The 144179-nt window shown below is 41.0% G+C and overlaps 6 protein-coding genes across 15 annotated transcripts in view; 3 read left to right on the top strand and 3 right to left on the bottom strand.

Annotated features, from left to right (window-relative positions):
* Positions 1-9290, top strand: part of carmil3 (capping protein regulator and myosin 1 linker 3) — a 96778-nt gene extending 87488 nt beyond the window's left edge. For 2 of the 5 annotated variants that reach the window (XM_077497917.1, XM_077497936.1), the window contains exons 35-40: positions 931-1294; positions 1481-1587; positions 1681-1885; positions 5061-5132; positions 5365-5484; positions 8627-9290. In XM_077497917.1, the coding sequence (XP_077354043.1) occupies positions 931-1294; positions 1481-1587; positions 1681-1885; positions 5061-5132; positions 5365-5484; positions 8627-8667 (909 nt within the window). In that variant the 3' untranslated portion in view covers positions 8668-9290. The remainder of the gene's footprint in view (positions 1-930; positions 1295-1480; positions 1588-1680; positions 1886-5060; positions 5133-5364; positions 5485-8626) is intronic. The other 3 variants (XM_077497908.1, XM_077497927.1, XM_077497941.1) reach the window with 3 other exon arrangements.
* A 26259-nt stretch (positions 9291-35549) lies between these two features.
* On the top strand, positions 35550-37870 carry LOC144010034 (somatostatin receptor type 5). The gene is made up of 2 exons (XM_077510498.1): positions 35550-35956; positions 37183-37870. The coding sequence occupies exons 1-2, from the start codon at positions 35550-35552 to the stop codon at positions 37868-37870; spliced, it is 1095 nt and encodes a 364-aa protein (XP_077366624.1).
* A 6012-nt stretch (positions 37871-43882) lies between these two features.
* Positions 43883-53474, bottom strand: LOC144003826 (uncharacterized). Of its 2 annotated transcripts, none has more exons than XM_077500473.1 (3): positions 53308-53474; positions 45177-45394; positions 43883-45105 (listed from the first exon to the last, which is right to left on the bottom strand). In XM_077500473.1, the coding sequence occupies exons 2-3, from the start codon at positions 45282-45284 to the stop codon at positions 44221-44223; spliced, it is 993 nt and encodes a 330-aa protein (XP_077356599.1). In that variant the 5' UTR covers positions 45285-45394; positions 53308-53474; the 3' UTR covers positions 43883-44220. The 2 variants fall into 2 exon arrangements, with proteins under 2 accessions (XP_077356599.1, XP_077356675.1); XM_077500549.1 differs by lacking the exon at positions 53308-53474 and adding an exon at positions 48661-49505.
* Positions 53475-53731: 257 nt separating this feature from the next.
* rem2 (RAS (RAD and GEM)-like GTP binding 2) lies at positions 53732-103006 on the top strand. 2 transcript variants are annotated; one of them, XM_077497897.1, is made up of 5 exons: positions 53732-54214; positions 57552-57880; positions 61357-61430; positions 73990-74167; positions 102289-103006. In XM_077497897.1, exons 2-5 carry the CDS (start codon positions 57553-57555, stop codon positions 102609-102611), a joined length of 903 nt encoding a protein of 300 aa, XP_077354023.1. In that variant the 5' UTR covers positions 53732-54214; position 57552; the 3' UTR covers positions 102612-103006. The 2 variants fall into 2 exon arrangements, with proteins under 2 accessions (XP_077354023.1, XP_077354013.1); XM_077497887.1 differs by having other exon boundaries at positions 53735-54214; positions 57547-57880.
* LOC144002549 (uncharacterized) lies at positions 92259-97286 on the bottom strand. The gene is made up of 3 exons (XM_077497875.1): positions 97172-97286; positions 96994-97095; positions 92259-96913 (listed from the first exon to the last, which is right to left on the bottom strand). Exon 3 carries the CDS (start codon positions 96742-96744, stop codon positions 92497-92499), a length of 4248 nt encoding a protein of 1415 aa, XP_077354001.1. The 5' UTR covers positions 96745-96913; positions 96994-97095; positions 97172-97286; the 3' UTR covers positions 92259-92496.
* A 9129-nt stretch (positions 103007-112135) lies between the features above and the next one.
* nop9 (NOP9 nucleolar protein) lies at positions 112136-126631 on the bottom strand. Of its 4 annotated transcripts, XM_077497853.1 has the most exons (13): positions 126370-126496; positions 125601-125719; positions 125313-125533; positions 117844-118080; positions 116633-116800; positions 116450-116557; positions 115403-115544; positions 115118-115310; positions 114908-115048; positions 113155-113274; positions 112791-113003; positions 112527-112632; positions 112136-112424 (listed from the first exon to the last, which is right to left on the bottom strand). In XM_077497853.1, exons 3-13 carry the CDS (start codon positions 125530-125532, stop codon positions 112270-112272), a joined length of 1803 nt encoding a protein of 600 aa, XP_077353979.1. In that variant the 5' UTR covers position 125533; positions 125601-125719; positions 126370-126496; the 3' UTR covers positions 112136-112269. The 4 variants fall into 4 exon arrangements, with proteins under 4 accessions (XP_077353979.1, XP_077353965.1, XP_077353988.1 ...); XM_077497839.1 differs by lacking the exons at positions 125601-125719; positions 126370-126496 and adding an exon at positions 126530-126631; XM_077497862.1 differs by lacking the exons at positions 125601-125719; positions 126370-126496 and adding an exon at positions 126530-126631 and having other exon boundaries at positions 116633-116797.
* Positions 126632-144179: the final 17548 nt, after the last annotated feature.

Raw genomic sequence — 144179 nt, 5'->3', positions numbered from 1 at the left:
AGATGCTCTTTTTTCCAGCTACCTAAGTTGGTAAAAAAAAATGCTCGGAATATCAAACGAGAGGATTTTTCATTCATATTCGATATGTAAATAAGCTTTGCTCAGATTGGATTGTTGTTCTTAATTAATATGGAGAATGACAGTGGCAGTAGTGTGCACACCAGGGTTTTTCATTGTAGATTTTTTTTCTTTTTTTTAGAATGTTGTCTAAAATTCAGTTTGTTTGAGTTAGTTTTTAGAACAGATTTGTTGTTCTTGTTTCATTATTAGTTTTAGTATTAGTTTGTTTTGTTTTTTGTTTTTTTAATATGTGGAGCATTTGAGTGTAAGAGCAAAAAAAAAAAAAAAAAAAAGTCCAGTAAAAACTAAAGTAAACAATCCTCAAACAACTGTTATACCTTCCTTCCTCTGCAAATGAATGCTAACAGCGCAATGATATTTATTGATGAAGATCAAAACAAAAAACACTTTTTCAAAGACATTTTTTTTTTTTTTTTTTTTTTAGTTTTAGTTATTTCGTTACTTTTAATTAACTTTAATAACCTTGGTGCACATCGAACATGTACTCACTTCCTTCATTCCAGGTGACTTTCTCTTGTAGAGACCAATACCATTTCTTACCTTTCTTTATTGACATCATATGTGCAAGCGAGCGCGACACTGAGTGAAGCTATTTCTGTTGCTAACTGCTAACTGGCAACTGTGAACAAAAAACAAAAATAGTACTTACCAGATATGCCAATTTCCTCACTTGCCATTCTCTGTTCTGTACAGATGGCAAAAGTACTCATCATACTCTGTGGTTAAGTAGCAAGACAGAAACTTGTGTAAATAAAAAAATAAAAAAGCTAACTATTGTTGGCTTGACTTTTATTTTACTGTATCAAAACAATGTGTTGTTCACATAGTACATGTCTTGTCCTTGGTTAGTCCACAGACCTGGTCAGCATGGTGTACAGCTGCATCGGGGCAGACATTGACGAATCGGACGCTAGCAGCACTTGTGACACCAAAACGATGGACGAAGCTCCTGACAGGTCAACAGGCACCTCGGAGGCCTCGTCAGACAATCGCACCAACGGACAGGAGACGTCCTCCAAGCAGCAGGCTGAGACGGGCAGACAGGAGAGGATCGTGCCTCTGGCTGGCCTGCAGACCGACTCTGACGAGGACGTTCAACGGAGCGAGAGAGGTGCAAGCGGGGCTTCCGGCGGCCTGAGGCCTGATCCGCCACCTCAGAGCACCAAGCCCAGTCTTGCCGCCATGAGGCAGAGACATCTGCAGGAGAGTTTAGGTACTGTAAATGTCGTTTTATGATAGTAGGTTGTCTGTGTCTTTGATGTTTGTTAATTTTCAGAAGAAATACTGACAATTGAAAATAGTTGATTTTTTCTTTAAGTATTAAAACTTTCATAATAAAAAACTTGATCAAACGATTGTGTTAACCAGTTATATTTGTGAGAACTGATTTGATTTCCAGCAGCGGCAGGAAGGTTGGAAGCACAAGAAGAGCAGAGTGAAAGAAAACGTGAGGAAAAGGAGAGGACTCGAGGACCCGAGGGGCAACGTCCTCTTATTCCTGTCAAGGTGTGCGTTTACAACCAAAAAATGTTGCCTTTTTTTGTTTTATGTTCCTGCTGCTATGAAAACCATCACCAAACCAAACAATCCCATGTTCAGCCTAGTCTTGACCTGGCAAGAGAGAAAACCTCTCCGGAAACCCCCAAGATCTCCCCCGTCAGTCAAGAAGGAAGTGATGCCCCGAGGCGTGTGCCTCTTGCTGAGTCTGTCAGTCATGAGGAAGTCGCCAGTGGAGAGTGGAGAAGCCCGCCAGCACCTGCCAAGACTGAAATGGATTTGGCTGCACATAGCATTCTTGGTGAAGGTATAAATGTGTCAGTGTTCACTGTTCAGTCAATATAGCATAAATTATATAGAGTAGTTAAAAAGAAATTTTAAAAATCACTTTTCAACACTGCAAGTTCTGTTTCTATTTATGGCGATGTTTTCGTTTGTGCAGATGCGCAATGAATTGTTGACTGTAAAAAAAAAAAAAATCTAAATCAGCATAACAGTGTTACAAGTATTCAACACAAAATGCAACTTTTAATGGCCACTTTGCTCTGAAAGTTATTCGAGCCCATTAAGGCAAACATTTTTAGAGCTTATTAGGATGCTGTTTTGTGGTTAGAACCTGCTCTCAACATGATGCAGAGCCTGACACCAGCTTCCTTCCACCTTTTGCTTATGGGAAAATTGCCTCTGATTAACAAAATTGTGACCCATACCGGCAAAAGGTTCCGCATGTCAGCAGGATCAATCTTGAGATAATGGACGATATTAGACAGTTGGACTTTTTTTTTTTTGTCAATTTTGAGATTTCTCCACAAATAGCCTCCTTGAGGTCTCTAGTTTACATTTCCAAGCAGCACAAAACTCAAAATTGGAAAAGAAGCGTATGAAAATAAGCAACTATTAGACAGTATGCCTCGTAACTAGGGGGCGTGTTTTTACAGTAGCCGAGCTGCTATCATGCACCGCATCTTGCGCACCTTGTTAAAAACAACCCGCATTTCTGGATGGATGGATGGATGGACATAGCAACCAAAAAAAGTTGAAACACACCAGTCAGCACTCAGCACTAAAGTGAACAGAACAGTACATCATCCTACCTCGGAGCAGAAGCTGTTATCGGTCCGGTTACGCCGCTATGGAGTTAAATTAGGGCCAAAAGTTTTGTACTTGAAAAAATAAAACTTGAAACTGAAAATTGTTGTGTTGATCTTGAATTTCACAAAATATAAAAAGGTATTCAAAATAAAAATAAGCAAGTAAAAAGTTCTGAAGATCTGAAAGTGAAAAACGATTTGAAACTGAAAAAATGTTTTGAAACTCAAAAATATAAGATCTGAATCTGAAAAGAAAAAAACATGCAACTGAAAAAAATAAGACCTCAAATGTCAAAATATATATGGAAGCAAAAATTGAAAATAAATAATTTATTCAAAGGCAGGACCGAAGTGAATCAAAATTAATTTTGAACCGAAAAAACTTTTCACATGCTTATTTTTATTTTGAATACCTTTTTATATTTTGTGAAATTCAAGATCAACACAACAATTTTCAGTTTCAAGTGTTATTTTTTCAAGTACAAAACTTTTGGCCCTAATTTAACTCCATACGCCGCTTCCTCTTTGCGTCTAAAAAAAAAAAAAAAAGTCTGCCTGCATACGTCGCAAATATCACTACAGTCTTCCCTCGCTATAACGCGGTTCACTTTTCGCGGTCTCGCTGTATCGCGGATTTTTTTTAAAGTGCAATTTTGCATATTTTTTTACAGTAATATACCCATTTTATAAAATTTATGAAGGTTTGAACATTGTCAATGTTTGAACAAGAGAGAAATGTGAGAACATGTAAATGCCTCAATGAGAAAAGTGTCTAAATTGTGCGGTCGGGGATTTTAGAGCCTTAAAACATTTATAAGAATTGTAAAACATAAAGCTAACTACTTTGCGGATTTCATTTATTGCGGGTATTTTTTGGAACCTAACCCCAGCGGAAAACGAGGGAACACTGTACATATTTTCGCTTTATGCTCTTTTAATTGGGATGACATCAACATAAAAATGAGCTATGAAATATTTACCGTAACTTGAAGATGAAAAATGGTCCTTTCAGAAGAGTCACAATGATACCCCGCCCCAAAATGCACACAGGTTATATTGACTTGTTAATACAATAGTTTAGTGTCACTCGTGTATTACTTGTAGTGTGGGGTGGTGGCTCAAAACAAACAAACATTTTCATTTTTTTTCATGTGACCAAAAGCATTTGAGACATCACATCCAAGATAAGTTATCAATAATGCACTTTTCATGGGCCACATCAAATGGAAAATCATCTTTTAATTGACACAAAATTATTAAATCAAATTTCCCACTGTGGTAATATGACCTAATTTATGCAAGAAAATACCACAAGGAGCGACAATAAAATAACCAAAGCCTCAGCAAATGAATTGTATGCTGAATGTGATCTTCAAAGTTGAAGCTGATTTCATCTCTTGAAAGGTCAAACTTCCAAAACGTTTAAAGGGTTCAAATCTCGGATGATGACCTTGCCTGCTACTGGAATTCACTTCCCATTGATATTTTAACAGTTCCTGAAAATTTCAGGTTCATAACTTTTTCCTAAGGTACTGGTTGCTATGGACATTTGAAAGATGCAAGTACCAAAACTTTAAAGCCCTTTTTCTCAAAACTAAGGATTTCAACCTTCGAACATTGAAACTGCTGTAACTTTGTAAATTTTTCAGCTACATCCATGTATATATCATTTTAAAGGGATAGACAGAGCCGGTCACAAATGTTTTGGGGTTAATCTTCTACAACTCTCATCTTGCAACCAACACTTTTTTTTTTTTTTTTTTTTTTTTTTTTTTTTTTTTTTTTTTTTTTTTTTTTTTTTTTTTTTTTTTTTTTTTTTTTTTTTTTTTTACTACCCAAGACTAGCCACTGATACAAAGTACTGGTACTTTTGAATAAAATTTCCCCTCCCCCCAAAAAAACAATAACAGACGATTTTAAACAAGCATCTTTATGTCCCATTATAGAATCTTGTATTAAATTAATGGTGCTTTTCATATTTATATTTAAAAAAAAATTAGTTCCTGATTGTAAAACAGTCACACTATCAGCCGTTGTCACAAGTACCAATATCTTGGAATAGAAAAAGAAATGGAAATTGATGTCTGGTATAGGTACTGGCCCACCCATAGTTGTCGTGAAACATTGCACATTGACATTTTCAGTGCATTTTGTTATAAGAACATAAAGTAGACCATTTGTTTTTGTCTATGACAGTGCATTTCTTGATAAAGGTGTCATTTTGTGATGAATTTGTTCACAGAAGAACATGCTATTATTGAGCATGTGTTTAATTTAAGTCAACAGTGAATTTCTCCACTCAACCTCATTTGGAAAGTTTTTTGTTTGTTTGTTTTGTTTTTCCCCAAACTGCATGAATGTATTGATAATGGTAATTGTCACACCTATCAGGTAAGAAGGAAGGCAGCAATGGATTTCCAGCACCATCACGTGGCACGAGAAAGTCCAACTCATTTGACACAGGTATTGTTTGGCCAACACTTTGAGTTACTGCACGCTGGCTGATCTGCACACATGATTGTGCATGTTATGTCATTAATAGAGCATTTGTGTTTGTTAAATTCATGGATGTATGAAATACATCACAAAACATATACCGTATATATTTGGATTGTTTTTTTTTTTTTATTTGTTTGTTTTTGACTTCCATGTTTATAAAGCATGTTTGGTTGTGTGCCATGTCATTTCCCCTCAGGCATGGAGCGGGGCAGTCACTATGATCTGGAGAGGTTTTCAGATCCCAGACTCTCTGTGAAAAAAAACAATTTCCCCCAGAACAGAAACAGATCTCTGGACTACCCCGCTGGGACCAGGTGTATGTACTGTATGTCATTAACCCCCACCTCCCCACCCCACAAAAATGTGACCTGACAGTCATGTGACAATGGAAAGTTTGCAAAATTGACTTTGCAACTGCAGAATGTATCATTTTGTCTATTGTAGGGTCACCAACCTTTTTGAAACTAGGCGCTACTTCATGAGTACTGATTAATATGAAGGGCAACCAGTTTGATATGCACTTCTGAAATAAGCAATTTGTGCATATTAGCTTGAATTATGCTGTTACTAACAACTGATTATTCAGCATTGTGAAAACACAATATATCAATATTATAACGTTTCAATATCTATTTATTTACATTTATTTATTTATTTATTGTCATTTTTTTCATTTTCTTATTTCTTACTAATTATATTATTATTTATTCATTCATTTTTTTCATCATCGTATTATTTCTTATTTAATTATGATCACATGTACAAAATTCCAAGGAAATCACAATGTCTCGTGTCTTGTTAGCTATTTTTAGAACAGGCTGTTTCTGGTGCCTGCAAACACCATGTTGGTGACTCCTGGTCTGATCTATAAATTTACTTATCTGATAAATATGTATGTTTTTTTTTTCCCACAATTCAAAACAGTTCTCCAAAAGACAACCATAAAAACACTCAAAGTATTGTTACTCAAGGAGGCCATCGATAACTTCACACAACAATCAAGTATGTGCCGGTTATCAAAGGTTAATGCTAATCCGTGCAACCAATAAAACCCGATGCAGGTCTGCTTACCTTTTAGATTTGAAATGATAACAGGGCCAACATACGCCTGGGGGGGTGTGGATGTTTCTTCATGATGATGCCTTTGCATTAGTGTTGTTCCGATACTGTTTTTCTGGCCCCGATACCGATACCCAGCTTTGCAGTATCGGCGGATACCGATACCATACCGATACTTGAGGTTTTGTTTTTTTCCCTCAACATGAAAAAGCTGTCCTGCCATTGGTTCGGAGCATTCAAGGGTTAATAAGTTATCTTAGATCGGCATGTAGTGAACATGTCACATATCAGTGAATGTCGTGCACGAGCAAGACACAAGATGCTGCATCCAAAATCCTATATTAGCGTTGGAATTAATGGTATCGGCATGTTACTTGTGAGTACTCACCGATACCGATACCACTGTTTTAATGCAGTATCTGCGCCTCTGCCGATACCAGTATCGGTATCGGAACAACACTACTTTGCATGATAGTGATTTAGACCAATCACTTGGAAGTGCCTCTGGATCTTCACCTGGCCTAGCTGATTGGATCATGGGCGGGCAAAGACATAGTCAGGGGAAAAAAAAAAAAAAAAAAAAGCTGTACTAAACCTGCAATTAAAAAGTTTTCCCCATAATATTTCTCCTTTCCAAAGTTGATGACGCACTTAACATATGCTTGTTTTTTGTTTGTTTGTTTTTTTTCAAAAAGCTGTAATTCAGCTAGCAGTTGGATTTAATTTTGAGTGAAGAAATATTTTTAATTTTAAACATTGTTGGGCCACAATATACATCATTTATGCTTTAATAGCATCTGATTCTTCTGCAATGTTGCATTGCTGCAGTAATTGGTGGGCATGTTTTGCTGATTTGCCGTCACTTTTTACACAAAGCTGTCAGCCACAGAAGATGAAAAGCCCTCAGCAGGAGAATCATGAGGCAAATATATTGCAAATTATCTCTGCCAGTAATCTGGAAGTGCGCATGCAAAAGCTGCAGGGGACTCAATTAGCATCAATCGGAGAATGATAAAAGTCGACACGTCGCAAGGGATGGCATTAAAACTGTTATTAAAGAACGTGTGAAACATCCTAAGTGATGCTCTGTCAAGATACATTTCCTGTACGCTCATGTTTGTGCTCTGTGTTTGTAATAGGAACTGAATGTCAGACGTGGAAGATTCTTGTTTGGCCATTTGGGCAATGCAAAACAAGACAAACATAGAAGTCCTCTTTTAGTTGCTTTAAGTTTGATATGAAATATAAACCCAATTACAATGAAGTTTGGACGTAACAAAAAAAAAAGAAAAAAGAATACGATTTGCACATCATGAATACACCAGAAACACAAGATATTCAATGTTCAAATTGATACATTTTATCGTTTTTAGCAAATAATCATTAACTTAGAATTTTATGGCTGCAACACATTCCAAAAAAAGCTGGGACATGTGGGGAAAAGAAAAAAAAAAAAAGTTGCGGAATGCTCATCAAACACTTGTTTGGAACGTCCCACATGTGAACAGGCTAATTGGGAACAGGTGGGTGTCATGATTGGGTGTAAAAGGAGTTTCCCTGAATTGCTCATTCATTCACAAGCAAAGATGGCGTGAGGTCCCCTTCTTTGTGAACAAAATAGTCAAACAGTTTACGGACAATGTCCCTCAACAATTGCACAATTGCGAGGAATTGAGGGAGTTCATCATCTGTGGTCCATAACATCATCACAAGGTGCAGAGAATCTGGAAAAACAATCATAGCATGTAAGCAGCAAGACCAACATTGAATGCCCGTGACCTTTGATCCCTCTGGTGGCACTGCAATTAAAACTGACATCAATATTTTAAAGGATATCACTACATGGGCTCAGGAACACGTCACGTCACAAAATCAGTGTCACCGGCGCTACATCCGTAAGTACAACTTAAAACACTATCATGCAAAGCAAAAGACATAACAACACTCAGAAACGCTGCCGGTTCCTCTAGGATGGACTGATGCAAAGTGGGAAAGTGTTCTGTGGTCTGATGAGTCCACATTAAAAAAAAAAAAAGGTGATTTAACACAGTGGTAAACATGACACTGCCACAGCTTTTTTGGAACGTGTTGCAGCCATAACATTTTAAGTGAATGATTATTTGCTAAAGACAATGTTTATCAGTTTGAACATGAAATATCCCGTCTTTGTAGTGTATTCAATTAAATATAGGTTGAACATGATTTGCACGTCCTTGTATTTTGTTTTTTTATTTATGTTTAACACAACATCCCAACTTCATTGGAATCTAGTAGTAGTTAGTATTAGGTTGCCCCAAGACGTCTAGATTATTCCATCCTATTCATTGCATTAGTTATGGAGTATGTATAAATTGACCGTCGACATTCCACTTGCACTGACAAATGTATTTTCTTTTTAGGTTATGAAAGTCCCCACCATGGTAACAACGATGCTTTATGACATCACACGAGGACCAGCCAAGGTTTGCATGGAAAAGAAGACTGGAAAACTGAGGACTGGAGTGAAACGAGTTTTTGATTAAATGTTTTATTTCCTGTCGTGAGTTTTTGCTGACTATGCATGTACTGTATGGTTTTTAGTTTCAAGTTGTTGCACTTGTAAAGGGGCATTTGACAATTGGTTCACAATGCACCTTTCATACAACAGTTGAGCATAGTTCCATGTGTCTCCTGCAACTGTTGTTTTATGCACTGAATATTAAATTATTTCAAAGTCTTCTGCCTGTTCTTCATTGACAATCTGCTAAAAGAAAACGAGTTTGTACTGTATTTATTCAAATGGAGTTGTACATATTTAATATAAATCTGCACTAACCTTTGTGGTGAATCTTCTGGTGAACAATCATGATTTTGTTTTTCTTTTTGTGATAATTTATCATTTGTTACATTGTATCGTTACTGTATGCAAATGATTGACAAATGTGTTTAATGCTCTGCAATCTCATCTCTGTCAAGGTAATAAAATCAGTTATTTTAATCTGGTTTTACTAGAAGGAAAATGTGTATTTTTTCTAAAAATGCATCTGTTAATCAGAATAAATAAAAATGGCTTTACACACACGAGGTTTCTCAAGCTTTCATTTGCATCATTGAAATGTTCTTTCTTCTTTTTTTTTTTTTTTTACATGCCAATTGTTGGTGCAAATTTGTAAGGATTGTTATTGTTTCAGAACAGCAGAGGGCAGCAGACTCTCATTGCTGCTTGCACTGTAATAGATAAAGAATATGCATGCCTATTATGGTGTTTTTTTTTCGTGTTTATTCTCAGCTGAGCTCATTGGAAGATTGTCGACTTGGGAGTGGCCAGCAGATCTAGGGGAGACTTGCTAATGAGCAAGATGATTGCTTAATTGTGTCCCTATTAATTATTTCTGTCACTCGCATGTAAGCCTGTTGGGCTTTTCCAGGTCTGCCTTATAAACAAATGAGTCAGGCTTTTGGAACATCATCAGCTTTTACAAAGAAGAGAACTGAGACAATGACAGGTGACCTGATCGCTCACATTGTCAAAGTAGATGAAGGAGAGAGATCCTTCAGGCTTTCAGTAATCACCTCATCCAATGCTGCACACTTGTACAAGCTCTCCTATCTGTGCACTTGTGGAAAGAAATGTGTTCTGTTGACGTGCATGCGTGCTGATGTGTCTATTTTGCGCGCACAGCAGTGGCAGATGGGTCAGCAGTAAGCCACTTGGCTGCTGTGTCAACAGTGGCAGGGTGGCCATGAGTTGATTTGAGCCTGCGTGCACCACAGTGGGAGAGCAAAAAATGTGCAGCATGTGAACAGGACCTTTACTTGGAATGTTAAGAAATAATTATCAATGGAAGTGGAGAAAGTCAAATCTATGGAGAATAAATAATGAGTGTACATTTAAACTGCTGGCCGGTTCACTGATTATGAAAGTTGCCATTCATGTTAGAAAGCTGCTCAAGGAGACTTGTACACTTTGTTGAAGGTTCAGAGTTTACAGGTTTCAAAAATGGGACACAAATCAATGACCATGGAGAACAATGACAAAATGCCTTTTTTGAAACTTGGCTTGTGACCGTTTTGAACCTCTGAAAATTTGTGGGCGAAACACTTTAAAGTCATACTTCTAAAAATGTATTTTCGTTGCGCTTATAACATGACCTGGTCATCATTTTGACATTTTAGTCCATATTTGTTAAAAACTTGAATTTGGGGCAAAAAAAAGCTTTTATGTGGCGCCATCTTCAGATTAAACTCAGGGATAAACACAATTTGGCTGTTTGTCCTCTCATTGGATAAGCACGGACTACCGACGACACCTCCGTGGAACAAACGCTGTCCCTCGATCTGCCACCCACCAGTCTTGTACATGCCTCCTTAGTGAATTGGAGTTGAAATAGTAGTATTTGCAATCATCTTTATTTAAGATTTTCAGGTTAGCAATTTATTAGCAAAGCATTTGATTAGTTTATTTATCATAGCTTGTTATAATATAGAAATTATTTTGGTCGTACTTTTCACTGCTGCTGTCAATCACAGCCAGACCACGCCCAGATCTCCTCTAGATGATCGTAAAAGGTGTGGAGAAAGAGTCTGGTTTGGAGGAATTACACTTTAAGTGATTTACATGACATCTGTAATACACTGTCTACAGTATTTGATTAAAGTTGTGGGACATGCCAATTGATCAGTCAGGGGTAAAGTGCTTACCACAGCCTATCAAACACCATTGGGGTGACATTATGTGCCAGGTCCTCTCATCTAATACACTCCAAATCTTGAAGAACGTCCTCCCAAAAAAGTAGAAATCATTTCAGCTGAATAATGGTCTTTATGTGTAATGGCCTAGATGTCCTTTAGTCCATATAGTGCCTGTCATGAGTCATCAGTTGGTGGTGGTGGGGGGGAAATGTCTTACTCATTTGCTGGACTGGTGGTGACACTGAAGCAAACACAGCATTAAATTAATTGGACAAGTGACACACCGTGTCGCATTTAGTGTCATGTCGTGTGTTGCCATTGTCTGTGTTATTTGGGTTGCCAGTAGAGGAGGATTGTTAATTAACATTCCTGCACTATGCAGGCTGACGTACGGGCAGTTATGATCCTGGAAACTGTTGATTTTTGTGAATATTCTTTATATGGTGTCATGGCATTTACTGAAGCTTCATGGCTTGCAAAAAAATCATACACCTTGGGTGTTTTTCCCCCCGCATTGTGTCACATTACAAGCACAAACTTAAGTGTATTTTATTTGGGTTTCATGTGATCGACCAAGACAAAGGGGCACATAATTGTAGTTCACATATATGCTGTAATTATGACATTACAAGTGGATTAGTGTACTGTTGGTTAGTGGTTGACTTACACCCAAAAATTCAGCTCACGTCATTGTCAGTTTCAGTCATTATGTTCAATAACGTTTTCATTTTGTATGTGTAACTGTTCAAACAGTTTGTACTAAATTGGCAACATTTCAACATCGACTGTGTTCGGTGGTAGATCTCGATGTCCCGAGTTGCCAGGGAAACAGCATGTAGTTTCTTGGGCTTTTTTGTGTGTGTGTAGAATGTATACAAGTAATAATAATATCCCTATTTTTAAGAATAGTATTGAAAAGCTGAAAACAAAGGAGCTTCAAAATAAAACTAATTATAATGTATTGTATTGATTTAAATATGTGAAAGATTCAGTCAAAGTTTAGCATAATGTGTTTTTTGATACAGTTCTCAGATCAGAGCTTACCAGATTGTGCAGCTGTATCTAATTTTACAGCTGTCAAGTTTATTTGAGGGAAAGCAACACCTGCTTTAACGTGCTGCAGCTCTCATCTCATATAAGCTACTTCTACTTCAAGTGAAGCACGAAACCCCAAAAGTGTTCGAGCCTCCTTATTCCGGGCCGAGCTCATGCGCCTGGCGTACCTCTATTCACCCTTTAAAAGCGGGGATATGACGCAAGCGAGCAGGCACTTGACAAGATTCCTCTGGCTCCATTCTAGGCGACGCAGATGTGTTTTATTTCTTCCTCTCCGATTCATAAAAGCGATCTATTCGCTTTCCTCCCCGTCTTTTTCCGTGCGAGGAGGCGTGCTTAGATTGAGCAGTGATAGTGAGGTTGTGGGGCCGAAGCTGAGTCAGAGTGAGATTGAGTGGGTGCGATAGATGAGACATTTTGCAGACAACACATACCCACGGCTGTATGGCTGACTGAGGTGCCCAAAGCAGAGAGGAGGGTTATATAATGAGGATGTAGCCACAACTTTTTCATAAGTGTTTAGAAGGGGGAGAAAAAAAAGGTTCTGTTTTTCTGCTATCACAGCCTACAGCCTTCCAAGCTGTTTTTCACGTTTTGGCATTTGACTCCAGGACTTTACTCCTGTTCATGGTCGAACGGCTCCTTAAAGAGGAAGTCAACCTTTTTTTTTTTTTTTTTTTTTTTACAATAATGTGTTCTATGCGGCCTCACTAGACTAAATATGGCATTCTAGTTAATATTGCGTTAGTGGAATATGAGTTAAGCAGCAAAATCCAGCCATTTTTATCCATCTCAGGGGGAGGCCGTTTTGCCACTTGTTCTCAACTTGTCGACTGAAGATGACATCATTGTGATTGGCTGGCAACCAGTTCAGGGTGTACCAACTGCCCGAAGTCAGCTGGGATAGGCCCCAGCACCCCCGCGAGCCTTGTGAGGCGTAAGAGGTCAGAAGATGGATGGATGGATGGATGGAAATACATCAATGTTTCTCAGGTCTCAGGTAACAACTAATCACAGCACAGCTTTAGAAAACAGGTGAGCTGTGATTGGTTGTTGCCTGAGCAACTGTGATGTCATCTTCAGTCGACAGCAAGTGGCAAAATGGCCGCCCCCTGAAATGGATAAAAACGGCTGGATTTTGCTGCATAACTCATATTCCACTAATGGAATATTAATCAGAATGTCATGTTTTGACTAGTGAGGTCACCTATAACGTATTATTGTCAGGAACTGTTTAAGGTTGACTTCCACTTTAAAGTCTTAACTCACCCGTCTTCTGTTTAATAGGGTTGCTTGAAAAACAATTTCACTTTAATAATAATATGGGGGCATGATATACTTCGATACTGAGGGTAATTCCCACGTATTAAAATACTAGAGAACTTCAAGAGGTTTGTGGTGTTTGTCATCACACAGTTCAATGTTGCTTCCCATACCACGCACACGCAGACAGCAGGTGAAGATTGCAGTGTCTCGTTCAAGGAACTTTTATTGTGGTCTCTGCGGAACAAAATCAATTTGACCATCTGATTACCAGACAGCCGCTTGACCTCCTGAGCCGTGCTTCCATTACATTCCAGACAAGTGTCATTTGTACCTCAAAATAAGTCTTCCTTTTCCTTGAAGTCTGTAGCAGAGATATGTGTCGGTATAGAATCCAAATTAGAATGGGAACAAAACCAAAATTGGTTGAGGCCCCGGCTTCCAAGTAACATTTAGTGCACAAACACATAGTTGCGATGAAAAGCACATCCCCATTCCTCAGTGAAAGGACAATTGTCTTAGTATGCAATATTGCCGTTTTCTGTTTCATTTATATGGTGGGGATGCTAGCGAGCTTTAATGAAAATGATGCAGCCAATCAGAACACGAATGCGCTGCGTCCGGTAATAGCACGAAATATTGCACCACACACAACTGCACCCGCAGTCTGCGCCCAGTTACCAACCTATTCACTAAGGATATTGCTCTAATCATATACCGGCGCAAACACGCCCACAAAACTGACAGCTTGGAGCAAATTTGCACCTGATTTACCACACATGGCAATGGATTTACGCCAAGAACATGGTTGTTATTAGTAACAGTTGCGAGAAAGATGACATTATCAGAAAGCGAGGTTGGACCGAGAGGAAGCGTTTAAGCTGTCATTAAGCGCCATTAAGCTGTAGCCTACAGAGCGGAGAGGACGACAATTACGTCATTCATTCATAATGTACAAATTATTGGTGCGATCGTGTTGTAAAAATATATTTTCAGAGGTTGGCCTGGCCGTACAGTATGCATCTGACACATAAAAATGATCGGAAAATGCCTCCTCGCCATTGCGGATCAGTCCGGATTACGTTATGTGTCCTAAACTAACACGGAAAAATTTCCGCTTCTCTCTTCTCTTTCTCTCCTCTCTGCGTGATCATGTTGTGCCGCAAATGGCATGCACTGCTGTCATGATCCCGGGATCGAGGTTGCAGCAAGTTAATACATGCTTTCCATAAACGTTATTTGCGTCACGCAAACCCGGTGTGGCTATCTGTGCTGGCGTTAGTGAATTAGACACTGTATATCAATGAGTCTCGTTTGCATTGCGGTGGGCATATTTTGCCTCAAATGTATGCAAATTACCTCATTTACATATGCGCAAATAACACCGGCGCACCGTGACGCAATCTGTTCGGCAGAGCACTTAGTGACTGATTTCCCCATCTGCGCGTGTTTAGTGAATTAGGCGCTCCCAGATTGCTCCATTTTTACCGGTTAGCGCGGTTAGCAAAGGCGACGCAAACCTTTAGTGAATAGACCCCTTAATTTTATTGGGTGCAACGTTAAGTCTCACTCACTCTCTCTTTCTTGCTCTTTCCATCTTGAGGCCAGCAAATGTCAACATCATGTTTAAAGGGAAGCCAAGTTACATATTTCTTTACAATTCTATGTTGCATGTGCACCCACAAGTCTAAAACCCGGTATTGTGATTAATGTTGTGGTTGTGGAATATGAATTAAACAGCAAAATCCACCCGTTTGTATGCATCTCAGGAGGCAGCTATTTTGCCTCTTGCTGTCGACTGGAAGTGACGTCGCAGTGCCTAAGGATTGATCTTGCTAATATCACATGACCAAACCCAGAAAACTTCAGAGCCGGTACGGTCGGACATTGATGACTTGTTGCACACTCTCCTTCCCAAGTAGGGATGTAATGATAACCGCAATATCGTGATATTGCACTATTAAAATTGCCACATCTTCGTCATGCTACGATATTAGAAGCAGCACATCTGTTAAAAAGGTAAGGTAGTATTCCATTTATGCAGTTTTAGCACCCTCTGGTGGTTAGTTTATTAGTGCTGTTTAATTTTAATTAGGGATGTTTTGGCCACTACAGTGGTTATTACTCCCATAAATCAGTCATACCAGCAAATATTTTTCATCAGCGCCATTAAAAAAAAAAAAAAAAAAAAAAAAGCATTACTTTTGTCCCGCTTCAGCCGAACACAACATTGTGAACTACATAGACTTAGACCATGATACTTTGCGCCGCTGAGTCAATAGGAGCACAAGACTTGGCCAAACTTATTCCTCCGTCATTGCTGTTATGGACAAAAACACAATGTTGTGCTTATTTCTTCCCCATTAGGAGTTTTTTTTATTTAATTTTTTTACAATGTTGTAAGTTTTTATTGTGAGTTTTTTTTATGTCGCCAACCTCCCCACAATATATTGACCAAAATCGTATCATGAGGTTCTTATCATGATATTTATCGTATCGTGATGTTTGGATATCATGACATACCTATTCCTCAGAAGATAAAAAGTAGCCGCAATACCAAATTTTCCAAGTGCCCTACGCCTATAACACAGCAGAACATTAGTCAACAGATAATTATTTACTATTGGCCATATTTTCCCATTGGCGCTTTCAAGGTATCCTGATTCTCCAGCTGTCTGACACACCATCTATGTGTAACCTGGAAATTTGTCCACAGACATCAAAGTCACATTACTTGTTGACTTTTAATTTTCATGAAGCATGTGAATACCATAGAGATACATTTTTAAAATATGTCGGTCGATAGATAGATAGATAGATAGATAGATAGATAGATAGATAGATAGATAGAAATTGTTTTAATTTTGCAGTTAAAAAAGGGAAAAAAAAGGAAAAAAAAAGAAAGTGAGTACAGATCAATGAGCAAATATGTAAACCTGACTTTCCAAAGTCATCTCCTATCAAATAATACTGGATAAGCATATATAAAATATGTCCCTTAAATGTAAAATTAACTCATGTGGTGAGTCTGGAAGTTATACTTAACTCTCACAATTTACTGAGGTGTTCATGAAAATGTTAGACATGTCAGGTACAACATTTTCCACCACACCATCAATAGAAAGCAATTTACCGGTACTGTAAATTGTGCAAATGCAGCCATCTAGCTCCCCATGTGATTCTGTTCCCCCTCATTTCTTTCAAGAGGTTCTCCCGACTATCGGCAATTCAGTTCTGGCTATCAACAACAGTGCAACATCTCCTGAAGAAACCTGGTCTAGACCAATGTGTGCTGTCAAATTTTAGGCCCATTTCCAAACTGCCTTTTATCTCTAAAATTCTGGAGAAAGTGGTACACATGCAACTAAGCACCTTCTTGGAGGAAAATAACATCTTGGAGGTTTTCCAGTCAGGCTTTAAGAAGATGCGTAGCACAGAGTCAGCCCTGTTACGAGTTTTTAATGACATCCTCCTGGCAAATGACACTGGAGACTATGTATGTCTCATACTGTTAGACCTGACTGCAGCGTTTGATACTGTGGACCACAGTATTCTGTTGGCTCGTTGACAGCACCAGGTGGGCATTGGTGGTAGTGCTCTTGAGTGGTTTTGATCCTATTTCGATCCTACAGAACATTCTGTGTTCGCCTTGGGTGCTCCGAGTCTCGCACCGCCCCACTGCCATATGGTGTTCCACAAGGATCTGTATTGGGGCCCATTCTGTTCTCATTATATCTACTGCCCTTGGGCTCCATACTTAGAAAATATGGAATCTCTTTTCGCTGCTATGCGGATGACAGTCAGATCTATGTCCCGCTTAGTAAAAAGGACGCTTTCTCATTGAGGCCTCTTTTGTCCTGTCTGGAAGAAATCAAAGCCTGGATGGCTTTAAATTTCTTGAACTTCAATGAGAAGAAAACAGAAGTTGTGGTCTTTGGTCCCAGCGGCTCTTCTCATCCTGCCGACTTGGGTCCTCTGGCACAATATCTGAAGCCAACAGCCTCAAACCTGGGTGTTAAGATGGACAGTGACTTAAAACTGGACCGGCAAATTGCCGCTGTTACCAAATCCAGCTTCTTTCATCTTAGACAGCTGGCTAAGGTCAAAAATCTCCTATCTCAGCAGCATTTAGAAATGGTAATCCATGCCTTTGTTACATCTCGGCTGGATTACTGTAATGCACTTTATTTTGGGATCAGCCAGTCCTCCCTGCAGCACCTCCAGCTTGTCCAAAAAGCTGCTGCTCGTCTCCTTACTGGTGCCCGGAAGAGGGAACACATAACCCCTATCCTGGCCTCTCTTCACTGGCTGCCCGTGAAATTTAGAATCCACTTTAAGATTCTTCTATTTGTTTTCAAATCTCTCAATGGTCTTGGCCCACCTTATCTCGCTGAGCTCTTGCACCCCTACACACCTGCCCGGTGCCTCAGATCAGCAGACCAGACTCAGTTGGAGTTACCGAGGGCTAAGCGGAGGCTTAGAGGAGATTGAGCCTTTGCTGTTGCTGGTCCCTCCCTTTGGAACGACCTACCACTAAATATTAGGCAGTCCCCCTCATTATCCTCTTTTAAAATGCGTCTTAAAAAACATCTGTATTCTTTGGCTTTTGGCGCACCATGAGACTTGTTTGGTGTTTTGTGGTGTGTATGAGTTTGATGTTTAGTCTACTTATTTATGTATTTATTTATATCTTTATTCAGTACGTATTTATTTACTGATGTAAAATGTATTTACTTGTAAAAAAAAAAAAAAAAAACAAAAAAAAAAAAACTCTCACTCAGTGAAGTTTTATTTTGTCATAGCAGCTCCCAGTTGCATCGCTCTGGTGTAAACTAAAAGATGATAAATTGGTACATTACGTCCAGTCGGTGGCTTTATAACGCTGTGTTGCAAAGTTGAAGGTGAGAGCAGGGCATTCATGGTCAAAGAGTAGCTTGGGAAATAAAAAGGAGGAAAGAGGAGGAGCACAGGTTTTCATCCATCTCAACATGTGAGGGAGAGCGGAGGGCTATTCCTTGGAGCTGGTCGCTGTACACAGTAAGTGAGGCACGCTTTAAATATTCACTTTTTCTATCTGCCTGTGGTTCTGCGGTGTGGTGCTCACCTTCCCACATCTATATTTTTGGCTTAGTAGACCCCTGTACCAAACTGACTTGTTGGTTGTTGATGATTTGAAAAGGGGAATATGTAAAATAGCTTCAATCGAATCCTGTGGGTTTTCAAGTAAGATTTAATAAAACCACAATTACTTCCAAAAGTATTGGAAAATCTTTCCAGGAAATGTTTAGATGTGGCATCAAAATATTCAGCATTAATTGAAGGTGATACCATCTGAATTACATCGACAAAGCCATTTTTCAAAAGTAGTACAACTAACGGACTGACATATGTGCTTTGTTGCCCAGGTGTGTCCGCAGTAGTGGGCAAACTCGGTCCTCGAGGGCCGGAGTCCTACAAGTTTTGGATGTTTCTCCTCTCCAACGCAGCTGATTCCAGTCAACAGGATCCTTATCAAGCTTATGCAGAGCTTGCTGATGAGCTGATCAAATATCAGCTGTGTTAAGTAAGGGAAACATCCAAAACCTACAGGACTTCGGCCCCCGAGGACCGACTTTTCTTAGTTTTTTTTTAGGGAATAGAGCAAGATGTGTACCAGCCACTATGGGCCACAAAGCTCTGATTTAGCAGGTGCCCTCTTAAGCGTATTTCTGTTCATCAAACAAAAGCAATGTGCTCATTAAGGTTATTTTAGTTAACTAAAATTAATGAAAAAACTCAAACTAAAATTTAAAACAATTTCATAAATGAAATAAAATAAAAACGAAAATGCATTCTAAAAAACAAAAACTAACTGAAACTACATTATACGTTTAAAAAACTAACTATAATTATAGTAAAAAATGTCCTTTGTTTTAGTCTTTGGTAATTAATTTAATGCATTTTAAATGTGATTTTAAGTACAATAGATTTATTTTGATATTAACTGGAATAAGAACGTTTGAAAGTGTGTCACAAAAGTGACGTCATCTAGCAACAGCCAATAGGAAAGCATCTTCAAATGACGTCGCTCCCATGGTGTTTTTTTTTTTATTAAGCATCAATTTTTTTCTTTTTATTTTCTCTTTATTTTTGTGGTATGTGACGGAGTATTGAATTTTGGTCTCAAAGCTGTGTTTAAGGAAGAATTTCTGTTTTTTTTATTTTTTTTTTATTTATTTTTTTTTTATTTTATTTTTTTTTTTTGAAGAGCTCAGAATTGTTCATTCGGTAGTCTTACCGATTCAACGTCTTGTCATCATTGCTCTTTTTTTTAAATTTTTTTTTATTTTTTATTTTATTTTATTTTTTGTGTATGTGTGCGTGCGTTTGCGTGCGTTTGCGTGCGTGCGTTTGCGTGCGTGCGTGCGTTTGCGTGTGTGCGTTTGCGTGCGTTTGCGTGCGTGCGTGTGCGTGCGTGCAAATACGTATAAATTTATACTCATTCATTCACCTAAAACCTTATAAATATCCCATTACCCTTCGCCTTAACCAGGTACTTCAGAATCTTGCCAGAGTCGTGAGATTTAAATGGTCAGGAGACCAGAGAAAAGGTCAGAAAAAAAAGAAATAAAGAGAAAAGAAAGGTAAATCAAAGTGACATCCAGCACCGACCAAACACTTCCTGCCTTCCCCATGATTACAAAATCAAAGTCTTACGCCAACCCCGGAAGCCTCTAAATTCCAGCAAATTTAGCGAGATCTCAAGAGCCCAGAGGAAAAACTAAAGAGAGGAAGGAGGGAAGGATCGATAAGGCAGAGTGAGATCAATAGAAGCCAGTACATCCAATCCATCAAAGTGAAGTCCAGCACCAACAAGACCCCTCCTGCGTGGTTACAAAACCAGAGTCTTATGCCAACCCCAGAAACCTCATACTTCTAATAAATAAAGATCTCAAGTGAAATGCAGGAGCAGCGAAAACAGAAGTTGTAACGATGTGGTGGCTCTCGTTAACAGGCAGAATCTTGGCAGGATTAAGTTGCCAAATTGAGATTAAAATATTCTATGTACATAGACCATATTTGTTTAAATCTTGATACTTGATTTTTATTTAAGGCAGAGATTTTTTCCATTGAGATATAATTTATTAGTAAGTTTAACCAGTGGTCGATATTTAGAGATTGTTTATTTTTCCAATTGACAAGGATTATTTTTTTAGCAATAGTAAGGGCTATAAATATAGATTGAGATTGTTTACATGGTAGCTCAGTTATTGTTAAGTCACCTAGTAAACACAATCTTGGAGATAAAGGAAGCCTACAGTTTAATATATCAGCGAGCTTTCCCAAGATTTTAGTCCAGAAATGCAGCACTGGAGTACATGACCATAAAGCATGAAGATAAGTATCGGCAGTGTTTTGTGAGCACTGGAGACAAATGTCGGAGTCAGAGAGTCCCATTTTTTTCATCATATATTGTGTAATATATGTTCTATGAAGTATCTTATATTGGATAAGTTGCAAATTTGTCTGTTTGGTCATTTTAAATACATTTTCACAGATTTGGGTCCAAAAGTCTGGTTCCGGAACTATAGACAAGTCTTTTTCCCATTTTAAAGTCGGTAAATACGTTTTATTTGTGTATAAAAATAACTTATATATTTTTGATATTTTCTTTATTGTTGTTGGAGAAAGCTTTATAATATCTTTAGCTAAGACAGGCAGTTGGAGCGTATCCTGAAGTGTTGGGATTTGTTTCTTAACCATATTTTTAACTTGCAGATAATGTAAGAAATTTCCCTTTTTTATTTCATATTTCTGGACCAAGTTTGTATATGATATAAACTTATTATCTGAGAAAAGATGATGAAGGTGTGTAATTCCTTTCTGCTCCCATAGGCTTAAATGGAACGACTGATTATTAAGTTGAAAGTCGGGGTTATGCCAAATGGGAGAGAGCCCACAGGGCGCCAATTGGGAGTTTGTAATTTCTAATGCCTTCCACCAGGCAGTCAGGGTGGCGGCTATCATTGGGTTTTTAAAACAATTATGTCGTCTTATTGATTTTGTAATAAAGAGTAAATCTGACAGTCTAAGATTATTACAATCCTTCTGCTCCAATTCCAACCAACAGTTAGTATCTCTGTTGGGTTGTGTCCATAGCACAAGATATTGTAGTTGATTAGCTAAATAATAGTACATAAAGTTTGGTGCCTCTAAACCTCCTTTAGATTTACTTTCCTGAAGAGTAGATAGACTAATTTTGGCTTTTTTTTTATTCCAATAGAATTTTATGATAGCAGAGTCCAGCGATTGGAACCAGTTAGACGTAGGTTTAAATGGAATCATTGAAAATAAATAATTAATCTTTGGTAAAACTTTCATTTTTATAGTAGCTATCCGTCCTATTAAAGAGATCGGAAGATTATTCCAGCGCTCCAGGTCACTACGGATACTATCCAATAATGGTGAAAAATTTAAAGAAGTTAATTCAGTTAACTTAGGTGAAATTTTAACACCTAAGTATTTTAAATTACCTGTAGGAAAGGAGTAGTGTGGATCCTGACTGGTAGGATTCCATGAATTTTCTGTAATAGGTAATAATGTTGATTTTGTCCAGTTAATAGAGTAATCTGATAAGTGAGAGAATTTAGTTATTAATTTAAATGCTTCCCCTAGCGAGATAGCAGGTTCTTCTAAATAGAGTAATATATCATCGGCATATAGATTAATTTTATGTTCTATTGCCCCGGAGTGGATTCCTTGGATCCGTCTATCCTGACGTATAGCTAATGCAAGCGGCTCAATAAATATAGCAAATAATAAAGGAGAAATTGGGCACCCTTGTCTTGTTCCCCTTTGTAAAGTAAAACTCTGTGATGTAATCCCATTAGTAGTAACTGTAGCTTTAGGAGAATCATATAATATTGAGACCCATTGAATGAATGACTCCCCGAAGCCGAATTTATTTAAGACAGCAAAGAGGAAGGACCAGTTAACTTTATCGAATGCTTTTTCTGCATCCAGCGAAATAACAACTGCCTTTTTATCATACCGCTGTGACATACTAATCAAGTTAAAGAGTCTCCTAATATTATTAGTAGAATGACGACCTTTAATAAAACCTGTTTGATCACTATGAATAATTGTCGAGATTACCGTCTCTAATCGAGATGCCAAGGCCTTAGCGATAATTTTAATATCGGTATTAATTAGTGATATCGGTCGGTAACTTGACGGGAGGGTAGGGTCTTTTTCTGGCTTTAATAAAAGTTTAATTGCTGCTATATTCATATCTTGACGTATATCACCTTTACTTTTAATTTCAGTTACTACTCTTAGAAATAATGGAGCAAACATTAACCAGAAATGTTTAAAAAATATAGCCGGAAAGCCGTCTGGACCAGGTGCTCTGCCATTAGGCATACTGTCTAAAGCACGATACAACTCATCTATAGTAAGCGGGGTATCGAGAATATCTTTATGTTCAATAGATAACTGAGGTATATTTAAGCTGTTTAGGAATTCCTCAATATATTCAGGGTTAGGTCTATTAATTTCTGTGTATAGATTTCGATAATAGTTATAAAAAATATGGTTAATTTCTTCTGGTGATTGTGTGCATTCACCATTTATATCTTTAATAGCCGTTATAAGAGATTTTTCCCGATTCCGTTGAAGTTGATTTGCCAGGAATTTACCTGATTTATTATTATGTTCAAAATTATTATATCTCAACTGTTGTATTATAAACTCTGTCTTTTTAGATAACATGTTATCTAACTGTATTTTTATATTCTGTAGTTCTATCCATATTTGATTATTTGGGTTTAATACATATTCATCCGTTAGTTGTTTAATTTTATCTTCCAGGTATTTTTCTAATTTTTGATCCTGTTTCTTTTTATAAGTTGAATATGATATAATTTTCCCTCTAATTACCGCTTTCCCTGCTTCCCAGAGAAGAGATGGAGATATATTTGGAGAGTCATTTATTTCCAAAAAATCTGCCCACTCCCTTCTAATAATTTTATCAAACTCTACGTCTTTCAGTAATGAGATGTTAAAACGCCATATCGGGGGAGGTTTAAAGGTAGAGTCAATTTGTAGAGTGAGGGAGACTGGTGCATGATCACTTATAATTATAGAATGTATTTTTATAGCAGTTTTATCAACAATAGAATTATTTGTAAGGAAAAAATCAATTCTTGAGAATGATCGGTGCACAGCAGAGAAGAAAGTAAATTCCTTCTTAGTTGGGTTTTGAAGTCTCCAGCCATCGCTGAGGCCAAAATCCTCCATATATTCAACTATTACTTTAGCGGATCGTAATCGCCTTATATATATCGTATTATTAGAACGATCTATTAACGGGTTCAAGACCGTGTTAAAATCACCTCCAATAATAATAGTAGAATTTGTTGCTAAATCGAGTAACCGAGAGAAAAATTTAGGGAAAAAATCAGGGTCATCATTATTTGGGGCATATAAATTACCAATTGTATATACTTTATTAAATATAGTTACCTGGATAATAATATATCGGCCCTCTAAATCTGTTACTATATTATTTAGAGTAAAGAATAAATTCTTATGTATAAGTATAGAGACACCTCTTTGTCTACTATTATAGGAGGCAGAGTAAACTTGACTAAAATTTTTATCTATAAATAATTTTTCTTCTGATTTTTGTAAGTGGGTTTCTTGTAGGAGACAAATATCTGCCTTAAATTTTGAGAGATGGTCTAAAATTTTTATTCTTTTTGCCTGGGAGCGAGCGCCACACACATTCCAGGAGACCAGAACTAATTTCTGCATACAAGCAATATAGACTCAGTCTTATGTATACATCTATATAAGCTGCTTATTAATATTAACATATTGTAGGATAGCAAAAGAGTAATTAGGCAATTTATATAATTTATATAAAGAGAGAGATAGCAAGTAGATAAGTATAATAGTGAAGAAACGTGGGGGGAAGTGAGTGTGAAGGAAATCTGTGGGGGAAGAATTTCTGTTTATCTTGCAACAGACAATGTTCTATTCTATTCTGCAAGAAAACTATCCATACACACATCACATGGAGTGTTATAGCCTGGAAGTGAATCTGGTGACAGTCACCTCAAGTGCATTTCTGAGACCAGGTAAACCTGACCAGACAGACAGTGGAAAGAATCAATCACCCCAATATTGCCATTATTTGACTTTTAAAAGGGCTAATGACTGCATGCATATATGAGTAAGCCTGCATTGTGTGTCAATGCTTGCAAGTCATCCCCAACCACAAGAGTTTGGAGTACAACAATGGCTCCAGACTTGAATATGTTTAGCTTCAGATTTGAAATGGACACTTTAACAGCAACACCAGCCCATCCCCAACCACCAGCGACCTTCATCACACATCCAACTCCCCCTCCTGCAGAATGTGAGATGACTCTTGGAGCAACAAAAGATCAAGAAAGCATCTTTCCCTCCTACCTGGAATTCTGTGCTAAAGAGCTGACTCCAGTATTCCCTCCTCTATTTTAATAGATGTTTGGATGTGTGTGAAATTCCCTGCTTCAAACACTTAACCATCATCATCCAGCCCGCAAGAAGAAACCTTCAGTGAATGTCGCTGTGACATCTGTGGTCATGAAGTCCTTTGAATGCCTCTGTTGGACCACCTGAAGATTGTCAGAGAAACCCTGCTGGACCCCCTGCAGTTTTCTTTCTCTGCACTTCAACAAAGCCAGCTGTCAAACTCCTGAGGTTTGCAGATGACACCACAGTTATCAGTGATGGTGGTGAGTCGGCAAATTGGAAATGGAGAGGCTGGTGTAGTAGTACATAGGGTATATCTATTTTTTTTTCTCACAGTACATATATCTATTTTTAAATGTAGGTAAGAAGCGTAAGAAGTCATCAGAAAAATAGAAACAGTCGTTGTTTGACTTTAACAAGGGTAAAATGGCTTAATTCATTAATTCCGTCATCCAGTGTTTGGAGAATATCTCTCTTCCCACTTTTGTCCGCCATTTTGTCTTCTGCTTGGGGAACTGCTAAGCCGCTTAAAAGTCCTCTTCCCTGCTCTTAACAGATCTCTCCTCAAGAGCACTCTTAAGAGCTACGATTCTTCAGAATGAGCTTCTATCTTTAAAAAATTTCTTTAAGGGCCATGAGGAGCAACTCTTTGCACTTAAGAATCGTATTATAATAATATATTATATATTTCTTGTTGTACACATTGCTTGTCAATTTTAATAAACAATAGAAATGTCTTTGTTGCTTTTTTTTCTTCTTATCATAAACCAAAAGATAACTTCCTAATTTGTGTTTTGTCCATTTTAAAGATTCCCAGCTTTTTATCCATCTTTCCCAACTCCACTGAAGGAGAGCTGAGTTGTTCTTGAGCAAATTGGGACAAAATTTATATGCCCCGAATTAGAATGTGTTACATCATCATGCCATGTTTTTTTTTTTTGTTTTTTTTTTTTTTTTTTTTTTTTTTTTTTTGCAGGCACCCACAAATGCAGCCTTCTTTTCACGTTTTGTAGAATACGATCATCACCCATTTCTCAATTTTCTTTGTGGGCAATGCTCAGTCCCCAAAAAATATTTTACCATGATGGCACAAGAAAATAGATTAGGGTGAAATTAACATTCAAGTAATGGGCATTGTGATCATTTGAATTAACTTAGTAAAAGTTTGTGAGACCTAAAAACCTTTATATTAAAGAAACATTTATATTACACAAGATTTTTGCCTCACCTCACAGACTTTATTCTCCACTCAACATAACTTTTAACACCCATGATTTTGAACCAACCACTTAAACAAAATGAACAATAAAAATGTCCATCTCCCACTCATCCTACAACAAAATGTCGTGTATTGTGAAATAATCTTGATTATTGTTTATTATGTAGTTGCTAAATCAAGGCAATATTATGAGTTTTGCTTGTGTTAAATGTCTCGAGGGAAAAGATGGGAAGAGGACAGATGAGCAGAAAACAGATGTGATGCTTGAGAGACAAAGTGAGAACAAGGTTAAAGGCTGGTTTAAATTTAGACACAGAAAGCACTGGCTGAACTAATTTGCAGTTTGTTTTTCAAGACAAATCAATAATGCTTGCAATACAAATGTTACAGAACAATACAGAAGACAAGATTGCACTTCCATCCACTTAGGACACAGGCAAATTATTTTTGCAGTACCCAAAGATTTTGGGTTGGACATCAAAAGATGATTATTAGACAAAACATTACAGCTTTGATTTATAAGTATTAACATCAAAATCAGATACAAGACTGAGTAGCATTTTAGCTGAGTTCACTGACCGTTTAGTGTAAAGCAAATATAACAAATGCCAGCAAAAATGTCATCGGATTTTTTTTACATTTTTTATTTTTTTCCGTTTTATTAAGATTTTGAACAATGTACAATATGAGCATATACTGTATGTGGATTAGCAGTCATATCACAATTTTAAGATATGTTCATAAAAAAACAAGCATCGTCTGCACGTTGTGTTGTGCTTAATACCAGAATTGAGTTGAAATGTGCAAAGATTACCACCATGACAATTAATATAAGCAGATCAATATTTTCACACATTTTGTAGAACAATTTTTTAAGTATAGTTTACTATTCATTTAAGCGAAATATTGTTACAGTCTACATAAGATTAGATTCTATATTTATCGATTTGAGGGTCCACCCTTTGCCCATGATCATCAAAAGTGGTTTTGTTTTGTTTTTAATCGATCTTTTACAATCAACCAATCACAGCTTTGGAAATGATGAATCACACCTAGCAACTGGGGTCAACCACGCCTCATTAACTCATTCACTCCCACCCATTTTCACTGAAGCAACCCCTTTACTGAATATTCTCTGCTTTTGCGAGGCCCACAGAGTATTGTGTTCTATTACTATAAAAGATGGAATCAACCAAAAGAAAAATTAGCATCTCTTCTTTCATCGGGAAAAAAAAAAGTATAATTCCATCTGTTTCCGTTTTGGAGCAATTAGCATTAGAATATAGCTAAGTTTCATCACAAATCTGTTTAAAACAGTGGGGAAATGATTTTTTGCAACATGGCTCTGTTTGATCTCTTGTACTCTGCTGCCACCTGCTGGCTATATTTGTAATAACTACCATTGCTTCAAGCGTTTTCTTCAGTTCAGAGGCTACATCAAAGACTTCTGTATGCTCTAGCATAAAAAAAACATTAAAAAAACGTATAAATACGTCTTTGGGAGCAAATGAGTTAAGATCGGAGTTTCTGTCAATCAGAGTGCTCTGAGAAGCTTCCTGGAATCACTCCTAAGCTAAGACTTCTGGCTAGGATTTTTTAGGTTAAAATTTTCCCATCCTTCATCTCATTCCACAAGAGTCGGTAATTTCATGTTTGATTAGTTTTTGAAGTATACTAATAATAAAGATATTATATCACCCTTTCAATCTACACTAAAACTGCTTGAATAGTTAATCAGACATTTAGTCAGTCACTCATAAAGTCTCACTGACTCAGTGATGTGATGTGACGAACCAGCAGAAATATAAATGTCCAGAGTCCAATTTGAAAAGCCAGCACCAGTCGGCTTGATTTGCTTCTTCATAACTGTGAATCTGCATCGCTCTGACCTCTGCTTGCACGTCAGCCCGCATTTATAAAAGCAAAGGTACATGATGAAACGGAGTTTGGGCTTGGATGAGTGGCTGCAGGAGAGGCACAGATGGAGGAAGAAGTAAACAATGTTTTGTTCATTTGCTTGTCCATCTGTGCCACACACACAATACACAGACACGCTTGATCAGATTTTGACTAAAGTGGGAGTGATGCATCCCACTACTGCACTAGTCATTTTAACATTTGGATCATTTGACGGCAAATCTACAGTGTTAAGAAATGCAAATATTGTATGATGCTGAACTGACCACATCAAATAAAAAGAAAAAATTGTTATTACTGTTATTCATAATAACTGTCACCTTGTCTTATCAAAACAAGCCAGTAAGTCTGTAGCGTTCTGGTAATGCCGTGGCATGAAGTAGCCGGTTGTAAACATGCTCAGGCATAAATGTATGGAGGATCAAAATTGACAAAATTCAAAATAAATAAATGATTAAATAAAAAAATAAAAGACTAAAAGTGAGAATAAAAACAGATATTAAAAAATATAATTCGAGAATTATATCCAAAAAATAAATATAAATGGAAATTTAAATTTTTTTTACTATATATATATATATATATATATATATATATATATATATATATATATATATATATATATATATATATATATATATATATATATATATAATTAGTTATTTATATACATAAATATATATACATATACATAAATAAATACATTTGTTGAATCTCACGACACGGCGGCCCTCTCTCTCTCTCTCTCTCTCTCTCCCCCTCCCCACGCTCGCTGATCGCGTCATCTTCGCATATTAGTATCAATCAAACAATTAACTTTAAGTGGCTCGTTAAGCTCTAAAACAAGCAAAAAAGAAAAAGAGGACACATGCTCACTGAACATGCACGCTTTAACTTATTGGCAGAAGTTCCCCCTCTTCTTTTGATGTATCCTTCCGCCGATGGCCTCATTCACAGTACAAAATAGATCCCCAAAGATATCAATGTGAAAATAAAGCAATTTGTCGATGGGAAATCTTCCCACACAGAAAGAGAAAAAGATCAAATATTCTCTTGCTGCCAGCGTTAATTTAATAAATTTTAAATGCTTGTTACGGTTCAGGATGAAAAATTAATATATATATATATTAGGGCTGTCAAAGTTAAAGCGTTAATAGATTAATTAATCACAGAAAAAAGTAAAATTAATCACATATTAACGCAGATTAATCGCCCTATTTTTTGGACCGCACTTGAGCCTTGAACGTAACCGCGGCTGGTTACATTGAAGGCTGCGCAGGTCAGTGATGAGGTCAATGCACGGCATTTCCTATGCCTGTTGTTCCAAAATGAGCGGGATGACTCCAGTTGGTGTGCTCGGTGGTAAATTTCGCTTTAAAAAACACCCCGACGGGACTTTAGATAAAACAAAAGTAATTTGCGTTAAATTAATTGCTGAATTGCACCCAATTGATATGATGCTGTTACGTTTTGAGCAACACATGCATGCATGCAATTGCGTACATGCATTTAATTAATGTTTGCAAATGACATTCAGATAATAAAATGCATTAATGCAAAAATATTACGGTATATATATATATATATATATATATATATATATATATATATATATATATTAGTGCTGTCAAATGATTACAATTTTTAATCTGATTAATCACACTTTTTAATTTTAATTAATCATGATTAATCAGCTAAATTACTTGCATATTTGCGTAATAGAAAATAAATAGAAAATACCGTAATATTTTGACATTAACGCATTTTATGACCTGAATGTCATTTGCAAACATTGATTAAATGCATGTACGCAATTGCATGCATGCGTGTATTGCTCAAAACGTAACAGCATCATATCAATTGGGTGCAATTCAGCAATTATTGATTAATTAAACGCAAATTACTTTTGTTTTATCTAAAGTCCCGTCGGGGTGTTTTTTAAAGCGAAATTTACCACCGAGCACACCAACTGGAGTCATCCCGCTCATTTTGGAACAAGAGGCATAGGAAATGCCGTGCATTGACCTCATCACTGACCTGCGCAGCCTTCACTGTAACCATCCGCCGTTATGTTCATGGCTGACGCGCGGTAAAAAAAATAATAATAATAGTACGATTAATCTGCGTTAATACGTGATTAATGCGACATTTTTTTGCGATTAATTAATCTATTAATGCTTTAACTTTGACAGCCCTAATATATATATTGATTGGCTGGCAACCAGTCCAGGGTGTCTCCCGCCTACTGCCCAGAGCCAGCTGAGATATGCTCCGGCAGCCCCCGCGACCCTTGTGAGGAATAAGCGGTCAAGGAAATGGATGGATGGATGGATGGATGGATGGATGGATGGATGGATATATATGTGTTATATGTTCTTTTATTTCCATTTATATTTATATTTTTTGATAGAATTTTAGAATTACATTTTTTTATGTCTGTTTTTATTTTCCCTTTTATTCATTTATCTATTCATTTATTTAGTCATTTATTTATTTTGAATTTTGGCAGTTTTGGTCCTCCACACAAATGCAGGGAATGTAATGTGAGCTCTGGCCAGTAGGAGACAAGTGAGGAAGATATAAAATTTCTCTGAGGAATAAACATGATTTAATGTAAATGTTTTATTTAGTATTGAAACAAAATATATTTCACAATAAAACATGACATTGTGAACAGTATTTCTAATAGCATAAAGTAAAAAGTCTCCCAAAAAATATGACAACATCCCAAAGCAACATCATTATGATGGTAAGAAATGAGCGATGTCTCGACTCACTTAGTAGTGCCCTAAAAGTGCACTGGATATTAAGCTCTAGGGATGCATAAAGCCTGTGGTAAATTAACATGCGTAACAAATTATTAGTGCCGGCTTGTTTATGTATTTGACTCATGGGGAAAAGGCAAAAGCAGGCTGGACTATGCACAAATAAAGATTAGGTGAAATTTACTTAGCAACTTTCACATACATGTAGAAATATTCAACTTTTTTTTTTTTTAAGCATTCACCCTTCCTCTCTAGTTTGCGCATATTTATTCCCAAGCTCCCACTACCTCTGTCTTTGAAACATGCCCATTGAGATGACTTGCCTTGTTTGTGTGGCGATGCCCCAGTTGTTCATGTCACTGAGGGTTTGCTTATGTCTGCCGAGAGAGGAGGAAGGTGGAGGGGTTGGCTAGACCATCACGTCTGACTCATCAGGCCTGTCAGTCAGCAGGAGCCTGCTGAGCACTGAATAGCAGGTGATTCAGATGCCACGGAGTGCAACTATTATCTGCATGAATAATGCATGAGATTATTAAAATCAGTTTTCAAAAAATCTGCACGTCTGTCTAGGAATTCATGTGTAGCGATAGTTGGGTCGTCTTTTGGACGAATTAATAATCTGGACGTTACAGAGGTAAATTCTATTTACCTCGATAACCTCTAGGGGCACCACGTTGGTTTTGCTTTGGGTTAACAGGAGCAAACAACGACCAAAATCCTTCCTTCATCAATCATTTCTAATCTAAAGTCGCCACACTCGATATTCAGTGGTTCGTTGTACTAACAAAAGAATAATAATCCACTCGGAAACACAGATGACTTAGGCGGAATAGAGTTAATAAAACATGCATTTATTCACGATTGCTACACTACAGAATCAAAACACTGCCTATCTAACTATTCTACCGTCAGAAGAAAAGTAATAAAATAAAGCTAATGAAAATAAGGAAGGAATGCGAATGAATAAGGAAACAGGGAAAAGAGAAATTTGACCTGCCAGATTTGTGATATGTTTCAAACGTAAGTTGCGCGCATTGGTACCAATGTGGGGAACGTGGACTTACGAGAATAGGTGTTGCGTCGAAGCGAACAGAAACGGGCGGTCTTTTGAAAGGGGGAAAAATAGTCAATGTTCGTTGAAAAAGGCAAGAAAAAAAAAAAAAAAAGGGGCTATTCCACAGGTGGGCAAGGAAGCCGCTCGGGGGCTGACGTAGTTGCGCGGCTCGTCCCTTGATTGGTCGGCGACTCGGCGAGGTTGATTCTCCGGCAAGGTTGGTTCTGCCAGCTGTCCGACTCCAGGTGTTGGAGCTCGGTCCGCTACGCGCCTGCGTACGGGGAAGGCCAGCCGTTGGAGGTGAGCTAGCACCGCGGCGGGGCGCCACCGAATAGCAGGCTTAGGTGCACAACCTTGAGTCCGGCGGTACGTAGCAAGTGTACCCCGGGGCCGCTGGCGGGCAATCACCGATGGTGAAGAAAAAAAGGGAGTAAAAGAGTCTTTGGGGTCAGCGTTGCAGTTTGTACCTGGTTTGGCGTGGCGTGGAGCGAGTGTCTGCTCTCGGCAACGGTTGCTGCCAGAAAAAAAAGGCCACGTGGTTGGCAAGTTTCTTGGAACAAAGAGTTCGAGCAGGCTGGGACACTTGCAGGTCGTTAGCCTGAGGATGATGATGTTGGAAGAGAGTTTTTGGAAGAGAGACAGCGAGGGGGTCCCCTCGTCTTTTTAAAGTCTATGGGCGGGGCTTCAGTAGGTGGTGGCACACCCTTCTGTTCGCTCGCGCAGACTTTAAAAAAAAATTATTAAAGGGATTAATAATTTGGCATTAAATTTGGTCAGTCTGGCAAATCAGTTTTCCCACACAACCCGTTTAACACACATCGTAATTAATGCATCATAAACTAACTTGTGAGGTAACCTCTACTTGTCTAATCTGACTGAACTGAAAGATATTGATTATCTTTCATTTTTTACGGAGTACAAATGAAATAGGATGTTCATACACACAGACATAACATGAATCATTCGTAGTTCAGTTATCTGTCAAGAATTATCATGGTATAAATGTGTAAAATGCGGTTACTTATGTGAATTATCACTAAGGATAGTTCCAAGTTTCACCACTTGACGGTGGTGTTGCTCCATCTAGGGCCCCCCTTGGAAGGGCGAGACGCCAGAATATCCTTTGTGATTGATAAGAAACTTCATAAACATTCCTTTGATCAGTCGTTTGTATATTCCAATCATTGGAGCCATTTGTTCGGGCTCCGGGAAGACGGGCTTGAATACACTCCTTCGGCAGACGCATAAATTCCTTTGTCACCTGGTCAGCGGCTTCAAAAGAGCTTTGTTGGTGGTTGGGTGACCACCTGCAGAGCTAACCAAGCTTAGATCCTGTCTGGGCAGTGGAATATTTATGCAACTGCAGAGAATTTGCTTTAGAAGAAGCAAACTTAAAAACAATTAGAGAGTAGACTGGGCCATAGGCAATAGTTGTTACACATGACTTGATCTACCTTGTTTGCATTGCTCTCATACTTTTCTTGTAGGTTATGCCAGTGTTGCAATCTTGCCCACACCCCTTCCTCATCTTGATTTGATATACGAGAAAGCGTCTCACCTACTTTTGTTTCACCCTCTATTGTGATATTGCGGTATCAATATTGCCACAATATCGTTATCGTAATGTCACGACATTAAAAGCAGCATATCTGTAAAAAAGGTGAGGCTGTGTTCCATTTGTGCAGTCCCAGCACCCTCTAGTGGTTAGTTTATTAGTGAAGTTTAATTTTGATTAGGCATTTTTGGCCACCTACATTGAAGACCCAGTCTAATGGCCAGATGAAAAGGAACGTAACATGTTTGACATCCTCCACAATTTAACTTGCATTAGCAAGTAAACGCCTCAATATTAAGTGTTATTCATGATTGTTGGTTCTTTTTTATGTCAACATGAGTTTTTTTTTATTTTTTATTTTTTATGTTTTTTAACACAGGTGGCAATGTCATCTAGTGGTTAGCACATCCGCCTCCCAGTACTGAGGACTCCGGTTCGAGTCCAGGCTCCGGCCGTCCTGGGTGGAGTTTGCATGTTCTCCCCGTGCCCGCGTGGGTCTTCTCCGGGTACTCCGGTCTCCTCCCACATTCCAGACATGCATGGCAGGTTAATTGGGCGCTCCGGATTGTCCTTAGGTGTGCTTGTGAGTGTGGATGGTTGTTCGTCTCCGTGTGCCTTGCGATTGGCTGGCAACCAGTCCAGGGTGTCCCCCCGCCTACTGCCCAGAGCCAGCTGAGATAGGCGCCAGCACCCCCTGCGACCCTTGTGAGGAATAAGCGGTCAAGAAAATGAATGAATGAATGTTTTAACACCAACCTCACCCAATATTGTGATAATTATCGTATCCTGATTTTTGGATATCGTTGTATCCCTAATATCTATCTGTAATAGGTTGTCACGCTGCCACCTGCGTGACAGGCCATGCTTTTATTTTGTTATCCATGTTTCCTGTATTATTGTGAAAATCCTAACTCTCCTATCACTCCAGGTCACTTACCCTTCCTGCCGCTCCACAATCACCGGTCCCCGCCCATGATTACGAACACCTGCCACCAATCAGACTGACAATAAAAGCCACCCACATTCTACCCTCAGTGCCGAAGTGTCACAGTTAGTGCATGGAAGCGTCCCACAGTCCTCGAGTCCTTGTTCCTGTTGCCTTGTTGTTTTGCCTTGTTGTTTTGCCTTGTTGTTTTGCCTTGTTGTTTTGCCTTGTTGTTTTGCCTTGTTGTTTTGCCTTGTTGTTTTGCCTTGTTGTTTTGCCTTGTTTTTGTGCCTTATCCTCCACAGCGGAGCGCCCTTAGTTACCCCTTGTGCCTTGAGCCTTGTTTCCTCCCTAGCGGAGCGCCTTTTGTTGTCCCCTGTACCTTTTGCCTGTTTTTTCCTCCCCAGTGGAGCGTTTTTAGTTCTCCACTTTTTGATCCCCCTTTCTCCTCTCAGTGTGAGAGGAGACAGCTGCTGACCGGCAATAAATCTGTTGCCTTTGTGGCCTACCTTTATCCTGCGTCTGAGTCCTACCTCTCCTCGTCGTGTCATAGGTTCATAGTTTGGTCCCACATTTAGAGAAATGTCTTTTAACTCATTCAAATCCCAAAACGTGTAAACACGTTTTTTAATACTTTTTCCTTCAGACCCAAAAACATATGTACATTTTTTCTTTTTTTTTCTTTCTTTTTTTTATGCAAGAGCATATAGATGTCTTTGATGCAGCCTCTGACATGAAGAGGTGGCTTAGAGGAATGGGAGTTATTACAAAAAACGGCCAGGAGGTGGCAGCAGAGTATCTTTTTGTCAGTGTTTTCACCAGGAATGTGAATAATGATGAAACTTAGCTACAGTATATTCTAGTGCTAATTGCTACAAAACTGGAACAGATAGAAATATACTTTTTATTTTAATATTTCGATTGGTAGGTTCCATGTTTTTATAGCAAAAGAATACAAAATTCTGTGGGCCTAGCAAAATCAGTCAAAATCCAGAAAAACAGCCGGGAGCGAAGGAGGTTGCTTTAGTGAAAATGGCTGCTGGGATTGAATGAGTTAAAATGAAACTATGAAACTTCAGTGAGTGAGTTTATGAAGCTCAGATTTTTTTCCCATTTAGGCACCAGTGTTCTGTGAAATTTCATTTTGTATAACAAAACAATATACTCTGCGATTGGCTGGCAACCAGTTCAGGGTGTACCCTGCCTACTGCCCTAAGCCAGCTGGGACAGGCTCCAGCACTCCGTGAAACTTGTGAGGAGCAAGCAGTTAATAAAATGGATGGATGGAAAAAATGTACTTTTGTATTAAAAAAAAATAATAATAATAATAATAATAATAAATAAATAAATAAAAAACATTGTCATTGCTTCGTACAGGAGCACCTTGGCCCAACCATCATGCCTGCCATTGTCAACCTCCTTTTCAACGTTGTCTCAACCAACACCACCATCTCCTTCAACGTGGTGCTGCCCTTGGTCAGCCTGGTCTCCCTCCTTGGTGGGTTGGGGGGTCACCTCCTCATGTGGTTGGTGCTGGTTAGGAATCGTCGGAGACGCTCCAAGCCGGGCTCCATCCTGCTGTTGAACCTCAGCCTGGCAGACATGGGTGCTCTGCTGACATTGCCCTGTGTGCTTCTAAGTGCTACTTTCTTGGACTGGCAACTTGGGGATGCCACCTGCATCCTGCTGGGATTCATGACATCCGTAACAGTGGGAGTGGAAATTTTCAGCCTGGCTACTTTGTCTGTGCTTCGGTATCATATTGTTGCACCGGGGACAAGACGACCTGTGACCTTGACTTATGTGTGAGTATCTTTGAGTGGAAAGTGGTGAATATCTTTTGAATCAAGCTAAGAGTGCTTTCACTCTAGAGTCCTGTATTTTGAGCCGGATGAATTCAACTTCATTGATCTGGTCTCAAGCCAATTACAAATGAATGTGCCATTTGTGTTGAGAAAGTAATCCAACTTGAACACACTATCAACACATCAGGGTTGACCAATTCATTGCTGTTGATGACATTACTATATTTGCAGTTGTCAAGATATCCTGTCAGAGTGCACTCAGGTTTTAAAGCAAACATGGTGAAGCAGCATTTATCTGTTATGCTGCACAAAAAAAATGGAATAAGTTGCCAACAGAATTCAACCTACTATAAACACATTTAAATCCAGGTGGAAAACTGTTTTCTTTTTCCTCTCCTCCATATTTCTTTGATTAAAATCTTTTACAATCAGTTTCACTATGTGATCTATAGTTATTGCAGAAATCTACTCTTTATTTAATTCCTTTGGTTTTAAACGTCTTTAAATCTTTTATTTGTAAATTAGTTTATGATGCTACCATTACGCTTTCAGAAATTTTAAAGAGTTACTTTCCTAATTTTGCAATTTTCAGCTATTATTATTATTATTCAGTTATTTTTTCATGTACACCTTTAAGAAGGCATTTTGCCACTTACTGTCGACTGAAAATGACATCATATGTGTTGAGGACTCAGGAAACAACCAATCACGGATTACCTAATGTTTATAATTTGAAAGTTTACACAACCTGAGAGAAAATTCTGATTATTTGCAAGTAAGAATACTTATTGGTCCTTGTAAACAAACAAAAACTTTTTTTTTGAAAATCAACTTCCATATATGACTTTTGATTTGTGTCCTATTTGATACATCCCGTCACAATGCTTTAAATGTGTACATTTAGAACTGTAAAAAAAAAAATCTAATAATAAACATGCATATCAAATATATTAGTATTTCCAAAAATCAGAAAGAACATTTACCACTATTAATAAGTATAGGTGTCCTTTCACAATTGGGGCGATATTTCAAAGTCGCTGGAAAAGCCATCAGCTGGGTGATAGTGCCCTCTAATGGATTATCCTTGCAATGCATGTGTCAGATCATATACGTCAGGGTTTTAATGGGGGGAAAAATATTATACTCATGAAATAGAGGTCAAAAAATGTCTTGTATTTAATATCATACGTTGGGCTTTATTAATGTCGTCCCATTCTCTTCCGCAGGTTATCAGTTGTAGCGGCTATTTGGCTTGTCTCAGTCACCATGGCGATACCCAAGGTCACCTACATCAACATTAATGGTGGTTGCACGTGGTCAGTGGGCCGAGATGAGTGGCTGTTCTTTCTGATCCCGGCCTTCCTTGTCTATTACATTGGCCCTCTACTTTGTATTGCCGTCAACTGTGGCCTCATCATCTCGCACCTCCATGGCTACAGGGAGTCTTTAACTGTACACAGGCGGAACAAAAAGGCTGCTGCTCTCCTAATTGCTTCAACTCTAATTTTCGCTGTAAGCTGGTTGCCATACTATGTACTTGAGTTTATTAACGTTATGTCTCCTTATATTAGTTCTGTAGCTTCTCCCCACAGCAGATTCACTCAGTACTCTCCGTCATATTTGTTTGTCACAACACCTGGGCCCGGTGTTGAAATGACAAATGTGTCCCTGCTATGGGAAGTGTCATCTTTGACTGCCATATTGTTGGTGTGTCTTGCCCCATGCTGGAACCCGCCACTTTATTTGCTGTTATCTCGGCCTGCAGTGCGTCAGCTTCGTGCTCTGCTGCCTTCCTTTTTCCACCAGCGTCTGACGAAGAAAAGAATCACCCCTGTTCCCTGCACTCACTCAAAACACCAGCATCCTCCTGTACTTACTCCCAAAATGGTTACGGAATCATTCAAAGTTATGTGACAAACTATTCACAACAAGAAAAGAAATACTATCCTTACAAATGCATTAAATATAAGACAGTTATAAACATCGTCCTCATTCATTGCTATATGCCTTGCTGTAGTAAATGTGTCAAAATGTTCAAGTTGACAGTTGTTTGATAGATAACAGTGCCATTAACAGAATGCATTGCATGCCATAAAAACAAATACCAGGCTCACTAAGCAACACACTTCAGAAGCTCTTTGAAGTTGAGAGCAAACCTGAAATGACGTAGCACCTCAGAGATCAATGTAAACAAACTTGTACATTGTACAGTGATATAAAAATCTGTACCAACCATGGAAAAACTCAGTAAAATATACAGTATTAGGGCTGCACAATATATTGAAAAAATATCAATGGCGTGATATTGGCCTGTCGCAAATGCATATCACAAAGACATGCGATAAGTTTGATATGGAATTTTATGCTTTTATCTGAATTTGACCAGTTAGACTGTCAGGTTTACCTGTTTGATATTTACTAAACATGACTAAAAAAGAAGAGAAGACACTCAGTTCAAAGCTCGCGAGGAGAGGAACTGACTGATACAATTCACTTTCTGAAAAAAAAAAAAAAGTGCCCTTCTCACCCTCTCTTTTTATTTGCTTTCCATGTCCCTAGTTACATGGGGGGGTTCCGGCCCTAATAATGCAAATGCAAAACATAGTTGGAACACAGTGTACTTAAAGAAAATGTGCACTACCATCCAATAGTTGAACAATATTGAGACGTAATTACAATTAATTAAGAATACATTGAGTTTGATTATGTTGCTGCATTAAAAAAAAATACATAATTCTTTCATTAGATAATAAAAATGTAATTTCTTTAGGTACATTAAATATCACAATATTTATTCAGCAACTGTATCGCATATCGCATGTTTTTCCAATATCGTGCAGCCATATACAGTATATTGTTTAAATACATTGTTCCACCAAATATATTCATACTTTCTATCAGGGGGGTCAAACTCATGTTACCTCAGGGACCACATGGAGGAAAATATATTACTAAGTGGGCTGAACCGGTAAAATCGTGGTCTAGAACTAAAAAAAACAATTGGCGTCAGTACTGTCTACAGTTAGGTATGTATGATAGATACAGTATTTATCTTATTGGATAGAAGGCTTCAGTTATATTTATACTCGAGTAATGACTGTGAAATTTGTTTAATACTAGTATTGACACATCTGTCAATATAGAGTAACTCAAAGAGTCAAAAGTTTGTTGTTTTACACCGCACTGGTCCGTGTACAGGCATATGGAGTGGTACTGTAGCTTGTCAAGCTGTGTGCTTAGCTGTATGCTGTTTACTGTATATTTGAGGGCACAGCAATGTTTGAAAATGTGATGCATACCATCAATGCATTCAATCACACTTCATTGTGTGAACATGCATAATAGCTAGGAGCTGGATTAGCATTAGCAGTAATTCTTTGCATAGAACAAACACATTTACAAAAAATCAAGGTCACTGATCTCCAAACAGACAGCTTTACATCCCGTGTAAACCCACCACCCCAGAGAAGTCCTAGAGCAAACAATTCTCCACAGAATGTTTAAACAACCTTCCCAGAGCTATGGTAAAAATGTGTCGGATAAATATGGAAAACACACAGAAATTGGACGCAGCATGAATACATTACGCACGTTTCATGAGGTCTGACATTGCATTGTCTAACATCTAAGCTGCAGCTATGTTGCAGCTTAAATGCTGAGCCATAAAAGTCACATGCAGAAACAAAGCGTATGAACAGTGCTGCCCCAATCCGTCTCTGTAAAGAAATTGACGATCCTAGGATGTAAAGTCAATGCCATCTGAATAACCTTGTGAACAGACGAGCTTACGAGTGATTATAACTCTTGAAAGAAGAGTGAGTATTAAAGAACAATTGCACACTAAGAATCAAATCAGAAAAAGGCTATGGAAAATGACTTTGTAACAAGTGGAGCCCATCTACTGTCAGGTGATGGTTCAGATATCATATAATGCAGGCAGGTCATGCAAATGTCTTTGGCATTCTGAGCTCATCTGAATGTGAAATAGCCGTAATTTGATTTTATTTCATCTTTTGACTTCGCTCATTTTTGACTGCTCTCAATCCTGCGTGCTTGTTGTTGTTAGGATGGGGGGGATGCAGAGAGGACCCAAATGCAGGTACGATTAGACAAAGAGAGCTGGTGCGAGTAGCTTTAATGAGCAGAGGTGAGTGGATCAGGCAAGCGGGCCAACTTGACCAGGAGAGTGCCCGCAGGGTGGAGGACGACCAGGAGCAGAGAGACAGGTGGTGAGTGGGTGAACAGGGCGGTAGGCAAGCAGGCAGGATGACAGGTGAGCAGGCAAGGCGGGAGCCGGTGAGGATGACCTGGACAGGTGGGACACAAGTGGTTAGGGAGCAAGCCAAGCAAGTGAGTACGTAAACTGGACACTGACTGGTGTACTACTCAAAACGTTCTGGCGCTGAGATGTGGTCTGGGGCTGGCTTAAGTAGGCTGGCACTGTAATTATCCACACCTGGCTGCTGCTCCAGCTGCTTCTCATCTGCCTGATTAGCTGCCTTGTCTCACACACGCACACACACACGGGGGAAGGAGGGGAACAGGGCTCATGGAACCCTGACAGTACCCCCCCCCTTACGGGCGCCACCCGGCGCACGCCGATGGTCAAAGTCCGTGATGAGGGACTTGTCCAGGATCCAACTACCTGGGACCCAGCTCCGTTCCTCCGGGCCGTATCCAGCCCAATCCTCCAGGTACTGGTATCCACGCCCCCGGCGACGGACGTCCAGCAGGCGGCGGACCTTGTAGGTAGGACCGCCCTCCACAACCTGTGGGGGCGGGACACTGCTGATGGGGCTGATGGACTAGTAACAGACGGTTTAACTTGCGATACGTGGAATGTCGGATGGATACGGAGAGAGGTAGGCAACTTGAGCCGCACTGCACAAGGGTTGATTATTTTCTCGATTTCATACGGACCTATGAATCGAGGCGCCAATTTGCGGGAGCTAACCTTCAAGGGGAGGTCCTTAGCATTCAGCCAAACCTTCTGGCCCACGGTGTAGGAGGGCGCCGGCAAGCGACGACGGTTAGCTTGTTCCTCTGATCGAGCTGTGGATTGGAGGAGAGAGGCACGGGCCCGTCTCCAGACCCTGGCACAGCGACTCAAGTGGGCTTGAATGGAAGGAACTGCCAGGTCCTTTTCTTGGGCAGGAAACAGGGGAGGTTGATAACCTAAGGAGCAGCGGAAAGGCGACATGCCCAAGGAGGCGTTAGGTAGAGCATTGTGTGCGTATTCGACCCAGGGGAGAAAGGTGCTCCAGGCGGACGGGTTGTGGTGAGACATGCATCTGAGGGAGGTCTCCAGTTGCTGGTTTGCCCGTTCAGACTGGCCGTTGGTTTGGGGCTGATACCCAGATGAGAGACTAACTGAAATGCCCAGGGCCGAACAGAAGGACTTCCAGACGAGGGATGTAAACTGGGGACCTCTTTCTGAGACTGTTTTGTGGTATGCCGTGGAGACGAAAAACATGCTGCAGGTCTGCAGTCTCAGTGGCTGAGGGGAGCTTGACCAGAGGGACAAAGTGGGCGGCCTTGGAGAATCTGTCAATAATTGTAAGTATTACAGTGTACCCATGGGATGGGGGGAGACCGGAGACAAAATCAAGGGCAATATGGGACCAAGGACGACTGGGGACCGGCAATGGACGGAGGTACCCAGTACTGGGTCTGGTGGAATTCTTGTTACGAGCACATACCGGACAGGCTGCGACGTACTGCCGTGTATCTGCCCCCATGGTGCGGCACCAGAATCGCTGATGCAGTACTGACAGGGTTCTCCTCACTCCCGGGTGGCACGTGAGACGAGAAGCATGAGCCCATTTGAGTACCTGTGGGCGGACATGGTCAGGGACAAACAGGGTTCTAGGGGACCCACCTCGAGGATCTGGCTGCTCGTTCTGTGCGTTCTTGACAAGGCTCTCTATAGCAAGTTCAACTGATCCCACAAAACAGGTGGGCGGGAGGACGGATTCTTGATCCTCCTTGGTCTCTGTGGTAGTGAACTGGCGTGACAGGGCATCTGGTTTAGTCTTCTTGGAACCTGGAACATAGGACAAGGTAAAATTGAATCTGCTAAAGAAAAGGGACCATCTGGCTTGTCTGGGGTTCAGTCGTTTGGCAGCCTTAAGGTACTCGAGGTTCTTGTGGTCCGTCCATACCACAAAAGGTAGTTCTGCTCCCTCCAGTAAATGCCGCCACTCTTCCAAGGCCAGTTTAACGGCCAGGAGCTCTCGGTCTCCAATACTGTAATTACGTTCCGTTGGGGATAACTTGCGGGAGAAGAAGGCACACGGATGTATCTTACCATCTTCAGCATGACGCTGGGACAGTACGGCTCCAACACCTGTCTCGGATGCGTCGACCTCCACGATGAACTGGTGTGAGGGATCGGGATGGATGAGGACAGGAGCCGCTGTAAATCGATGTTTGAGGTTGGCAAAGGCGGAATCTGCTTCTTGAGACCAGTGGAAAGGAATCGAAGTGGAGGTAAGAGCAGTGAAGGGGGCAGCAACATGACTGTAGTTCCTAATGAATCGTCTGTAGAAATTGGCAAAGCCTAGGAACCGTTGAAGCTGCTTACGACTAGTAGGTCGTGGCCATTCTGAGACTGCCGTTAACTTGGCTGGGTCCATACACAGTTCTCCTTTGGAGATTACGTACCCCAGAAAGGTGGTCTTGGAGACATGGAACTCACACTTTTCTGCTTTGACGTAGAGTCTGTTCACTTGGAGCCTCTGGAGAACTCGCCGGACGTGCTCCTCATGCTCTGACTGGGATCCTGAGAAGATTAAGATGTCATCCAAGTAGACAAACACAAATTTATTGATCATGTCTCTGAGGACATCGTTCAGCAGAGCTTGGAATACTGCAGGGGCGTTTGTTAGTCCAAAGGGCATGACCAGGTATTCAAAGTGACCGAGGGGGGTGTTGAAGGCAGTCTTCCATTCATCCCCCTCTCTTATCCGGACTAAGTGGTAGGCGTTGCGCAGATCGAGCTTGGTGAAAACACACGCACCGTGGAGGGGAGTGAATGCAGATTCGATGAGTGGAATAGGGTATTTGTTCCTGACCGTGATCTCGTTAAGTCCCCGGTAATCTATGCAGGGTCGTAGAGTCTTATCTTTTTTTCCGACGAAGAAAAACCCTGCACCAACAGGAGAGGAGGAGGGGGGTATGATGCCTGCAGCCAGAGACTCTGTGATGTACTTCTCCATCGCCTCCCTCTCTGGTCGTGAGATGTTGTAGAGGCGGCTGCTGGGGAGGGTGGCACCTGGCAGCAGATCAATGGCACAATCGTAAGGCCTGTGAGGTGGCAGGGTTGCAGCTCGGTCCTTGGAAAAAACCCGACTGAGGTCGTGATAGCAGCGAGGGACTGTACTGAGATCGGGGGTTTCAGGTGCCTTAGTGCTCTGGATGGAAATTTGAGCTGAGCGTAAACAGCCCTCATGGCAGGTCTCACTCCATGCAGTCAGCTTTGGGATGGCCCAATCAATCTCGGGATTATGTTTCTTTAGCCACGGTAACCCCAATACCAAGGGATATCGGGGGCAATCAAAAACAAAGAGGCTGATCTCCTCAAAATGGTTACCAGAGAGACAGAGGGAAATATGCGTAGTTTGTTGCGTGACATGGCACAATAACTGTCCGTTAAGCGCAGTGGTTCTAAACGGGGTTGACAAGGGGTGTGTCTCTAACCCAAGTTCTTTCACCAAACTGTAGTCTATGAGGTTCTCGTCTGCTCCGCAATCGACTAACGCAGAAACTGTCCTGGACCGGTGTTGGCGTGACAAGGTAGCTGAGAGCACTAAGCGATGTGATGAGGAGCTGTCTGTCTGGCTCACCAGTCTCTCCCCAGTTACTGGTGAGCCCCCCCCCCCCCCCCCTTTTGCTGGTCTTATATGGCAAGACTGAATGAAATGACCTCCTTAACGCAATACAAGCACAAATGGTTACTCAGTCTCCGTGCCCTCTCCTCCTGACTCAATCTGGCGCCCCCTAGCTGTATTGGCTCTGAAGTGTCGGCGGGAAGCGAGGCTAGTGTTGGGGCTATGTTAGGCTGTATAGATTGTACTGGTGGCGGTGAGATGGGGCGAGGGGGTGGTGACGAACGGCGCTCTCTCTGACGTTCTCTGAGCCGACAGTCAATCCGTATGGCTAACGCAATGAGTCGGTCTAGGTCTGCGGGTTCGTCACGGGAGGCTAACTCGTCCTTAAGGGAGTCGTTAAGGGCCCGAATGAATACCTCCTGGAGTACTTCATTATTAAAAATTGCTCTCGGCTGCAAGCGTACGGAACTCTACTGAAAATTCAGCTACACTACGGGAGCCCTGGCGGAGAGACATTAAACGTTTAGCTGCCTCCTTACCGCGTACCGGGTGGTCAAAGATCTTTCTCATCTCCCCCGTGAATGCAGGATAGGACGCGCACACAGATGATTGACCCTCCCATTCGGCGGAAGCCCAGGCGAGTGCAGCCGCTCGAAGGCAACATATCAGGTAGGCGATCTTTGCGCAATCAGAGGCATAAGAGTGGGGCTGCTGCTCGAAAACTATAGCGCATTGAACTAAAAAGGCTCGACATGAACCCAGGTCGCCGCAATAAGGAGCCGGGGCGGGGACAAAGGGTTCCCGAGCTACCTGTGCCTGTACGGGTGGAGCGTGAGCGGGCGGCTGTGGGGGCGGTGAGGAGAATTGTCCGTGGGTTTGCAACACTGCCAACTGGTCTTGGACGGAAGGTAATGCTTGGGATAATTCCCTTACCCTTGCGAGGAGAACATGAAGGGCTTGGTCGTGTTGTTCGAGGAGTAGTCCTTGAGCGGCTTGGTTGCGATGGCCGGGGTCAGTACCTGCGGGGTCCATGTTTTGGCCAGAACGTAATGTTAGGATGGGGGGATGCAGAGAGGACCCAAATGCAGGTACGATTAGACAAAGAGAGCTGGTGCGAGTAGCTTTAATGAGCAGAGGTGAGTGGATCAGGCAAGCGGGCCAACTTGACCAGGAGAGTGCCCGCAGGGTGGAGGACGACCAGGAGCAGAGAGACAGGTGGTGAGCGGGTGAACAGGGCGGTAGGCAAGCAGGCAGGATGGCAGGCAGGATGGCAGACGAGATGGCAGGTGAGCAGGCAAGGCGGGAGCCGGTGAGGATGACCTGGACAGGTGGGACACAAGTGGTTAGGGAGCAAGCCAAGCAAGTGGGTACGTAAACTGGACACTACTGACTGGTGTACTACTCAAAACGTTCTGGCGCTGAGATGTGGTCCGGGGCTGGCTTAAGTAGGCTGGCACTGTAATTATCCACACCTGGCTGCTGCTCCAGCTGCTTCTCATCTGCCTGATTAGCTGCCTTGTCTCACACACGCACGCACACACACACACACGGGGGAAGGAGGGGAACAGGGCTCATGGAGCCAGAACCCTGACAGTTGTATTCAGAGGAGCTAACCCACATCAGCATTCATCCAAACAGCACACACGCCACATCAAAATTTAGCAGTAATACATTTAATAATAATGCATATATTTGTGAGGACTGGGGTCAAGTTGTATTTTACTATTTTAAAAATGTGCAGAATTTCACAAGTTACTTCATGTTGACGATACCTCTTAATATAAAAAGACAAATGTACTGAGCTGTCACCAGTGTCTTACAAATGCAATTATGCTATCTAGTGGCAGAAAAATGACCTCAACACAAATCAATTTGTTTTTTTTAAGTACATTACATCGTTTTAATTTTCTCAATTTTATGATTTATTATGAATTTACTGTATCAACACCTAAAAAGATGCAGCTATATTTCTATTAGGTTAACACTTTTCCCCACTTTTATGTTAACAAGAGTATGAAAACTTATTGTACATTTTATTATACATTTAGAACAGATATAAAATTTTTGATTAATCGTGAGTTAACTAGTATTTAGAAAGGGACAATTAAGCAATACATAACACATCACTTTCTCATTATTGTTAAAGTTCCCTTAGTTAAAGTCATTTGTACTGGAGGACCGGCGCCCCCTCATTGTAGGGCACATGCACAGTGTGTGATCTGCGTGTAGGGAGAGGCGGTTCTGTATTACTACAATGCACAATCATCCACACTCTGTTTGGGCATTTCATTATGTTGATATTAGCAATGTACCGAAAAACGATTTGACTCACCAATTATCTTTAATTTAACCAAACAAAATGGAATCATTCCGCTTTCAAATGTATCATCCCGGAATCGTAGCTGCTTAAAATAAAAGGGCGGCTTAACTTGTCCCTGCTCATATTGCTCGACCCCATGGCTACGATATTGAATTTATTATGCACCACAGCTAATATGGTGCACTTATATTCTAGTTTAGCACCCAATTTTGCAGCTTATAGATATCCTAAGTTCTGTATAAAATAATTGTAAAATATCTCCTTTGGTATTTGCACAAACATCATCAACATTATGAGTAAATTTACTTTCAAAGGTCTTCTTGGACATAAATGTCTAAAACTTCTCCCATGTGGTTCTTCACAGGTTTCACAAAATGGGGTCTATCACCTAAACATTTAGTCAAATGCTCATTAAAAAAAATAAAAAATAAATAAAAAAAGGTTTATTTGGAAAAAAGGACTCAACTTGCCCCTATACTCAAATTCCCCAGTCTTCCCTAATCACAATTTCAGTCTTTGTAATTACCTTGTTAAGATAAAGTATATAGAGTACTCTGCTGGGCCTGCAGGCATCTCGCCTTGGCCATATTTTCTGCCTTAATTGACCCCCTGATATGTCCCAGAATGCACCACAACACATTCCAATAACCAAAGCCTCATAACTCTTTCTGGTGGCTAATGAGGGCGCATATCTTTGTCATCTGTGTGATGATCATTAGGTGACGTGCGAAAGGGACTAGTGCATTCGCCTCACGTCTGGACAAAACTTAATCTTGCTCAAAGCTTCACTTTACAGTCCTTGCTGATGTGAGATATCAGATCTCTGTGCTTTCAATGAAAGCAGCAAGCCAGAACCTCAGTAAACAATTTCAATGGCAGCAGGGAATCTCCTCTAAATGGACCCCTGCTTAGTGTAACAGACTTTATCTTAAAATGAAAAATAAAAAATATATTTAATGCATTCAATGAACTGATTTCTACTATGATTCAGAGAGTTTGATGTAGACTGATATATTTAGGAATGAAATACGATGATATGCATGACGCAACAGCAGACTACAGAATCTGTCTGCTTAGGACTGGATCAATTCCACCAAAATTGCGTTATATACCACCTGCACCACAAATTAGACCTGGTTTCACCTGGTCTAAAGGATAGTCCACTTTCTGTGGCCAAATTGCATAATATAAAACACACTCTTGTTCGCCAGAATGTCTCGCGAAGCGCAATACGGTCTGCCAAATCCCCGGACATGATAAACTAGGCTTGCCCCTGCATGAAAATGAAGACGCGCCAGTTTTTTGGGTTTTTTTTTTTAATGCCAAGCACACACTTTTTGAAATCATCCGTCGGTTTAGCTATAACAAGGGACTCTTTTCTGTGTCCAGTGAAATTTACTTCAATCTCAAAAACTCACAGAAAGACATTCATCTCACAAAAGTGATGGTGGAAAAGAATTTAATGTTGATATGTAAAGATGGAGAGCAAAGGGAGATAGCGTGCAGGATGAAGGCAGTAGGAAGGTATCAAGTAATTAGTGTGAGCCAGGTGGAGATTGGGGGTAGGTGCAATAAAGAGGTGATCTGCCAGAGGGGGTTTCAGTGGAGGGGAAAAAAAAATCTAATTTGAGAGCAGGAGCACTGAGAGAGTCAAAGAGACTCCAAGTAATGAGAGATGGTGAGAAACTACAGTAAATAGGAGCATTCTATTGTTTTTGTTTTTTTTAATTTTTATTTATTTTATTTATTTTTATACAAGCTGGGTCACAAGAAGTAACATGCAAGGGAAACAATGTAATTGTGGAGTTACTCATACGTGGTGACGGCTTATGGGATAATATTGGGGGTGAGGTCATGAATTACGTGTGGTGACTGATGTGCAGAGTTGTTGTTTTTTTTCAGCAGCAGCCCAGAGAGCCAGTGGAGAGAAATGAAAAGAGCCTGACAAACAACTAAATCAAGCGAGGAAGGAAAAAGTGTGGATAGAAACAAAGAATGCTAAAAAAAATAACTTAAGTGGTGGATAGCAAAAGGTGCACCCAGCTATAGGCATTATATAACTCAGGGGTGTCCAAATCTGGTCTTTGAGGGACAATCCTGTACGTTTCCCTCCTCCAACTCCCCTGATTTGAATGAAGCCTGATAACGACCACGACCATTTGTGTCATCTAAAACATCCATTTAAACACCCCTGACTTAGCGAGCCAATTAATGGCAGCCAGTGTCTCCAACCCCCACCCCCTACCTCCCCTTTTGTCCTTTTATCAAGCTATAAACACAAGTGTTTCAAGAACCCAATAATCGCATCCACCTTCACTGCCTGGTGGAATGGACTGCAAAAACCACAGTAGACCAGAGTATGTTTTCATACACAGCTTCATAAAAATCAGGTGAGTTCCTCAATTTACATGTTGCCCATCAAACTGTGGGAATACATGTGCATACATTGTCATGGCCTGGGTCGCATGCGCCAGAGTCGCGCCAGAGTTCATGACCTGTTTAGGTACTGATGTAAAAAGTGTCTGTTTACAAAATGTGATGTTCGTGATGTCAACCTTTAATCCTTTAGGTGATGTCGGGACCTATGTGATGTCGTTCTTTAGTCCTTTACGATCCACTGTCTGTGGATGCAGTCTGAGCATTGTGTGTGGTCAGAATTAAAACCCATCCAAAAAGGTTCTGGCATAAAAAGTAATAGAGATCCTCCATCCTGTGTGACTAAGCAGACAAATAGGACGGAAAAAAAATGCAAGGCATCACAATTCGCCTGAGTTACTGACTTACATAAATGGCAGATAAAACAAACTAATACCAAAAACCTGTTAGACAATCATAAACTAGAAGGACAAAGGGATGAATAAACAACGTGCAATACTCCGGCATTGTTCTGCAACAACAACAGAATACCAGCTGATTAAGCTGATTAAAACCAACAGTAGGTACCTCACCGAAAATTCATACGTACCAGCAATCACCGTGGCAGCTGAGGAAACAGACAAGGCAGCAGAATGAGCAGGCAGACAAACAGGAACCTTGCTACATTTATATACATCACCAGTTTATTCTCACAGGATATTCATTAGCTTTGATGATTGATCTAATTAAGTAATCTAATATTTCACATAATCACCGCAAGATCTCCCCATTAACTAAGTCGTTAATGAAATAACCTTAGTAGGATGACAATTAGTAAAATTCACTCAGTAGAGGTAAATACATAACTGTTTATTTTCTGGCCTCTCTTGTGAAATCAGTCGGGTTAATGAAACAAGTTGTTGCATCAGATTTTTAAAATCAAATCACCATTAAATTAAATCTCCTGAGATGCAGCTTCCATTTATAGTCTATTAGCACCCTTTTGGCTTGCATCAGCGCTTTACTGCGTGTTTTCATTATTGTGCCAGAACTCAGCCTGTCAGGATCTGTCAATCACACTGATACTCATCGCTTGCTTCACCTCATTTATGGATTCGAAATCACTTTCTGCACCTATGAGTGGCTCATTTCCAAAACCTTGATGACCACAGGATATGAGTGGAAGTTGTGGGTGTTCAGGTAGCGATACTGTATTGCATTTCTTTGGCACTGCTATCAAGTATGTTTCTGACGCTTTAGTGGTTACAAGAGCTATAATTACAAGTATAGGCTTTTTTTTTTATTCATCCCTTGGCAATCAAGATATATATTATATGGAGACAAGTGTGGTACAGAAGTAGCCGTTTACTCCTTATACTGTTGATGGAACAGTAAAGCTCTATTTCGCACAGCTTGAATGATTGATTTAAGAGGTGTTCTCATCAAACACTATGATAAATCAGACACGAGTTTGAGTAATAGGCTTCCTATTTCTGCCAAGAAAAGGCATTTACAACTTCGCTGACAGAAAAGTCACTTCTCAAGCCGTTTGGGGGAAAGCAGGCCTTCTATTTTTATTGGGTCTTGACAAACTGCAACTAGCTGGCGAGGAAAGTCCAGATACTCACTTCACACCCAAAGCCTGCTGGGATAAGCTTGACTCACCAGAACCTAATGAGGACGAATGGTTCTGAAAAAGGGATGGCTTACGACAGACATGACAGACTCGGGTTCTAATGTTTTTGCAACCTACTGAAATAGGGTGAGAAGATGAACTTGGAGTTACCATCAGTGAGTCACAGAGCTGACACTCAAAGTCAGTATGGACACATTCACACAGGATTCAGGTCATTGTCCTTCACCCATCTGTCAATTTTCTATAACGCTTTTCCTGGTCAAGGCTGCATGAAGCTGAAGCTTATTGCATCATACTTCGGTATATACATATTGTACTCAGGACGGGTCACCGGGTCAGTTTAGAGACTGACAACCATTCACACTTACTGTAAGTACATTCACAGTATCACTGAGTGGGAACTAAACCCACGCTGCTTGCACGGTGAGGTAAGTGAAACACTATACGGTCACACAAGGAAATGACCGGCACAAAGTCATTTGACATTATGTGCAATTTCAGAATGTGTGTACAGGAATGACAGTAAAATAAATGTGAGGTACTGGCACAGTAACATCCTAGAATTGTGATCAAATCATGCCAGATGTCACTGATGTTTTTAGAGATTTTGTTGTTTAGTGCAGGGGTCACCGTGTTGCCCGCCGCATCAGGTAGGACCTCATGAGTCGCCTGCAAGTCTCTTGCAAAAATAGCTCACCAGTGATGGGGCATAGTGATTTTCTAGGAATGTTCTAAAGGGATCATTTGAAAATGTAAGCAATGGAAGAAATTCATAGATGTAACTTTGACTGACTTTGGGAGCCATACCCGGAATGAACAGGAAGTGAGGTATGAGTATTTGAATGTCCAATTTTGGCCAATTTTTGTACATTTACAGGACTGCCTCAGAAAATTTGAATATTGTGATAAAGTCCTTTATTTTCTGTTATGCAATTTAAAAAAACAAACAAAAATGTCATACATTCTGGATTCATTACAAATCAACTGAAATATTGCAAGCCGTTTATTATTTTAATATTGCAGATTATGACTTACAGCTTAAACAAAACTCAAATATATCATCTCAAAATATTAGAATATCGTGAAAAAGTATACTAGTAGGGTATTCAACTAATCACTTGAATCGTCTAATTAACTCGAAACACCTGCAAGTGTTCCAAGTGAATCCAGAATGTATGACATTTTTGTTTTTTAAATTACAGTGCAGAAAATAAAGGACTTTATCACAATATTCTAATTTTTTGAGACAGTCCTGTACAGGGATCATACTTTTGCCCCATTTAATTTTGGAGCTTTAATAGAGGTCGTATTTTAATGAACTCCTACAGAATTTATCCGATCGCCTTCAAATTTGCCGTGATCCATCTTAACTCATTTGCTCCCAAAAACTTATATGTAATATTTTAAATGTTTTAAGTGTCCCAAAGACGTATTTATGTGTTTTTATGCTCCACCTTACAGAAGGCTTTGATGCAGCCTCTCAACTGCAAAGAATGGGTGAAAGAAAATGGTAGTATTTACAAAAACGGCCAGCAGGTGGCAGCAGAGTGTAAGAGATCAACCAGGGCCATGATGAAAACAAGCTGATTTCCCCAAAATTCGAAGCAGATTTGTGAATAATGGTGAAACTTAGCTTTATTCTAATGCTTTTTTTTTCTTTAAAAAAAAAAAAAAAAAAAAAGTATATTTCTCTGTTTCCGTTTTGCAGCAATTAGCTTTATGCTAATTGCTGCAAAACGGAAACAGAGAAATATACTTTTTTTTTTTTCCTGATGAAAGAAGATACTCTAATTTTTCTTTTGGTTGGTTCCATGTGTGTATAGCAATAGAACACAATATTCTGTGGGCCTTGCAAAATCAGTCAAAATCCAGTGAAATAGCCGGGAATGAAGGGTTAAGATGTTTAAGATGAAAAGCTATTGAACACTTTTTATTTTGTGGTATGCTGTTGCCGTAGCAATACATTGTTTGCAATGAAAAATTATGCAGATTTTTTGAAGGTCTAAACATAGGTGAAAAGTCATGAATCTTTGCACACACATCAGACCTGGGTGAACATCGATATTTTAGAGATTTCTCACACACAATTTTCAATAAATGGCTCAATAGCGCCCTCCATTTTTTATTTTTTTTATTTTTTATTTTTAAACAAAATAATCACGTTGTGTGTTTCACCTAGATTTGGGGAAGGCATATCTATCAGCCTAAGAGCTACAAAAAGAAGTTTCATGTAGTCATATTACCTAACAGGAAGTGAATTTATTTTGGGAATTGTGTACCATTTTTGGCCTTTTCCAGCAGTAATATTTCAGTGAATATGTCAGGTCGGCGTGGTGGTGCAGGAAGGCCGCGAGAAGAAGTCCAAAAAAGGGGGTTTAATGAACAAAAACAAGGGGGCAAAAATAGGGTACAAGGCTCGGAATCCAAAACAACAAACCCTAAAACAAAAAAAAAAAAACAAAAAAAAAAAGGAAAGTGAGCTGAGACATGGATGAACAACAGCAGAATGATGTGGTGAAACAACAAGAACTGAACTGAAAACAGGCAAATACACAGCAACTAATTACACAACAAGGGACACCTGGACAAGGCACACATGGCTGGGGACAGATTGGCTGACAGAGGGAAAGTAGACAAGCACAGGTGGACACGATCACATTTAACAAGACAAAGTGATACAAGGAAATCACAACAAAGCAAACCACAATGGAACCAATAGCAAACAACAACAAAAAACCCCAAAAACAACCCTTAAACCCAAAACATGACAAAATACTCGTGAAGTCCTGGAAAAAAAAACATTTATATTTTAGAGCATTCTTGACCTATGTGACAGTTCCCCAATGTGCTCTTCCCCCAATGTGCAAGTACCCAGGGTTGCGAGGGCCCCTTATAGCTGCTCGCAGCTCGCAGTGGTATTTGTGTTTCCCAATATTTGTGAGAAATCATTAACATAATCAGTGGCTGAACTTAAATGAATATAGGGCTGTCACTTACAAATCTTAGAATTGATTAGAATTGATTATCCTATCAATTATAACATTAATTACTTTGGTAAGTACCCTTCGTAATTCGAGGCAAACATTTTTTGTGTCAGCCTATTTTTGTGGTTAATTTAGCTGACCCCAACACACTAAATAATATCTAATAACACCGTTAAACTTCATTTTAAGCAAATTTGACATTTCAAAAGTGTACTGCATATCAAAACCTTTCGGACTAATAGTAGCCACTCTGCTTCCGAAAGGTTGGTGACTCCTTGGTGTGACGAGACGAGGGACACGAAGACAAGAAATAGACAGAGAGCAAATTGATTGATACACAAGAAGCAGGGCTGGTGAGGTGAGAGCAGTTGGAGACAAAGACATAATGAGCAGACTTGGAAGACAGGACACGGGAAAACATCAAACCAACACGTCACGCCATGACGATGACATCATTTATTAGGTCACGTGGTAGGGTCCAGGGACATGATGCATTCTACCGTGTTATCTACAAACATGGAAAAGTCTATAGTTCCCCTTATTTTGAGGTAGAGAGAACCAACCTCATTCCTTTGGAGCCGCGCGGTTTAATTAACCTGCTCCGATGCATCACTTTGGCTCCCTCTGCCGGTGCAACTGCAGAGAGAGAGAGAGAGAGAGAGAGAGAGAGAGAGAGAGAGAGAGAGAGAGAGAGAGATGGGTGGAGGGAGGGAGGGAAACGGAGACAGGTAGAGTATTAGCAGAGGTGGGGAGGGACGCGTGGTCGCTGTTGCTCGTCGGGTCAACTAGAAGATGTGATGGATTGCTGATGGCTTTCTCTCCCCTCCATCATCCTATTCCACAAGGAGGTGCAGGTGGCGTCTTGTCGATCCTCCAGCCTACTCCAGCCTTTCCTATTTACGTCTCCGCGCGCCGCGCCTTTCCTTCCGCCACCGGATTTTACGCGCCGTAGTAGGAAGAAAGACACATGATGATCAATGAAACGTGGAGCGCCTTTTTATTGCCCCGCGCGCTGACGCCGATGTGATTGTGATACCGGGACTGCATGTAAGCACAGATGACTTGAACACGCGAGGTTGCAACTAGAGCACTTGTTCCCTCCAAAGATCATTCTTGCAAACCATGGCTGACCAGGTAAGGCGACACCTATTGTATTCGTTAGTTAATGTGTGTATTTTAAGATTCATTCATTTAAGGTGTGCATAAAGTATGCTACTTCATGTTTCCACTCATTACATCAACTGTTTACCTGTGATACTAAACCGCCAATAATAATAGATAAGAATAATAAATGTTGTTTTATTCAGCATTTCATCTCTATTTTTGGAGAAACTGCACACACAGCTGCCTTTTATAGAGATGCAGCTGGCGGTGTAACAGCAGAAGCTGGAAAACATTGGCAGGAGAATTAAATTTGCATCGTGCACTGTTGTTTGCCCTAGTTTCGCTCCAGCCTGCAGAGAGAAGCAGATTAACCCCTGACAACTGGCTCAGCCTGCGGTCAGGGTTACCTCAGCCTACACGTATGGCTCCCCTTCTGAGCCTGCTGACAATGGAGGCCATGCTTAATTGATTAGCCCTTTCAATTAACCTAATTGAGATAGCTGAGTAAGCCTCCGCATGTGTAAAGAAATACTACTGTGTGTACATACATAATACATAGTACCGTACAACACAATACTACAATTTACTATGCGGTATTGCACAGGTGTCAAATTCAAGGCTCGGGGACCAGAACCAAAATCACCTTATGTGGCCTACAAAACAAATTATGTTCATGTTTCAGGCCAAAATATCAAAACCGCAAACTGTCTTCTCTTTCAAAAACGTTGAGATCACATGCATTTTGTTTGTTACCAATACCCCTTTAAAAAAATACAAAATAAAAAAACTAAATAAATAAATAAATAAATACAGGTAATATTTGAACAAAGCTTTGTATTGGTCTTTGATTTCAAAATGAGTAATTTGTCAATTTGTTGTGTACAGTAATGGTAATGTAATATGGTGCAATCATACATTTAGCCATAACTATGATGTGGCCCGCCCGTCGCAACAAATATGAAATAAATCTGCTTTACTGATTTGCACTAACTCACATTACACTACCGTGCAATTATTTCATGCTAATTACTTTATATTGCCATTAGAGCTGTCAAAATGAATTGATTAATCGACAAGTAATCGATTAGCAAATCAATCGACAACTATTTTAATAATCGAGTAATCATTTGGAGCCATTTTTAAATTTAAAATTGTTCAAATCCTATGATTTCAGCATATCTGCAGTAATTGTTCATTGATTTCTGTAGTCCTTCATGAAAGAAAACTATCTTCTGTGTTTAATTAAAATAAGACATTTGCAAACATCTGTTTTTACTTTGGAAAATAATGACAGAACCAATAACATAGTACGACATCAATCAACCCCCTTTCCCCCACCCCCCCCCTTTTTTTTTTTTATTACTACACGAAATAAACACCGATCACTGGTTAATTAACAGTAATCAGGGGAAAAAATGCTTTTGCAATACACTTTAATTCAAATTAAAATGAATTAGATTATTCGATTAAGCGATAGAATAACCGATTCTAAAAATTAGGGCTGTTCAATACCACTTTTTTCAGACCGATACCAATACTCAGACCCTCAGTACTCACCGATACTGATACCAAGTGCCGATACCAGCAGTACATTTGATAAATTTAAAAAAAAATCACTAAAAGATATTTTTAAACAAAAATATTTCCTTTCATTTTGACAAAAAACAGCACAGTCACTCTTCAATAGTGTTAACACTCAAAATAAAACACAAAAATGCTCTTTTAGTTTAATATTCACAATTTTGAAGTATTTCCAAACCAGTGAAGTTTTGGTGAAAAACGCAGACATGCTTGTGGATTCATTGTTGTCAAAACAGGAAGTGATCCTCATGATTTGCCACGGTGTTAAACTGCTGCAGGGTAGCGCCAGCTACACCCAGGGAGGATTCACTCAACCACCCACCACCCCCACCACCCACCACCCCCACCGCTCACACCCCCCCAACCGGCATCGGTCGCTTATACTCGTCGGCGTCACGAGTACTCGAGTACTTGAAAAAAGGCTGGTATTGGCCCGATACCGATACCCGGTATCAGTACTCACCCATCCCTAATAAAAATATTTGATCGTGACAGCACTAATTGCTATGCTGTATTGCATTAGTGTCTCCTGATAGAGATGGATGGATGGATGGATGGATGGATAGATAGATAGATAGATAGATAGATAGATATATAGATAGATAGATAGATAGATAGATAGATAGATAGATTAAGATGGACAGATAAAGATGGAAGCCAGGGGCAGCAGATACAATGAAAACAACAGAGGCCCTAGAATTGAACCCTGTGGAACACCATACGTTCCGTTACGCATGTGAACATATTCGTCTAACCACTTTTTTTTTTTTTTTTGCTCAACATAGATAGATCACAACAGCCACAAGTCGACCACTGAGTGCACCAAATTCCCTGCATGCAACACAGATAGTCGTATCATCATGAATCATTTGAGTCGGGTGTGTGTCTTGACCTCCGCCGAACCGCTGAGACTGACTCGGCGAAACCCTCGGGTTCGATGAACCCAGGTTAAGAAACACTCTTATAAAGCAATACACAATAATTGACACAATGTTTTAAGATTCATTAGCAATTTAGTACACAAAGTCGATGTTGTCAAGTTCATAAAAACAATTAACACTTGATACTTCAGTTGTTGATTCAGTATTCATCAGTATAAGTGAAGGGAATTACATTATGTTCCATTCCCTCTAATTAAGTGTCACTACAGCACTTAGCTTTGCCCTATTGGCAAATGCAGTTTCACACACACACACTGTACATGTGGGGTTCTGCAAGACACAGATTGATTTTTGTGTGGGGGGGTGTGCGTGTGTGTGTGTTAATATTGAGCGTCTCCTTTGCCTGATGTCACATGCTTGTATATTGGCATGTTCTCAGTCAAGGTATAATTTTAGAGTAGCTTACAGGAGTTTTTTTTTTTGTTTTGTTTTGTTTTTTTGACAACCCAGCATTACATTTTTGTTAATTCATTCTGTACAATAGAGTTGAGCATAACACATATTCAGCACACTTATTTTTCCTGTACGCCTTTGTATATTTTTTTATTTTGTGCATCCACCAGCAATTGTTTCTTGGCTTGATCTCTCCTCGCCTTATCAACCTGCTGTTGTTTACATCCTTATATCTTCAGAAGTTCTTTCAGCAGGTGGTAATGATGTGTGGTGTGAAACACGCTATCCAGTCACTCTTTCCCCCTCCATTAACATTCTGAACACACAAATACATATTATAGAATGTGCTTCCTTCCCCCCCATTCAAGAGATAGCACTTCAGTGTCTCATGTAGCTTCGTAATTTAAAGTGAGTAATGCATCTTACATGCTTCTGTCTTCTGTCTAGTACAGTATGTTTCTCACCACGGCGCCCCCCCTCCGACGAGGAAGCACGCCCCTTCCTATCAAGCACCAGCTGCGGAGAGAAGAGGCCGTGTCCGAGGACTGCGATTGGATCCCGGGATTGGAGGAACCTGCCACATTGCCTATCAGTGACAAATTGCCTCGTGATGAATCCTTCAGTCAAACGTCAGCCGCCCAGTCCACCTACCACACTCACGGAGGGGCGCTGAAGATCGTGCTGCTGGGACAGAACGGCGTGGGCAAGTCGTCACTGGCCTTGTCACTGGCTGGCCAGTCAGACAGATCCCTCTCGATTGACTCGGAGACCCAAGCATGCGGTAATGGCTCATACATGTTTTGCTGACTTTTTAGACATGACAGGATTAGCTCAGAATGCACTTTTCTGAGTACTCCAGTCTCCAAGGATAGTCAATAATTCATCTGTTTTGTGCTGAGAAACTGACAATGAATCTGAGAAACGCATTTTGTTCAAGTATTCTATACATATGTAGGTCGAGACATCACTACCTAAATTATTTAGTGTTCAATTTCCTTCTGGTGCACATGCTGAAACTCCCCTCCTCTTTGTCATGTGAACTCATTCAGTCAATAGAACTGTTTGAAAATGTACTGGGTGTCAAAATTAGTGTGTTAATTTTAAGATTAACGCCACAAATTTTTTTAACGCACGATTAACGACTGGGCGTGGCACAGTGGGTGACTGTTTAGCATGTCCATCTCCCAGTACTGAGGACGCAAGATCGAGTCCAGGCTCCGACCTTCCTGGGTGGAATTTGCATGCTCTCCCCGTGCCTGTGTGGGTCTTCTCCGGGTACTCCGGTCTCCTCCCACATTCCAAAGACATGCATGGCAGGTTAATTGGGCCCTCCGAATTGTCCCTAGGTGTGCTTGTGCGTATGTATGGTTGGTTGTTCGTCTCTGTGTGCCCTGCGATTGGCTGGCAACCAGTCCAGGGTGTCCCCCGCCTACTGCCCGGAGCCAGCTGAGATAGGCTCCAGCACCCCCCGCGACCCTTGTGAGGAATAAGCGGTCAAGAAAATGGATGGATGGATGACTGCCCCTTAATTGGAAAGCCTGCGCTGGGGGAATTTCAGTCACAATGCAGCAAATATTATATATATATATATATATATTAGGGGTGTGAATTGCCTAGTACCTGACGATTCGATTCGTATCACGATTCACAGGTCACGATTCGATTCGATACCGATTTTATAAGTTGATTGTTGCGATTTTTTTTCATTCAAATTTAGAAAATACTAATCAGTAAGCTTGTAGAGTGTAAGATTTATATGAAAATGTATTATTTATTTATCTGAAATTTCAGTCTTATAGAGGTTGTAATCTGTTTCATGTTTGAACAGCATTAAAATAAAATATTAAGGCTTAATGTTCCGTTCATATAACATTCTTCCTTGCTCAAGGTGTGAATCCTAACCCGAAGTCAGACGTTTTGTTGAATATTTTTCCATTAAAAGTGGAAGTTTAAAAATCGATTCACACACACACAAAAAAAAAAAAAAAAAAAAAAGGTAATGATGATAAGACGTTGAATCGGTAAGACTACCGAATGAACAATTCTGAGCTCTTAAAAAAAAAAAAAAAAAACGATTTTTTTTTAATTGAATCGATTCGAGAATCGATATATCGCCGAATCGATTTTTTTTAACACCCCTAATATATATATATAAAAAACTCGGTTCACAAGCAAATTATGTTCCCCTTCATCTGACCATTAGTGTAGATTTTAAACAGAGAAGGGCCAAAACATGCCTTGTGAAATTAAACTGAACTAAAAAACTAACCACCAGAGGGTGCTAGAACTGCACAAATGGAACTCAACACGACTTTTTTTTTTTAACATATGTACTGCTTTTAATATCATAACGACGACGATATATTATGGCAGTTTTAATATCGCAATATCACGATATTGCTGTTATCGTTACATCCCTAGTGGAGACGGGGGTCAAGTTGTATTTTACAATTTTAAAAATGTGCAGAATTTTACAAGTTACTTCATGTTAAAGATTAGATAGCTCTTAATATGGAAAAAATGCAGTGAGCTGTCACCAACGTCTTACAAATGCAATTTAATTTGTTCTATTAAGGTCTTCAACTTGACCTAAAATGATGACATTTATGGACAAATAATCTAGTCTCTGACAATCCCATTCAGTCCCAAATTCATGAAAATTCATTTGACAATTTGACATGGCTATGGATATAACTTTAGTCTCAACTGTACATGAATAAATGCTGCCTGGTGGTGGCGACCTCGACTATTGGCACATTGGCTAGAAGCAACAGCTGTTTCGCACTAAATGCAAAGTCAATAACAATTCACACAGACCATGTTTCAGAATATTACTCAACACTAAGCAATATCACACTTGTTTGTTTGTTTGTTTTTACAGTACAGTACAACTTTTACATTTTAATTCAATGTTATGAATTATTACTGTATCAATGACTAAAAGATGCAACCATATTTCTATTAATTTAAGATTTTTTTCCACTTTTATGTTAACAAGAGTATGAAAATAATATTTTTATTGTACATTTATATTGTACAACAGATGTAAAAGTTACTATTAATTCTTAACTATTGAAGTCCATCCATCCATTGTCTTGACCGCTTATTCCTCACAAGTGTTGTGGGGGGTGCTGGAGCCAATCCCAGCCAGCTTTGGGCAGTAGGCGGGGTACACCCTGGACTGGTTGCCAGCCAATCGCAGGGCACACAGAGACAAACAACCATCCACACTCACAAGCACACCTAGGGACAATTCGGAGCGCCCAATTAACCTGCCATGCATGTCTTTGGAATGTGGGAGGAGACCGGAGTACCCGGAGAAGACCCACGTGGACACGGGGAGAATATGCAAACTCCACCCAGGAAGGCCGGAGCCTGGACTCGAACCCGAGTTCTCAGAGCTGGGAGGCGGATGTGCTAACCAGTCACCACTGTGCCGCCCACTATTGAAGTCATACGATTAATTATAATTAGACAATTGAATAGCCTGAAACCTAGTAATCAGTCCTGGTTGTATCCCTCCGTCACTGTCATTTAGGGGCATCTACACTTTTGCACAGTGCTCAAAATCATAACATAAAGTGTTTCTTTCTGTTAATTTAATTTAAGCTTGATAAATGGACAGATGTCAGATTCATCTATGTGTACTGTTTATTGATTTGGCTTCCCTTCTGCAAATGTGTGTTGGAGTGCTTAACTTGTACTTAATTAGCACTTTGTAATGACTGGTGCACCGCCACATCAGTTCATGAGTGGATTAACACTTATGGCAATTAAAACATGGCCCGACTAAGTAATTGCAGTACAAGACAGCTCAGGTTAACAGCAGCCGTTTGAATCAAAAATAGATGTGTCATTAAGCTGAGTGTTTTCCAGTGGCTTGTATGTATTTTTAAACTTATACGATAGTGGAAGCTCTTAGTTGACTCCATTATAGACTTTAAAACTCTTTGTTACAATAGCTTTAACATTAGAATTATAACAAAGTTCACAAGGAACAAAGTTGGTCCTAAAATCGGGGGGAAAATTTTTGATTTTATTTATTTATTTATTTGCACTCTGAGCTACACAGTCAAGGGTATTTCCGACAACTTCGATTGACATTTTCTGAAATGTTAATGCAGCCTGAGAAATAATTTTCAGATAGCAGAAGAGACAGATGACATTTCAATGCCTTTATCCTGCTCTTTTGCTGCATGTGAATTTCCATACTGACATATCATACAGTGAATACTGACTGTGCTTGTTTGAATGCAGGTGAGGGCTACGAGTCCACAGTCACAGTTGACGACGAGGACAGCAAAATCATCATTTTTGACAATTGGAAACAGGTGAGTCATGTGTTTTTCACCCACACACACACAAACAAAAGTGGTCTCTAGGCAGGAAGCGAACCCACGCTGCTTGCACCATGGGTAAGCGACGGCATCACCTCGCCACCCAGAGCCGCGACCTCAGAAAATGTATGCTAGCATTATGCTAGGTCTGAACCTAACCTTAGCACTAGCATAAGTCCTTCCCTTTTGGCTGGCTCGAACAGAAACAAGGGCTTTATTGTATGTTCTTTATTTACAGTAATTAATTATTTGTTTAATTATTGTTTAATATATTTACAATTATTATTATTTTTATTGTTTTATTTAATTGATTGATTTATTAATTTAATTTGTTCAATTAAGGTCTTCAACTTAACCTCAAATGATGAATATTTCTGGACAAATAATCTAGTCTCTGACAAAACCCATTCAGCCCCAAATTCATGAAAATTCAAAAGTGACAATTTGACATGGCTATGGATAACTTTAGTCTCAACTGTACATGAAGAAATGCTGCCAGGTGGTGGTGAGCTCGACATTCTAACACTGGCTAGAAGCAACAGCTGTTTCATGCGAAGTCAATAACAATTTACACAGACCATGTTTTGGTACCCAGTGCGAGTCTAGCACAAAGTGCAATCTATTTAGAGCAACTCTGAGCTGATCTAAAGTGTTTTCTACTTTTTATCACCAAATTGGCAGTTGCACTAGGGGCGTTTAATAGAAAACACCCTCGGTCTGCTGGAACACCCAGCAAGGTGCACCGCTGGCTGCCAAATTCCCAAACGCAATAATGTTGACTTGTCCCAGTACGAGGCAGTAGAGTTGGGTGGTGGTTTGCACGTGTTCCACACGGTCAAAAGATCACGGGTTTGAGTCTTTACGCAGGGCTTTCTGTGTGTGCACTGCACATTTCCACAAACATCTACGTTGTTAGGTTACTTGAAGACTTGAAATTGCCAATAGATGTGAGTGTGAATGTTTGTACTATTATGTCCAATCCAGCGGCTATCCTGCCTCTTGGCCCAAGTCAGCTGGGATAGGCTCCAACTCACCTGCAGCCATAATGATAACAAACTGAACAGAAATTGGATGGAGTGACAGATGCAGTTTAATGATGAATTCGAAAGATGGCCTTGTTTGAGCAGTACTTTATTAGTATGTGGATGGTATGCTTGAATTAAGAGAACCACATAACTTTGGTGTAAAGTTAGAGCAATAAAAATGCAAAAGATGGTGAACAATTTGTTGAAATGATGTTTTTGAATACTATGAAAAAAATGCCTCTTAATAATCTAGTTAGCAAGTGGTGTGGAAAAATCGGAATGTATCCTAGTCCAGATGTCCACTTTGCCCTTGAGGGGCTTCCCCCCTTTGAGTTGAAAATTATTCACGCTCATCTTTGATAACTCCACTAAAAGCACGCTTGCTTCGCCTTGGAGCGTTGCCTCCTTCTCTCTTCCCTCTAATTATTTTTGACTTTCCTTCTCATTGTTGCTATCCTGTCTAAACCAACTGATCCACTCCGGTGGCTTTGCTGCTCCACCCCGCTGGCCTTTTTCTGCTAACTCTCACTGAGTGTTGGTTATATGGGTTATACTGCGTGTGCAAATACAAGGCAAGGGTATTAAGGCTGAAGCAACAGACGCGGGCCAGCAGGACCCATGGACAAACTCCAGAGTTGTCATGAGTTGGGGAGGGCGGTGAAGGACCACATGGTGTCCTAAATAATCCGCCAATGCATGCTCATATTCCGTCCTTTTTTAATACCACGTCAAAAACCGAGGCAGATGTTGCACAAATGACGTGACCTCGACCTCGTGGCAGGGTTTGCGGCCTTGTAGCGAGCCATGTGTGCTGTGTGGGACACCCTAACTAAAGATAGACTGATATGTTTTTTTTCAGGGCCGATACCGATGCTGATTATTAGTAGTCAAGGAGGCCGATAACTGATATTTAAAGCCAATATCTATTTTCAGTAAGAAAGGGGGGAAAATATTGGGGTCAAATTTTTTAAAATACAAATGCCAATCTTGAGTTTGTTGTAATGACTTAAAGCATTAATGCTTACTGAACAAATTGAGTTTTCAAAATGTACACTTTTAAAAAAAACTTCAGACAATATTATGACGGCGTAGTAGTGCCACGTATAAATATTTATTTTTTTTAGAGGGCGGGGGCAATATTTCAAGAAAAAAACTCGCAAATTTGCTACTTTAGAAAATCGCAAATTTGCAACTTTCTAAAATGGCAAATTTGAGAGTTTATAAAGTGGCAGATTTGCGAGGAAAAAACTCAGAAACTTACGAGAAATACACGTAGCATACTACTTTAATAATACTTTTCAGTCGGGTTTTAAAATAAGGAGATAGCAGAATGTATATTTAATTGTACATTTATGTTTTCTGAATTATTATTTACACATACATACATTTTTATTTTTTTTTGTACCAGTATCCAAGTTGATGTGTCGAATCTGCTGCTCTCTGTCATTCACTTGCATTTACCTAAAGTATGCTAGCTTCTGATTGGTTAGTGCTAGTCAGCTGATAGGGGATCAGGAAGTGTTGGCGCTCTTGCTGCCGTGTATGATGAGTAAAGTTTAAATTAAAAATGAATCAGTCTCCAACCTACCTTTTCATTTTATAAACAGTGCCATTAACCACCAACGAATACTCACATGATTAGACTATAGCTACACTTCCGTGTATTTCTTGTAAGTTTATTCTCGCAAATTTACTCCTTTCTAAACACGCAAATTTCCAAGTTTTTTTTCTCATAAATTTGCCACTTCAGAAAAATTCGCAAATTTGCGACTTTCTAAAGTGGCAAATTTGTGAGTTTTTTCTTGGAATATTGCCTCCGCCCTCTCGAAAACAAACAAAAACAAAACATAGCTATACATGGCCCTAATACGCTGTCGTACAATATACTTCATTCTAAATTTCTAAAAAAACAAAAAACAAACAAATGTTCAGGGTGCTCCCAATGTTATCTGTACGTCTTAAAAGGTTAAATGGAAGCTTAAAAAAGTAAATAGGCTACCGTAGCTCTGTTTTCCCCGAAATTTTCAAAAACTTAAAATCTTTAAAACTTTCACATTTCTTTGTTTTAATGTCGAACAAAAACAAAAGGTTCAGAAGGTTCTCAGGGTCAGCAGCATCCTTTATAAAGTGAACTGAATATTTAATAGCTCAATGAGATTAAAATGGTTTTAGATTTACCTTTCATCGGCCGTCAGATTTTGAAAAAAAACACCAAGACCGATATTGGTCAAAATGCCCAATATCTGCGCCGATAATCAGCCAGGCTGATTATCAGTCTATCCCTGACCCTAGCCTATACTACAGTCACCTTAACAGCATGCATCCAGACACACACATTTGCCCACGTTTACACAAACTGTACTGGGTCAGTCATGTGTAAAATGATGCTCATCCCCCAACTCTTGACTGTTGGGCGTGATTCTCTCCCAGGCCAGCGTGAGCAGCACATTTTCTTGCCATGCAAACTGCGAACAGAGACGGAAAGCTGTTAGATTCTCCCTCCGTGATTGTCCCATCAAGTGCTATCTTGGATTGTGCTGATAGCCACCAAGATTACGATCGTCGTTGCCGAGATAACACAACATCCGACAAACGTGTGTGTATTTATGAGTATGCAAGAAAAAGGCGTGAGTGTACACATGAATGGAAGTCTGCCAGACGGTGGGGCTGTTTTGATGGTGGCTGACGTCACAAGCCTGGAATGCTTTAAATAAGTCATCTATGATATGAAAATAGGAGCAGTGGTGGGGCCTGGCCTTGACCCAGCCAGCCAATAATGTCATCTGCCCGTTGATGAACTTTACTCATGTGATGCCGTTCTTTACAAGAGAACATCTGCAGTCAGTTGTGTAAAGGACGAAAAGAGAAATTGAGGTCACTGAAGACCAGAAGGGTCCTCGCTTGTTTGTCATACATTTATCACATTTGCATTTAACTTCATATTTGTATTTTTGCAGTGATTTCAGTGCAATTTTCAGATGTGTCCATTTTTATTTGATGGATTCAAATTCCAATGTTCATACAGCCTGAAATAGGCCAGTAATGCTGATTTGCACCAAAGAGTGAGGAAGAGCGGAAAAACAAATGTTCTACCCTTAAGGACCAGATTGTTCATTATGTTGAAGACAATTAGAAGGGACAAAGTTAGATTTTGTAGGGAGTTAATTGCCGCTTGAGTGCATTTTTGTCATTTGGGGAAAAACTAAGCATTCTTTTACCACTAAAGGCATGGACGAATTGTGCATTTGAAATGTCGAGGGAGCACGTTCTTTGGGCATGATGTACTTATTCCTGTATGATATCTTCCAGTCTTTCATGACTTGTTCTGGACTATTTACAATTCCCAGTTGCCCTAATCCACAGAAACTATTACACTTCTTCAGTTTGTTTTAGTCTCAACTGGGAGGTTGAATCTTTCCACTTGTGTGCTCTATGTAAGCCAAGATCAAGAGTTGGGATCTCTTTTTGTTTGTTTGTAACAGAAAATATTGTAATAAAAAAATGATTCCAAAAAAAAGCACATAAATGGTCATCGTTAAGCATAGTTTACATGTTCAAATGGGAATAAGAAAAGTAAACATTTATTTAGTGCTACCCCGTGTTCTTTGTATATTTTGACTTATTGCATATAAATGCAATAATAGGCTATTCATCCCAGCAAAAGAAAAATAACTCGCTGTATTATTGATTCACATCTTTTCAGGTCAGTTCCAAAATTGTTCCAAAAATTAACAACTCTTACGAAAACACACCTTAGTTTAGTATTTGTTCTTGTTTGAATTTTTGTTTTTTGTTTTTTGAAGACACTGCATGTTTTGTTTTTTATTTTTTATTTTTTATTTTTTCAGAAGAATACTAGAACAAGTACTCTACTGTTGAGTAGTTACCGATACCATGTACTAATACCACTAGTACTTTTGACACATAAAAATTACAATCACAGATTTATTTACATTTTTTTTTTGTAAGGACATGTGTATCTTAATATAGCATATTCTTTCAAATTGCATGAAATAAATGGCAATGTTCTATTCTTCTCATTTCTAATATCTAGTTCCTGATTATAAAGATGTTGTGAGTACCAATACCTTGAAAAAACAACTGTGTGTCGACCCGATACAATTGCAAATCAGCCATCTTGACTTGTACCCCCTAAGTCATAGTAACTCTCTTTAATATTGAATAGCTTTTGAGTATTGCTGCAGGGTGGTTAGTTGTGTACTAGTAGGTGTTTACCCATACTTCCACAAAATAGGTCAGGTATAGTAGTAAGAATGAACAACGTCGTTTTTTTTGTTTTGTTTAGTTTTTTTAAATCTCAGCTCTCAACTGAAATGCATTCCTGTTCAATTAGTTTCAGCTGAAATGTACCTTTTTGCTGTGTTTGTTCAACAGAAAAAAAAACAACAAATTTGTTTAAATAAGGATGTTAGTTTGGCAAGTGTAATCAAAAGATGTTTTTTTTTTTTTTTCTGAATTTCAATGCACCATTTATGCGTTGTGTCACAAAATGCTTCCTTATTCATCTCAAGAGAAAAGACCTAGTAAATTGTAAACAGAATTTGTTAAATGCCAGTGGCTCTTTATTTGGAATATTTGGGGGATTTGTTTACAACATGTACTCTTTTAAGTTTTTTCCCCTCTCAAATCTTAATGCCTAAAACTAACTGATAATCATAAATCCTTGCACTGAGCTTAAGCTACTCTGACTTTGAAGACCCAAACTTGTCCATTGGTGCGAATGCAAGCATGAATATTTGCTTGTCAACACATGCGCTGTAAAAGGTAATCAGTCCAGGCTGAATGCTGCACTTGGCCCAACAAATGAGCTCCAGCTCACCCATGACCCAAATGAGTAAATGTGGTATGGAAAAAAATGGAATGGATGAAATAGAAATCCACTTTAACCTCCTTCCACATTGAAGTCGAAGGTCAATCACCATTTTATAAAATGGTAGGTATTAACTAAAACTGCAAGCAGATGGCGTGTGCAGGTGATGAGTCAGTGCGGGCCAGATGGCCTCTAGTATTATATTCCCTAAGTGGGGTGTTTTCTCTGCAGCAGTAAACAGGGAAGAGGAAAAAGAACAAGACATGAACTCAGCATTCCCATCCACTCGAAGCGTTGTCATCTCATTATGAGCTGTGTGAATAGAGCAAGGGACTCGTCTGTGTTTCCTCACAGTGTTTCCTTCTTATCACTCCTGAGCTTCCATTTGCTGCTTTCCCTCCTGGAAAATTAACACCTCATTCATCATCCTCACAACTTTTTGGGTTTCCCTGCTTACTACTTTTTATTTGGTTTTCAAACTACATGTTTGTGGAGGCAGGTGGAGATGCATTTGACCTCATGTAAAACCCTTAAAGATGATTTGCTTGTTGTGTTTCCTAAGTTACTCACAATATCATTTCCAGTTGTGTGTTTTAGAGATGCAGAATGTTGTCTATACTACACACACATGCAAGCTAAATAATACGCATAGTATAGTGACTCCATCCATCCATTTTCTGAACCGCTTCCGTGTAATGCAAATGATGTCTGATAATTGATTCCTTGTCCCCAATTCAAGTTTGTGTTGGGTTGTGGGTGCTTGTGACCTGGCAGTGGATCGGTTTATTGTTTGCAAGAAAAGGAAGAAAGCCTGCATTTTCCCCTGATTGGAAACTAAATGATTCTCCCACATTTGACAGTCCTCTTTGAAGTCAGGCGCCACTGCAGTGCCGCAGTCACAAGAGCTTCTTCCTTCCAGCTTGTAAAATCGTAAACATTCGAGTAACCTCTCGATTAAAGAGGCTGGCTATTTGGACAATTACATCATTGATACTAGCCTTGGCATCTGTTTGAATTTCAAGTTCAGAATATTATAAATACTGTATTTTTAATAGATAGGCAGACTATTGTATAATAACATATAAAAAATAAAGTAGAAATAAATCCTACTTAATGTTTTCTTATCTAAAATCAACAGACCCAGTCTTTGAACCATTTTCTCCTGATAGAACAGATTGGCCTGTCTGACTCCCCAGTGAGCCTTTCATTACAAGAACATTTATCTTCGCTCTGGAGGACCAGTACAGTTTCTTCACGATATCAACAACACAAATGAATAAAAAAAAAAAGGGGGGTCATTGCCCATAATATGAACATCCATAATCTGTCTCGCTATCTAGCGATCTAGCTATATTGTGTGTATTGGCAACAATTGTGCACTGAGTGAATTTCAAAGATTCTATTCAACTATATTTCAAATAAACAATGGCAAAATATGGACACTGCTGATAATTGATGCATTAGTTTTTAAAATATGGTCCAATAAGTGGCAATGAGAGGTTCCAGCACATAGCCCATAGCTACAATTTTCATCAAAATTATTATTATTTATTCATAGAAGCAATTCAGTGCAGCCGCTGTAAATGTAGGTTTGCATACAAATTGGATATTGCTACTTTGACTGTAAACTTTTATTTCAGAATATACTGGGAATATATAAAAATTGGGTTTCAATATGAACCATTCTAATGATTGAAGTTTCTTATCGTTTTATTGAATTTACTTTAATCTTTAGTGTATCTCAGTAGAACTCCTATTCAAACTGAACAATCCAGCACCTAATCATACATTTCCATACTAGCAAAAAAATGAATATTTGGTAGGCCCTAAGGGACCTGTTTTATTTATTTATTTATTTATTTATTTATTTATTTTTCTCGGTTTTGCACTCTGATTGAGTTAAATGAAACCAAACATAACCTCAATTTATTTTCTGTAAATACTTTTAATAATTAAATAATTAATTACTTATTATTTAGGTAACTCTTTGACTGCCACACGTTATTTAAAAAAAACAAAAACAAAACCACAGTGCCAGCCGATTTCGAGCATTTTAACTCACCTTTCAAGAATAAAAATAAAGAATATTTTTTGCCTTTACTACATATACAATGTGGGTATATGTCGTTGTTGGCAGTCAAAGAGTTAATAATCAAGTTAATTTAATTATCTAATAATTAAATAGTTTTCTGTAATAATAATTTGTATCTTTAACAACCTGCCTTTTAAAAAACAAAATCTACACGGCTTGATCCAGCCAAGTGAGTTTGTGCTTGTTCATGTATCACTGGTGTGTGTTTTTCCCTGTCTGTGAACTGGTTGTGCATGGGGGAGTAGTCAATGACAGATGGCCCGCTCTCGTGAACAGAGAGAAGCTGCTTTATTAAGACTGCAGGGGAAAAAAATGCCAAGGGTTGGCACTGGCCCGAGTTCCCTGCCTATGATTGCAATTACTTACTTTCCTATGGAGCAATGCGTCAGACTACCTCTTCGTATTTGTACACCTTTGCATGGGGGAAAACAATGCACAGCGGTTGCCTTCGCTTAGCTTGTTTTCATTCTTCTTCATCCCTCATTGAGACGGTGACAGGTGGCCGGTGGCTCCCCCACCCCCTCCCGTTTGCTCCTCTTGTCCTTTCTTGTGCTCCATCAAACATATTGCCACGACGCTCCCTACAAATATGCTGCTCCGGGGTCTGATCTGATACTACTTGGCCGTTTGGGACATGATGAATTTTTCAGGCGTCAGAAGTTCTCTTGAGGGCAAGAATGTACCCTGGGGACGATGGATGTAGGGCAAGGGCAGTTACACACTTGCACACATATGCAGTCAAGATGCAGTCCAAAGCTAGCAGGAAGAATCCATTTTCTCTGTGCTAAGGATGATGGATTTTTATTGTTATTTGTTTTAATTTATGAGCAGGATAAAAAAAAACTGTATTTAGCAGCTGGAAATGAGCAAAGAAAGAACCTAATGTTGGTTGTGCAAGTTTTAAGATTTGAGATTATTTAACTAATTTGCTCCCAAAAACGCATAAATACGTTCTATTTTAAATAGTACCTTTTTTTTTTTTTTTTTTTTTTTTTTTTTAATGCTAGAGCATACAGAAGGCTTTGATGCAGCCTCTGAAATGAAGAGAATGGTAATGGCAATGGTAGTGATAACAGAAAATGGCCAGCAGGTGGCAGCAGAGTATAAGAGATCAACCAGGGCCATGTTGCAACAAGCCGTTAACCACACAGTTTTAAAGCGATTTGTGAATAATGATGAAGCTTAGCTACATTCTAATGCTAATTGCTGCAAAACAGAAAAATATAGAATTTTTTTTTCCTTCCTGATGCAAGAAGAGACTCTAATCTTTCTTTTGGTAGGTTCCATGTTTTTATAGGAATAGAACACAATATCCATGGGCCTTGCAAAATCAGTCAAAATCCAGTAAAACAGCCGGGAGCGAAGGGGTTTCAGTGAAAATGGCTGGGAGTGAATACGTTAAAAATATCATTCCTTTAAATGCACAAATCTTCGCAAGTTGACATTTGCATGTAGATCTTTATGAACGGCAGCACGGTGGGGTAGTGGTTAGCACGTCTGCCTTATAGTCAAGTGGTACTGGATTTGAAACTCAGATCAACCCCTCTTGTGTGGAGTTTGTATATTGTCTCCATACCTGCTTAGGTTTTCTTTTGTGAATTGCCCTGAATGTGTGCGTGTGAATGCTTGCTTGTCCATATGCACACTGTGGTTGTCTGGAGACAACGCCCCAGCTCACCCGTGACCTTAATGAGAGCAAGTATCTAAAACAGATGGCTGGATGAGTCTTGAAGGTGTAAGATTTGGTGCTGACCTAAATTAGGGTTGATCTGCCTTGGCCAGTTAATCTGCAATTGCAGTTATGAATGTGTCTTGCTATGCGAGTCTGCTCCATTTGTACCATTCAAGTGTTTATGGCAGAATATAATTTTAAACTGAACTAGAACTTGAATGATTTTGTGCCTGGCATTACCTTATGGAGTCTGCTCTCAGGTTTCTATCAATTTGGAGGAAATGTGTTTGCATCGACCAACTTGAAATTTAGCTAGTTGCAGTCTGAACAAACTCTGCTGGTGGAGATGCTTTGTGAAACATTGAAAGTCAGAGAGTGATGTTCCCTTCTGAAAAAGAGAAAATAGTGGCCCTTGCTAAATCCCCCATGCATTTCTTAACTTGAGCTCCTACTCCTTGCCGGCAGAGAAGGTGAGAATGAGTCATGTATTGACTGCTATTCAAGAAAAGACACCAAAATAAAGAGAAAACCTGCCCAGATAGATGATAATAGCGCATGGAACCATTAACAGTAACACTTTCACCCGATCACTAATTTTATATGCCAGTAAATTGAATGTAGATCATCCATCCATCCATTTTCTTGACCGCTTATTCCTCACAAGGGTCGCTGGGGCTGCTGGTGCCTATTTCAGCTGGCTTTGGGCAGAAGGCGGGGGACACCCTGGACTGGTTGCCAACCAATCGCAGGGCACACAGAGACGAACAACCATCCACACTCACACGCACACCTAGGGACAATTCGGAGCGCCCAATTAACCTGCCATGCATGTCTTTGGAATGTGGGAGGAGACCGGAGTACCCGGAGAAGACCCACGCGGGCACGGGGAGAACATGCAAACTCCACCCAGGAAGGTCCGAGCCTGGACTCGAACCGGAGACCTCAGAACTGGGAAGCGGACGTGCTAACCACTCGACTACCGTGCCGCCCTGAATGTAGATCAGTGCTGTTCAATTAATTTTTGTTACAAAGGGAAGAACCAAATACTTAGCACCCCCACCCGCCGTGACTTAAATAACATCTGTTGATATTGTTGTAAGTACACCTCTGCAGGGGAGCTTACTCCTTGTCCAGTCTGTGACAATGAGAGCACCACTGCCACCTACTGTAGTAATTGTGCAATTACACTTTATTCTAGTGCAGCAAAAAAAGAAAAAGAAAAAAAAGACATATTCCCTGGGGTCACTGAGAGAATCTCTGTCCCCTCCGCTCATGCATGTAAACGGTTATCCTGAATGTTTCAGTGACTGGAATTTTAACCTGAATATTGACTAAACGTAAATGTCAGTGGCTCTCAACTATAGTCACCCTGGGACCCATAATTTCCTATTTTCGTCACATTGTGAGCCACTTTCATAGAAGTGAAGAACAACATGAAATGTCCAAGAATAGCTTTGAAATAATTCATTTGTATATCATGTTGGAATCATTGTTTCCTCCTCTGTGATCTCCCTGGCCAACTTTACATCATCCGCCCACGGAGGTCTGCTTGTAGTTCATTGTGGGAATCCCACATTATGTTATTGTGATTTTTATTCTCCGCACTTTTTTGCCGAGTAACAACTCCCACACAATACTTCCGATTTACACTTTTCAAATTTCAACTTGCTTCAAAAATTCACGCCTCTCGGGGTATATATCGTCTGCTTCCACATTACTTACAGTATTCGCACAATTTAACGTTAAATATAAACTTTTCCCCATTCATTTTCAATGGGACAGACAGTAAACTTTTTTAAGTATCACTTTCCATGATTACTTCCATACATATAACTTATCATCATTACCAGGTGTCATACTGCTCGGTGGCACAGTTGGTAAAGTGCATTGTCCAGTAACCGGGAGGTCAAAATTTCATAATTTATCTCTCAATTTACTTCATAAGCATTCCACATGCATTCAAATCTTAGCGTTCACCTATTAGCATTCAGCTTTCAGCATTCCCACGCAATTTTTCCATAAATTGCGCTTGCATACTATTGCATGAATTCCAGCAAATCACTTTCAACTTCCATATCAAGGACTGTCAGTGTGTCGATTTTAAAGTGGAATGAAGGTGCCCATGTCGCTTGATGGGAAATCAAGTCGGCTGTGTTCACGCCCACAACAGTGCAACAGACCATTTTTTAAACTTCTCGAAGCTGTGTGTATGCAAAAATACCAAAATTTGGCCCAGCCTGCCTCCAAGCAGAGTTAGACTTTGTTAGATTATTTGCACCACACAAATAATCTAACAAAGTCTAACTGTGCTTTATTGGTAAACAACACCCATTTTTCATGTGTCAAGTCTTGAGACTCTCACATTTTAAAAGTCAGTGAAGATGTTCAAAATCCATATGTTGTCCCTCATTTGCAATGACGACCCTCTGAGGCCCTTGCTGTTGCTGCTCCAAGACACAAACAATAACATGAGCCATTTCACAATGGCTGATCGATTCAGGGCCAGAAAGGAAGAAAAACGGTCGCGGGCAAGTCCAAGTAGCTGTTTCTGCTCGAACCACTCTGGCTAATTGAACCTCTGTGACAGGAAAGTCCATTGGGGTTTTAGTGCTCCCTGCTAAAAGGGTCAGGAGATTCAAAACGATGCGTGACATGCATGGAGCCAAGTTGAACAAAAGCTCCCTCTGCCTCATGTCAAAGCACAGCAATGCAGACTTCAGTACCACCCACTTGACCACCTTTCAGCCAACTTCCAGATCATGGAGATTTAGTCAAGGACAAATTGACAATTATGTTAATTGCAAGATCTTCTACTATGCATCTTAGCCAAGTAAAATACCACCCATATCCATCTATCCATCTGCCATGCCCTTTGAAGTATGCCTTGCTAATCTTTCCTGCTGTGTTCCTAATGCACGGGTGCGTCTTGACAGGACCTGTCCACTCTCCAGTGTGATGTGTGCATCCTGGTCTTCTCCGTGACCGACAGGCGAAGTTTCCATCGCACCGCACAGCTCCGCCTTCTCCTCAGGGAGTCCCAGCCTCACACGCCAATCATCCTGGTGGGCAACAAGAGCGACCTTGTTCGCTCTCGTGAAATCAGCGCTGAGGGTAGGTACAGCAGATGCAATCTCTCGCGTCCACAAACACACAAACACACCCCTCCCGCGGAAAGCCATTATCCCACCATGGTTTATTATGGTATCTTGCTTCATGCAGGCGGCTAGGGCAGCACATATGTTATTTGTTTCAGCAGATAGTGTGCTATTATAGGAGGCTGGAACATGGATATTAAATATTCTGAAATTAACAGTATGCCGGTACACACAAAACTGCTGCCAACAGAGTCATATATATATATAATTTAATATTTATTTTTTTTATTTTTTTTACTGGTGTGTATTGTACTGTAGTGGCTCCATACTACAGCACACACATAGTGAAAAAGGATAGTTTGGTGATAAAAAGAAAGCCACACCGTCAACAACTGTCACTATCAACTATTCTAGACTATTCTCACAGGAACTATTTTTTTCTCCCTGTAAAAGATGTTTGCAAGTCCTTCCCTGCCGCAGTTACTGCCAAAAATACAAATAGCAATGTCCTATCTGTCATTGTCCCTCCTGTAGCAGTATAACACAATTACGTCCTATCCTTTGTCTAAATGAAATGATTCTATAAAGTGTGCGTCTGAGATGTCCTTAATGGATATCCCATTTTAAAAGGAGACAATAAAGAAGTCAGCTGCTTACTCATGAAATCTACGATTAACTTTTATTTCATCACTGTCTTTTACACTTACAGTCACAGATTGAGCATAATGCAATTGTATTCCCCTTGTGGAAACCGGGTGTCCATTTAATATCTGCCCTCTATATTAAGTCTTACTATGCAGTATCCAATAGGTATAACATTCCTAACTTTCCAGATTGATGATTAGAATTGAAATACAGGGTGTCCTCGAGTTACTCAATGAGTTCCGTTCCTTTGCTGGCGACGTAGCCCGAATTTCAACCTAAGTCGGATTTCACCTTTAAAGTCTATATTTACATCAAAATACTTTGTACAGTAATAAAAAAAAAATAAAATAAAAAAAAAAATAAAAACATTTGTGCCTCCCAGAAGATGCCGGAACCAATATTTCCGCATTCATTACCGATAGACGACAAAGCGGAGCAAATGGAAATTTAAACACAGACATGTGATGTGCCTGATGACGAGCCGACCTGCTCGATTGGTGTTCGTTGCTGGAGGTAGCAACAGCACTTTAAATAACTTTAAAATTATTATTATTATAAAAACTTTAAAAAGAAGGTGGTACGGACGAGTCAGGTAAAGTCGAAACGTCACGTACCACGTAACTCCAGGACTTCCTGTAGTGTAAACTAATAAAAATGATTTGGAAACCACACATAATTCACAATCTTTATTAGAAGCTATACTAAAAAAGCATTGTTCTATATTTACAGTTGACATTATATATTATGCGCATGACGAAATTGGTCTTGTTGGAAACTGTGTAAGGGCTGTATGATGGACAAACTCAGTGGGACATTCCAGTACCTGCTAAGCACTTTTGCTCCCAAAAACGTATAAATACAGTCTATTTAAAATGTTTTAAGTGTCCCAAAGACGTATTTATACGTTTGTTTGTTTGTTTGTTTTTAATACAAGAGCATACAGAAGGATTTGGTGCAACCTCTACTGCAAAGAACATTTGAAGTAATGGTAGTTATTACAAAAACGGCCAGCAGGTGGCATCAGAGTATAAGAGATCAACCAGGGCCATCTTAAAACAAGCTGATTTCCCCACAGTTCTAAGCAGTTTTGTGAATAATGATGAAACTTAGCTATATTCTAATACTAATTGCTACAAAACGGAAACAGATAGAAATATACTTTTTTTCCTGATAAAAGAAGACAAATCCTTTCTTTTGGTATTCCATGTTTTTATAGCAATAGAACACAATAACACAATATTCGTATCTTCTTATGAAATAAGCTGGACAGCTAATTTTTAGGTTTGCAACTGACAGCTTCTACTCTTCTGAGAAAACCTTCAAGAAAATGTACATCGTTTTTCTGTCTTTTTATGGGCTGTATGATTACTCTGGTTGCCACTGCCATAACATGAATTTAGAATGTTTTACATACTTAAATTTAGTCGGCCCAAAAGGGCCTGGCCAAAATTCGCAAATTAGCAACTGGCTAGCGTTCTCATACTTGTCAGCCCGTCCATTTTGTCATGTCTTTGGTTTTTGCATTGTTCTTGAATGTACGTAATCATAGTGATTTAAAATTATTTTGATTAAAACATGTTTTCTAATGATCATTTGTTCCAGCACACTCAGATTATCAAGAATTTTGATTTGGGCTTGCACGTCAGTTTTACAGGCGAAAAGCTTTGGATTACAGTCATCCCGATATGATCACACGATCAAGAATTGGGGCCACCGTGCCGCCCAGATCTTCTTTTATTTATTTTATTTTTTTAGGTCATAACGTCACAAAATAATCTTGATGTACAATGCTATTGTTGAATTAAACAGCAATAACCTAGTTTTTTTTTTTTTTTTTTTTTACCAAATGTACTGTAACATTTTGTATTTCTGTGGTGGCATGTAAAAGAGGACAAAATCATGTCCACATTAATTTCATTTATTCATGTTGCAGTTTTTACAGGTTATACAGTATTTTCTCATTCATACAAGAACGAGTGACCACACTTTGCCAAACATTACGGAATAAATTGATAGACAAAAGAAAATAGATTGATCTCTTAGCAGCTTTGTTCAATAAACAGCACCCCATATGCACTGCCCAATGTTGTCACTTCTAGGTGACACTAGACCTGTGCCATATACAAACGTCTAAGATATAACCTATATCATGTATATCGTTATTTTGATGTGTTGGGCATTGAGTTGGCTATGTTGCAACACTTACTACTTACTTGTCTATAAATCACTAAATGGTTTGGGTCCTGAATATATCCAAGAAATGCTGACTGAGTACAAACCCAGCAGGGCTCTGAGATCCACAGACTTGGGCCAACTAATGGAACCCAGAGTTCGAAGCAAACATGGTGAAGCTGCATTTAGCTATTATGCTGCACACAGATGGAATAGGCTACCAACAGAAGTGAAGTCAGCCCCGAGTGTAAATGCTTTTAAATCCAGGTTAAAAACTTTGCTTTTTTCTTATACCTTTGATTAGGGACTTTTAAACAGCTTTAATTAAGTGTTTTTTCTTATTTTAAAATAATGTTTTAAGATTGTTATTGTATGTTCTTTTAAATTTATTTTTCTTCCTCTGAATGTTAACTACTGTTTCTTGATGCTTATGTGTTGTCTTTCCTCGTGTAAAGCACATTGAGTTGCCTTGTGTATGAAATGTGCTATATAAATAAACTTGCCTTGCCTTACTAAGTATGAGTGTTGCAACATAGCTAACTCAAGTAAGTCTAATTCATTTCCAGTGAGGGACTCCGCCAAGGTTGCCCTTTGTCAGATTCTGTTCATAACTCTTATGGACAGAATTTCTAGCCGCAGCCGAGGCGTCGAGGGGGTCCGGTGTGTTGGGCTCAGCATTGCATCTCTGCTTTTTGCATATGATGTGGTGCTGTTGGCGTCATCAAGCCGTGATCTCCAACTCCCACTGGAGCGGTTCGCAGCCGAGTGTGAAGCGGGTGGGATGAGGATCAGCACCTCCAAATCCGAGACCATGGTCCTCGGTCGGAAAAAGGTGGAGTGCCATCTTCGGGTCGGGGATGAGATCCTGCCCCAAGTGGAGAGTTCAAGTATCTTGGGGTCTTTTCACGAGTGAGGGTAGGATGGAGCGGGAGATTGACAGGCGGCTCGGTGCAGCATCTGCAGTAATGCGGACTCTGTATCGGTCCGTTGTGGTGAAGAAGGAGCTGAGCCAAAAGGCAAAGCTCTCGATTTACCGGTCGATCTACGTTCCGACCCTCACCTATGGTCACGAGCTGTGGGTCGTGACCGAAAGAACGAGATCCCGGATACAAACGGCCGAAATGAGTTTCCTCCGTAGGGTGTCCGGGCTCTCCCTTAGAGATAGGGTGAGAAGCTCGGTCATCCGGGAGGGACTCAGAGTCGAGCCGCTGCTCCTCCACGTTGAGAGGAGCCAGCTGAGGTGGCCCCGGCATCTGGTTCGGATGCCTCCTGGACGCCTCCCTGGAGAGGTGTTCCGGGCATGTCCCACCGGCGGGAGGCCCCGGGGACGACCCAGGACAAGCTGGAGAGACTATGTCTCTCGGCTGGCCTGGGAACGCCTTGGGATCCCGCCAGAGGAACTGGTTGAAGTGGCTGGGGAGAGGGAAGTCTGGGTTTCTCTCCTAAAGCTGCTGCCCCCATGACCTGACCTGATAAGCGGTAGAGGATCGATTGATGGATGGATGGATGTTGCAAGACTAATATCCGAGATGTTAATGTAACAACATTCACTTTTTATTACATCATCCTTGTGCCGCATTCTCCAGGCAGGACCAATCAACTCACAATTAGGCCAACTGTTCCTGAGTAACAGATGGATTGAGTTTAGATCGATTATTCTAGAGATTAGATAACAGGTAAGAATCCTCACGACTCACCTGTTTTCTGAGTTTGGACATGTGACGTTCGCAAGCTGAGCTCTTGGGCACTGTGATGTCATTTTCAGTCGACAGCAAGTGGCTAAATGGCTAACCCAGGAGAGTAATTTATTTGAAACATTATTTTGTGCTGTACCAGTGATATTTTATTTTGTCATTTTGAGCCACAACTGTACGGGATACATCTACTTAAAAGAACACACCACTAATAACTCATTTTCCATTATTAGATTAGGCATTGTGTATAAAGAATAAAAGTGCAAATATCCCTGGCATCTTATTTCCTGAATTTTCTTTTTATTAAGTATCAAAATAAGAACATACTGTGGTGAATGGCATTATCCTGGTCACTTGACCGTGATGACGTATCGCGTGCGTAAACGAAAGCGGCCGTCATTCACTTGAATGGGAGTTTGCTGACGTAATGTGGAAAAAAAGATCGTCTTCTATCACAAATACTGTGCCAATTCTGATCAGAGTAAAATCCTCAGCATGTCAGGTTTCATGTCATTCTGTGTTGGGGTGGGGCGGTGGCCTCTCCTAATGTGGGCTAATGCGTGCTTAGCACACAACGTGTAGCATGGCCTGGAAGAGTAAAAGTCAACCAAATGTTTACCGTCCAGGTTAGGGACCGTCCACAACTTACATTTCCAGAGTGAACAATGTCAATGGTGACTTGATTGGTAATTTGAACCTCTGTAACACGCAACTTGTAGACGTTCCCAAACTCCGACTTGCTATGAGTTATTATCGGCCACTTTTATCCCGGTTTTCGGCTGGACACAAATCTTTGGCGAGTCTTCAGTGGCTGTACTGCTTTTAAAGAAGTGTGTCTGTGCTATAGGGCGTAATTTCACCTTTGATGTCCGCCGTGGGGCGCAATAATTCCTCATGAGTGTCTGTTTTGTCATTAGCGGCCATGTCATACATGCGTGTTTTACGCACACGGCAAAATCACCACCAAAGATTAACATAAACCCAAATGTGTAGACTGAGAAAAAGTGTGTACATCCTGTATTTAAAAAGTGCATTTTCCTGAGTAAAACCGGCATACTGGGCCTTTAATGCAAAAATATTCATAAAAAGTGCTGTAAAATCATAATTGCTCAACATAAATTGACAATTTTTTCCAGGGAAGTTGAAATTAACCATTTCACAGAATAGCAGGTTTGTTTTTCATAAGTCTTGTATTCCTTTTCAATAATAAAAAATTAAGACAGTTGAGTCAATTGAGATGCAGTCTCTATTTTCTTCTTATTGTCAAGATACTCAAAATCGACTTGGACTCAAACTGGGGTGCAAAAACCATGATTGAGACATCCTACTGGCAACAATTCCATAAACCTGAATAAGAGAAGGAGAAAATTGATCAATGGGTGGAAGCTTTGAGAACACTTGCTTTAAATCAGTACAAGTTTGATGAATGATGGACAGCAAGAACAGATTGAACACAGAAAATAGTTTTGATCAAATATTCATTGACTTGATTTCTCAAAATCCCTCACGCATCAGTGGGATCTTGATTGGGGGCAGAGGGCTGATACATTGCTGTAATGTCAGCCTGGCTTGGCCCGATAGTTATGTGCCTGAAAATCATAAATATCCCTGCAAACCAACATTAGCGAGCCTCCTCTGGGGTTTGTCATCGATCAGCCAAATCAATATATTTCTGTTTACAAGACAAATTCCAGTTGTTTAACTCATGGCAACACAATTTAATTAGCTGTTGGGGTGGATATACACTTGATCTGTAAAAATGATTTCGCTCCTCTTTGAATGTTCATCCATTTGGCAAATTAGGCACACAAACGTTGACATTATCATTTGAAATATTGAAATACTTTACTTTTGTGAATAGCTAGCAATTACAACATTAAAACAAAAACTATCAAGGGTGTCAAATATTGTAAAAAGCAGCTGTGGGGCTATAGTGTATGTGCACTTTTATGATATAACACACTTCACTTTGATAAACCATGCAATAGCAGCAGGCTTTTTGTAACCATGGTTTTGTCCTGAACTGAATCCATTATGTGAGTGAATAAACAAAGATGCTCACATGTTGGACATATAGTATTCATGGCAGGCCATCCATTTGTCAGGATTACAACAAGATTTCAAACAATCTGCTGCAGTTTTTTGTTTTTTTTTGCCCCCTCAAATGGCACAATAGAAATGACGTTTGACCTGGATATGCACAGAACATGAATGCGCATTACTTTTTTTTTTTTTTCTTAAGTTCCATGAGAAATAAAAACACATCCCTGTATGTGCAACAATATCTCTCATCCCTATCCACTTCTCTCTGGAGGGACTCCATCTCCCTGCCTCCCTCAGCTCCCAGTTTTGTTTAGTTTTTTTCCCCAGATGGTTATACTTTGGATTATCTCCCGCTCACAGGGCATTGCTGTGCCTACTATCTTTATGAATGTTTGTCTTCACAGTATGTGCACATCTGCCTGCACACAGGAACAGGAGAAACAAAGTCATGCGAGCGGTATAGGAAAAGGGTGTGCGTTTGAATGGGAGCATCGCAGGGATGAGATAGATGCGTGAGATGCTTTATATATACATAAAAAAAAATGTGAGCAGTTGTCTGTGAACCAAAGGTGGTTCACCTGTCCTTGAAAAATGAGACAAATGTGAAGCTTCTATTCAATTTGTGCTGTGCATTTCACATTTAGAATGGATAGTTACTCTAACATATTCTTATCCAATGCATGTTTTATCTAAGATTCAAACTCAGAACATGAGAATTGGGAGGCAGATGTGTAAACCACTAGTCTAGCAGGCTGCTATGCACGACTATAGTTATATGATACTGTACATGGCAGTCAAACACTTGAAATTGTGTTCCAGTTCCTCAAATTATTATTATTTTTTTAAATTGCCATTTAGGATTACGCCAGATTTGTTTTTCAACTACTTTTAGATTTTCAATGCTGGTTATTGGAAAACACACACAAGCATAATGTCTGTAATCAATTTCATCAAATCATGTTTGACTTTTTTGTAACTGTCAGTCCAGGTTTCAGTGACACTTCAGTGGAATGAGGAGAAGGAGCAATGTGACTTTGAATAATGAGAGATGTCTGTACTCAGCATTTTCTCACCACTAGGAAATAAAAACAAGCTCGGAGCATGGATGAGGTCAGCAGTATGAAAATGTTCCTATATTCCCGTGACACCTGACAAGGATGTTCTATGTTCTTTTAGGCCAAAGCATGTGTATTCTTGTGTGCCTGATACAGCGAGACAACATCCTAACGTCTTCCTTGCAGAACCTTTGGTCAAGCTAAAAGAGCTGAAGTCATAAAGTCTATTTATGGCATGTACGGTGACACTTTTATTCCTTGTCCCTTTTTTCTCCCTCACACTCAACATATTTATCACTGGCTCAATATAGTCATAACGGCCGTGCTCCCCCGGGCTTTGATTAACATGCACTTTGGCTCCATGGGCTAAGTCGGCATTCTCACTGTCTCTTTCCTTTCCTTTCTTATCTTGTAGAGTAGAACATCTAAGGTTCACAATCACTGCAGAACCTCACAAAAAATGCCCCTTCAAGGCTCAAGGCAGTTTTAATTATCAATGACTTTCTAATTTTGAGGATCCACTTTTTGCAGGTCAATTCCAGGGACCTCAAGCAAGGATTTTATTCATACGACAGTACAACAAATGAACTCTTGGTTTCCTTTTTAATGTAATAACCGGTTTTTATTTTTAAAATTCATATTGTAAATAGCAGCAAACTGTATTTTCTTGTCTAGAAAAACTTTTAGTGGGGGAATTTTAAACACTAATATATCAATTTCAGTTTAAACCTGGTATTTTTGAATGGGTTGTATGCTCTTTTAGCAAAGTTCAATTGATTATAAATAAACAAACAAACAAATAAATAAATAAATAAATATGCTAATATCTACTGTAATGCAATTTTGAGAACCTTTATTATGCGGATCTCAAAGTCCAAATCAAAACTGAGGGCACTGGCTGCCATGATAGATTAGCAATTAGCATGGCTTCTCCAACATCTCTTAACTACTCTTTGTCATCCCTTCATGAGAACAATAATTGTCAGAAGTTTAGCTCATTCGCTGCCATGGAGCTGATGATTGCCCCCTCACTTAGGAAAGATATGCTTTCAAATATGGAAGACATTTAAAATCAGTAACAACAACAAGGTTATCAATCTTCCCTTCATCCTTTTGTCCCCTTCGATTCAACTGTCTTCTCCCCCCAGTTTCAGCTCCCCTTTACCCATGTCCTTGTACCATCTTATTCAACTCCTCAGTGTTTGGCTCCTCCCTCCCCGTTAATCTTTCTCATGTGCAACAATACCAGGTAGTTCCCAAATTCTGTTATAAACTATTTATAAGACTCAAATCAATCTGCTGCCATAGGTATTAAACCCTGCCAATGTGTTTTGGGATTTTCTTTCTTTGTGTTAAGGGATTCTGCTGAGGTCTGACAGCTGCTGTAATGCTGCAGTGTTAAACCTAGATTAAATGATGTTCTTTGTTTGATATTGGAATTCGGAAAACAAGAAAAAGGTACCATAAAAGAGAGAATATTACAAGGCCGCTTCTGTCAAAATTTGATGGATGACATTCTTAATTAGATTAGGGGGGTCATGTATGGGTCATGACCCCTCCCTAATGAAGATTAATGACCCTTTAATGACTTCCAGATGTCATATAATGAGGGTTAATGACCCTTAATGACTTCCAGATGTCATTTAATGAGGGTTAATGACCCTTAATGACTTCCTGATGTCATTTAATGAAGATTAATGACCCCTAATGACTTCCTGATGTCATTTAATGAAGATTAATGACCCTTAATGACTTCCTGATGTCATTTAATGAAGATTAATGACCCTTTAATGACTTCCAGATGTCATATAATGAGGGTTAATGACCTTTAATGACTTCCAGATGTCATTTAATGAGGGGTAATGACCTTTAATGACTTCCGGATGTCGTTTAATGAGGATGAATGACCTTTAATGACTTCCGGATGTCGTATAATGAAGATGAATGACCTTTAATGACTTCCGGATGTCGTTTAATGAAGATGAATGACCTTTAATGACTTCCAGGTGTTATATAATGAAGATGAATGACCCTTAATGACTTCCTGATGTCATTTAATGAAGATTAATGACCCCTTAATGAAGATGGATGATGTGTAGGTGGTGTTCCTACCTGTTTTTGCAGATATCATGGCTGACCCGGGTTCAAATGCTAATTGTTTGGTTAACTTCCGGATCCGGTGCACGCCCCCCTAGATTGAGTGAATAATGAATAATAATGAGATTGAATGACGTGATCGGAGGGAGTGGTTTAGTATGGGTAAAAAGGATATAACAAGCGCTTCAACAGTCCGATAGAGCTACAGCGAGGATGGCGGGGAAAATCAATGTCATCAGCGAGACAAATGTTTCAGTGCAGATGGGACGCACTGGGACTGACTCGATTTTGGATGCGCCGCGTAAGAAGCAGATGTTTTTGCGACGTATTCAGAAACCCCCCGCAGAGTCTTTGGAGGAAATATGGTCTTTGGATCCATCTGCCTCATGGGGATACCGCTTCCTTTACGAGATGGGTGAGCTGTCTCTGTATTTTAGCATGGACGGTGTTGAAAATACATCACCTAGTGGCTATGGGACTCTAAACTCTAATGACTGGGGTATATTAAATCAACTGGTACCTCGAGTGTTGAAAGAATGTATGAAGTCGTCTGAACCATGGAATGTTTTAACATTTACATGGGTCTCGAGGACAACGCCTACAGGTCGTTGGTTTTTTAAGGTGAAAATTGATTCTAACAACCTGATAGAGACTGGTGATCGCACAAATCAGAATGAACTGTTTTTTACTTTGGAAGCATTTAACACTGAATGTGGTGTTTTTTTGAGGGTTTTGACCCTACCGTTGGCTGAATGGAATGAGAGGATGGATGCGCACTCTGAAAAAATCTCCACCCTCTTTTTGGACAGCCGGCATTGGCGAAACATTGTGGGTGTAAGGAAGGCGTTGACGTTTGAGTAGTCAACGCCCCTATGAACCGCCTACTCTGACGTCATAAGCCAACCCCCCTCAAGGACAGCCCCCCTACCACTTAGACAATGGGAAAATACGCCTCTTTACAACAAATCCCTCCCATATAACCGCCCCTATGTAATATAAGAGCAGGAGTCTCCAGCCGGACTACACTTTGCCTGAAAAAGCCAACGACGACAACGATGCCTCCTACCAGACAGAGTTCCAGACGCCTGGCAACATCGTGGACGCCTCTGGGTGCCCGGAGTGTGGTGCCTCTGGTGGAAGGATCGCGGCTTAAAGTCTCAAAAGGTACGCAGACAGAGAGCTCTGACTTTGAGGAGGGAAAGGACGTTGAGGCAGCCGCGACCCACCTTGAGCGAGAGCAGTTGGACTGTTCTCAGTACCCCGCGACTGCCGACGAGAACACCCCTCCGCCGGAGAACTCTCAAGAAGTGCAGCTGACCGATGAGTACATTGCCTCGCTGGAGTATTCACAACTGCTGATGACTCCTGAGGAACTCAATACCCGGCACGAACACCTACCTCCTCAGCAGCCTCAGGAGTCTCAGCAGCAGCAGCCTCAGCAGCAACTAACCTCTGACGGGGACGTTGTGGAGGGGTGCCCGCCAACAGCTTTGCCTTCACCTACAAACCTTGACAAGGACTGGGACCTTGTCTGGAACGGGCCCCCGGACAGTTGGCTGTGTCGGGATAAGTACAACTGTATAAAACAGACTATAGGACATCTCCTCAATCAAGTTATAGTTAAATACAGTAGAAATGAATGTAATGGCTGTTTAATCAACCATCCCAGCCAGAGGCAGCACCAGTGTCTAGAAATAGACGATGATGAGTATTTTAGGAAACATTATCATCGTGTGATAGCATTGTTGTGCACGCCTAAATTCCTCCCCAGCATTCATTACATGTTGAACTTGCTTCATCTGACTACCGACATTAAGAAGGTCAAGACAGCGGCCGAGATTGTCCTGCTAGATCTCGAGCAAGAGAAGAAGATACTCGACAAGCTCGAGCAACTGGACGCCCTTGAAGGCCCCGGATCGCTGTCGAACGACCTCAAGACTCTGCTGGACAAGTACTACAATTCTAAATAGAGACACACGATGGGGAATATCTTCAGAAAATTGTTGTTTCGATATTACGGTTTGTGTAATTGGGCGGACATTCTGGAGAGAACCATTCTACATACTTCTGACCGAGACGGACGAATTGACAAAATGTTGTTGATTATGCAAAAAGTCAGATCATTGTCTCATTCGCTATTTCATGTATCTTGGGATTGTTTTGTCAGACGTGTTGTGAACGAGAGTCATTTGGGTTTGGCCAATACAATTAAAGCCGTTCTGGATGCATGGTGTGATGACGTGGGTGTAGGTCACCTGGTAACAATTTTGACTCTGTTTGTTGATTCTGCAAAATACTGTCTAGAAAATAACTACCCTTTAGACTTACCTGTTGAATTAAAAGAATTTCAAACCGTCGTTGAATTAAAAGTTAGTCCCTATGTCTTATCCCGAGTCCTTGAGTATATTAATTCTTAGTATTGCCTTTTAGCATTATGCATGTAATCATTTTTACTATTGTGTATGATTATACTATGGAAATCATGTAATAAACCAAAAAAAAAAACAAAAGAAGTCATGTCTGTGTGAATTTATCAATAAATAATCGTTGCATATATCATTTAAATTCATTTTCTGATGATGATGGCTGAGAGGAAGTGTATGGAGAAGCTTTACTACGATGCCTCACACCCGGCCAGTTTTGGTGGTGTAGAGCGTTTACACTTAGGTGTACAGGATGTTACGGGTAAAAAAGTAAATCGTGATCGAGTTAGGGGTTTCTTAATCGAGCAAGATGCCTACACCTTACACAAACCCGCTAGAATCAATTTCCCACGAAACAGGGTTTTTGTCCCAAGGGCGCTGAATCAATTTCAGGCAGACCTCTGCGATATGCAGGCCCTGGCTGGCGTCAACGATGGATTTAAATATTTACTGACCGTCATCGATGTTTTTTCAAAAAAAGCCTACGTACGCATTTTGAAGGATAAGACGGCTCCGCAGGTAGTTAAAGCTTTTGAATCTGTTTTGTCTGAGAGTGGGACGCCTCGAAAAATACAGACCGACGCGGGTAAAGAATTTTTTAACAGGCATTTTCAGAACCTGATGAAAAAACACAACATTGTTCATTTTGCTACTGCCAGTGATCTGAAAGCCCAGGTTGTTGAAAGGTTTAATAGAACTTTAAAAACTAGAATGTGGAGATATTTTACGGCCAGAAACACACGCAGGTATATCGACGTCGTACAAGATTTAGTAAGTAGTTATAACGAAAGCTACCATAAAAGTATAAAAATGAAGCCCAATCAAGTTACTGAAGGAAATACTCAACAGGTTTTCCAGAATCTATACGGTAATATGCCGATAGAGCAAAGTGGGAAATTAAAAATGCGTTTTAAAACAGGAGATGTGGTGAGGATATCTAAATTAAGAGGAGTGTTTGATAAAAAATACGAGCAGAGCTTTACGGACGAATTGTTTACCATATCTGAATGTCTTCCTCGTTTTCCACCCGTCTACAAACTGAAAGATTATGACGGGGATGTCATAGAAGGATCGTTTTACGAAGGTGAATTACAGAAGGTGAGCGTATCAAAAGACCACACATTCCATATTGAGAAAATCCTTAAAAGGCGCACGGTGAGGGGGCAGAGACAATTCCTCGTTCGTTGGAAGGGATGGCCCTCGAAATTCGATAGCTGGGTCCCCGCTTCTCAGATTGTAGACGTTTAAAAAAGAGTTTCAAATACAACTTGTATCAGAAGCCGGCATGGATCCCTTACACGATGGAGGATTCTACGTTACTCTACCTTCTAACGCTAGTATGGATGTGTATACGGACAACACAATCTCACAGTTCAGAGTGAATTTGGCCCAACACATTGATCTCGAAGGAAGTTGGGAGGTGGCCCTGACTGAGATTTCATACCCTCGTAGTTGGATAAACGTACCCGAAAACCAGACTACTTTCTATATAAAAGATATGACGCTTTCCAAAGCTAAGGATGCAAAGAACTCCGAGACAGCTAGGGGGTCTGATAAAAACGAATTTGTAACCCACACCTTAGATATTACATCCGGGGAATATGAAGATCTTGACAAGCTACGAGAGGCGGTTCTGTATATTATAAAAAATAAAATAGGCAACCAAATTTTACTCCATTACGATATTAATATGCGGAAATTTCTTTGGATGTCGTCAACCGGATGTTATAAGATCCGCTTTAATGCACCGTTGGCTTACATACTTGGTATGAAGGAAGGACAATGGTTTACTATAAAAGCTAATTGGTTACCTGCCCCGTACCCAGCCGATATAAAGGCGGGTCAATACCATTTATACGTTTATACAGACGTGGTGCAACACCAGACGGTAGGGGATGCCTATGCTCCGTTATTGAGGACTGTTCCGATCGAAGGGAGATACGGGGAGTTTATTTTTAAAACTTTCAACCCTGCTTACTACCTGCCTATTAGTAGGAGACATATTGAAGAAGTAGGAATACAGATTAAGACGGATCAGAATCAGCCGGTTAATTTTAAATACGGAAAGATAATTATTACCCTGCATTTTAAACCGAGGTAAAAAACAATGGTCGTGATGGAGACACACCCTGACCTGTATCGCTTTGTTAATTATTACGAAACCCAAGCAGGAGGGTCGCTTCCGGGTTTTCACGGGGCCCCTGTGCAATATGGGCGAGGTTTGGGCTCCATTTTTTCTAAACTTTTCCGTTTTGTCGTACCTTTAGTCAAAAAAGGTTTTACAGTAGCGAAACCTCACCTGCAGTCGGCGGCTAAAAATATTGCCATGGATGTAGCAGGACGTGCGATGGAAAGAATACAGAGAAGAGAAAAGAATCAAGATGGATCCGGGTTAATGGTTTTGGCTCGAAGACCTTCGAGGAGACCGATAGGTCAGAGACTGGTTACTCATAAAAAGCGTAGGCGTGCAGTCAAAAGGAAATCAGTCTCAAGAAGGAAGCGCCGAAGAAGCAACGCCGACATTTTCTCTTAAACAATCTGACGAAAATGGCTCTTTTACATCACAAGTCGCAAGAATGCACTCTGTCGGAATTAGATTTGTTCTCACCCCCAATGACCCAACTTTCGATAGAACAAAGCCAATACGTCGAAATTTCACCCTTATCAGCTTTGACGGAGCAAGGACCCATTGAATTCTTCATACCGGGGGACGGTTCTAAATATATGGATCTCTCGGACACAATGCTTTACCTGCGTTTGCGAGTAACACACAGAGACGGCTCTCATCTGGGCCCCACCGACCACGTAGGCATCATTAACTATCCGTTAAACACAATCTTTACCCAAGTAGATGTTACATTAGGGGATAGACTCATCTCACAATCAAGCGCTACTCACCCTTACAGAGCTATGATTGAAACATTGTTAAACTTTTCAGAGGATTCTCTCAAAAGCCAATTTAGCACAGCCATGTTCTTCAAAGATACACGAGGGCGGATGGATTCAACATCGCTCACGGGCAACGATGTTAATGAAGGGCTGGTTCACAGAGCCCAATTGATTGAGGGGTCCAGGGAATTTCAACTCCTAGGCCCCATTCACTCGGATATTTTCTTTTGTGAGAGATACCTCTTAAATAACGTGGATCTAAGGCTAAAGCTAACAAGAGCCAGCGATGATTTTTGTTTAATGAGTCCCCCCGACGCTGATTGCTCTCTGAAGATAATAGGAGCCACCCTTTTTGTAAAAAAAGTAGCGGTCGCACCGGCCGTTTCTTTGGGTCACGCAGCGGCTCTCCACAAAGACAACGCGCTGTACCCCCTATCGAGGATCAACGTAAAGACTTACTCTATACCCCAGTTATCGAGGATCTGCCATCAAGACAATCTCTTTTTGGGACATACGCCAAAGTATGTGGTTTTAGCACTCGTCAATCACAGCGCTTTTGTGGGGCGGAAGAATTTAAATCCTTTTAACTTTGCCCACCACAATATTGAATACCTAGCCCTAACTCAAGAAGGGCGGCAGATCCCATCTAAGGCGTTTCAACCCCAATTTAACGCAGGAAACGCAGTGCGCGAGTTTCATAACTTGTTTACCTCGACGGGGAGGTTTTTAAAAGATTTACCTCTAAGTATAGACCACGAAGACTTTCAACAAGGCTATGCTCTGTTTGCCTTTAATCTAAATCCTAGCCAGGACACAGAGGCTTTATCCCCTGTGTCCAGCGGTACACTCAGATTGGAGATGAGATTCAGGACCCCGCTTCCCCATACCGCCACACTTATTGTGTACGCTTGTTACGACTCTATTTTAGAAATTAACTCGAAGAGGGAAGTGTTAATGGACTATTACTGAGGAGATGAACGGAAGGGAATTGGAGAGTTTGATGACACGTTTACAAGGACATTTATTTGGAGGCGTTTACGCTTCGGACGAGTTATCCTCCTTGAAACCCTCGCCCCCCATATACTATATAGTTAATACACACCCCCGCTCTAAACCCGGAGAACATTGGTTGGCTCTCACCTTGGAAAAGGACGACTCTGCATCTTTTTTCGACCCCTTCGGCTTTCCCCCTGATTTTAAATATTACCCACAAAGTATAAAGTCTTTTCTGGAAAAGTATTCTAACCGTATAATTTACCATAATCGCCAGTTACAACACGAACTGTCAGCGGCCTGCGGCCCTCATTGTGTGTACTACCTGAGCCACAGAGGGTGTGGAGAGTCTTACCAGGATGTGATGGACTGCTACACCGACGATGTAATCAAGAATGATGCTATGGTATCTGCTTTTGTTCGGCGACACCGGTTTTTTACCTGCAAACCATGCGGAGGACAAAAATCATGTTCTTTCAACAAATTTAAAAAATGTCATTGTAACGGATTATGTTTTTCAAATCATTTATTCAATAAAAGCAATTTAAAAAGCAATACAGAGTGATGTGTTTTTCCTTACATAAAATAAGTGTCATATTTAAAACCCCTCCCACTTTATAGTCGAAGCAGTCCGTTTTCTTTTCTTTTTCCCGTTTGAAGATTCCTTAACAATGGGATTAGGTGTATATGAGCCGTTTTTTAGACGTCTCAACTCCTCGCGTGCATGTGGGTTAGAAACCGTTGTTTCGGGTATATTGAGTTCTGAGAGGGTGTGTAGAAACTCGCTCCAACCTCTAGGACCTTGCGATGAAACATTCTTGCCGATGAGATGTTTGAGTAAATCAGTCATGTGGGATCCTCTGACGGGCTTACCTCTGAAGATGAATTCGCTGCGAGGAGTCCAACCTCTTTCGTCGGTAGACAGTTTTCTTAAAACATAATCGGCGTTTTTACGGTAACGAGGAGGGATTGTTTGGACGATGTCGAGCCAGGCTTCATTCTCCAAACCCGTCGCTTCATCTGATGGGGATGTGTTTGATGTCTCAGCAGGTAGAGTCAGGTTGATTGGTCGTCGTTCGTTTTCCCCTTGTTTGAGCAACCCTAAATATCGTTGCATCAAGGATTGGTACTTTTTAATTTTCTCATACTGGTCTAGAGAACTATCTTCTAGGACCTCCTTCATTTTAAAATCCAAATTACGCTCCGCCGTCTCTCGAATGGTTGGTTCCGGCCTGCTTAAACGTTCCAGTTGGTGAGGTGAGACAAGAATCATTTTCTGAGCTGTTCTCAAACTCATGTTGGTTAAAGTTTATTTATTTATTAGACCGCCTAAAAGACTTCCGAGGACAGGGGCGAATGCCCCCAACAAGGGTAAGATAAAACCACCCTTTTGAATCAAGACAGCACGTTTTTTCTTCAGACTTTTTTTCTTATCGGCCAATTCTCTGATCACCTTCTTTTGCTTTTTTAGCCTCTTATACTGCGAAGGACTCAGCGGTATGTGACCTTTTAAGAGATTTAGAGCAATCTCGCAGAGAGCTTTCACCAAGCTAGCGGGACCGCGCAAAAGTATGTCTTTACGTTTCTTGGGCTTGGCGTGAAACAAAGTTTTGAGCAGCGGAGCATTTCTTTTTAAAAGCTTCGACATCTTATTAAGTCTTGGGTATGTAGACGGTAGGCCACTGATGAGCTAGTAAGCCCGTCCTCAGTCTATATTGATCTGGACATGTCGGGGTTAAATCCACTAATAAATACCCGTGAGCGTCTTTGGTAGCGTCTTCAAAGCTTTCCAAAAAATACTTTTTCTTTGAGGGAAATATCTGATTAGCCAAAACACTCGTTTGTAATTTATCACGCGGGTTTTTAAACAACACCATATAATTACTGTTGAGGCTGATTGTCCGGCTGTATTTACCTTGATGAAAAATGTTCTGCGTTAACATGATGACGCTCATATTCCTATGATGTCTATATTGGGTAAAAATTCTTACGACCTCAGGGTGGTCCGACGCCTGAAAGATGACGTCGTCCAGAATAACCAAATGACTTTGACGCGCTGGAAACAAACTTTCATCCTCAAAAGAATCAGGGAGACCTTTCACAAAGTTAATATTTTTATTCAGCTTTTGAAGTTCCTCGTACAGAGGTTGAAAAGAAGTGTAGATCCATACAACATTGTCAGGAAGACTTTTCATAACATGGTTACAATTTTCCAAGATACTTTTTACAAAATATGTTTTTCCACACCCGCTTGGTCCAGATATTAAACAAGAAAAGGGGGGTTGAAGCCTCGGATCAAAATCAACTTGATTTAACTCCATTTCACAAAACACACTAATAACCGAAAGGCAGGGTGTGTCCGTGGGGGATAAGACGTCTCTTGTCATATACTACCCTGAACTTTTTCATGAATGACCTGTTTTTTAGGTGAAAACCCTTTTTGTTACGCACGATAGTGTGTTGAGGCGTTTCAATCGTTCTGGTTTGTGTGCCTGATGAGTCAATGTACCCTTCGACTAAATTCTTGATGCTGTCAAAGTTGACGCGTTTGCAAGTGTCATGGGTCTGTGTGATACCTTTTACCTTCATTACCGTTTTCATGCTGTTCCTAGTTTGGTAGGCGTAACTTTTAGGACCCGCTGAAACAAACTCCTGAATGCTATCTCCTCCCAACTCGTCAGTCAAATCCCCCAAATAGTCACCTAATTCCAAAGGACTTTCGCCGTCTTTGACTACATAGACGAGGCTGTCCGTGTCGGTGTACAAAACACTCGTCTGCAGTCGCTCCAAATATGCGTACATTTTTAGACGTGCATAAGCCGTAGTCATGCATGCTGCAAAGATGTTAGCGGTTTTGGAGGGGGGGACGTTGCAACGTCGGTGGTAGCTGTACTGCACGATCGACCTTTGATCGTTGAGGAAGTGAAAGGCTTTGATCTCGTACAACCCCGAAAATAACAATTCAAAGAAGCGTTCTGTGCTGCTTACAATCTCTGTTTTATCCAAATTATCACGCTGTCCCAATTTGCCCCAAAAGTTGTTGAGGCATAATTTAGACACCTGCCTCTTACCCGCATTCACATTTATTTTTGAGGGGTCTAGTCTAATACCTTGGTGAGTCTCATAGTTTTCGATGTACTTTTCCCTACCTGCCTGATCAACGACGTAGGAAGGATACCCCGAGGCCTCTTGCTTCCCTTTAAGGAATGTATCGATGTATGCTTTGAAGACGTCGCTACTCGACGAGTCAAAATGCCACACCTCCGTAATTTGTGATACGGTGTAGCCCAGCTCGAGAGCCTTGTTGAATTCAGGCGTAACCCAAACACCGGTTAAGGCTCTCTCGTCATCGTTATGCGAACACGAACTTTCTTGATTGTTAAGTTCTGCGCACGTGCGACAAAGTGTAAACACCAGTTTACCTCTTGCCGTTTTGTACGGCAGCAGGGGGAAATAGAGGCCTCGTGGAGGGTTGACTTTAGCTCTGATGAACCCGAAATACTTTTGGGGGTCATCGAAATTGTCGTGAATGATGGTAGGATGTCCTAACGGATAGGCACATGTGCTGTTGACAAAAGGATAAAGCGATGTAACATCGACGTACATTACACGTTCACCGGGGGCAGCCGTATAACGTAACACGAAGGCATTCGTTCTCCCTCCAAAAAGAGCTTTACGTGGTATAAGAGGCTCAGGGAATTTTGAATTGCGCAAGAACTCTCTTACATCCGGATTTGACTTTTTTAACCGCAGCCACTCATGCTCCCACATCAACACAAGCTGTACACCGTGCTTGACTTTTAGATCCTGTATTTTCTTTTTAACCCTGTCAAACTTTTCTTGAAACGGTCGTTTACTCATAGGACACTTTTGAGTAGGATCGTAACATTCACGGCATCCGTGATAGAAACATCCGAGATATTCCCATACATATTTTACGCCGTCTATCAAAGCGTACCCGTCTACATAGTACTGCCCGATCTTGACCTCCCCCTTGTTTAAGGCGTGAATAATAGGTATTTTTTGGCTGTGCGCCACCCACATTAGGTATTGGATCGAATCGCGTGAGAATGATTTGGATTGTTGTATGTAATTATCGGTCGGCGTAATAGCCAATGTTTTAGGTGTTAGGAAATTGTTCCGGAACACCTTCATGCAGGAGGAGGCGATAGTTACAGAATTGAACGGGTCTGTACCAGTCGCATTAAGAAACTCCTCTCTAAATTTCTCACAAGCTGTCGCCAAAATATTCACATCATTTCTGCAGTACATTAGAGCTTCCTGAGCAAAATTGAAGGTTCCCTTACACGCTACCTCGTACCATTCAAAAAACTTTGTACGATGGACCGTCGACATACGCTCTACCCCATAATATTTTGGATCAGGGTAGGGACCGATGTAATTTAAATGGTCTAGAGAGCTAAAGCCATGGGGGAAATACCCTTTAGTTTGATCGATGAAACCTAGAGCTTTAGGCAAGGAGCTGAGGGGCATCGTGAGGAAGGACAAGGAGTCGATGTACCCCAGTTTGTAGTCCGTATCTGAGAAACAAATGACTTTGCTCCCTTGCATAATGACGCTGACATTAACCCCCATGTCTACCATTTTGTTTAGAATGATGTAAGCGTCAAAACCTTTGGCGTTGTGAGCGATTAGTTTAGACTGTTCAAAACGAGGGTTCCTGACATAATCAAGAAATTGTTCGACGCAATCAAGACCCAACCAATGTTTTTCCACCCCCTTTGTCGATTTGGTACACACTAGGTAGGGTTTGTGTTTACCGTCAGCACCTACGAATGTTTCAAAATCGTAGTAAATTATTTGTTTACAAGGCGCTTCCGGTTTTAGAGGCTGCATGTAACACAGATGAGGGTTTCCTCTCGCCTCATCACCGCCCTTAGGTAGAACCTCTCCACATACTGTGCATTTGGCTTGAGGGCATTTATGTTTAACATTCTCCCCCTGTGATTTGACGTAATATTCCACACTGCATTCGCTACATTTTTTGTATTTCTCACAGTTGCTAGTCTCGGATTTTGAGGTCTGTCTGCGTTCTTTGTGTTTAACGAAGCAACTCTCGTTCTGACATATTTTGTTACAATCGTTACAATGAATGGCTTTGAACGGTTGTTGTTTGCAGGTAGGGTCGAGACAGATGTGACAATGCCCCTCACAACTATGTTGTTCTTGGTTTTTATGCCCTTTGTAACATTGTCTGCAAAAGTAGGATTTCCCTATGAACTCCTTAACCGATTTTATTCCATAATAGTGTCCGTCTAATAGCAGTAAGAACACTGAGTCCTCTGATTTGGGGTATTGCGTCTCAAAAAAAGACAGCGGGCGTTCGCAATCCGCTCTATAAGCTATAACGATTTTGCGTTTCACAAGCGTTTCAAATTTGTGTACGTCCCTCAGACTAACGGCAGTCTCACAAGTCAACCCCACGCTTTGCTGTAAATAACGAGCCCTCTGTGTAGCCTGATCAACAGTCAACGATCCGTCAAGCAGGTATGCTAACGATCTAGCAAAGCATAATTTATCATCTTTGTCATACGTTATGTACAAACATCTCTTCTTCTTTTGAACCATTTCATCATTTGTAGTCAAAATTAGTTTGCGTTTGGCACCTCCTCCGCCATTAACATCAAATACAATCTGTACAACAAGTTCTAGACTATTGTCGGCCAGTACCTCTGTATTAGATTGTGCGATGCGATCTAGCAAATTATGGACTGCGTCAGTTACGTCATTCGGGTCATTAACAGCATCTAGGTAACAGTGCTCCCTCACATTTTCACCCACTATTTCTGCTTGGACTATATCACCGCGACTAGTCGATCTGATTACCTCCTGCACAGCTTCATTCAAATTATTGCCAATGTTTGTGTAGAAGGCTGCAAAATCAAGGGGGTCTTCGGGTCTCGTTGTATTTAGACGTCGTCTTATCTCCAAGTTGTTAAAATTCGGACGCCTAACTTGTCCCCCCACCTGTCTGTTTGTGTCTGAAGATTGTTGCAAGGTGGATTGTGTACTGGGGGTTGGTGCTGGGGGATGTTCTGCTTGAATGTGTCGATGTACCCGAGACTGTTGTTGGAGGTCTTGTCTAGCTGGTGTACTACTACCACCAGCTTCTGTCTGTTGCGTTTGATTGTGCGTGTATGGTTGGTATTGAAAGTTTTGTGTATTTGACACAAGTGTCTGCTGGCAATGTGTACTTCTGCTACCTTCTACATGTTGCGTTTGATTGTGTGGGTGTGGCTGGGAATGTTGTGAAAATGATACAGAGGATTGCTGTTGGTCATTTCTATGTATGTCTGGTTCAAGTATGTCCTCAACGGCTTCGCCGTTTGAAGATGACTGGTTAAGACGTGCAAGAGCCCTCTCTAAAGGATTAAAGAAATCAATAAAATCCTCAATGTGTCTTATAGCCACAAACGGATCGCCATCATCGTCGACGATTTCATCAGGCATTTGAAAAGGCTCGATTTGCATAGAGATCTCATCGTTTAAGGCATTTACAATTTCAGCCAAACCTTGACCTACATTATCTAAATCCATGTCACCCCCCTCAGAGTTTTCCATTTCAGATTCGCTTTCAATCGGTGGAAACCCGACGAATTCACCTTCCTCTTCGGCCCTCACGTTTTCACGCCTTAATATCTCTTCTTCTTCTTCTCCTTCTTCTTCTTCGTCAGATATTATTATGACCTCAGGTTGAGCTCTGGGACCGTCTCGCTCAGTATATCACCACCTATAATCATACAACATTACCGGTTCATTTAAAAAATAGTAATACATAGGTTTTATTTTATTTAAAAAAAGGAAATTTACCGTTCACTCCTGCAGGTAATTCGTCATCCAATTCTTCCTCATCACTCGTAATTACGAAAATCTCCGGCTGTCTAATCCTCTCGTTCACATCCTCATTCAATTCTGTAAATATCCATTACTAACAGTTAATTTTAAAGCAAGAAAAAGCTCTAAATGTTTCAAAATAAGAAATACTTACGCCGGATTCCTGGCACAACATCGCCATCTTGTGACCCTGAATAATAATACAGTTGAATTTCATCCAACAACGCTTCTAATTCTGTAAAAATTCAAATTTAAAATAAGAAAATACGAACTCATTCACTCATTCAAAAAATAAATAAAATAAAATAAAATAAAATAAACTCTCCTAACTCTATAAAATTAAAATAAATGTAAAACAAAAATACATATTGATACAGACTTATTCCAAAATCTCTCATAACTTAAAAATAAAATAAACGCTATAAGTATAAAAATAAAGGCATGCATCATTCCATTAAATAAATAAATCACTCACTAAGATGCTTGCTTTTCCAGAAGCTTCATTAAGATGTAGGGGTTTTTTATTTCATAGCAAAAACATTAATAGAAGTGAATATAAGTGTCACATTTGTATGAGTATATATACATATATAGATAATATCAAGAGTTAATTACCTTGATTCATCTTGGAAGCTCAGAGCCGATACCTCTTGAGAATTTTTCAGAGAAGTGAGTGTGGCATTGCGAAGGCCTCATATTTATACATAGAGGAGGGTGTGCAAAACGCAATTTAAAATCCATAAATTTCTAATAGACCCTCAGAAATGACCCTCACAATTAGTTGCGTGTCCGTTCTTCTTCAGCCTAATTTAATTTTATGACCAGCAACCCCTCTGTTCTCACAGGGGGTGAGGAGACCTGCTCACCATTTTCCTTTTGTAAAATTGATACTGATATAAATGTAACCGTCAGAGTACATGCTTATTTTTGTAATATATTTTAGGAAGCGTTGTCTTTCAAACTAACAACATTATAGCCATCGTTTACCTCACACTTCTTCAGCCGCCCGTCTGTCCTCACACTTCTTTGACCCTCATGCAGCCATATATGCGCGTACGCGCACACAAGCACAGACATACATTTGACCTCCCCATGAATCTTTGACTGCATATGCTTCCCCCTACTCACAGAAATATTGAACAAAAATGTCAGATAGTAACTATATCAGTAAGGGGAAATTATATAGTTTTATCCGTTTATTTTCAGATTCAACCCCAGCAGTCACGAACGACTCTTACAACATTTTTACATATAATGTATAACTTCATATTTTTTAATTTCATAATACCAACCACCGTATCACAGTTTAACCTTACCTTATACTTCTTGTTTTACAACCTCTAAAAATACAATCTTTGAGCCGTGTTTGTGCATACTTTTCCCCCTTCACCATAATAGAAATGGCTAGTACTTTTCCCCCGGCGGTTTTACCCATACTAAACCACTCCCTCCGATCACGTCATTCAATCTCATTATTATTCATTATTCACTCAATCTAGGGGGGCGTGCACCGGATCCGGAAGTTAACCAAACAATTAGCATTTGAACCCGGGTCAGCCATGATATCTGCAAAAACAGGTAGGAACACCACCTACACATCATCCATCTTCATTAAGGGGTCATTAATCTTCATTAAATGACATCAGGAAGTCATTAAGGGTCATTCATCTTCATTATATAACACCTGGAAGTCATTAAAGGTCATTCATCTTCATTAAACGACATCCGGAAGTCATTAAAGGTCATTCATCTTCATTATACGACATCCGGAAGTCATTAAAGGTCATTCATCCTCATTAAACGACATCCGGAAGTCATTAAAGGTCATTACCCCTCATTAAATGACATCTGGAAGTCATTAAAGGTCATTAACCCTCATTATATGACATCTGGAAGTCATTAAAGGGTCATTAATCTTCATTAAATGACATCAGGAAGTCATTAAGGGTCATTAATCTTCATTAAATGACATCAGGAAGTCATTAGGGGTCATTAATCTTCATTAAATGACATCAGGAAGTCATTAAGGGTCATTAACCCTCATTAAATGACATCAGGAAGTCATTAAGGGTCATTAACCCTCATTATATGACATCTGGAAGTCATTAAAGGGTCATTAATCTTCATTAGGGAGGGGTCATGACCCATACATGACCCCCCTAATCTAATTAAGAATGTCATCCATCAAATTTTGACAGAAGCGGCCTTGTAATATTCTCTCTCATAAATATTAAGCACATTCACTAATACTTATTTTAGTATTAAAATAGTGACATTTTTTGGTGCAATAGAAAACATATTTTCATATTTTATTGCCAAATATTCAAAAGACAACAATAAAATATATTGATCAAAGTTATTTTCAGAACCTGTCATCTTGGAAGTGTCACGCCGCCACCGGCGTGACGGCCCATGCTTTTATTTTTCATAGTCATGTTTCCTGTTTTATTTTGATATTTTGATTCCCTTCTCACCCCAGGTCACTTGCCCTTCCTGCCGCTCCCTAATTACCGGTTCCCTCCCATGATTATCACCACCTGTCACCAATCAACCCAGACAATAAAAGCCACCTGCATTCTCTCCTCAGTGCAGAAGTGTCACACTTCTCAGTGCATGGAAGCGGCCCACAGTCCTCGAGTCCTTGTTCCCGGTGCCTTGTTGTTTTGCCTTGTTTTTGTGCCTTGTCCTCCCCAGCGGAGCGCCCTTAGTTACCCCTTGTGCCTTGAACCTTTTTTCCTCCCTAGCGGAGCGCTTTTTGTTGTCCCCTGTACCTTTTGCCTGTTTTTTCCTCCCCAGTGGAGCGTTTTTAGTTCTCAACTTTTTGATTCCCCGTTCTCCTCTCAGGTTGAGAGGAGACAGCTGTTGGCCGGAAATAAACCTGTTGCCTTTGTGGCCTACCTTTATCCTGCGTCTGAGTCCTACCTTTCCTCGTCGTGTCAGTACCACTGAGGGGAGAATGCAGGTGGCTTTTATTGTCTGGGTTGATTGGTGACAGGTGGTGATAATCATGGGAGGGAACCGGTAATTAGGGAGCGGCAGGAAGGGCAAGTGACCTAGGGTGAGAAGGGAATCAAAATATCAAAATAAAACAGGAAACATGACTATGAAAAATAAAAGCATGGGCCGTCACGCCGGTGGTGGCGTGACAGGAAGGTGTAAAGGTGGATCTGTTACGAGGATACCCTGGACTGCTCACCAGTCATTTTCAGCGCACATATCGACAGCCATTCACGGCCGTCAATTAAACCAAGATTCATGTTATTTATTTATTTATTTATTTGGGGGGGGGTTTGGAAGCCAAAGTGCCCGGAGAAAAGCAAGTTTCTACCCAGAGCCTCTCGTCTGTGGCAGAAGTGCTTAATGCAACTCCACTGTGCTACTCATGTGATATGTTTTTATCATTTAGTTGTACATGTTTTTTTTGTTTTGTTTTTTAAATATAAATTAGGTGGTTAATAAATCAAATACTTTGTTGTCACAATTTAAATTGCTGTATTTGCATGATATTTGTGATACTTTGACATTTGTCAAAACTTTATCTTCCGCACCGCCTGGTTCTGATCGTATTTGAAACCATCCCTCAAGATTAATACACAGGATTAAGGGCAAAAGACTTCAATACGCACACAAAATGTGACCTTTCTCCTGCAAATACATTGCAATAATTTGAAAGTGATTGGATGAGGTTTGACTTTTATTTTTTTTCAACTCAAAAATAATCAGCCTTAAAAGTCTTTTCTTGTGCATTAATGACACACCAGCTGCCCACTGCACAGATTGGAAGTGCTCACTCCAGAGATAAGCTACAGCCAAAGCAGTATGAAGGTAAACAGAGTTAAGCAGAAGCAGAACCTGACTCGCTGGACCCATCAGTCAAAGTAAGCTTATAATAAACTGCATGAAGATCTCAAATTTAGACCTGGTTTCACCTGGTCTAAAGTCTGGTCTGCTTTCAGTCACCAAATAGTCAGGTGTGCCGGGGGAGTGTAAAACAAAATGCCCCTGCTCCCGAGGAATGTCCAGTGTGGTGCAGTGTGGTTTGCCAAATTCCCAAACAAAATGAGGGTTGTACGAAAATCAAGATGCACCAGTTTTCATGCCCGAGTATACACGCGCTGGCTACGAAAATAGAGCCCATGGAGTTCATATGTTGTTGTGATTTCTGAGCTCTCGTGAGATTTGAGAGTACTTGTGAGATACAGTATGGTGATAGCTTGCGTTATCTTGTGCACAATGGATTGTTTGACCTCTAATGCTGTACAAAAAGAAGCTTAGGAGACAGTATCGTAACATTTTAGTTGAAGTCCACTCAGTCCAATTGTGACTTCATCTTGGTTTTCCATGGCTACTCTAGCATAATACTCTATGTTTTAAAACAAGGTCAACTAACTTTTCACTGTTTTTGGTGAAATTGAATGCAATGGTTGCGCTGATTCAGTGATAGTTTAATGCTTTGTCTAGGGTGACCAGATGTTCAAATTTTAAAACCGTGACACTACAATTCTGCTAAAAATCAAATATAGGCTACAATAAATTCTCACCAGGAACTATTTCTAACAAATTTCATTGTGAGTCAAACTGGTTGTGTTATTGTGATTTTTATTCTCCACACTTTTTTGCCGCATAACAACTCCGACATCATACTTCCAATTTACATTGTTCAAATTTCAATTAGCTTAATAAATTCACGCCTCCCGGGGTATATATTGTCTGATTCCACATTATTTACATTACTTGCATAATTTAACATTTAATATCAACTTGTTTCCCATTCATTTTCAATGGGACAGACATTTAACTTTTTTAAGTATCAGTTTCCACGCCCACTTCTATATATATATCACTTATGTCTGGTACTGCTTGGTGGCACAGTTGGTAAAGCGCATTGTCCAGTAACCAGGAGGTTATAATTTTATAATTTATTATCTCAATTTATTTCATAAGCATTCCACATGCATTCAGCTATTAGCATTCAACTTTCAGCATTCCAATACAATTTCTCTAGAAATTGCACTTAGTCTAGTCACTTTAGCTAACGCTAAATGCTATCTTGTTTGACAGATCAGGAGGTGTAAATAAGTCAATCCACTCACCATTATCAGCCTTATTAAAACAGGAACCTGCATATCCGCTGGGACTCGGGACACAAGGCTCAAAATCTAGGACTGTCCCTGTTTAATCAAAACATCTGGTTTACTCTAATCACGATCAGCCAACATGTGATACTTTGAAAGGTCACTTTTACCTCTTTGTTTTTTTTTTTTGCACTAGAGGCCCAATCCAGCGCCATGATGTTCGACTGCCACTACCTGGAGCTCTCAGCCTCTCTGGAACACGGCACCAACGAGCTACTAGAAGCGGCCGTTCGGGCCGCGAGGGGCGACTGTTTGGGACCCAACTGGACCGACGGCGACCCCGGTTCGGGCCGCAGGGAAAGCCTGACCAGCCGGGCCAAGCGCTTTCTGGCAGGGCTGGTGCCGCGCTCCTACGGACGAGAGCGTGACAGGGGACGCTATCGAGAGATGAGCCGCCACCGGGGCAGCAAGATCCTTCGCCAGAAGTCTCGCTCCTGCCACGACCTCAGCGCACTGTGACAAATGTACACGCACACAGGCTCAAGACACACTCCAACACATGTACACACGCCAAACATGCCGGAGGGGGAGGTGTGAAACGTCAAATGGAAGAGGATAAATAGGAGCGGGAATGACAGGAAGAAAGAGAAGGCACAAATAGATGCACATGCTCTCTCAGGCTGAAGATTAGGGGCTCACATGCTGCAGGTCCTTCAAATCGCTATTTGGAGATAAATTATGTGATTTAAGGAGGTATTGATGAAATCAAGTCCGAAAACAGTACACAGTTGGTTGGGTAGATTTAACGGAAGAATGTAACCTTGAACGCTTATATACAAAACCCAAATTCTTCAACAGTATGGTGTAATGAGCTGGGATCCAAACAATAATAGACATGAACTTTTACCTATGTTACACAGGAAATCAGAGGTGGGCACTTCCATCATTACGTCGCCCCACCTTTCGGTGAGTGCTTCCACATTTTCGTCAAGCACTTTACGATGGAAAGTCTCGAATAATGGACTGAGCACCGATGGAAGTAGTGTTAATTTCGTTAACAAAAACATTTTCGTCAACCCACATTCACCGGACTAAAATTAGACTAGGCTAGCCTAAAACCCGCATTAATAAACTAACTGGGACTAAATCAGCAAGCATTTTCATTGACTAATGAAACCGAGACGAAAATATACTTAATAAAAACTGGACTAAAGTCTAAAACTGGACATTTTAGCTCATGAACAAAAACGAGACGAAAATTATATGATTTTGTAAACTCCTGTCTCTACTAATCTGTCACTGTGACACACCCCCTTTCAAATCTACCGGTAGTGACTATAGAGCAACATGCACAAATGCATGGGACAGACAGGAGGTGGATTCACGGTGAAAGGTTAAAAATTAAAGTAAATTATTGTTATGACGTAACATTAATCCAACTGCTATAACGTTCAACTTCCAACAATAATGTTAATCCAACCGCTAACGCTGGCTAATTTACTAGTTCATAGCATGGAGCTACAGTTGCCATTTGTTGATATACTGTCTTTCTGTGTGATTTTTTTTTTTTTTCTATGTGAAATAGTTTTTGATCCGAAATGTTCAACATTATCTGCTGACAAAGAATATACAGGGATAAAATGATTGTCCTGACTAAAACAAGACTAAAACGTTGGCAGTTTTTGTTGACAATAAAATTGTTTTCTTGGACTAAAATATAGACTAAAATGCTAGTTTATAGTTGACTAAAAGTTGGCAAAAAAACAAAAACAAACTATGATTAAAAACTAACAAGCGAGATTAAACTGGACTAAAACTAAGACTAAATTTTAAAATGTTTGATGAAATTAACACGAGACGGAAGCAGGTTTAAGTCAGCCGATCTGAGTCAGTACAGAAAGTCCGGCTCAGTACGTGTATTTTTGGGGGAAAATAAATAAATAAATAACAGTGGCAGCACTCTCCAAAAGGTGGCCACCCGTCAATCCGACGTTAACCACGAAAGTGTCCACCTCTGCCGGAAACAATAAAATAGCACATTTCATGTTTCACCTCAGGAGTTTTATGTTTATTCAGATTACTGCCGTCACCTTTATTTTACAAAGCATGAGGATGTATTAATTTGCAAATGTTCAGGGATTGACAACATGCCGAAGTATTTCAGGTGTGATTACATTTCATTCTTTTCTCCAGGAGTGCAGCAATATAGGGTCTTTTCAGTATTTACAGAAATAATCTTCAAATCTTACGTCAGTCCATTGAAAAACAAATGTGAGGATCTACGAAGGATAGAATTAAATGACCGCATATCACATGTTCTTTAACCTGATGGGAGATGCGGACGGAAAGACACACAAAGGACTGAAAGACGAATGGATGGAGGGGGTGGATGTCACAAATAGACACACTCAAGTAGCACGCATTGATAACGTAGACTGATAGCAACCTAATGTAAACATTTTGTGGATCCTGTTTTATAGCATGCTCAGTAGACGGCTGGCCCTGTAGGTTCATGCATTGACTGTACCTCACTGGCCAATAGGTAATTGCACAATCTAGCTAGCAAAACCATCGCAAAGGCAAAACCCTTTATTTCACATAATTGCCCCTTTGTATCCCTCTCTACATCCTCTGTTTCTCCTCCTTACTGAGTTGAAAATTGTGTTTATCATCGTTGGTGGCACACAGTACGTTCATCTCTCAGTGTTACCCAAGCCATATGATTGCTGATCACACCATAAGCAATCAGCACAGAGAACCCTTTACTGCAGGAAGTGGACTAAAAAAATGGTTTAGGGAATAAATAATGCTGAGTTTTGGGTCAAAGGTGACACGGAATGCTTGATCCAGTGGTTCTTAACTTGGGCTCGATCAAACGCCAGGGGCTCAAGACGTATCCGACCTGCTTGGCCTATCTGTGCGGCAAGGAATTTGGTATACTCAGAAGTCGATTTGACTGTTATGATGGTACATCGTGTGATTTCTTTATTATTGTATTCCCTTTATACTAATAACTATGTCGAGCAAAAAAAAGAAAGCTGTCGGGCAAATATGTGCAAACGGAACGTATGGTGTTCCACAGGGCTCAATTCTGGGGCCTCTACTGTTTTCATTGCATCCAGTGATAATTTCGTCGATGAAAAAATTTCATCGTTAATTTTTTTTTTTTTTTTTTACAGACGAAAATTAACGAAAACTAAAATGGAAGTTATTTATTGATATGATAACGATAACTAAAATTGACTGACAATTTCGTCACTGACTAAAATGAAAATGAATACAACACAGTAACGAAAATTCACACAATCCAATCCGAAGGAATGAAACGCGGATTGGAGAAAAGAACCACTCAGAAACTGTTCAGTGTTCACTGAACTTTATTTAATGTTCAAACATGTTTATATTCATTGTGCAGCTGTAAGATTAATCTCAAGCAATTATACACTTTTTTTTATTTAGGTGCAAACTAAGTTATATTATTGTCAATTCAACAATTTTCATTGAAACAATAAAGACAGTGTTGTATTAAATGTGGCTTGCATTTTAAACTACAGTCACAAATAGGTGTGTTGTAATTTTCTGTATAAAAGTTGAAAAATACGCTCAAGGAAAATATCAAGTAATAAACTGTCAATTTAGTCGACTAAAACTGCTCGTTTTTTCTTCGACTAAAATTGTTCTTTATTTTCGTCGACCAAAATTGGATAAAACTAAAATACAATCAGATGACTAAATTATGCCGAAAACTTTAATTTTAGTCAAATGACTATAACACTAAAATTTCTTGTCAAAATTAACGCAGATTTATCTGCTGCCCCTGGGTCCTAGTTTAGTCCTAGTTCTAGTCCAGCCCAACTAGCTATCTAGCAAAACTAATAAAACACTTCCTAAAGCTGCATGGTGATGGGGAATACACAATCACAACAAATTATGAATTCAAGATGAGTAGAGAGCCAGAATCGCTGAAAAGGCTGCTTTCCATGTTCATTTTGTTCACCAATACACCCAATACCTGTCTTGAATTTGGAGAAAAAAAAATAAAATCAAATAATCATATTTTATTTTTCAATAAAGAAGGGTTCCGTGAATGCGCAAAGTAAAATGGTGGGGTTCAATACCTCCAACAAGGTTAAGAACCACTGGGTTAGAACATTGAAGGGGGGAAAAAAGAAGAGGAAACCTGAACTACCTGTGGACGTTTGATGTTTTCATGTTTCTCTTTCCATCCACTACCATTATTACGATGTATGCTCAGATTGAATACTGTGGGGGCAAACATGCAGGTGACCCAGATGAGGACGTTCTGGAAACGATATCTCAAGAGGGGGTACCGTCACCGATACAGGCCCACTTGTTTGTCACAGTCTGCTAAGCACCCACATGTCTTTCCACTGAAAATAAACTTTTGTTTGACATCCCATTGTTAGTATTGTGTGTTTACTTTTTAAATGATCCTCCTTATTGGCACACTCACGATTGGATGACATGTGGGTTATCCAATTTGCAATTGAGCCTCCAAGCTGAAAAAACGGCAGTGCTGTGTGTGGCTATACACACATACTGTACTCTAGTATATTCTCCCACAGGTGAACTTTTTTTCACCCCATGAAAATTCACAGCCAGCATAAAAACTTGCTTACTTTAAGAACATAAAACAGAAATCCTATTATATAAACCGTAGAGGAACTGTCTACTTTTGGTCAGTGCTTAGAAGAAGCTGTCAATCCGTAAATATATGATAAACAGATATTTATGAGCAGCTGGAGGCTTGGGAGTCAAACTCGCAATCTTCTACAGGGACATTGCTAATAGTGATCTACTGTGAATTACTTTGAGATTGGATTTTAAAAGAAGTCAAGCCGTCAAAGGTACACCTATCTCCCTTTCACCACCCCCCCCCCCCCCCCCCCCCCCCCCCCCCCCCTCCCGTTAAGTACCTAAAAGGTATTGGACACGTATTTGTAGAAACATTTTGACAGGTCATATGTGTTGGTCTGAATATCAAGAGCTCAGTCGGCCACAACCAGAGCACAAGCTGCAGTTTTGAGTTTATGACACTGCAAGTGTAATGATCACGTACCTATCAACTATCAAGGGGATCCACAAGAGGACTCTTGAGAGAAGGAAAAACTGGCAAAGAGACAACGGTTTCAAAAGAGAGAGAGCTTTGAGGAGTAATGGTTGCTTGGAGACTGTTGTCTAGGAGACCATGAGTCCCTAAGTCCTTTGCTATCTCGATTGTCCTATATATTAATGTTGATCTTCTCTTGTTTTACTTTTTCAACCAGTACTGTGGATGACTACTTCATAATCAGGGTGGCAGAAGAAAGAATGGCTGTATTTTTTTTTCCATTTTATTTTTTTTAAAGGTTGGATTTGATTTCACAAACAATATGATACAATTTCATTTTGTGACACCAGACCACTCTCGCACTCCTCCCTGCCTCTGTCTTTGTCTCTGACTCATTCAGTGGGCATACACTGTCATTTTTCTGCTGGGGATAAAAATGACAGACTGTTTCAAAGATGAAAAGCGCCAATTGTTTGCCAATGAATGCTTTTTGAATGATTTCTCATTTGCAAGCAAAGGACTATTTCCAGTGATCTTTATGCATAACCAATGAGAAATTTCCCTGAGGTGTGGGTGTTGGTGAGTACACTATAATACATTACACCATCAGTATGGTGTAAATTGGGCATGGACAGGAACGGTTCAGATTAAAAACATATATTTTTTCACAGGGGGGTCTCAGTGTAGTGAAAGTAATTCAATTTGGTCATTGTGTTTGATCAAAGATCATCATGTCCTTTCATTTGTTTCCAAATGTGTTCTTTTCTTGGTATGCTTCATTTTAGCATTTGATGTGCCTTCCCAAAAAGTTCAAGTTTTGTCTCATTTGTCCTTAAGGACAGTCTCTCAGAAGCAAAGTTTTTTTTTGTTTTTTTTTGGTTGTTTTTTTTAATGATATATTTTCAACTGATGTGTCCACTTGGTTACAAGATTTAGAGAAAAGTCAGAACTAATCTTAATTTTTACTGCTGTATGCTAAAATTATGTTTGCAGATATTGATAGTAGCTACTGAGCTATTGGTAGCTGTATACACATCACATGTCTCATTTGTAACTGCATAAAACAAGTTGCCACATAACTGTGGATGAGTCAAATTGCAATCAACTCTACTTGCTACAGCTATTCAGTGGAATTTTACTTATCTGGAGGCTACCGTGGTGAAAAATCTTTATATGGTAGAAAAGAAAAACTGAAATTTCAGAATCAGCATGACAATTTTAGTTTCAATCAGCATAAAAATCTAACTAATAGGTTTTACACTCGCATCCCCCAACCCAGCGCCCCCACAACCGCATGCTCACGTTGATTTTGCGGGAGTCCACAGGGCGCCTCAGCTCTCTGAAGTGCTTCGGACAACTGACAGACACACTGCACATTAGCACCTGTCGACGGGAACGCGCAACCGAGGGGCATAAAGTCAGAAGCACAAGTATTGGGACGCAGCCCACACGTTGCGAACCGGAACTGCAATCAAAGCTCATGTGCAAAAACAGTCCCGCCTCTTCCGTGGCATATAGAACCCTTCCAGCTGATGTCACTGCTTAGCTCCTGCGGCGCCTCCCGGAGGGCAAACATCCCATAACACATGAATGTAGAGAGCTTGATTTTTGGCAAGCGTTTTCGTTAAAAGGTGGGAAGTATGTCCCGAGTAGGACACTACATTACTGCAAACTACCAGTTCTACCTACCTTACTACCAGTCGTTTGAAGCCGCTAGCTACCAAAAAAAGTTGCGTCATAGTTTCACCCTAGCCATCGTGCTAGTCTTTTACTCCTCACTGTCCTTCGCGGGGTTTAGAATCGTTGCCGGCAGCCAAAAGAATGATCTCATCTCTCTTTGAGCTATTAGAGCATCCGTAGGTCACGCACAAGTTCACCATAGCATTGGTCACTGATTTATCAACTGTTTGACCTATTTTCTAGCTCACACTGATTGTTTTCTAATTCACTCGCATTGACGCCCTGCCCCCCACCGCTAGGGGCACACTTCAACGTGACGTCACACTGGAAGGGTCTATACCCCATTTAGAGCAGTGTTTCTCAACCCTGGTCCTCGGGGCACACTATCCAGCCTGTTTCCATGTCTCCCGATTCCAACGCAGGTGATGATCGTGATCAAGCTGCTCCAGAGCTTGCTGATGAGCTATCATTGGAATCACCTGTGTTGGGACTTGGGAGACATGGAAATCAGGCCGGGGTTGAGAAACACTGAATTAGAGAACCCGATAAATGCTGCTGAAAAATAATATAGAAGGCGTCCATAAAACTGAAGGCAGAAAAGCACAGATAACTGCAACTGTATATTTATTCCTTGACAAACTTCTATTTTTTTATGGTCAAATGTATTGTTTAGTACTCAAACCAATCAAAATCAGGAGGGAGCTTCAACACAGAAATGTAAACATGTCTGAGTATGTTATTGAAGTGCAAGGACAGTTAATCTTGAATCATTTGAAAACAGCATCTGCTGAGTGCTGAGAAAAGGACACCCTGCTACAAAAACTTTCAACAAATCAGTATGGATCTAATTAGCTGGTCTCTAAGTGCGTTTGACAAAATCTTTTCTACGATGAGACCTGGACCTGCTCAGCGTTCATGTCCAAGGGGAACTCACATGTCTGGATATGCTGAAGATCCCTGGGCTAAATGGAGACCATTGTCGCTGAAAGTTGAAGATGTTGAAGACGTATACCTGCTGGCTGTGCTGGTGGTTACACTGATCCTGCTGGGGATTGGATCCCACTGGCTTTTTCGTACGCTACGAAAAATGTCTGATCGCCAGAAGAATGCAGAGGAAATGGCTGCGGCCACTCTGAGCGCCGTCACTGGCGTGCAAGCCGGCCGAACTAAGGCCTGTGACGACACTTCTCTGATGAAAAACGACCTTGCAGCACTTAACCTTGCCATGAACAGAATGAGGAGAGACATGGCCACAAGGATGCTTGACTTGGAGAGAAAAGTCGCGATGAACCGAAATCGTGATGAAGACGGATCTGACTGAAGGTGTGGTCGGACACATGGTTTTCACTATGCCCAGTTATCTAAAGCTGCTGGACTGTGATAATCCACATGGTACTAATCAACAAGTGATCAACAAACTATTGGAACGAATCTACTGTCTGGAACACAAACTACATGCGATCAAATCATTGGTGAAGATGAGCTGAACTTTTAATAATCTATTTGCCTGAACTAAAAGACTCCGAACGCAATCAACTGGATAACTAATATCATGGAAATGATGAACTGAGTGAACATTTATTATCCCTGCTGACTTTTAACTATTAGTTGTTTGATTTTCTGCATCCTAGTATAGTATGGGGGCGGGAAATTATCAGCTTCATGCTTCATCCTGCCAGCCCTTTTTCTTTTCGGTTATTACATGTTGAAATTGTATGATGAAATGTTTGATTGTCACAATGCTGTCCGAAAGGAAAAATGAACAAATAAATCAATCAAAAAAATTATTCTATTTGCGATAGCATCCTTACTGTACACCGTGTACTGTTCAAGCCAGCAGAAATAGTGTAAATCACGCCTATTGAATTCATCTAGTAACAAAATAGATGAAAAGCTCAACTCGCTCAGGACATCTTGAATTGGACTCAACTGGGTCTCAATTAAAATGAAAACAATAAAACAAAAGAAAAACAATAATATGGTGTGTAGGGGTGTGAATTGCCTAGTACCTGACGATTCGATTCGTATCACGATTCACAGGTCACGATTCGATTCGATACCGATTAATCCCGATACGAATGGTCACGATTCGATACCGATTAATCCCGATACGAATTTATAAGTCGATTGTTGCGATTTTTTTCCATTCAAATTTAGAAAATACTATCAGTAAATTTGTACATGTACACTGTAAGATTTGTATGAATATATTTATCTAAAACTATTATTATAACCGTGAGCCACTGTACACAAACAGTTTGCAATCTGTTTCACATTTGAACAGCATTAAAATAAAAATATTAAGGCTTAATGTGCCGTTCATATAACATTCTTCCATGCTCAAGGTGTGAATCCTAAAAAAAAAAAAAAAAAAAAAAAAAAAATCGATTCTGCCCATTATTGAATCGATTCGAGAATCGCGCGATGTAGTATCGCGATATATCGCCGAATCGATTTTTTTTAACACCCCTAATGGTGTGGAATAAACAGGTCTTGTGTCTAGTGAAAGAGAAGTTGTCTTCCACACATGCTGAATGCTGCTCAGTAACACTTGAGTTCTTCACGCTTATTCAGACCGTGGGAATCATCAAGGTGAATCATCCATTAATGAAATGATTAATTCCTTTTTAGCCCATCTCTGTGAGACGATTGCACATATTACGTTCTTGTAAATTGTTTTGAAGAAATTGACACTATGCTCAGTTAAATCAATTTCACATAACGATATACACTGTGTTCAAAGCCCACATTACAAAACCAGAATATGAATATTTTTCTCTTTGTCATGAAGTTTAATTGAATTATTAGTGTTACGCTTGAAAAATTGCACGATTTGAATTTGTAGATTGTCGTGATATGAGAATGAATGGAAAACTTCAAAGTCAAGTGTGTTGATGTGCAATTGTGCATGGCATATGCTTTTATAATCCATAATTGCTGCCATGAACAGATTATCTTTCTCATAAATGTGCACTGCAAACAACCATCACTCTTGTCTGCGCTCATTGTGCCAGCTACAAAAGTGTCTGGGGAAAGCTCATTCGCATCCTCATCCACTCGAAATAGGATTGATCAGGGACGACTTTGCTCACTGGCAATTAAACTTAGTGGGATGGAGACTTTTGAAGCTTGAAGAAGAAAAAGCAGGACTTCTACTGTTGTCAAAAAATAGTCCTGTGTTTGTTAGACAGCTAGAATTTCATTTGTGGTGTTAAGTTTTATCATTAATCAAGGATTATTTGGAAGACATGGGAATTAAAAAATATTATATATAAAAATCAGACCATAACGCTGATCTTCATTCTTTCTGTATTTGAACTGACACACAAGTAAAAAAAACATTAAGAACATTTGTTTTCAAATACTTGAATGAAACAATGAAAAGACAAAACATTCTTTTGTATAAAACACTATTGTTTTGTTTTTTTACTCAAGAATATCACTAAAAAGCTTGCGTTTCTTCGACTCGCCGCTTTGAATCTCCTGCCAGTGGGCTCTTCTGCTGATAAAATGGGAAAGAGCAAATTTGGCCCACACATGGCGAGCAAACTGGTCTGACCTCAGCTGGCTTTCACTTGGCACTGGAAGCGAAAGTGAGAAAGCAGAGATGCTCATTAACATACATGGTCACGGGAAAACTCAATCAAAAAAAAAAAAAAAAAGTGCCACACGAATCATGTTACCAAGCTCCTGTGCGATGTTTTGTCTCTGACTGACCGATGCACTGTTCCACACGGCCTCAAGTACTCGACTGCCTAACCTGGAGCACGCCATCTGAACATACTGACCCTGGGTGCAAATAAATAAATACATCCACGTGTTTAATGTGGAAGAACTCGGTAAAAAAAAAAAAAAAAAAAAATATGAAAGTGCCACGCCATTGCTTTCCCTTCCTTGCAGGTCAATATCGCTTGTTCACAGAATCGATACGGGCAAAGTGCTCGTACCTCCAACCTCTTGAGGATCTTCCCTCTCCCCTTGTCGCTGGATGTGGTGATGAGAACTTGAAGGACGTGGCTGCCGGCAGGGTGCGACGCTAATGTCAAGAGGTCCGCCGAGGTTAGCGTGCGCAGACTGCTGAGGAGGATGGAGCGCTCCTGGAACCTGGCGAGTGCCTGCACCATCCGGGAGCCGTGGTAACAGATGGATGATAGAGGGACCTAGACCACACAAGCCATATTGCAAACTGCTGTTCGTCTGACATTTGCTCAAAATAAAAAATGAAATATGCCGCTGGAAGAATTATTCTGTTATTCAAGGGTTGCCATTCATGATGCAGGTTCAAGAGGAGGTTCCAACTTGTCAGCTCACCTCTGTCTGCACACCGCCCTCTGCTGTGTCACGGTGGTAGTAGACATCGTAAGTGAGGAGAGACATGAAGAGAGGGAGGCAGTGGACATGGCGGGAGCCAGGCTCTGCACAGTGGAATGCCTGGGGGAAAAGCAACAATTCCATTGGACAAAAATCAAACTTTGAGTGTTGTTCAACTTTCGGGGCCGATACCGCAACTCAACTTTATTTATAGAGCTTTAAGAACAGGCACTGCTGTATACAAAGTGCTGTACATAAATTGGTTGTGCAGTAATAAATAAGGTAACAAAACAAGAACAAAGCAAACATTTTGAAGTGCATATACAGTTTTTTTGTTGTTGTTTTTTTGTACAAGTAAATACATTACGATTATTAGTAGTCAAGAAGGGTGATAACTGATATTTCAAGCCGATATTAATTTGCAGTAAAAAAAAAGAAAAAAAAAAAAGAGAGAAAATATTTTTGACAAATTAAAAAAAAATACCTTGTTGAAATGCCATTAAGCATGTCTGTTAAAACAATTTTTCAAATTTTCAACACTTTAAAGATTTTTCTTTTAATTTTAAACATAAGGAATAGACTATGGAGGACCAAAACTGCCAAAATTCAAAATAAATAAATGAATAAATAAATAAATTACTAAAATAAAATAATGAAAATAAAAATGGATATAAAAAATTATATCCAAAAAAATAAATATAAATGGGATATGTTTTATATCCCACATTTTGCTCTTTTTATTTCCATTTATATATATTTTTTTTAATATAATTTTTGAATTATATTTTTTATATCCATTTTTATTTTCACTTTTAGTCATTTATTTATTTATTTATTTTGAATTTTGGCAGTTTTGGTCCTCCATAATACAAAGCTTTGTTTAAAAAAATAAAAATTATTTCAAAAATTGCAGGCAGCTCCCAGGGTCATCAGCATGTGTTTAAGCTAAATTAAAAACTAAGCAAGTACATAGCTCCCGAAAGTTTTCTACTATAAATAAACATTTCCAAAATTTCAACACATTTTTTTTTAAATGTTAATTTTTAAGAATAAAAAGTGTAGGGGGTTCCCAGCGTCTTTGGGGCTTTCGTCAGACTTCGTAAAGGGTTTCAAAAGCTCTTCAGACAGTGAAAAATTGAACATGTTCAAAATGTATTTTCGACAAGTAAAAACTGTCTGTGAACATCTTACAAATCCTGATGAAAACTAGTGTTGTTCCGATACCGATACTGCATTAAAACAGTGGTATCGGTAACGGTGACTACTCACAAGTAACATGTCGATACCATTAATTCCAACGCTAATATAGGATTTTGGATGCAGCGGTCTTGCTGGTGCACGACATTCACTGGGATGTGACATGTTCACTGCATGCCGATCTAAGATATCCTATTGGCTCTTGAATGCTCTGAACCAATGGCAGGACAGCTTTTTCATGTTGAGGAAAAAAAACAAAAAAAAACTAATTATCGGTATGGTATCGGTATCGGCCGATACTGCAAAGCTGGGTATCGGTATCGGTATCGGGAGCCAAAAAACGGTATCGGAACAACACTAATGAAAACCCAAACCCAAAATTCACTATAGTCGCAAGCATTCACTGCTCAGTGAGATATAAGATAAATCGGCCTTAAGATTCATAAAAAGGATGATGCTGGCATTTGTCAAAATGCCAAATGTCTGCACCGATAATCAGTCCGGCCGATAAACGGTCTATCCCTAGTTTTGCTCCCATAAGAAGGTTCAGACTTACTTGGAGTAGACACTGCATCAATTCTCCTTGCCGCTCTTCACCTTCTGCACAGCTCTCTGCTAGTTGCACAACCACACCCATGTGACCTGCAGCCAAGATGGCCTCCACGCCTTGGACTAACTCATCGAATAACCTAGGGAACTTCAAAGGTAGAGAAAAGCCTCCGTCATTCTTGCACTTAGACAACTTGGACTTTCATTTTCAGCTCACCATTTTGCATTTGGCCGAGGCCGCCGTCAGCCTCTGCACGGGGAAGTTGGCGATGGGATGGAGAGCAAGGTCAACCAGGTGACCCTTCAGGTGATTTTTGTAAAGGTCTCGGAGAAGAGATTTGGGTGACAGCTGAATAATGGTCTCAATAAGGTGACTGGAAGCCTGGTCCTTGAGGAACACCAGAAGCGGACTTCAAAAAAAAAAAAAAAAAAATAAAAAAAAATCAGAAAACACGTCCCCTTCTTCTGTTGTGCGGATTTTAAAACACAATTCAAATCAGACCTGACTCCTGGAGCAGCGGAGCAACTTGTCAAGTAGTCCATGATGCGCCTGATGAGCTGTTTGCAAAGTTTGGGCCGCTTCCTGTGAGACACAGTCAACATGGCCTGGAACACTGCACTGGCAACCGAATCTGTGACGCTTACTAGCGAGACACACAACACAAGACAAAATACAACAACTTTTCAAACGTAAACCTTGTCTCTCCAATAGAGTCCTAGGAAGATGGTACAGTAATTACAAGGGCTGGGTTTAAAAAAATATATTGACTCATCGATATAGAATAAATTTTCCTTTTTGAGCCTGATATCGGTTCATAAAACCATGAATCAGTTATTTTAATCTCCTTTCCCATAAATTTATAAGAAAATACAATTTTAAAGGCCGAGTTTTTTTTTTGTTTTTGTATTTTACCGTTTTCTTGACATGTACGGTTCACATGAATTAAAAAAATATTCTCTTACATTTATGAACGATGTGACTTATTGTACTTTTCAATTCAGAATCTTTTTAATTTATATTTACAATTATTGAATTAGAATTATGAAATTATTATGCAAATCGTCGCTGCTATGTGAAAAACGTGTCCATTTTTCTCTTTTTTGCAGACATGAAAAAAATAAAAAAGGGAAAAAAGTGAACAAAAGTGTTTTTCACATAGCAATGATGAAATGTTTGAGAAATACTTAATTGATTATAACACAAAATCCTTTAGCTAGTTACTTAACTCCACAAAATTGAATCTGTGTCGTTTTTATCATATCCTTGAATTTTAAGAAGACTTGATGTCCCATAATCAATCAATATCGGACTGAAGTCAAGTGAATCAAACCTAAAAATATTGAAATCGAATCAAACTGAACTCTTGTGAATCGGAATTGAATCGATACTGAACCTTAGCAATTACACTACTACAATATCGTGTCGGGGTTTTTTTCTTCCATAAAGGAAAAACCTCAAATGAATTAAAGTACACCAATACACAGGTACATTTTAAAACTGGAAGATTCAGCAAGTAACTATGCAGAATCTACTGTACAGTGGACTTACATTTAACACTGTCCATCAAAGTCTCTGTGAGGCTTTTCATCTCATACCAAAACGTTGTGGGAATCTCAAAGTCAGTCAGCTGAGGACAAACATTGCGTTTTTTTCCACCTTGTAAAAAAAAAAAAATATACAAGGTCAAACGTCATATAAAGCAAACGTGTATAAAATTGTGTGTGTGTTTACCTGGACGTGACTCCGTGCGAGGAGGCCCCACACAGCCTGCCAGCACGTGCAAAAGTGTGCGTACGACATGAGAGCCGTGGACGTGTTTGATGAATTCTGCGCTGTTGTCTCGCACCACTTGACTTAATGACAAGACCTGGACCTCCAGAAGTTCACTCTCATCATCTTCTGTTGTGAAATTCATTAAACACACAAGAAATGGCATGATTGGATGTGAGATTGACTAGATTTTGATTTGAACCTATTTTATTTGTATTTTTTTTAAATATCCTATTACGGAAATGTATTGAATTCACTTGAAAAAAAAAATCCAGTTTTTCTGACTTTTTTTTTGGGGGGGGGGGGCTTTGTTTTTGTTTTTTTTTAGTAATTATTTTTCCTTTTTTTGTTATTTATTTATTTTTTTTCATTTTCTGTTTTACTGCTTTTTTTTTTTCTGTCATAAAAAATATATATTCAGAAAAGCTGGGGGGGGGGGGCTGGAGAAAAAAAGCATTATTCAGAAAAGCATTATTCCAAAAAACAGAAAAAAAAATATCCAAACTTCTGTTTTTCTGAGTATTTTTATTGTGTTTTTTTCTTAACCTCTGAACTCCTGTATATATGATTGGATAGCCGATAGCCCATACGCGCCAGTGCAAGCAGTTGAAGTCACAGGGTGGCCATCTTGTTACTCCCACCTCGCAAGCAGACTACTGTATAAACTATACAAGCCACTTGGAGTTCAGAGGTGTTTTTATGAGTAATTTTCCTCCTGTTTTTCTGAATAATTTTTCCCCTGTTTTTCTGAATATTTTTTTTATGACAGAAAAAAAAAAATCAGTAAAACAGAAAAAAAAAACATTCAGAAAAACAAAAAAACAAAACAAAAACAAAAGAATACTTAACAATAAAAAACAAAGCTGCCCAAAAAATTAATCAGAAAAAACAGGAGTTTTTTTTTTTTTCAAGTGAATGCAATACGCTTCTGTATGTTATTCCGTGAAAAACATTTGCTGTTTTTGTGCTCAGGCCAAATCTGTCAAATAATGTATATGTGCTTTGGCGCCACCCTGTGGCATCTTGGTGTCAAGTACTAATGTTAATGTGACATTTGATTAAATTCACTTGTGAATTTTGGCTTCTTCGGAATTTTGGTATCTTCCGAAAAAAAAAAAAAATAAACTACTAAGGGAAATATTGCTTCATACATCATCAACAATTCAACCTACCTGTCAACCTGGACAACTGTCGGACTGCGCTCTCCACTACATGGCCGCCACAACGGTCACAAGAGACGGCTTTGAAGTCTGCCCCTGATTTGCCACCCAGCTCAGCCATGACTTTAGCCACCTGATCAAGACTCGACAGTGGGAGCAGGCGCTGCAGCGTGATGCTTCCGGTACAATCCATTGCCACCAGGCCTGCGTTACCTTTCACTTCATTGAGAACATTTTCCACAAACATGTCTGCGGAAAAGACAGTATCATATCAAACACAGTTAATCTTGTGTTGTTAGATAAGCGTTAAATGGCAAATGGTATTGCGCTTTACAAGTTACAAGTCCCTCAAAGCGTTTTACATTCGACGACTCATTCACGTATTGATGACGCAGCATCAGGAATAACTGGGGGCTCAGTATCTTGCTCAAGGACACTTCGATGTGGTCCCAATGGCATGGGAATGAACCCACAACCTTTGGATTGGGAGACGACCACCCAATGTTGTTATACAATGTTTTAAAGGGGACATAAGGGAACGTTAACTTTGCTCTCGCAAGATGAATTCTCGCGGTATATGTGAGTTCACAAACTCCGGAGAATACCATCTTATAGCGCTCCCGCTGATAACCACCGTTCCCGAACCATTGGTGGTTCGGACCAATCACAGGGCGACATTGTGTTTGGAGGCGGGATATGCAACTGTGACGAAACCAGGAAGCCAGCGCCGACGCCAGAGATAACAAACAAACCCAACATGGACGCTACAATTAATTCTGTTCTCGCAGAATTACAAATGTGTAGAATGCCGCATCGTCCAATCAGCTTGAATTATTGTACAGAATGTACCACCTTTTCCCAACGAAATTACTGTGGAGAGGTACCAATCTGGCTATTGCCAGGTTAAGGGAACGTGACAATAATCAAGGCCATTCTTTTGTCAACTATGAAGTAAATTTATTTCTGCATTTTGCCAGATTGTCACAACTCGGCAGTTGTACTTAAGCACAGTTTCATTGCTCATGACTTGGCAGCTAGACCAGTCAGATCCGCCATTTTCAAACAGACTACACAGAAGGACCGCAAAACTACCATTTTAACACAGATCAATCGAAATGTGATGCACATTAGGGCTACACGATATTGGAAAAAAAACTGACATTGCGATTTTTTGGGGGGTCTGCGATATATTGCAATATATATTGCGATATTAAAAATTGAAGAATTTTCACCAGATGACTTGAATAGCTGTTTGGGAAGAATTTGTTTAACTCACCATGACGCCATTGTATTCATATAATATAAAACGCAAACGCGCATTGCATTTGGTTTCCGTTGTAATGAATGGAGGTAATTTCTTTCAAAACAAATGTTTGTCTCAGGAATGTGGCAAATAAAAAATTTAAAAAATGATTGTACAGTAACTCAAGTCTCCATGACACGAGTAATCAATTGAAAAAAAAAAAAAAAAAGTAATTTTGGGTGTGAACGACTCCTTTAATGTTTTATTCCAATGAAAAACTCTACATCTTACCACAAATATTTGTCTTATTTCTAATTAAATTATTATTATCATTAGCATTATAATAGATGCAAATTGTCTAAAAACTATTTACTTTTTAGGTGATAAGTCTTATTTTAAATGTAAAGTGATTTGTTTGGAACATAAATGAGAAATTTTAACTATTATTATTATTATTGTTGTTCTTTTATAAATATTAGTATATTAAGTACTGACTGATATTAATTTACCAACTGCAAGATGCAACTGCAGCCTGTGCCCAAAACACTGCAGCCTGGTCCACTTGTTTTATCCAGTTAACAACTGGATGAACCAAAATTTCCTTCAGCTGAACGAAAACAAAACGGAGCTCATTGTTTTCGGCAATAAAGAAAAGAGGATTGCTGTTAAAAAAACAGCTTGAGTCACTGTCTTTAGAAACTAAAGACCAAGTTCGAAATCTTGGGGTACTAATAGACTCAGATCTGACCTTCAGCAATCATATTAAATTCATCACTAAAACAGCCTTTTACCAGCTGAAAAACATATCCAGACTGAAGGACTGCATGCTTCAAGCAGACCAAGAGAAGCTTATCCATGCTTTTATCTCCAGCAGACTAGATTACTGTAACGGTCTTCTGACTGGACGCTCTCAAAAGAACATGAGACACTTGCAGCTCATTCAGAATGCTGCAGCTCGAGTTCTGACCAAAACAAAAAGATCAGAACATTAAGGGTGTCACGATTTCGATTTTTTATCGAAATCGATCGAAATTACGTCACGATTTCGAGCATCGAAATAGAAGAGAGGACACACGATTCGATGCCCCCCCCGCGCCCGCCGCCACCGCCGCCACCGCCACCTCCCAGGAAAGCAAATGAGACGCAGCCATTCAGCTACTAGCTAACGGCACTTGTTAGCTGACTTCTCCTGCAGTCATGATGGCAAGCGCGGACAGACACAGCAATGGTGCTTCAAGCCGCTCCCGCTTCTCTCGTCACCAGTTTGGAAACATTTTGCGTTCCCGGTGAGTTATGTCGACAACGTTCACGTTGTCGATAAAAAGACCACAGTTGCAAGATATGCTATGTGCGCGTACTGTACTCGGCCACGGTGTTACGCCCGGCTCGTCAAGGGGAAGGGAAGTAACACAATAACAGAAAATATAGAGTAGATAAACACGGGTCGACTTTAACATCTGAGTAGTTTTAATTGAAATTTCAGGCAGGGGTTTGACAAGGGAGTGAAAGTGGAAGGTGAACAAATAATAACCGCATTTGACAGAACTGACAGAACGGAGGAGAAACAATAACCAATAGGGGTATAATACACGGATACACAATAGCGTCGCGCTGGCACAGTCGTCCAATCGGAGTGTCGCGCTGGCACAGTCGTCCAATCGGAGTGTCGCGCTGGCACAGTCCTCCAATCAGAGTGTCGCGCTGGCGCATTCAAACTGAAGTACCATTATACGGGCACCAGCCGACACAAACACACACATACATACTAGGGGAGCGGAGCCGGCGGCGGGCCCGAGCCGCCAGCCTATAACAACGGGAAACACGACAAACATGACGGGACATTTACGCAGGCATCACAAAGATTTAGATTTATCAAATTCAACTAGAAGTGGGAAAACAACGGTCCAACCAACTATTTCATCCTCATTTACAGTGAAACTTCCACACACTTCAGCTCGCGCGAAACGCCAGATCCATAGGTCTATTTATAGCAGCAGACCTGCAGCCTTGGAAAACGCTGGATTCAAACATTTAATTAGTGTACTTGAACCACGCTACAGTATGCCCAGCAACTGTAAATGTTGGGATATAGTTTGTTCAGGCTGTATTTGTTCCATGACTTTGGATACAATATATTTTTTGTTGTTGTTGCACATTGCACATTATTTTAAGAGGAACGCACAGCACACTGTTGTAACCAAAAACAGTCAATAGATGGCAGGCACCCACTGTGACTTTTTGTTTTTGTTTTTTTATTTTTTATTTTACACTTCAGTAAGAACAAGACGGTTAACTTTATATTGTAAATAAATTCTTTGAATTTGATCATTCCTGCCTAATGTCAATTATCATATATTACATAAATTTACACAAAAATAATATGGAAATTGCATCACCTATATGTAGCCGATCTTTTGAAATAAGATTTACTGTACAATGAATAGAACCAATGATCATAGACTAGCCTTAGCCTACAGAAGCATATGCCTCTGTGTTATAAAGTGGGGGAGCGAAAAAAAAAAAAAAAAAAAAAATCGAAAAAAAAATCGAATCGTGACCCCAAAATCGAAATTTAAATCGAATCGTGGAGTTGGCGAATCGTGACACCCCTACAGAACATATTACTCCAGTACTTAAGGATTTACACTGGCTCCCTGTCAGCTGTAGAATCGATTTTAAAGTTCTGCTACTCGTCTATAAATCACTAAATGGTTTGGGTCCTGAATATATCCAAGAAATGCTGATTGAGTACAAGCCCAGCAGGGCTCTGAGATCTACAGACTTGGGCCAACTAGTGGAACCCAGAGTTCGAAGCAAACATGGAGAAGCTGCATTTACCTATTATGCTGCACACAGATGGAATAGGCTACCAACAGAAGTGAAGTCAGCCCCGAGTGTAAAGGCTTTCAAATCCAGGTTAAAAACTTTGCTTTTTTCTTATACCTTTGATTAGGGACTTTTAAACAGCTTTAATTAAGTGGTTTTTTTTTTAATTATTATTTTTATTTTTATCATTTTAAACTTCCTTATGTTAAATTTTTTAAAGTTTGTTGAATAATGTTTTAAGATTGTTAGTTTGTAACCTATTTTCATTTATTTTTCTTCCTCTGAATGTTAATTACTGTTTCTTGATGCTTATGTGTTGTCTTTCCTCGTGTAAAGCACATTGAGTTGCCTTGTGTATGAAATGTGCTATACAAATAAACTTGCCTTGGCTTGCCTTGCCTTGTTTAAGGCAGCTACATTCACCATATTTGCAGTATTGTCTGTCTGATGGCATTTCTTACTGCTTGCCGAGCGTGTGGATAATTTTTTCTTGAACCCCTCTTTAGTTACGGTGTTGAATGGCACCATGTATTTCGCCAGGTGAAAAGTCATTATATCTGTGATTTTGTCAGTGCTGTTTGGACTTCTTCTCATAAGGCGTGGCAAATGCATCTGTAATTGTTTTTTGAGTAGATGACGTTTCACCTCGTTTCCCACTTATTAGTTTGAACTGGTCATACAGGAGCTTGTGATGGCGATTCAAATAGTCAGACAGGTTTGTTGTTTTACCTCGTGTTGCGCCAACAACGGCAACTGTCGGCAGAGGTTTTTTTTTTTTTCTGCATCTTCTTTTTATAGCCATATTACGTGTGTTGACTTTCTTTTGGCAACTAAATCTTTAACTGCCGCTTGTACCGCTCTCTCCTCATGTGCATGTCGCTTGTTCGTGTTTTCAGAGCAGTAACAGCCTGTGAGAGTGGAGGGCGGAAGGGCCGCCGGTGACTGATCAACAGGAGGGACGGGAGTGCGAGACAGGCTGTGCAGAGCATGGAGTTTGCTGCTTTTATGAAGCAAAACAAACGTTTGCTTGCTCTTAAAAAAAACAAAACAACAAAAAGATGAAAACATTCCACGTCTTGCGATGTGGCTATTGCACATGCGCACTAGTGTTGTTCCGATACCGATACTGGTATCGGCAGAGGCCCTGATACTGCATTAAAACAGTGGTATCGGTATTGGTGACTCCTAACAAGTAACATGCTGATACCATTAATTCAAAGGCTAATATTGGACTTCGGATGAAGCATCTTGCGTCTTGCTCGTGCACGACATTCACTGATATGTGACATGTTCACTTCAAGCCGTTCTAGGATATCCTATTGGCCCCCGAATGCTCTGAACCAATGGCAGGACAGCTTTTCATGTTGAAAAAAACAAAACAAAAACGTAGGTATCGGTATGGTATCGGCATCGGCCGATACTGCAAAGCTGGGTATCGGAATCGGTATCAGGAGCCAAAAAACGGTATCGGAACAACACTAATGCGCACACATCGCGATGTTCAAACGTGCAGGCCTAATGCATATACTCAAATTAATGTTTCTTTTTTTAAAATTCTATACTTTTTCCAGATTTCTCAGTATAATTCAAGTAATTCAGGACATTTGAGTGAAAAGTTGTGTATCACTCTTTATATGCCACAATGTCGCTAGATAATGTCCAGAAGATTCTAGCTAGGTAATGTAGCTAATGCAAAAATAAAATAAAATAAAATAAAATACTAAACCCAAATAAACCTTGTTTTTCTCCCTTACATATTACTCCCAACTACTACGTTGTAGATGATTTACCAAAAACTGTGCAAGCTGCATTTGCTAAAGGGAGTCACTAGAACATATACTCACCATTCAAAGGAGCTACAGCAAAAATGTGTCTTTACGATGATATAAGGTGTCAAAGGATTATTTAAAATAAATAAATAAATAATAATAAAAAAAAAAAAAAAGTAGCAGTTGTAGTGAGTGCCAAGCAATGTAGAACTGAAATGTAACTAGAGCTGCCAAGATTAGTCGACTAGTCGTGACTACGTCGACGACCAAAAGCGTCGACGGCTAATATAAATAGTCGACTAGTCAGTTTTACATAATATATATCAGCTTTATATTTGTTTTTTCTTCCAAAACTGCCTCAACCGCTCGGTTGACTGCCTGCCGCTCGTCCTCCTGCCTGTGGCCTGCTCTTACTGGACGCACATTCGCAGTAGCATTAATCCGGGTCAGACGTGACGTCACCGGAAGCTATATACTCTTAGCACCAGCTGTACACAGTATGCTATCGTGGCTAACCGACATCGGACTTCGAAAGTTTGGGAACATTTCTACAAAGACGCTAAAGCGAATAATGTTCAATGTAAAATATGCAAGACAGACCTTGCCTTTCACGGCAGCTCATCGGCAATGCATGAGTGTTTGAGACGGAAGCAGCTTTTTTCGAATCCTTCTAACGGCGAGGGACAGTCATTTCAGCCGCTGTAAGTTATTTGGATGGTTAGCGTAGCAAAGTGCAAACGTGGACGCTAAGGGAGGCGCTTTCAGTAGTTAGCACACACTGTGTGATAAAATGTGCAACGTTGTTACAGCGACGTTATGGCTCAATAGTAAATGTGGCAACGATATCCTAACGCTACATTACAGTGCTAAAAGACTTTTTATATTGTTTACATGTTAGTTGTATTCATATTAGTAATTGGTATTTAGTTTTGGTTTTATTTTCAATTGCACTCAACATTTGTTATAAATATTAAAGGCAACAGTATTTGAGCTAAAAGTTCAAATGTACTATTGTATTTTTTTGGATTGCACAAGGAATTTTGGTACAAACTGCACTTTAATAAAAGTTGAATGTACTGTTACCTTTCACCTGTCACCATTTTTATTACTAACTTGTACACATATCTTTACAAATTCAAGCTATATGCTAATGATGGTTATATAAGAGTAGCTGCTTGCTGTCAGCCGCTTAAAAATATTGGCCTAAGTCGTCAAAATAAAAAAATAATACTGGCCATCTTTGCGAAAATTGGCTACATCCTTAGTTGAACAGATAGTTTATTATTTTATGTATATATAATTATACCCCTGAAATGAAAATGAAATTAATAGGTAATCAGAATGTGGTTCTGTTTTTGGTGTTTTCTGAGGAAACAAGGGTCAAAAAAGACTTTGGGCAATTATTTAAGGAGGCTAACGATACGATACGATTAGTCGACTAATTGCGACTACTGTTGGTGATTAGTCGACTAGCAAAATAGTCGTTTTTGGCAGCCTTAAATGTAAACATACTATAAGTTGCTACTGTATGGTAATGATCTAATCTACCTAGAGAGGATCAAGAATTCTTGATCAAAATACGCTCACAAGTCACAACCAAGTTTTCACGTAGGTCATATATTGTTGCACCATTTCAACCTCACCTCTCTCCTCAGCATCTTCAAAGTCGTCATTCAGTCTTTCTCCAACTCGCCGGTAATAACCAACACTCAGTGCATCAAGCCGCTTTTCCCCACCATCTCCTTCTGCCTTTGACTCGTCTTCAGTTTTTTTCCTCTTGCTCTCTCCTCCATAGCCCGCTGCCTGGCCTCTCTTTTTAGTGCCTCCTTTCTGGGGCTTCTTGACTTCTGCCTTTTCCAGCATCCTTTGAATGAGTACAACATGCAGCTTAGTGTCATGACAACCGACAACAAAATTGAGAGGCTTTTTACCTCTTAAAATTATTTGGCCACAGCAAATGACTGATTAAGTCAGATGGTACAAGTCAAGTCGAGTCATCTTTATTTATAGATTTGGGATATCACCGCTCCACGCATCTTAATTAGACTGGCTGTAATGACAGACACTTATTTTACTTTTTGGGGTGCATTATTCATAACAATAGCAACAAGGTAAAGTTAATTTCTAAGAATCTGTCAGAAGTTGCCATGACTGGCAACTCTCCTGCTAGCGCTACTTTGCCGGCCAATCACCGGACTGAGTTATGGACTGCGTGTGGTTGCTGTCTCACTTCACCCCCTTCTGTCTCTTCACGGGTTGGCTGTTATCAGCATTACCTGCCTGACCATAACCATAACTATTCATTTCTTCAATAAACTCGTGATATAAAACGACTTGTTTACAACTCCAGACTGGCTGGAGGAAATTGTAAACATAACAAAAATAAAAATAGAATAATTAATACATTATTCCTGTAATCTAGCACCTGTGAGGCGTCTGTTCTACCCACTACTGCACTGCTGGTACACAATTACCGGCGCAAAATTTATACTTTTACTTCTTGGCAAAGAATTCACGGCAAAATAACGCTAGGTGACGAGTTACTCGCGGTAAAATAACCACTGCGTTGTCGTTTTCTTTGTTTGGTGGCGAACTGGTTGAAGAGATGTGTGATACGATTGTTGTTGTTGTTTCTCTTTTAAAGAAGTGGGCACATTTTAGAATTCTCAACTGAAACTTAATAATAACGCAATACTGTACCAGATGGGTGTGAAAATGTACAACATCGTAACGTACTGAAATTCAAGCAGAGCAAGTTAGCTAACCTCGAAAAACTAAAAAATATATATATACATATGTAAAGCATTTTCGAACGACATTTAAAATAAGCAGCAAAATCGAAATGAAAAGGCGTACTCACGTGAAGCACGCAGCGAGCCAATCCTACTTCCGGGTGCAGTGTAACCCTTTTCTTCTTCTATGATTTGTCAGAGTAAATAATTGTTTGCTACCGCCACCTACAGCATTGGCATACGCGATATTGGGCTACGTTCCGCTTCCAGTGCTGTTTTAATTTTGTTGCTTCTACCTTCACTGTGTTATTCAGTTTCTCAAAATAAAATAAATAAAATAAATAAAATACAGCTATGCCTGACATTACTATTTCTCATTTACGTGTGGATTTACAGCCAGACTGAACAATGAAAATGAAAGACAAGATAATGTAAGATGTAATGTGAAAATCTATGCGTCTTCTCACATTGCATTTCCATTTCCTTACCCCAAAAGACCTTAATTTGAGTTAAAATTCAAGACTGTAGTAAGATGGTCCAGTTGTTATTTTCTTGAAACTGGAGAAAAGGAAAAGGCACTGGTCCCTGCTAAACTGCGTTTGAAACGGAAGATAAGTATACTGAAGTACTGTGTGTCTGTCACGCCGCCACCGGCGTGGCGGTTCATGCTTTTATTTTTATAGTCATGTTCCCGTTTTATTTTGAAAGTTCTAACTCTCCTCTCACCCCAGGTCACTTGCTCTTCCTGCAGCTCACTAATTACCGGTCCCCGCCCATGATCATCACCACCTGCCACCAATCAAGCCAGACAATAAAAGCCACCCGCATTCTCCCCTCAGTGCCGAAGTGTCACATCTCAGTGCATGGAAGCGTCCTCACAGCCTTTGAATCACAGTCCTTGTTTTATGCCTTGCCTTGCCTTGCCTTGCCTTGCCTTGCCTTGCCTTGCCTTGCCTTGCCTTGCCTTGCCTTGCCTTGCCTTGTCTTGCGCCCTTAGTTTGCCCCTTGTTTTCCTCCCAAGTGGAGCGCTTTCTGTTGTCCCTGTTTTTGAGTGCCCTTTTTGTCTCTCCAGTTTGGAGCTCTTTTTGTTCAGCCTTTTTTCCCTCTTTAAGAGGCGTTTTGAGTTTCGTGTTATTAAAGCTGCAGCCTTGTTGGCCAACTTTACATCTGCGTCTGAGTCCTACCTCCTCTCGTCGTGTCAGTACACTTCGGCCAGCATGGACCCAGCAGAAAAGTTGGAGGCTGCACTACGTAGGCAGGCCGCCCGCCTGTCGCACCAGGAGGAGGTCCAGCAGGCCATGGTCACCCGGATGGGAGAACTCGCTGGACAGGTGCAGGAGCTGGTGAGCCACCTGCAACCATCACGAAACCGGAAGCAGCAGCTGAACCACCGACCCCAACTCCAGCATTGGCCGGAGTAGGACTGAGACTGGCTTCCCCGGAGCGATACTCGGGAGAACCAGGACACTGCCAGGCATTCCTGACAGAATGTGACATACATTTCGAACTCTCACCACAGGCTTTTCCCACAGACCGTTCCCGCGTGGCCTTCATGATTTCCCACCTGACGGGACGAGCCGGAGACTGGGCCACCGCGGAATGGGCACGGCACTCCCCGACCTGCTCAACCGCAGCCGGGTTTAGCAGGGCTCTCAGCCAAGTTTTCGATCCAGTCAACATGGACCGTGAAAAGACTCGAGAACTCAGCAACCTCAGACAAGGCACAGAATCGGTTAATGATTACGCCCTCCGATTCCGAACTCTAGCAGCCAAGAGTGGCTGGAACGACACAGCTCTCTTTGATCACTTTTTGAAGGAGCTCACAACCTCCATGCAGGAACTCTTGCTGCCCGTGGACTTACCCGGCGACCTAGACTCATTGATTTCGCTGGCCATTCGCACGGATTATCGAAGGCGAGATCTTATGCAGACCAGCGGACACCAACGGAGACCCGGCTCTGGATTCCTCCGGCACTCATCAGCAAGAGAGTCTCCACAAGGTGCACTTCCCCAGTCGTCCACCGCGGGAAGGGCCAGCGAGAGTGGCGAGGAACCCATGCAGTTTGACCGCGCCCGACTGACCCAACACGAACGCCGGCGACGTCGTCAGGAGGGGCGTGCTACTACTGTGGAGAACAAGGCCATCTGGTGGTAGCCTGTCCCACCAAGAGAGGCTCCCCGGTGAGTTCGGTGAGTCCCGACTCTCCCACACAAGTCAAGACCCGAAAACTCACTCACATCAGGATTTCTTGCCATGCCATTACCACAGACTTGCCAGCTCTCATCGACTCCGGGGCAGATGAGAGCCTCATGGATTGGGGATTAGTGGAGAAGTTGCAGGCGAGCACGGAGCCACTAACCACCAATATGAGGGCCAGGGCACTCAATGGAAAGGACTTATTCATCATCACGCATATCACAGAGCCTCTCGAGGTCCATATTGGGCAGCACCGAGAATTCATTTGTTTCCATGTTTTTCGATCCCCGTCACACACACTGGTCTTGGGACATCCCTGGTTGCGCTTGCACAACCCCCGCATTGACTGGCGATCTGGGCAAATCCTGGACTGGGGAAAGGACTGTGAACACCATGGGCTGGAGCAGCCAGCGGCAGAGGCACCCTCAGCTGCCGTCCGCCAGGTGACTCTCGCGACCGACCATGACTACCCGGACCTGAACACCGTTCCCGCATGCTATCATCATCTCCGAGAGGTGTTCAGTAAATCCAAGGCCATGTTACTCCCTCCACATCGACCCTATGACTGTTCGATTGAGATGATCGGGATCTACCATTCCCAAAGGTAGATTGTACTCTGTTTCGGGTCCCGAACGCAAAGCCCTCAACGAGTACATTGACACGTCTTTGAAAGCCGGACTTATCCGGCCATCCTCATCGCTAGCTGGAGCTGTTTTTTTCTTCGTGGGCAAGAAGGATGGCTCCTTACGGCCTTGTATTGACTACAGCCCCCTGAATGAAATTATGATCAAGAATCGATATCCTCTGCCCTTGATGTCATCCGTATTCGACCAGTTGCAACAGGCCAAAGTATTCACCAAATTGGATCTCCGAAGCGCTTATCATCTTGTCAGGATTCGTGAAGGTGACGAGTGGAAGACCGGCTTCAATACTCCCCGCGGCCACTACGAATATCTGGTCATGCCATTTGGACTCACCAATGCGCCGGCTGTTTTCCAGGCCATTATCAACGATGTGCTCAAAGACTTCATAGACCATTTTGTATACGTTTATCTCGACGACATCTTGATCTACTCACCAGATTTGAAAACCCATCACCAACATGTGACCCAGGTCTTGAAACGTCTTCTCGAACACCAGCTCTACGTAAAGGCTGAGAAAAGTCTTTTTCATGTGGACACTATCTCATTCCTGGGATTCGTCGTATCACCCGGGAGAGTCAAGATGGAGTTGGAGAAGGTCAGCGCGGTCCGAGATTGGCCCACGCCCGAGTCAAGAAAGAAGGTGCAACAATTCCTGGGCTTCGCCAATTTTTACCGTCGTTTCATTCGCAACTTCAGCACCATCGCTGCTCCACTCCATGCTTTGACCTCCCCTCAACAATGTTTCAGCTGGACTCCTGAAGCCAACGCCGCCTTCACCGAACTCAAGAAGCGTTTCACAGAGGCGCCGATACTCAAAGTCCCCGATCCGACTCGCCAGTTTGTGGTCGAGGTAGATGCCTCCAATCTTGGAGTCGGGGCCGTTCTGTCCCAACGTAGCCAGGAGGATGGCAAGGTTCACCCATGCGCCTTTCTGTCCCGGAAACTATCCAAGGCCGAGCGCAACTACAGCGTTGGAGACCGAGAACTTCTGGCGGTTAAGGTCGCACTCGAAGAGTGGAGGCACTGGCTGGAGGGCGCAGAACACCCCTTTATCATATGGACCGACCACCGCAACTTGGAGTACCTTCGTCAAGCCAAAAGACTGAACCCTCAACAGGCCAGGTGGTCATTGTTTTTTAACAGATTTTCTTTCTCATTAACTTACAGACCAGGAAGCAAGAACATCAAAGCTGACGCACTTTCACGAATTCATGATCCTGATACCACTGAGACCGAACCTGAACCCATCCTGCCACAAGACTGCGTAATAGGAGCGATGTCCTGGCAGATCGAGGAGGGGGTCAAGGAGGCCCTCAAAAACACGAGCCCACCTAAGGAGTGCCCACCACGACGGCTCTACGTACCAGAGGCCCTGCAAGCTCAGGTGATCCATTGGGCACACACCTCTCGTTTGTCTTGCCACCCAGGAACTCGCAGGACCCTGTTCGCCGTCGCCCGGAGGTTCTGGTGGCCTTCCATGGAGACCCCGGTGCAGGAATACGTCAAGGCCTGCCCAGTTTGTGCCAGAAATAAGTCATCAAATCAACCTCGGATGGGCCTCCTCCAACCACTCCCAATACCCTCAAGACCCTGGGCGGAAATATCACTGGACTTTGTTACTGGACTTCCCGCTTCACACGGTAAAACCACAATACTCACAGTTGTCGACCGCTTCTCTAAGATGGTCCGCTTCATCCCATTGCCCAAGCTACCCTCAGCCAGAAGAACAGCAGAGATCATGATTGACCAAGTATTCGGGGTCCATGGATTCCCTCGACACATAGTGTCGGACCGCGGCCCTCAATTTGTGTCTCGATTTTGGAGGGAGTTCTGCAGAACCCTAGGGGCAACGGCCAACTTAACCTCAGGTTACCATCCGGAGGCCAACGGACAAGCTGAGCGGCTCAATCAGCAGCTAGAGACCGGACTCCGATGCTTGGTCTCCCAAAACCCCTCATCATGGAGCAAGAACCTGGTATGGGTCGAACTTGCGCATACCTCTCTACCCACATCTGCTACAGGAATCACGCCCTTCAAATGTGTTCACGGCTAAGATCCTCCTTACTTCGCGGACCTGGAAGAGGAAGCCTCAGTGCCCTCGGTCCACGCCATGGTCCGCAGATGTCGCCGAATCTGGTCAGCAGCTCGACTGGCACTACAGCGTCAAGGGGACAGGGTGAAAAGAGCTGCTGACCGGAGGAGGATGCCCGCGCCACAGTACCTGCCGGGCCAAAAGGTCTGGCTGTCCACAAACAAGTACATACATTATACATCAGTGAACAAATAAGAGGTAGTGAATAAAAAGATAAAGATGTGAAAACAAAGCTTGAACTATATACTGCACAGATTAGATCAGGGGTGTCCAAACTTTTTCATTTGAGGGCCACATACAGAAAATCAGAAGGACGCAAGGGCCACATAATGTTATGAAGAGAAATTGTTTAGTCCTAAAAATTGTACAAATAATTTATTTGTTTTTGCATATTTAGAAAAATGCTACAGTATATAAACAAATTTATTTGTAATATGGCAGTAGGGTTATTATAGTTTTGAAATTTTTCATTTTAGTTAGTTTTTATTAGTTTTCAGGGTGGTTCTGTTAATTTTTATTAGTTTAGTTATTTAAAAATACTTAGTTTTAGTTTAGTTTGTTAGCGTCAGTATTATTATTATTATAATTAAATGTGTATTACTTGTGCGCAATATTTAAAAAACACCATGGGAGCAACGTCATCTGAAGGTGCTTTTCTATTGGCTGCTGCTAGATGACGTCACTTCTGTGTGACATACTTTCAAACATCATTATTCTGGTTCTATTTCGTCCCTCCTGACCACCAGGTGGCGGTGCTGTAAACAGCACGGAATTCCCCTTGTCGCGACAGTGTAATCGAGTAAGAATGACAAAAATGCTCGTTCTTGGTTCCGGCTGACGTCGCACCGTATATAAAAGGGAACGTCGTCAGAACACATCCTCTTTAACCTTTCTCGCACAGCGTTATACGCTCCGTGCCGTCGCGAGTAGCCTGTGATCTGGTGGATCGGGGCTGCGGGTGTGTCTCGCCCCCCGTGGCTGCGACGGTTCAGTACATTTTTTCTTTCGCAATGGTTATGGAGAGACTGGATCTCTCTTGCCATCATTACGAGAGCCACTTTTGCCACCCCTTGGCTGTGACAGCTTCAGGCCGGTGCGTATGAGTTCGATTGTCATCTCTAACGAAAGCCGTTTGGATTGCTTTGGTATGACTTGCTGGTGCGGGTACGGCTAATAGTATCTTCTCCTAGCTTGTTTTGTGTTCGGTTGGAGTGTGTGATTTCAGGCTGACACAACTCTTGCCAGAGCACCAGCTGCTTTGATGTTGCTAGCTAGCTAGCTAGGGTGCTGTTACACGCCGACTGTTTATGACGCCACATAGAGCTGCTCGCTCTGTGTGTGCCCTCTCCTCGCGAGGCCGATCCGCCATTTCAGTGCAGCTTCGGCACATCGACCGCGTACGTGACACTTCCATTGCGTGTGGTCGCTCCCTCCTCACGGTGTCGGCCGCCGTTGTTGCGTAGAGCTCCGTTTGATTCCGTTGGTGACGGGGCGGCTCGCCTCCTATCCCAGACGAAGATAGCAGCATTTCGGCGCACAATCACTGACTGCGTGGAGATTGCAAGCTGCTATGGAAGATGCCACCAGCTGTAAACACTGTGGAGGCTCCTTCCTGCCGGAAGAAGGTCGCACGGACTGCTGCCTCGACTGTCGCTCAGGTGCTGACGCGGCAGCGGCCCGCCCCCCTGGGGCCACTACGTCGACTGATGTGCTGCCACAGCAGACCTCGGTAGCCGAGCTGGGGAGGCCAGCGTCGGGAGTGGAGTTTACCCCCCCCGCGGGGCCCGGCCTAAACGCAGGTCGGTTTCTCCTGCGCATACCCCTGCAGGTAAGAAAAGCAGGTCTGAGTCGCAGTTGGCCCCTCAAATGAGGCGACTATGAGGGCGATGCAGGCTCAGTGGAGTGGCCAATTCCTTTCCACTTCACAGGCCACAGTGGGGGTGGGGATTGACAGCCGGGGTGGGGATTGCTGAGGTGGACGTGCCCGAGGCAGCCCCCCACTTGTTCCCCCCGGCGGACGAGGTCGACGATGATGCAATCTCCATTGCAGCCTCTGGAGCCTGTTTCCAAGAGGCTGAGGACGAGGATGATGTGGGAGACTCTGTGTCCGTTACACCGACGTCTCCTCCATCAGAGCAGTTTTCAGCGGGTGTGGACGTGGCGCGGAAGGTTATGCTCAGCGCCTTCAAACGTCTTGAGTTGGACACGTCAGTGTTTTCCCAGCCTCCTGCCGAATGTGGCCTCTCTCCTATGGACCACTCAGAGGGCTTTTGGGTCCCTGAATCTCATCTGTTCTTGACTGATCTTCAGGCCTGCTGGCTTAACCCGAGTGTTTTCCCTCGGCTTCCTGCGGATGGACGTGTGCTGACTAATATGCGGTTCCCTGCTCCTATCGGGCTGGGACATATGCCTAAGGTGGAGTATTCTGTTGCTTCACTGATCGTCTCTGCGGAGGAAGCCTTGAGAGAGGATGCCAGGTGCCCTGACAGTCAGTGCCGCCTGACGGATGAACTGGTAACCAGGTCATATAACGCAGCGGCAGTTGTTCCCTTCCTGGCCAATGCACAGGCTCATCTCCTGCTGGCTCTTTCGGCCGCTAACGCGGCCGGCGAAGTGGAGAAGGTCTCAGCGTTTTGTAGTATGGCTTTGAGAGATTTGTCCCTCCTTGCTCGGGAGCAGGGCCGTTGTATGTCTTTGCTCACCCGGGTACGCCGCCAGATCTGGCTGGCTCAGTCTCCCTTGCGGGAGACCTCCCGGAGGGAACTGCGACGCCTCCCGGTGTTCCGGGCCAGCTTTTCAGCTCGGCCGCGACAGGAGCACATGAACGTACGGTGCGTGCCAATGACTCAAAGCAGAAGTTTGCTAGCCTTACCAGGCCGTTTGTTCCTGCAAGCCCTTGGCGCACGGCGACTGTGCCCCGCCCCTTTGCCGCGGGCTGGACAGACTTTTCGTCATCCAGGGGGTTCCGTGGCTCGTCGGCCCTCACAGAGACAGGGTACGGATGCCCGTGGGGACCGTCCCTCTGAGCGAGGCCAACCCAGTCGTCCTCGGGCTGCACGCACTGTACACCATCCCTCCCGAATCCGAAATCCGGGAGGGCTAGGGATTGAGCCCGTGAGGCCGGCAATCGGTTACTTTTCCTGTCGGCAGCTCAGTTGCTGGGCTGCCCTCTCCTCGGACCCATGGGTGGTTTCAACCTCAACTCATGGGTACAGGATTCAATTCCGACGCCGGCCCCCTCTCTCCAACCGGGTCAGAGAGACGGTCATCAGCGACCCGGTGAGGGCACTGGCTCTGGAACAGGAGCTAGAGGCCCTACTAACCAAGTCCGCTATCGAGGCAGTGGATCCCTTGGCTCACCAAGGGGGATTCTACTCCCCCTACTTCCTCATCCCCAAAAAGATAGGCGGATTCCGCCCTATCCTGGATCTGAGGGGGCTCAACCGTTATCTCAAGGTGCTACCTTTCCGCATGCTCACTACGTCGGCCGTGTTGAGGACGGTCGCCCGGGGAAAATGGTTCACCTCAATCGACCTGAAGGATGCTTATTTCCACGTCCCTGTGGCCCATCAGCAGAGGAAGTTCCTCCACTTTGCCTACAGGTTTCGCCACTGGAAGTTCAGAGTGCTCCCATTCGGTCTATCACACTCTCCCAGGGTGTTCACGCGGGTGGTGAAGGCAGCCCTTGTACCCCTGCAGTCGCGGGGGATGAAAGTGCTCCCGTATCTGGACGACTGGCTGATATGCGCACCGTCCAGGGCTCAAGAACTCCGAGATACGAGCGTGCTTCTGGAACATGTGGCAGGTCTCGGCCTCAAGGTCAACCTAGCGAATTCCTCTCTTGTTCCGTCCCAGAGGACTTTGTTCATAGGGATGTTGTTAGACACCACCTCCATGACAACTCGGCCTTCCCCACAAAGGGTGGACGATGTACTGCGCCTCGTCTCTCTCTTCCGGGCCAACGTGAAGCTGCCATACGTCCAGTTTCTGCGGCTGCTGGGAAAATTGACATCCCTGACGGCCCTGGTGCCGCTGGGCCTGCTGTTCTGCGGCCATTGCAACGGTGGCTGAACAGTTTCCGCCTCAATCCCCTGCGAAACAATCAAACGGGTCTTCGTGTGGCCAGGCGGTTTGTTGTTGCTCTGGCGCCGTTGCGGCGCAGGACAGTTCGGGCTACGGGAGTTCCGCTGGGGGTGGTACCAGCACGCCGCGAAGTGGTCACCACCGATGCCAGTTTGAGGGGCTGGGGTGCAGTCTGGCAACACAGAACTGCGCGGGGTCAGTGGTCTGCTGCGGACAGCTCGCTTCACATCAATGTGCTGGAACTCCCAGCGGTGCATCTGGCCCTCATCCACTTTTTGCCAGACGTGGCGGGGAGACACGTTCTGGTGCGGTCGGACAACACCTCCACTGTGTATCACATCAATCATCAGGGAGGGACGAGGTCAGCCCAGTTACTTCGGGCCGCACAACGTCTTCTCAAGTGGGATGCTCCCCGCCTTGCCAGCCTGCGGGCTGTGTTTCTCCCAGGCATTGCCAACCAGTCGACGGACGCTTTGTCCCGCCATCGTCCGCCTCAGGGAGAGTGACGTCTCCACCCGGAAGTGGTCGGCGACATTTGGAGGCGCTTCGGCAGAACAGCAGTCGACCTGTTTGCCTCAGAGAAGTCCACTCACTGCCCCCTCTGGTTTTCTCTGAGGGAGAGGAGCAGCCCACTGGGCCATGATGCGTTTGCACACCCTTGGCCGAGAGGTCTCCATATGCTTTTCCTCCTCTCCCCCTCGTTCACCTGACTCTTCAAAGGATCCTTCAGGAGGGTCACACGATGTTGCTGGTGGCCCCCTTTTGGCTGGCCCAGACGTGGTTTCCTCTTTTCAGCCGTCTTTGCTCATCCGACCCGTGGCCCCTGCCCGTTCGGCTGGATCTTCTGTCACAGCAAGGGGGGCAGATTTGGCATCCCGATCCTCGTCGGCTCAGGCTGTGTGTCTGGCCGCTGGAGGGCGTGACTCAGGGTTGACAGCGTGCTCGGCGTCTGTCAGGCACACGATCCTGAATGCCAGGGCCCCTTCCACTCGTTTGCTGCTTCCTGCTTGCCTAGTGTGTAGACGCAATGTGCTCTGCTCCTGCTTTGCTTTGCATTCTTTCAGCTGATAACTGCTTTTTTCTTTCTTTTTCTGGGATTTTTCCTGGACATTTGCCTCGATGTGGCTGTACTACCTTTTTGTTTGGTAGATACAACCAGCTGGGCGCATTTTTCAAAAAAATTTTTGGGAAACTCCTCACGATAACGTGAGCATAGCCTGCTAATCAGCATGCGACTGCTACTAGCAGCATGGCTGGACGAATGATGCCTTCCATCTCGACCGATGAATACCACAAACTTCTTCAGAAGATGGCAGTGCTGGAGACAAGAATGCACCGCCTTGAAATGTTTGTGGAGGTGAATGGAAAATCGTGGAATGACACCACACTGCCAATGTCTCCAAACGGTGGTCATGAGCATGCTAACAAACAGCTAGCTCCATCCACCGATCCTCTGTGGAATGTGCTGGGAGCAAAGCCAAAACTGAGGAGTCGTCGCCCAACAGCTGGACCTGACCGCCAACTAATGCAAAAGGCTACCTCAACCCCAAGAAATCAGTCTTGGTCGTTGGTACCAGCAAGAAAAAGGAAACCGTCTCTTGGCCGACGAAGACAAAATACTGATATCGAACTGAGAAACAGGTTTGCCGTGCTGTCGCCGAGCCAGCAAGCCTCTGCGGATCACAGCACCAGTCAAAGGTATGAAACCGGACCTTCTCAGCAAATGCGTTCAGCTACTGAGACACAAACACTGATAATAGGTGACAAAGCCTTGTTTGGTGTTAAACGTCTGTGCAGCAGAAAAAACACAAAATTTCTATGTTTTGCTAATGACATGGTGCTGGACATTTCTGAAAAAGTTGGCAAGATTGCTACTGACTACCCGACTGTGAAATCGATTGTGATTCACGCAGGAGCATTCGATGTGTTGAAAAAACAGTCAGAGATACTGAAGCAAGACTTTATTACCCTTCTACACAAGATGATATGCCTAAACGCAGAGGTTTTTCTGAGGGATCCTCTGCCTACTGTCCGACCAGGTGATGAGTGTTTCAGTCGGATTATGTCACTCTCGAGATGGCTGAAAAGCATCTGTGCTTCTTACTCAGTGAACTTTATTGACAATTTTTCCATGTTTTGTGAACGTCGCCATCTTTTCCAAAGCAATGGGATTTATCTCAATAAGCATGGAGTCAGATTACTGACAGCCAACATCTTCCATAGCGTGCGTCACTGGACGCCATGTTCCCAAAACAAATGACATGAAACACAACAACCGATAAGAAGAGGGTCTGTTGAGGCTGGCTCACTATCTTCCACTCCCTACCCATCAGAACAAATTGATTTGTCCTCATCTGCCCACACTCCAAACACCGACCATCCAGCTCCCCTGCTCCCGAACGACGCCTGCCAAACACCACGATCACCACCACCAGTTTCACTACCAGATGCACCCCTGCGCTGTTCATCGCCCCCAAGCGACGCCTGCCAGACAGCGCCACTACCAGATTCACTGCCGGACGCATCCCCGCACTGTGCACCGCCCCCGAATGACCCGATGACTGACTCGCCAGCGAGTCTCACCAATAGGTTGAGCAATCTGGTCAATCTCTCCATACAACTAAATAAAAGTCTCTTCAGGCAGCTGTCTACTGATGACGGTTCTCCCATGCTCCCCCCAAGACGCCACATTCAGCTATCTACTAATCGTCTGACTCCACCAAGCCTCAGCAAACAGCTCCCCACCCGCCGACCTCCATCTTTGGCTATGGAGAATCTCAACTACAGCTCGGTCTGATATGCTTTGGGTCCAGACTACATATACAATATAAAAAAATGTGTGTTCCCAGAATAAGTCAGGACCCAAGGAAGCTTGTAGCATTCCTGTGATTATAAGAAATAGAAAGTTGGCAAAAGAAATTAGAAGAAATAAGTCAGAAGCTACAAACCTAGTCAGTATAGCTTGTCAACCTCTGACTAAACCAGCGTCTCCGATTACCACTGTGAGACTAGCGCTACTAAATACAAGATCACTAGTTAACAAATCATTGTTGATTCATGATTATTATGATCTTGACTTATTTCTCCTCAGTGACTATGTGCTATACAAATAAACTTGCCTTGCCTTGCCTTGCCTTGCCTTTCTGTATGCTAACAGGTGGATGTTGTTTACTGAGTGGTGTGTCAACAGCGGATTGGACCCCGTGACGTGCCCTATTCCGGCTGTTTTGGAGTTCCTTCAATCTGTGTTTGACAAGGGGCGCTCCCCTTCTACTATCAAAGTCTACGTGGCGGCGATTTCGGCTCGCCATGTTACCCTTGATGGCAACTCAGGGGGTTGCCATGGTCTCGTGTCTTCCTTCCTTAAGGGAGCCCTTCGCCTTCGTTCGCGGACCCCGCCTCGGGTCCCCGCCTGGGACCTTCGCTTGGGTCTCAACACACTGTGCAAATCCCCCTTTGAGCCGCTGGCCGAGGTGGAGTTGCGGTGGTTGTCTCGTAAGACTGCATTTCTACTTGCGATCGCTTCCGCTAAGCGGGTGGGGGAGCTCCACGCTCTTTCTGTTAGTCCAGAATGCCTGCGTTGGCACCCCAACGACGCAGGGGTCACATTGTGGCCAAATGCGGCTTTTGTGCCCAAGGTTTTGTCGGGCTCCCATGCCATGCCCTATTCGCCTTGCGCCTTTTCCTCCGACCTCAATGGACGGAGAGGCCGCTCCAGGCCTCTGCTGTCCTGTGAGGGCACTCCGTTCTTATTTGGAGGCTATGACACGCTGCCGTACATCCACCCAGCTGTTTGTGTCTTACGGCGGCCCAACAAAGGGGGCCGCTATTTCCAAACAACGCCTCTCTCAATGGATCGGAGATGTGATTCGACATTCGTATATAGTCGCGGGTCGCTCCCTTCCGATGGCGGTTCGCAGTCACTCCACCAGGGGTGTGTCTACGTCGTGGGCTGCACTGAGGGGCATGCTCTTGGAGGACATCTGTGCGGCTGCCTCGTGGTTGTCGCCCTGCACGTTCTCAAGGTTCTACAGCTTGGATGTCACCTCTCCTCATCCACTGGACGTGGTTCGTGGTCCTGCAGAGGCCCCGTTGTGAGGTACATTTTGCAGGGTCTTCATGACATCGCTGGTATTCGGCGTTCCGTGCTAGTTACAGCACCGCCACCTGGCGGTCGGGAGGGACGAAATAGAACGAAAGTTACGAATGTAACTACGGTTCTGATTCCCGAACGACCGCCAGCATTGCTTGTCACTCAGAACCCTCGTGTTGGTTTGCGCGAGAAAGGTTCTAGAGGATGTGTTCTGGTGACGTTCCCTTTTATAAACTGTGCGACGTCAGCCTTAACCAAGTACGAGCATTTTTGTAATTCTTACTCGATGATGCTGTCGCAACAAGGGGAATTCCGTGCTGGTTACAGCACCGCCACCTGGCGGTCGTTCGGTACTCATAGAACCGTAGTTACATTCGTAACTTTCGTTTTATCAAAGTAAAGCTACTAAAAAATCACATTTTAAATCATCCCCAAAGGCTCATGCATTAAGTTAATTACCAAAGACTAAAACGAAAGGCATTTTTGCTATAATTATAGTTTTAGTTAGTTTTGTAAACATAAAATGTAGTTTCAGTTAGTTTTAGTTTTTTAAAAGCATTTTCGTAGTTATTGTATTTCGGTAACAATGTTGTTTTTTGAATTTTAGTTTTAATTTTTTCATTAGTTTTGGGTAACTAAAATAACCTTTTTTTTTTTTTTTTTTTTTGTTCTTTTTTTTAAAAGAGCTCAGAATTGTTCATTCGGTAGTCTTACCGATTCAACGTCTTATCATCATTGCTCTTTTTTTGTGTGTGTGTGTGTGTGTGTGTGTGTGTGTGCGTGCAAATACGTATAAATTTATACTCATTAATTCACCTAAAGCCTTATAAATATCCCATTACCCTTCGCCTTAACCAGGTACTTCAGAATCTTGCCAGAGTCGTGAGGTTCAAATGGTCAGGAGACCAGAGAAAAGGTCAGAAAAAATAAAGAGAAAAGAAAGATAAGTCAAAGTGAAATCCAGCACCGACCAAACACTTCCTGCCTTCCCCATGATTACAAAATCAAAGTCTTACGCCAACCCCGGAAGCCTCTAAATTCCAGCAAATTTAGCGAGATCTCAAGAGACCAGAGGAAAAACTAAAGAGAGGAAGGAGGGAAGGATCGATAAGGCAGAGTGAGATCCATAGAAGCCAGTACATCCAATCCATCAAAGTGAAATCCAGCACCAACAAAACCCCTCCTGCGTGGTTACAAAACCAGAGTCTTATGCCAACCCCAGAAACCTCAAACTTCCAATAAATTGAGATCTCAAGTGACCAGAGGAACAACTAAAGAGAGGAAGGAGGGAAGGATAGATAAAGCAAAGTGAGATCCACAGACACCAGCACCCACTGATTCAAGGGGCTGTGGGAGGGAGAGGCTACTTCTGTTGAGTTTCAGTAGATGCTGGTGCGACGGATCTGGCATGCATAAGGACCACCACCAAAGAAAGAAGCCGTCAACCGCGGTCCAGCGGTCCGCGGTTCTGCTCCCATAATCTTAAATGGAACGACTGATTATTAAGTTGAAAGTCGGGGTTATGCCAAATGGGAGAGAGCCCACAGGGCGCCAATTGGGAGTTTGTAATTTCTAATGCCTTCCACCAGGCAGTCAGGGTGGCGGCTATCATTGGGTTTTCAAAACAATTATGTCGTTTTATTGATTTTGTAATAAAGTGTAAATCTAACAGTCTAAGATTATTACAATCCTTCTGCTCCAATTCCAACCAACAGTTAGCATCTCTGTTGGATTGTGTCCATAGCACAAGATATTGTAGTTGATTAGCTATATAATAGTACATACAGTTTGGTGCCTCTAAACCTCCTTTAGATTTACTTTCCTGAAGAGTAGATAGACTAATTTTGGCTTTTTTTTTTTATTCCAATAGAATTTTATGATAGCAGAGTCCAGCGATTGGAACCAGTTAGACGTAGGTTTAAATGGAATCATTGAAAATAAATAATTAATCTTTGGTAAAACTTTCATTTTTATAGTAGCTATCCGTCCTATTAAAGAGATCGGAAGATTATTCCAGCGCTCCAGATCACTACGGATACTATCCAATAATGGTAAAAAATTTAAAGAAGTTAATTCAGTTAACTTTGGTGAAATTTTAACACCTAAGTATTTTACCTGTAGGAAAGGAGTAGTGTGGATCCTGACTTGTAGGATTCCATGAATTTTCTGTAATAGGTAATAATGTTGATTTTGTCCAGTTAATAGAGTAATCTGATAGGTGAGAGAATTTAGTTATTAAGTTAAATGCTTCCCCTAGCGAGATAGCAGGTTCTTCTAAATAGAGTAATATATCATCGGCATATAGATTAATTTTATGTTCTATTGCCCCGGAGTGGATTCCTTGGATCCGTCTATCCTGACGTATAGCTAATGCAAGCGGCTCAATAAATATAGCAAATAATAAAGGAGACATTGGGCACCCTTGTCTTGTACCCCTTTGTAGAGTAAAACTCTGTGATGTAATCCCATTAGTAGTAACTGTAGCTTTAGGAGAATCATATAATATTGAGACCCATTGAATGAATGACTCCCCGAAGCCGAATTTATTTAAGACCGCAAAGAGGAAGGACCAGCTAACTTTATCGAAGGCTTTTTCTGCATCCAGCGAAATAACAACTGCCTTTTTATCATACCGCTGTGACATAATAAATCAAGTTAAAGAGCCTCCTAATATTATTAGTAGAATGACGACCTTTAATAAAACCTGTTTGATCGCTATGAATAATTGTCGAGATTACTGTCTCTAGTCGAGATGCCAAGGCCTTAGCGATAATTTTAATATCGGTATTAATTAGTGATATCGGTCGGTAACTTGACGGGAGGGTGGGGTCTTTTTCTGGCTTTAATAAAAGTTTAATTGCTGCTATATTCATATCTTGACGTATATCACCCTTACTTTTAATTTCAGTTACTACTCTTAGAAATAATGGAGCAAACATTAACCAGAAATGTTTAAAAAATATAGCCGGATAGCCGTCTGGACCAGGTGCTCTGCCATTAGGCATACTGTCTAAAGCACGATACAACTCATCTATAGTAAGCGGGGCATCTAGAATATCTTTATGTTCAATAGATAACTGAGGTATATTTAAGCTATTTAGGAATACCTCAATAGGTTCAGGGTTAGGTCTATTAATTTCTGAGTATAGATTTCGATAATAGTTATAAAAAAAATATGGTTAATTTCTTCTGGTGATTGTGTGCATTCACCATTTATATCTTTAATAGCCGTTATAAGAGATTTTTCCCAATTCCGTTGAAGTTGATTTGCCAGGAATTTACCTGATTTATTATTATGTTCAAAATTATTATATCTCAACTGTTGTATTATAAACTCTGTCTTTTTAGATAACATGTTATCTAACTGTATTTTTATATTCTGTAATTCTATCCATATTTGATTATTTGGGATTAATGCATATTCATCCGTTAGTTGTTTAATTTTATCTTCCAGGTATTTTTCTAATTTTTGATCCTGTTTCTTTTTATAAGTTGAATATGATATAATTTTCCCTCTAATTACCGCTTTCCCTGCTTCCCAGAGAAGAGATGGAGATATATTTGGAGAGTCATTTATTTCCAAAAAATCTGCCCACTCCCTTCTAATAATTTTATCAAACTCTACGTCTTTCAGTAATGAGATGTTAAAACGCCATATCGGGGGAAGTTTAAAGGTAGAGTCAATTTGTAGAGTGAGGGAGACTGGTGCATGATCACTTGTAATTATAGAATGTATTTTTATAGCAGTTTTATCAACAATAGAATTATTTGTAAGGAAAAAATCAATTCTTGAGAATGATCGGTGCACCGCAGAGAAGAAAGTAAATTCCTTCTTAGTTGGGTTTTGAAGTCTCCAGCCATCGCTCTGGCCAAAATCCTCCATATATTCATCTATTACTTTAGCGGATCGTAATCGCCTTGTATATATCGTATTATTAAAACGATCTATTAACGGGTTTAAGACCGTGTTAAAATCACCTCCAATAATAATAGTAGAATTTGTTGCTAAATCGAGTAACCGAGAGAAAAATTCATGGAAAAAATCCGGGTCATCATTATTTGGGGCATATAAATTACCAATTGTATATACTTTATTAAATATAGTTACCTGGATAATAATATATCGGCCCTCTAAATCTGTTACTATATTATTTAGAGTAAAGAATAAATTCTTATGTATAAGTATAGAGACACCTCTTTGTCTACTATTATAGGAGGCAGAGTAAACTTGACTAAAATTTTTATCTATAAATAATTTTTCTTCTGATTTTTGTAAGTGGGTTTCTTGTAGGAGACAAATATCTGCCTTAAAGGAACACTTTACTTATTGATCCATTTTTAGCAGCAAAAAGTTGCTACTTTTTCAATAATTAATTTGGTGACGTGATTATTTTTTATGTACATTTAATAACTTTTAAACCGATGTTAAAATGAATCGAACGCCGGCATGTTTGTTACACGTGACTAAATAACCCGGATGTTTACGTCACTAGTGTGTAAACGCTACACTATGGAAGCACTATGCAACGCAGCCGTGCATCTAGCGTCAAACCCGGAAGGATTAAACCTTATCGCTTCGATCCAACACGACAAAATAACCCTACCGAAGGAAAGTCTGCCTTGGATGTGAAAGTTGTGGCGCCAGATGGTCTTTTCGGGCACAAAATAA

This window comes from Festucalex cinctus, chromosome 1 (genome assembly GCF_051991245.1).
Source record: "Festucalex cinctus isolate MCC-2025b chromosome 1, RoL_Fcin_1.0, whole genome shotgun sequence".
Taxonomy (NCBI): domain Eukaryota; kingdom Metazoa; phylum Chordata; class Actinopteri; order Syngnathiformes; family Syngnathidae; genus Festucalex; species Festucalex cinctus.
The sequence above is the reverse complement of the archived record's forward strand: the minus strand, read 5'-3'. Positions and strand labels throughout refer to the sequence as shown.

Coding starts and splice junctions, on each gene's coding strand:
- LOC144010034 (XM_077510498.1), top strand. CDS start 35,550: ATGCCTGCCATTGTCAACCTCCTTTTCAACGTTGTCTCAACCAACACC. Junction 35,957..37,182: donor CCTGTGACCTTGACTTATGT/GTGAGTATCTTT, acceptor TCTCTTCCGCAG/GTTATCAGTTGTAGCGGCTA.
- LOC144003826 (XM_077500473.1), bottom strand. CDS start 45,284: ATGAGAAGCAGCTGGAGCAGCAGCCAGGTGTGGATAATTACAGTGCCA. Junction 45,106..45,176: donor ACGTTTTGAGTAGTACACCA/GTCAGTAGTGTC, acceptor CCACCTGTCCAG/GTCATCCTCACCGGCTCCCG.
- rem2 (XM_077497887.1), top strand. Junction 61,431..73,989: donor TTTTTGACAATTGGAAACAG/GTGAGTCATGTG, acceptor GCGTCTTGACAG/GACCTGTCCACTCTCCAGTG. Junction 74,168..102,288: donor TCGTGAAATCAGCGCTGAGG/GTAGGTACAGCA, acceptor TTTTTGCACTAG/AGGCCCAATCCAGCGCCATG.
- LOC144002549 (XM_077497875.1), bottom strand. CDS start 96,744: ATGGAAAACTCTGAGGGGGGTGACATGGATTTAGATAATGTAGGTCAA.
- nop9 (XM_077497839.1), bottom strand. CDS start 125,532: ATGCTGGAAAAGGCAGAAGTCAAGAAGCCCCAGAAAGGAGGCACTAAA. Junction 115,049..115,117: donor CCTCGGCCAAATGCAAAATG/GTGAGCTGAAAA, acceptor CTACCTTTGAAG/TTCCCTAGGTTATTCGATGA. Junction 112,425..112,526: donor AAACATCGCACAGGAGCTTG/GTAACATGATTC, acceptor TTTCGCTTCCAG/TGCCAAGTGAAAGCCAGCTG.